This window comes from Oryctolagus cuniculus, chromosome 3 (genome assembly GCF_964237555.1).
Source record: "Oryctolagus cuniculus chromosome 3, mOryCun1.1, whole genome shotgun sequence".
In the NCBI taxonomy this organism is placed as follows: Eukaryota; Metazoa; Chordata; class Mammalia; order Lagomorpha; family Leporidae; genus Oryctolagus; species Oryctolagus cuniculus.
The window spans coordinates 151359423-151503601 of NC_091434.1; the positions used below are offsets into that span (position 1 = coordinate 151359423).

Consider the following 144179-nt stretch of genomic DNA (forward strand, 5'->3'; position numbering starts at 1 on the left):
AATATTTTTTTATTTGAAAGGCAGAGTTGCAGAGGAGAGAGTGAGACACACATCTTCCATCTATTGGTTAAGTCCCCAAATGGCCACAACAGTCAAGGCTGGGCTATACTGAAATCAGGAGCCAGGAACTCCATATGGGTCTCCCATGTGGGTGACAGAGACACAACTTCTTGGGCCAGCTTCTGCTGCTTTCCCAGATGCATTAGTAGAAAGCTGGATTGGAAGTGGAACAGCCAGCACTTGAATTGGGGCTCAGATATAGAAGGAAGTCATTGTAAGAGGTGACTCAACCTGTTATGCCAGACACACCGCCTCCCATCCATGCCCTTCTCGATAATAGAGTGACATTGCACATGTCAGTTTACCTTCTGTATATACCTATATTATTTCAACACATACGGAATACACAAGCACAGGCACTCTCTTGGACATTGGCTTTCAACCAACCACTCTTTTGCCACGTTTGAGCTAAGAATTGGAAAGCAGAAATGATTCAAAAAACATCTTCTGACTCCAGGACCACAAGGAATCAGGAGTAGAAGCTAAGTATAAACAATAATACCAGCAACTTTAATGAAAGTCTTTATCAGAAATAATCTATAAAACTCTGTGTGATAACATTTATTGAACACAATGCTCATGATTTTTTAATTTAATTTTCATTTTTAATCCATTTGAGGGCAAGATAGAAGTTACTTTCCATCTCTCTCTCTCTCTCCGCAGATTCTTTTTCTTCATTTGTGAAACTTTCCAGGACACAAAATGCAACTTGTAAATAATTTTGACTTGGCAAGACCTCATATGCACTAACAGATTTCATACTGTTCTGATTAGACACGCCAAATACGCTACTCAATATGTAGTGTTTCACTTCACAATGACAACTGATGTATGATTTACTATACTGACTGCTCAAGGCACTTGTACTGGTTCAATATTCACATTTATTTATGCCAAAATTTTGTTGTGAACAAAACAGTTTAAATGATGTATCAGATGGCTACTGACAGAGAAGTATTCAAATCTGTTCCTGCAATCTTTATAGAAAGAAAATTATACAAATATGTCAAAGTCCTATGAAAATAAAGTAGGGATTTTAAAAGTAAACCAAAATCAATGATATTTTACTACAGTGGTATATGTTCTGTGCCATTTTAGTTTTCCACCCAATTGAAACAACAGGGTTCAAACATTGGCTTCAGAAAAAAAATCGTTGTCCATTAAGAAAAAGCCCATAAAAAAAAAAAAGGAAATTTCTTCTTTCAGATTCACTCAGTTTGGAGCTGTAATCCAGGTGTCTGTTGCGTCTACATATACCAACTTCCCTGTGTAGCTAGGTAGGATAGCAAGTGACGTTTTACCTTGACAGCCATTTGTACTTGACCCCATCAAGGGAAACACTTGTTAAGGGTTTAATGGTCAGAGAAAAAACATGCAAAATTGCAAAAAGAACAAAAGAACTCATTTCTGGGTTCGTCTCATAAATTGCACTAACATCTAGAATGTCCACATAGGAAGAGCTTCAGCTTATTACCCAGGCAACAAACCAAATCTTTTCACTGGAGGGAGAACACATTGTTTATCCACATCTTCTTGGCATTTTTATCTCTGATCAGGGATTTCTACAATCTACAATTTGATTCTGGGAGGAGATACCTGAATAGTTCTATTCCCAAAGAGAAAAAAAGAAGAAGAAGAAGAAAAATTGTTCTGTATATGAATTAAGAAGTGCATGCTTTCAAGACCACTAAAATATATTTACATTGTCTTCCAAATGATTTTCATTGACCTCAGGAAACATCCAGGGTTTAAAATGGAAGATGTGCACAAAAGTTAAGCAAATGATTTTCTAAAATGTCACAGGAGAATGAAGGAGAAAGGAATAAAAAGAAGGATTAAAAGATGGAGGGAGAAAGAATTGAAAAGGAAGAAGAAATGAGAAGAGCCTTTTATTGGATTGCAGGTTGTTTTTCCCTCAATCCAAAATGAAACAAAAATAAACTCTTCTAATTATTAAGATTACTCTGAAACCTAATCTGACTCAATGCAATCACTTGCCTTTATTATTCCCTGGTAATTAATAGAATAAATAGCTATTTTTTAATTTAATGAGTTATTGAGGCAAAAATGTAATATGGCTTGTTAAAGTCTGCAAATTGCTTATAATCCTTTTTTTTTCCTACAGTGTGTTCAGCTTAAGAATGCCCATAATTTGTCTGAATGAAGTGACTTGATAATAACACAGAAGTGTACTCATCAACTTCCTGGTTTACGTAAATATATTGTTAGTTCTCAAAGATGCAATATCACGATGTGTTGAAGTAAAATGATAGCTTTTTACTTTCACTTTGAATTTATCTCCAAGACATTTTCAGTTTCAATATTATAACAACAAATCATTTTACTTCATCTTTTTGCAAAATTACAGTTTGAGGTGCATAGTGTTGACTCTAGAGTACCTTCAAACAGTAAATTGCCTTGGCAAGATTTTTTAAAAAGGAAAAGGAAAACTCTCCCTTACATGGAATTGCTTTTCATTGATCTAATTTGGATGTTTTTTGGTTGTTGTTGTTGTTCTTGTTGAGTGTTACTACTTGAATTAACCTATCTTCATATTAATTAAAATATTATAAATAAAATAAAAATAATAATAACTGCTTGGAGCCACAAATATTAGTTTGTAAGTCAGGAACAGAAAGAAGTGTGAAGGAAACAACCTTTAGGTACATAGTGTCTACTAATAGATTAAAAAAAAACCGCATGGAATGTCTGTTCTGAAAACCCATCTTTCTTAAAGATAGCACTTATTTTACATTTCATTAAAATGAGCCAATTGGTATTCTGAAAAAATAAGTTTTTCCGAAGGAAAATTCCATTAGCATGTCGTTTTCCCTGAAAGCACTCAGAATCTATGTATTTCTTTGGTACATATGCCTCGAAGATCCTACTGAACTTCTATTTGTTTGTTTTTAAACCAATTGTACCTTTCTCTCAACTACCAGAATAAACCAGTCATTTAGGAATGTTACAGCAGTCACTTCACTTGTGGAACCATCTCTTCAACTGTGAAATGTAAAAATTGGTCTCTTGGACTCCTTCCAGAACAAAAACCACAAGTCTGTGATGCCTGTGCTATTATTTCAGCCATCTGAACAGCTAAAACAACTTACCTGCGTATGCTTTTATTGGATATCTGTCACTAACACAGAGAGATCAAAACTTTGCAACGATATCTGTTCAATTTAGTCACACAAGTTTGAAAATATTCCCGTTAATCGATTTCACCGATGATTCTTTCCATTAATTGACCAGTAATTCGGTTAAAATCATTGCAGTGGTTGCATGTGTAGATTTAGCTACCATCACCAAATGTATTGTTATGTCTGAACCGGTGTGGAAAGAAAATACATACTTAACTGTTTAATAAATTACAGTTGGAAGAGGAGATACTGGATACACTCGTTGGGTCACAGAAAAAAATTTCAAGGATGTAAATACTGCGTTATTCATTTTCTGCTTCCACTAGAGTTCAGTTTCTAATTCTCAGAACTGTTGTCTGACAGGTCTGTGTTCTCCTGACCAGGTTGTGGTACATTTCGCAGCTTGTCAGATTTCCTCGCTTGCTCGCGCCCTTTTTCATTATACAGTATTGCTCTGTGCTTAGCCACTGGATCCGTTCATGCACACAGACTCTACCTTCAGTCTAACACTAAAATTGATTTGCTAGGCGCTCCTTTGCTTCTTCACATTTCACATCTTCCCATTGAATTTCTTGTGTCAAGAACACAGCTCTGACTTTCTACTTTCAGCCTCAGAAATCTGAACATTCTCGGGGTTCTCTGAATATTTAAATAGCTTTGTGACTGATGTCAGTGTGTTTCATTCGATAGTACTTTGTTCAATGCAATTCTGCATTATGTTTTGAGACTATTCTGTGCTGATTTTCATTTTAGATCCTTTCTGTTTCAAAAAATTGAAACTTACTGGTATTCTCACACAAGTTGATGACAGGAGGACTTTTTGGTAAAAAGCAAAGTTCTTAATTAGCATTTTCTTTTAAAAAAAGTTAAAAAGAAAGAACAACTCTCCAAAGTAATATGGATTTCCCTGAATAGCTTATTTTCCACACAAGGAATAGAACAAGAAACAAACAAATTAAAAAAAAAAAAAAAAAAAAACTAAATACCTCTAAACAAGTGAAAAAATGTGCTTTTTTCCGCTCTGCAAAAATGAAAGAAATGAAGGTAAGACAGCTCAGGTTTGCAATTCTGTGATCTAAGTTGACACCAGATCTTGGATGTTCTTAGGAGAAAGCACAGCCTCACCATTTACTACTACTTGTTAAGACACCTTTGTTAATGTAGCATGTTGATTTAACTGGGCAAATTTTGAGACTTTTGGAAGTGTAGGTGAAGGTTCAAACTTCTTTCCAAAAAGTGTAGCCATTGTGTAATGAAATACCCAAGAAGATGCAATTCAGTCAACCTAATATCTACTCATCAAGGAAGAGAGCAAGCTAAGAAGGTATTACATCTTTCTCTAGCATAACATGTTAAGTGCAGCATTCCAATCTAAAAGGTAGAATTGTTCCTTTGAGTAAAATAATTAATGAGCCCAACAAAAGGAAAGCTGTTACGAGAGAGACCTCTAGTGGGAAAAGATGCAAGTACCTTAGAAAGGAGTTTTTATTGTTTTGGCTGCTTCTGAAAAAGAGAATTTGCGAGTGCTATTTTAGGCAGTTTTCACAACACTGTAAACATATTCCTCTTACTACTTAGTACATGCTGCTTGTGCACTCAAATAACACTTTTCAGAACAAAGTTCTTGAAGGATATTTAACTTTTCACATATCAGCTTTTGAAAAACAATTTTCAGATACCTAAGAAGAAAGATGAGAAGATGTGTAAGAGAGAGCATTCATAATTGGAAACATGATATGTCCTAGCTTTTAATTTTTGTGAAACAATGCATTAATTGTAGGTAATTTCTTACATGGAAAAATATCAAAGCACTTTTCCATATGTAGGCACAGAGGGGAGGCAGGGAATAGAAACATTTTACTAGTTTCTCTCAAATCACAAATTTAATAATACAGCATTTTAAATTTTAGTTCAAAGTTACTCTTAAGGAACATGCAAAGGTCTGGGATACACATAGTAGAGAGAAAACCAAGTATAGTTTATTTAACGAAACCCATTGCTTCTGGATTATGGAGTTTCACATTTTACTGATGTTCTTTAGAAGATTATTCTTCCTTTGTTCTCCATACAATTGTATTTAATTCATCTTCTGATGTATAATCTAATTTTAGCTGCTTATTAACATTTTTCTACTTAAAACAACATTGCTGGTAAATATGAAAATTAGGATATGTTTTCTGGCTACAGATCTAGCCCTAAATCTGAAAGAAATCTGGGTCTAATCCCTGTGTTGATCAATTAATCAATTAGGTAGCAATGTAACTTCTAATTAAAATTTTTTAGAACACCCACTTAGTTCAGAGAGACACTGCAACTCAGAGCTGGGCAGTGTAGAAAAGGGATCCCAGCATAAGGAAGGAAGTGAAAAAAGTTCATAGTTCAAAACACTAGGTTGATTCAGAGCACTGAACTATAGCTAAGATTCTTAAGAAAATTATGATAACTGTGAGAACTCGTTCTTACAACAACAGTTCCTGGAACTCTGTCTAGAATAATTGCCCATATACCTTCTCAAGAAATGAGCCTGAGTACTTGGTATTGTTCATCTGGGTTATCAAAATTTAGGCAAAGAGGGTTTTGTAAAGTTTTTTTTTTTTATTTTCAGGATCAACCCCTCATTTTATTATCCATTTTTAATTTGCCTATTGTCTTCAATAACATTCTCATTTCTCCTCAGGGTGATGAAGTTTTAGAGCCTATTTGCAAGGCAGGTTATTCACAGTCCTTCCATTTCTCAAACTAATAGATCTCAGTTACCACTGAAGAAGTTCTGTCTCCCCTCTTTCCAAAACCTGAGCATCCCATAAAACAGGACATCATTATTCCAAGGAATGTGGTTCATGAATCTCTTCACATTTGGGCTGGCAGTTGGCAGCCACTTAAATAAGAATTGGTGTTGGGATGGGTTTTAGGAGGAGAAGGGAGTTAGAGTCACACAGATTTTATTGTTCTGACGTTGCAATTTAGAATGGAGCTTTTTCAGAGAAAGAAAAATAGATTCAAATTTGGGAAGTTTGGATGAGTTTTTTTTTCTTGTTTTACATTTTAGAACAATTACTAAAAGAAATTTTGCAAAGAGAAGCAAGCATAAAAAATTTTATCTGGCTTCCTTTCAGATTATTTCTTCTTTAAAGGATGATGAATCACTTTCCTCCATTGCCATATGCCCTTTCAGGAAAGCAGCACATTTCAATTTATAAGTATTTCCCCTAACTGTGTTGAACACAGACTCGATTGACATATATGCTTCCTGCATGGTTTAATAGCTCTCACCCTTCTTGCTCCACAAAAAGTTAATTTCCACGAGCACCTTGGGATGTGTGAGAGTGAAGGTAGAAACAACCATCTTCAGAGTTTGCCAGAATTCTCAGTGGTAAAGGAAAAGTTACAATTTTGTCTTCTGAAGAGCAGAAATGCCAGCAGCTCCATACTCACCATTGTAATGCCACACACACACACACACACACACACACACACACAAGCACACACACACACGCTTGCATGAAACAGAAACTCTACAAAAGCAATTTCATTCTTATTTTAGGTATGTTGCAGATCCCTATTGTAACTATTCACATTTACATACCTATTATTGAACTTTCTGTTTCTCTTTTGGAACAAATGGTGGGAGCAGAAAAAAAGATCAGAAGAAAGAATTAGAGCCTTTATGCTCCAAACATTTGCATTATTTTTTATTTTGCTTTTGAGTTTGTGCTGTGATTTTACCTATTTCACTAATGGGTTGCAACAAGATAATTTATGATTTCTCCACCATTCAGTGCCATTTTCATGCCTCTTCTCATTTCAACAACCATAAACCATGAAGTAGACACAATATATGTAGCATATATCCTAGCAAAAAAACAAACCAATGATCAGCACCACTACACCCAATGGACCCAAGTTTCCATCTCCATAGAACTGGATAGCTGGTTGCGCTTTGCCAATAGTTAGACACCTTAGCATGTCCTCAATTCCTTTGTGCTGTGGTTTCTCTATCTGCAACATGAAGATAACAGCATTTCTTCTATCCTAACACTGATAAAAATACTATGAAGAGATAAAAAAAAAAACAAAATAATATACATCTGGGAATGAAGACAGCAGCTATAGATTCAACGTCTATACTTGAAATCCTCTTAGTTTGCACTCCTGTGTCCATTGTTTAGGGACCTAACTATTGTCACAAAATTGACTAATCTTGACTTGTGAACGAGACTGAACAGAACTTTCAAGGGATCTGTATGTGTTTATCTTCCTTCACCAATAAAACATCTGCAGCCAGTTAGTGTCTAAACATCCACTTCCAGCTCAAAAGTGATCTCAAACTCTAGAGGCAGTTGCACCAAGGAGGGTTGGAGTTCTAACTTCCAACTGTTCTAGGCTTTTCATCAGCAAGAATTTCAGAGAGAAGACATAGAAGTCATCTGTTCCATTCATACAAAGTGACTCTAAAAAACAAAGAACTAAGCAGAACTTTCTCTGGTTTGTCAACAAGAACATTTCAGAGAGGAGAACATTTACTGACCATCTTAATCAATGTAAGATTTTTTTTCACTATCATTAAACATCACTCTCCTTTGGGGCTGGTGCTGTGGTGTAGCTGGCAAAGCTGCTGTCGACAGTGCCAGCATCCCATATGGGCACCGGTTTCTATCCTGGCTGCTCCACTTCCCATCCAGTTCCTTGCTAATGCAACTGGAAAAGCAGCAGAAGATGGCCCAAGTGCTTGGGCCCCTGCATCCATGTGGTGGACCCAGAAGAAGCTCCTGGATTCTGGCTTTGGGTCAGCCCAGCTCTGGCCCTTGTGGCCATTTGGGGAGTGAACCAGTAGATGGAAGATCTGTGTGTGTGTGTGTGTGTGTGTATGAGTGTGTGTGTCTGTGTAACCATGCCTTTCAAAAAAATTACTTGCCCTTTTTTTGGTGAGAAATCACAAACACCAGTCACTATGAGTTTTATGGAAGGTCATTACTTCTAGCTAAAATCCAGGCAGGAAAGAACCAGGTGTTGTTCCCTGACCTTCCTTAAAAGAACATTTACATAGTATGGGTTTATCTTCCTTACTAGAAATATTATCTAAAAATTCTCTCCTAACTCCAAAAAAACCTGGTTTCATTGTTCTTTGTTCATATGATAAAATTCATAGAAACTTAATAAAATAAATAACATACATTAGTGGGATTTGGATTTGTGTGTGCGTAGTTATACATAACTTTACACACAGGAAAGAAAGGAAACTTTTTCTCCATCTCTGACTCCCTTTCTCTGTCACTCTGACTTTCAAATAAATAAATGAATAAATCTTTAAAAAGTAAAAAAAAATAAAAAAGAAGGAACAGAGTAGCTAGAAGGTTGGTGGTAATACTGCTGAGGTTGTGCAGGTAAAATTTCAAATTGTGTATATTGCACGTATATCCTGCTGCTCTACTAGAGTAAAGAGATTCCAGAGAGCAAGGATTATATTAACTTTTGTTGCTCTAGCGTCCCAAATTTATTTATCCATGTGTTCCCTCAACATTTATTGAGCACTTGCCAGGTGCCAAGCATGGTGTTAAGTGTGGACATTTTAATGAAGATGAATATAACCCGATCCTCGTCCTAAATGATCTCACCATCTAATGGAAATAAAACATTATATAATTTTAGCAGCTTCAAAATGTGAAAAGCACATTTGCTGCCTTGTTATCCTTTGAGCATTAAGAACCACGTGAGGTTTGTATAATTATTCCCATTTTTACAGATGAGGAAAGTGAGTTTCTCAGAGATTAGTTGTACTGCTTCAGGTCACTCAATGGCTCTAGCCCTCTTACTCCAAATCATGCAGTCATGTAATAAACTATTGCTACTAATCCAACAATAAGAGATGTTGTTGGATTATTGCTGAATTAGTACTGTTGGATTCTTAGTTGCCCTTCTTCTTTTTCTTCTGATCAAATGAAAATGCCTATAAAACTGCTTCCTAAACATCTGTCTTAAATCCATTCCATAAGTAAATTACACGGAATCAAAACTGGAACCCCTGATCTGACCAGATGAATTGTGAACACAAGAGTCTTTCAAAGTAAATCAAAATATTCACATATGCTCAAAAGTTTACTACCACAAATCTGATTCAGTCCATTTCAATAGTCAGAAAATCTGCTTTTGTGCATAAGGTATTGCAGGCAACAGAACGATACGTTAGTACTTGCCCTCATGGTTCCAGTTCAAAGAATTACTGTGCCAGAAGTTGTTTCCTCTATATGGGTCCAAGAAAATCTGATTCTCGTTACTATCACTTCCTATACACACGGAAGGTAAGGGAATTCTGCTTTGATTCAATCCAGTCTACACATTGCACTGTGCCTGCCAGGCTGGATCTGTGTTAAAAAAGTGAGAAAAAAAAAGAAGAAAAATATGTTATTCAAAAGGCTTCTGTGTTGCAACAGGGGGAGGAAAGGTTCATCATGCAGAGGGGTAGGGACACAGTGTCATCCTGTGTGTACTGGAAAATACAAGGAATCATTTAAGACAATCAGACTGTGTGATATGCATACTAATTAAACAGCAGATCAAACCAGATAAAAATTTCATGAGGAATTATCAGCTGAGAAATAATTCAAACAAAATGTTTACTTTTAAAAAGTCAACATGACAGATCTTGTTTGGTGACACACGCAGAAAGTTCTTTGGATCTTATATTTTAAAAGTTTTTGTAATTAACTTTATACATTTATTTAGAAGGGAGGGAGGGAGAAAGAGCAAGAGAGTGAGAGCGAGAGAGAGGAGAGAAACAGACAGACAACACAGGTGGAGATCTCCCATCCACTGGTTTACTCCCCAAATGCTCACAACTGCCAGGGAACTCAATCCAGGTCTCCAACGTGGGTGGCAGGGATACAACCACTTGGGCCATTGTCTGCTGTCTCTCAGGCTGTCCATTGCAGGAAGCTGGAATTGTAAACGGAGTGAGGGCTCAGACAGTTCAGTGTGGTGAGCACGTGTTCTGATTCCTGTCTTAACCACTGTGCCAAGCACTCATTCTGTGTGGATTTCATCATGATTTGGGGGTCTATTTTATTCTCAGGCATAGCTTTGCTATAATCAAGGACATGCGTGGCCCATGTTTGAATCATAAACTTCCCCTCTGCCTTTTTTTTTTTTTTTTTTAGTTCCCCAAAGACAAGTTTTGGGATAGAACGGCAGTTAAGATGATTGAAAATCCTTTGCTGTGAGGATATTTGAGCCTTCCAGGTTGAAGTCCAGCAAGCTGGAGTTCACAAATCAGTAACTTCCATCTGCTCATTAGTTAATTCATTCATTCCACAAAGTTTTATTCAACAATTGCCCTGGGGTTATAAAATGATGAAGCTTAGTTGTTTCCCCATAGAAATCCAAAGCTTGGTGAGTTAAGAAGGACAAATATAATTATCTCTTTCACCAAAGTCCTATCAATTAACATTGAAGGTAGGATTTCAAAATGAAGAGGAGGGGATCAAGTCATCCAATGAGTATTAATGGTAAGATGGTTACTTGGTCCTTAAAGAGGGGGGCACTCTATGGTCCATCTTTATCACCTGCAGTGTCCAGAAATTGTTGGTACATAGAAAGCAATAAATGTTGGAGAAATGAATGAATAAATATTGCAGATATTTATCTTAAAGTCTCAAAGACTCTAAGAAAGGTCAATTTTCCTTTCTTAGAATGAATGAATGAAATAACTCCTGTAGGCTTGATGCTCAAAATATCTATAAAAGACCAGTTTCCTTGGCTCAGTAGCCTGCACATTGCAACCCCTCTCCTGACTACCTAATTATTTCACAAGAATGACTGACAGAAAAGCAAATACATCGACCACCTGACAGGGAAGGCATACCTTGGTTTTCACGAGGTCTAGCCTACCTGCCTCAGTGTACCTTGTCTCAATAAAATATTTTGGTATTAACAAAGCCCTTGGTGTGCTCTTTTTTTTTATGCTCACATACTGAAAACATAATCTGTTTCAGTGTTTTGTGGATGACATCACTCTGACATACAGTAAACATGATAGCACATTTTACGGCATAGGAAAAATGAGCAAAAAAAATAGAAAAGGAAATATCTTTTCTCCATGATTTGGTCAAATATATATATATATATAGAGAGAGAGAGAGAGAGAGAGACAGGCAGAGTGGACAGTGAGAGAGACAGAGAGAAAGGTCTTCCTTTGCCATTGGTTCACCCTCTAATGGCCACCGCGGCCATCGCACTGTGGCCAGCACACCACACTGATCCGAATCCAGGAGCCAGGTGCTTCCCCCCACCACCCCGTCTCCCATGGGGTGCAGGGCCCAAGCACTTGGGCCATCCTCCCCACTGCACTCCTGGGCCACAGCAGAAAGCTGGCCTGGAAGAGGGGCAACCGGGACAGAATCCGGCGCCCTGATCGGGTCTAGAACCCGGTGTGCCAGCGTCGCAGGGGGAGGATTAGCCTATCGCCGGCCGGTCAAATATATTTTAAAGTTAACTAAACTTAACACAGAAATGTGTACCAAGGAAATTTCTACTTTGAGTAAATTAGATCTAACAAATTCAATTATTCACAGAAAACCTAAGTACGGCTTGAAAGTATATTATTTCTTGTTTCAAAGGTGTATTATACCCTCTACAAAAGTCTTCAATTCTAATTCTAGGTCACTAATATGGATAAACATGTGGGCTCACTTGCAAGATCTCAGAATGCAAATAAAGTATTTAAATCTGAATGTTTCTATTGATTTTAAGGCTTTTTTTTATTTTTTTAGTTGCCCAAACCTAGTAGCCACAGCCATCTGCTCATTTGCACTGGACAACAGCATCTAGAAACAGAAACAATGCCAATAAAATGGGAGGAATAAAAGGCAAGTAGAAGACATGTGAGTATAGGGCAAAGAGGGAAGAGCAGCCATCAGACTCATGACAGGGAAATTGAGTCAATACTAAACTTTCTCTTCAGGAGAAAATCAAGATGCATTGTCAAGTTCCTAGGGCTCTTTTAGTGATTTCAGAATCAGATATCCAGTGCTTGAAGCCCCCAGGAGTGGGGAACAAGTGTTTCACGTAGTGGTTGAGATACCTGCATCTCACATTGGAGTACTTGGGTTTGGGTCTCAGCTCCTGACTCCAGATTCCTCGTGGTACAGACTCTGGGAGGCAGTGGTCATGGCTCAGGTAGCTAGGTTTCTGCTCCCCACATGAGAGACCTCACTGAGTTCCCAGATCCTAGCATTAGCTTAGCCCAACCCCAGCTGTTGTAGTCATTTGGGGAGTGAACCAGCAGGTGAAAGATCTATCTATAACTCTTACCATCTCTGTCTCTCAAATTAAAAAAAGGAAAAGGAAAAGAAGAAAGCATCACAGGGTATCTGTCTTGATTATTCAAAATCACTTCCACAGAAGTATTACTTAGTCCTTTATCAAGTATTACTCTAAAGCTAGGTTTGCAGCATTTTACTTTTGCCTCAAGTTATTTCCTGATTTTCAGTTCTCTGAAAACATCCTTTCAGAAAGATTGCCTAAACAAATAGCTCCAAATCTTCCTATAGAAATAAGTCAGTTCTGTGGTATATTTTAAGTATGGAAATTATCTTTCATTAAGTTTTAAGGTGTGATTCACCTTAGATATGTTAGTATAATAAGGCATTTGGTCCATTTGTTTTTTAAAGTTAAAGAAAAAGAATATATAATTAAGTTCGGTTAGTCCAGTACTCCCTAACAATTTATAAAATGAAGTTCATATGTTTGCATATCAAAACTGATACAGGAGAAAAAACATTCGATTTCCTGGAAAAGAAATTCTGACTGGTCTGCTCTTTTTATCTGCAGACCCAAAAAGAGAAATTTACTATCTTCATGAAGTTCTTTGCTGCCTGTGCTATTGTAAACACGTTTCCCTTTATTATTTCATCTTTGTCTCCCTCCTCCTCCTCCTCCTCCTCCTCCTCCTCCTCCTCCTCCTCCTCCTCCTCTTCTTCTTCTTCTTCTTCTTCTTCTTCTTCTTGACTGTTTAAGATAATCTTGAGTTACTTTGGTAGCTATTTGTCAATGTACTTGATGCCTTTTCTTAGCTATCATTTCTGTCACTTCAGTACACGGAGTCCTTATCTTCAAATCTGTCAGTCCCATTTTGCATTACAAATCATTTGTAGTTTTATAACTGTCATTCCCAAGGACATCTGGAAAAGATGGATTTATGAAAGGTTACCATGCATTCTAAGGAGGCTGAGAATTAGCATGGCTTTGTAAAGGGTCTTATAAATGGAGCGGCAGCTACCACTGGCAATAAGATGTTTTCTCCTCTTGTCAAGTATCTTTATTTAAATATTAAGGGGCAGCTATGACCCTTGGCCTTGGAGATCCGTGTGACAAGGCAATGGCCCAGTCTATTAGCTGTCAATGAAGTGCGATGGCCTGACTCTTTCAAGGCCCCTATTTGTGGACAGTGTTATAATAACCCTTCCATTAGGCATCCCCAAGGCAAATGACCTCAGCTTTAACAGAGTCAGTTTAAAACTCCTTAGAGTAACATTAGGGGACTATCTGGTTTGTGTCAGTTTAAGATCAACCACTCTCTCTGCATAGGTTCAAGTCTGTAAATTTTAAGTAGCCACAGTTATTTAAGAATTGTTTCATATATGCCTGCAGGTAAATAGTAGACACACAGAATATAGAAATAACCCCCATCCACTTCCTTGGCTTCTTAACCAGACTCCTTAGAGATTAACTGAATCCAAATGGACCTGAGAATCTACTTTTTTAACATGACCTTTTCATCTATAAATGTATCTGTTGTTGATAAAAATTTCATGGAGTTGCTGCAGTGATGTGATATGTGGAACTAGAGATGTCAGATCATCTCACAGTACACATAAATTATCACAAATGGAAGAGACATGATAATATTCATTAGGAAATGGGTATACTAACAGGAATGGTTACAACACAAGAAATGTTTGGTTTTTCTCTGCTTTTTCACCCTGATTTGTCTTTCTTTTATGCTATTTTATACCAGGTAAGTGATCTGGTTGTGCTCAGATGAAATGTTTGCATTTGAATCACAAATCATTGCTCTTATCTGTAACTACTTAGATCATTAGTGGGCTTAGAGTTTAAAGGGAAATTTGAGGTCAAAAGATATTTTTATTGCATGAAAAATCAAGGTCAATCCTAAAATGCTTTGAAAAAAACCACAGTGGTCATCCTCAGTTTAAAATATATCACTAAAAGATGACATTAATACTTCAAATATTTTGTTATGAGATAAACTTCTCTTCTGAATATAACTTTTGTGTTGAGTGTCTGTGACTTTTCCTATTAAAACATAAGCATATAATCTAAATTAAAAATAAGCAAATACAGTGGTGACTAAAGACAGCTTCTCAAGGGCAACTTTCATTGTTTTGCTCTCTTCAACACTAATACATAAATTAATTGAATTTGGAAACTATATATTTTTTTTTGAAACTAACGAAAACTGAGCAATACCTACATGTGTATCTGGCATTGAAACAAACATACAAAACAAAAGAAATAAACATAAATATCTTTAAATACTATTTCCATTCGCACAGGGAAATCCCATGGATTTTTATAATAAAAGATTAATTTTTAGGAAAATAAATACATGTTTAATACCTGACTATTTATCAGTGCCAAAGATGTGAAAGTGTAAATAATTGTTAATTGCATTAAGCTTTGGCCCACATCAGGTTAACTGCTTTAATGGGGGAGAGAAAGTGAAATGATATCATGTGCTAAAATCCCTGGGCTCATAAACAACACTTAGCTTTTGATTTACAGTGAAATCGCAATTTTCCATTTCTTGTTCCCTCTGTCTCTGACATTGCAAGTGAGACCATAGGGCAATACATGCCCTACAACATAATATAGGATGTAATTTAAAGGTTTCTATTGGTGCTATAAATCACAAATCGTTCTGCTGAAGCAGTTTATGAAGGCAGTAAAACACCAAGACTGGATTATATCATTAGAATTATGTACCACATGCAGGTATTGTTATTTATAATTGGGGATAAAGTATTACACAACATGTATATGAAGATGTCATTTCTCTTGGTATTTACAAGCTTCTTTAATTCTTTCACAAGAAGATGTGTTTATGGATAAAATTAAAAAAAAAAAAAAAAACCATGGTGGTAGAATATCTGCCATTCTAGAGAAAGGATTTGTGTGCCCTGGAAGTTGAGCATACTATTGGAACACATTCTGTCAGGTCATATGTAACTGTTAGAACTATAAAAGGCCATCTATTTATGAGCTACCAGAAACTTGATAAAGTTTAGTAGTATACAATTAAGGAAAAATAATTGCCATGACTATTCCAGTATGATGCATTAAAAATGAATTGAGGGGTATACAAATTCCATCAACCTGGTAAAGTTCGCTACAAAAAAATTAAAACTACAATGAACTTATTTTTTCACTTATCTGAGTTTTATAAACACATAACCATTCTAAAGTTCTGAAATAATCTGGAATTAAAATTTTCTTTTCTTGGAGGCTAAAGTGAAAATAGCAAATTCTTCCATTTTTCTGGGCATATCTTTGATGATGGAGAGAATTGCAGTCTGCCATCTCTCTCACTGCATCCTTCTGTTTCTGTGAGTAAATTGTTCTAGTGAATGTAGCTTTGTAGCTAAACCAGACGGCCTGGTATGATGCTGACAGTTCTTCCATCTGCTATTTTCATTTTTTTCCCTCAAAGAAATGAAAATGACATAACATATAGGGGAAATCACAAATGGTTTCACAATATTTTGGGAGAGTCTTTGGATTTTTCAGATCAATTTCCCCAAATAAGGTCAATTCTGATTTAATTCTAAAATACATTAAGACATACCTCTTTCCTTTCTCTCCCAGGCAGTGACCAGCAAATGCCAGCAACCACCAAGCTTACCCCAGTTATCCAAGAATAACATAGAACATTCCAGAATCATTTATCTGGATGAGCATCTGTCAGATCCAGTTTAGTCTTGTTGGTGCCATATTTCCCTTTCCACAAAAACAAATTTATTTTCATCTCACTCCTTATAAATAAGGATAATAATGAGCTAATAAACTAGCTGCATTTTGCAAAGGCAGTGATTACAACACTACATAGATTAGTTTAAAGGGAATGGCTGTAGCATTGATTAATCCAAATATTTAAAATGATTCTGTGCTATGGTAGTTTAGGGACAATGAAGATGACTTAAAGCTAAGACTCCATGGAAAGGTCCCTGAAGGAAGCATATAATTTGAACAGAACCTCAAAGATTCATCAGTATATAGAGATAAAAAAATGACCAATCAGGAATAACTGTATACATAATTGTATAAATATTTGATGATATACATTTCAGTATACATGTATATACATATCAATAATACACCTTTATGATGACATATTCTTCATTTAAAAATAATGAGATAGGGGTTGGTGTTTGTCCCAGTGGTTAAGATGATGGTTAAGAAGCTAGTCCTCGGGTGGGCATTGTGGCGCAGCATGGTAAGCCACTGCTCCAGACAACTGCATCACATATTGAAAGGCCTGGGATCTAGTGTTGCTTCTGCTTCTGATCCAGCTTCCTACTAATGCACACATTAGTGCACACCTGGCTCCTGATTTTGTCCTGGCCAAGCCCCACCTGGGGTGTGTATTTGAAGAGTAAACTATGGATGGGAGCTCTCTCTGACTCTGTATCTGTTTCTCTCTGCCTCTCAGATAAATAGAAATTTATAAAATAATAAAAACAATGATTAAATAAGTATTTTATGAAAGCATACTTTTTATAAGAATGATTAAGTACCTCTCTACCCTATCCTTCCACATGTATCCTATCATCTTTACCCCATCCTATCGTATCATATCATAGTCTATCCTTACTATCAAAAACTGTATAGAAAATGTATGTTATTCCTCACACTTTGCTATTGTTATTAGCATTTGAATAAACACTCTTACATAGAAATCTTTGCCTGTGCATGGATTGTTTTCTTAATACATATTCCTGGAAATGAAATCAATGTCAAATACTTTAAAATTTTAAAGGCTTTTGAAGTATATATACAATTTACATTTATACAACATTTTCCAAGTAGTGACAGAGAGCGAGAGCTTTTAAAACTTTTAATTGGGCCGGCGCTGTGGCTCACTTGGCTAATCCTCCACCTGTGGTGCCGGCACCCAGGGTTCTAGTCCCAGTGGGGCACCTGGTACTAGTCCCGGTTGCTCCTCTTCCAGTCCAGCTCTCTGCGTTGTCCCGGGAAGGCAGTGGAGGATGGCCCAAGTGCTTGGGCCCCTGCACCTGCATGGGAGACCGGGAGGAAGTACCCGGCTCCTGGCATCAGATCGGCACAACGCTGGCCGTAGTGGCCATTTGGGGGGTGAACCAATGGAAAGAAGACCTTTCTCTCTGCCTCTCTCTCACTGTCTATAACTCTCTCTCTGTCTCTCTCTCTCTCACTGTCTAACTCTGCGTGGCAAAAAATAAATAAATAAAACTTTTAATTGACATAACAGTTGTACACATTTATGGTTTATAATATGTGATAGTTTTTTTAAAAGAGTTATTTAATTTTTGAAAGACAGAGTTAGAGAGAGAGGTAGAGCCAGAGAGAGAGAGTCTTCCATCTGCTGGTTGACTCCCCAAAAGGCCACAATGGTCAGAGTTGAGCTGATCCGAAGCCAGGAGCCAGGTCTTCCATACAGGTGCAGAGGCCCAAGAACTTGGGCCATTTTCTACTGCTTTCCCAGGCCATAGCAGTGAGTTGGATAGGAAATCGAGCAGCCAGGACTCAAACCAGCTCCAATATGGGATGCCAGTGCTGCAGGCCAGGGCTTTAAGCTGCTGTGCTATAGCGTCGGCTCCAGTGTGATTGCCTCATGCATGTGTTCAATGTATAATGGTCAAATTAGGGTAATTTTCATATCTATCACCTTAAATACTTATAATTTCTTTGTATTTGGAACACTTGAAACTCTTGTAGCTATTTGGAAATATACAATAAATTATTAACTGTAGTCACCCTATTGTGGTATAGGACACTAGAACTCATTACTTCTATCTAACTGTATTTTTGTACCTGATAACCAATATCTCTTTATTGTCCTCACCCCTTCTATCTTCTGGAAGCTAGAATTCTACTTTCTACTTTCATGTGGTCAATTTCTTTAACTTCCACATATGAGTGAATACATGAAGTATTTGTCTTTCCATACCTTGACATAATGGCCTCAGTCTCCCCATTCTTTGCATAGCTGAATAATATTCTAGTTTGTGTACATACAGTATTTTCTTTATCCATTCTCTATCAATGGACACTTAGTTTGCATCTCCCTTGGCTATGGACAGTCGTGCTGTGATAAACATTGGAATGGAGATACTGTTTCAACATGTTGATTTTCTTTCCTTTGGATACACACATAGTAATGAGATAACTGAATCATAGGGTAGTTCAATTTGTAGCTTTTTAAAGAAATTCCTTATTATTTTTCCACAATGACAATGCTAATTTACACTCAACCAACAGTGTAAAACAGTTCCCCTTTCTCTGAATCCTCACCGAGCTTTTGATTTTAATTTCTCTGTTGATCAGTGATGCTGAACATTTTCTCATGCATTTGTTGGACATCTGTAACTTTTGTTTTGGGAAATTCCTAGGCAGATCATTTGCACATTTTAAAATCAGATTGTTTTGGACTGTTTTGTTTTTTCCTGTTGAGTTGTTTGAATTCCTTATATATTCTGAATATTCATTTTCTCACATTCTACAGTCTTTTCACTTTGCTGATTTATGTCCTTTTCTTAACTGAAAATCTAAGATATTTCCGAAGCACACTTCACTTAAGCTGGGCCTAAATATCAATCGCTCTATAGCACTCTCTGCTATCTGAAACTTATGCCCAGTTCCCAGCCTCCCAACAAGTTTTTTTTGTTTGTTTGTTTTTTGTTTTTTTGTTTTTCGGTTTTTGTTTTTTGGTTTTGTTTTTTTTTGTTTTTGTTTTTTTTGTTTTTGTTTTTTTTTGTTTTTTGTTTTTTTTTGCTGTACTTCCTAAAGCCTTGCCTGTGTGTGGGGAGAATAGGCGTTGGTTAAGATCTGGAAGCATACCAGGGGATTCCAATTCAATCCCATCGAGGTGGCATGTACCAATGCCATCTCACTGTTCCAGGTGATCAGTTTCAGTTCAAAGTTGGTCATGGTGAAGGGACTGGGAGTCAAAGGGAGCACATAGACAAGTCTAGTACCTGCTAACGCTAACTGATGGAGTAAATAAAGGGGAGAGTGATCCAACATGGGAAGTGAGATACTCAGCAGACTCATAGAATGGCAGATGTCCTAAATAGCACTCTGGCCTCAGAATCAGCCCTAAAGGCATTCGGAGCTGGCTGAAAAGCTCATGAGAGTATTTCAGGCATGGAAAGCCAAGACACTCTGGCAAAAGATCTCTGTGAGTGAGATCCCAGTGAAATGAACAGGTCATCAAAGAAGGAGGTACCTTTCTCTGAAGGGAGGAGAGAACCTCCACTTTGACTATGACCTTGTCTAAACAAGATAAGAGTCGGAGAACTCAGAGGGCTTCCATAGCCTTGGAAACTCATGACTGGAGCATAGGGAGATTACTGATGCCATAGACAGGAGTGTCAATTGGTAAAGTCAACAACAGGAGTCACTGTGCACTTACTCCTCATGTAGGATCTCTATCCTTAATGTGCTGTACATTGAGATTTGATGCTATAATGAGTACTCAAACAATATATTTCACTTTGTGTTTCTATGGGGGTGCAAACTGTTGAAATCCTTACTTAATGCGTACTAAACTGATCCTCTGTAAAAAAAAAAAAAAAAAAAAAAAGAAATTATCAATTCCCAACTTGACTCTCACTGGGATTAAACATGACAATAGGTCTGCTCTGATTTCATCATCATTTAAAAAAATCATCTATTATTTTTCACTTTATGTTTCTGTGTGGGAGCAAAGTGTTGAAATCCCTACTTAATGTATACTAAGCTGATCTTCTGTATATTAAGATAATCGAAAATGAATCTTGATGTGAATGGAAGGGGAGAGGGAGTGGGAAAGGGGAGGGTTGTGGGTGGGAGGGATGGTATGGGGGGGAAGCCATTGTAATCCATAAGTCGTACTTTGGAAATTTATATGCATTAAATAAAAGTTTAAAAAAAAAAAAAGATCTGAGAGAGATTGTATTCAGATTTTGCAAGTAACCTTATTTGCAGTTCCTTCTTCTCTAGTACCCTACCCTCCAACTCCTACCTTCCAGGAAGCTCCAAATTCCTATCTCTGTTTCCCTAATAGAGGAATCCATTAATTTCTTCTTAGGGTCTATTTCCTTATTTATTGAATATGAGTCTCATCTTTTGGGCTTCCTTCATTTCAAAATTTATATCTATACTTTTCAGGTATTCAATGCTGTAAAGTTGCTTCACTTATTTTCTCTAAGGTTTGTTACTATGTAATAAAAGGATGAATTTCTTTTCCTTTTTTTTAAACTTTTATTTAATAAATATAAATTTCCAAAGTACAGCATTTGGATTACAGTGGCTCCCCCCCCATAACCTCACTCCCACCCGCAACCCTCCTAACTCCCGCTCCCTCTCCCATCCCAATCACATAAAGATTCATTTTCAACTAGCTTTATATACAGAAGATCAATTTACTATATCCTAAGTAAAGATTTCAACAGTTTGCACCTACACAGAAACACGAAGTGTAAAGTATTGTTTGAGTACTAATTATACCATTAATTCACATAGTACACACATTAAGGACAGAGATCTGACATGGGGAGTAAGTAAAAGTATGAATTTGACACCAGCTCTCCTATCATGTCAAGGACCAGGTCTCATGAAATAAAATGTGAGCAAATGCAGCGTTTAAACTAAAAAGAACAGTAATTTTTTTTTTTAAAAGTCTGATAGATTGTTTATTGACAGATGTAGCTGGCTTACTATCTAACAAGTGAGGGCTTGGGGGAAACAAGCATTTTTAGAAAATGAAAAAGAATTTTTTCTCTGTACACATAAAAATATAAATTATTTTTCATCAAACTATACCTTTTCTTGAATTATTTGTAAGACTTACTATATCTCATATTTATGTTCTTTCTTCGGTATCCTTTTAAAAAGCATTCACATGCTTCTGGCTGAGAAGTACAGGAAAATGATTTATGTTCACACTTGAAATCATAATAGTATTCTAAAGATACAGATAGAATATGTGAAAAAACATTTGAAAGATATTAGACATCAGAAATTAAAAATGTGACCCCCCTGGATAATACAAATGTGGTAAGCCTCTTGTCTGCCCCAGATCATGGCCTTGAGAGAATTTCAAGGAGGAATGCCCATGTGAAATCAGAGACTCCCTGAGATGAGGGTACAATTCTAATAATCAGGACAAAGGCAGATGGAGTTTACAAACAGAGCGCTAGGAAGGGAAGAACTGCGGTGAGTGAGAGAGAGAGAAAGGCAGTGGGGAAAGATATCTCATGGGGCATTCGTTGAGATTTTAGCAGAGTACTGAGAACCACATGCATTTGAAGAAACTATCCAAGCTAGGGCAAGAACTCCTGAAAGGATTAAAGTGAAAAAAACCATAAGAAAAAACAGCAAAAGATCAAACTGTTTTCAAGTGACTTCATTGCAATACAGAACAATAGATCCATGTGAGTGAACTAGGAATTGGATCTCTCCCAGTGGAACTTTGAGACGACTGCTGGCTTACACAGACTCAGAGTCAAAAGATACAGCCAGGTCATGTCTGGATTTCTGACCCATAGAAACTGTAGGATAATAAATGCTGTTGTTTTAAGCTATGAAATTTTGGTGTTATATTTACTTAAGAGTAGGTACTAATCCTGAAAGGAATGTCCTTAACCTGATAAAACACCTATATGAAACACCTTACAGAATACCTATTTAATGGTGAAAGACGGCTTTCTCCTCAAAACCAGGATCTCACTACTTTTGTTCAATTACTTAGATTCTATTCAATGAACCAGCTACACCAGAAAAAGAAGTAAAAGGATTCCACATTGGAAAGAAATAAGTAAAGCTGTCCTTTTTCATGGACTACATGATCATGTATATAGCTACCATGACCAAGAGGGATTAGCAAGATTGCACAACAAGATCAATTTATAAAAGTCAATTATATTCATAGAATCTGGAATTAGAAAAAAATCACACCTGAATTTTTAAAATGCTATTTATAATGTATCAAAAATATTAAATAGGGGTTGGCATTGTGGCACAGCATTTAAGCAGCTGCTTTTGATGCCAGTTTATGGTATTGGAACTCTGACTCCAGTCCTGGCTGCTTTGCTTCTAATTCAGCTCCATGCTAATTCACCTGGGAAAGCAGCAGAAGATAGAACAAGTATTTGGGCCCTGGTCACCCATGTGGGAAACCCAGATGAATTCCCTGTCTTCTAGTTTCGGTCTGACCCAACCCTGGGTTACTGAGGCCATTTGAGAAGTGAATCAGCAGATGGAAGATGTCTCTCTCTCTGTCTCTCCCTCTCTCTGTGTCATTCAGCTTTCCAAATAAATTAAATAAATATTTTAAAATATTAAATACTCTGATTAATAATATGAAAAACTACAAAGCTAAGAGAAATTAAAGAAGTCCAAAATAAACGGAAAGGTGTACTACTTTCATGGTTGGAAGTCTCAGTACTGTTAAAATGCCATTTCATCCAAAATTGATTTAAAATTGCAGTTATTTGTTTATAAAAACTGACAGGCTGATTTGAAAATTCATATAGAAATCTTAAAAAATAAGAAAACATTCTATGACTTACACTATGTGTTCTCAAGGATTTTTATAAAGGTGCAGCAATCAAGAGAGTGTGGTATTGACATAAACTAGTGAAAGAAATCGATAGAACAGAATACAGAGTACATAAATATACTCATAAAAATATGGACAATTGATTTTCAACAAAGATGTAAAGGTAACTCAGTGGAAGAACGATAATCTTTTCAATAAGTGGTACTGGACAATTGGATATCTATATGCATAGAATGAAGCAAGAAAAACTCCATCAAAGACACATTCATAGAACCCTGCCTGCACACACACACCCATACACCACAAATATGAATACACTAAACTTCTTTAGCCTAATAAAAACAATCTACCAATCACTCACAACAAACTTTGTATTTATTGGTAAGAGATATGCATATTTCCATAACATAAAGCAGTTTTAAAGTTATAACTGTCATACAGACATATAATTAATTTGCATTAAAATCAATTGTAGGACTCAGACAAAATCTGTTTCATTAGTAATGTCAAGGATCAATTGCTTTGACCTAATACAAGAAAAATTTACATTGCAGTCAATTTTCTACAAGTTTGCATCTGTCCCTTAAGAGTTGTAAACTGATTTAGTCAATAAAAAGTCAGTCAAAGTCACAAGCACAGTTCATGGTGGAAATATAATTTTTTTAATCTGAACTTTATTTTGCTTATTTTTGACTACCATTTTAGAAGTTTGGACTATCCTATATACTTGTATAATTTGCTATATATTTATAGTATTGTTTATAATATTTTGTATATTTAGTCTAATTTTATAAACTGCTTTTTGAAGTAATCATTAATTTACCTTAAAATAAAGTAAATGCTTTAAAACTTAAGAAACTTGCTTATAACAACACTAACCACAAAGAACTATTTTCCTACTGGAAAGAACTATTTTCCTGCTATAACTAGTATTCAAACAGTATTGTACACTTTATGTTCTGTGTGGGTGCAAACTGTTGAAATCTTTACTTAGGATGTAGTAAATTGATCTTCTGTATATAAAGATAATAGAAAATGAATCTTGATGTGAATGGAATGGGAGAGGAAGCGGGAGTTGGGAGGGTTGCGGGTGGGAGGGAAGTTATGCGGTGGGGGGGGGGAGCCATTGTAATCCATAAGCTATACTTTGGAAATTTATATTTACTAAATAAAAGTTTAAAAAAATGTAAAAAAAAAAAAGAACTATTTTCCTAATGGAATCTTCTCCTGAAGCCCATGAGTATAGGTTACTCTTTTTTCTATTTATTTATTTACTTATTTGAAAGAAACTGACAGAGTTATCTGCTGGTTCACTCCCCAAATACCCTCAATAACTGGGGTTGTGCCAGGCTGAAACCAGGAGCCCTGACCTCAGTCTGTGTCTCACATGTAAGTGCAGGGACCCAACCATTTGAGCCACCGCTTTTGCCTGCCAGTGTGTACATTAACAGAAAGCTGCAATTGGAGTGGAACCAAGACTCAAACCCAGACACTCAGATATGACACATGGGATGCCCTAAGCAGTGTCTTAACTGCTGTACCAACTACTCACCACACATGATCTTGTGATTAGCCATGGGTATACTAGTACATCCTCCACCAACAAATTCCTGAAGGAAGGGCTCAAAGGAAATCTTAGCTTTGTCAACTCATTGATAGAATATAAGACATCAGATAGCTAAGCACAGACTACAAGCACCACTGCTGTACAAATAACTTACAGTTAGAAGCTGATATCTGGGTTAAGTGATCTAAGGCTGGTCTTTCATTACTTCCATGCTGATATTTTAGATACTTACAATGTTAAATGAGCTATTATATATGCAACAATATTAAAATTTCTAAATCCTGCACATTTTAAATTCTTCCTGTAATAAGCAAGTTGGTGGAGAATTAGATAGATGAATGGTTGGATGTATGTATCTATAGACAGATGGATATATAGAAAGAAGTGTTAAGATGTGTCAAAGAGATTATGGTAACAAGATATCAATGAGTAGCTCCCCTAAAAATTTGTTAGGAAGTAGCAATAGAGAGAAGTACCTGGTCTTGGGTTACATTTTACTTTTTTGGGCCAGAGTTTATATGAATTTATTTGAAAGACAAAACCTCCTCAATAGCAAATGCTTGCTTTATAAATAATTTCTGATCCAAGTGCTTACATGGCACACACAGTTTTCTTGGTATGCTTCATTTTTTTACTGTGTGCACACGATGTTTTCATTGTAGTGTAGAATCCTGAAATGTTCAGGAAAGTCACAAAGTGATTCCTCCCAGGTGTATAGGTCAGGTGGCAGGCGGGCAGGGACCTGCGTTTCCTTGTTGTAGGTGAGGAATCAGGCCCCAGGAAGTCAGTTGGGATGCTCAAGTTCTTAGGCAGAATCAGCCCTGTGTCCTTCCATTCTGTAGCTTGGATGCAGATCTAGAGTTCTTTGTCTCATCCCATGAAGCTTGCTTTTTTAAATTTTTTTTTAAGGTATGCAGCTTTCATGTATTTCATATATACAGACTTAGGAACATAGTGATACTTCCCACCCTGTCCTCCTACCCGCCCGTACTCCCTCCCTTTCTCCTCCTTCCTCTCCTATGTTTTAACAGCTACTACTTACTAAGCATGAAATTGTTTTTACAGGATTACGCAAAATTCTTTATATTCCTACTTTCACTTAATCTCCACATTAAGTTAGTACATTTGTTCCCAGCTTGTACATAAGGAGACTGATTCTCAGAGAGATTGAGCAAATCCTTAAGGTCACAGAGCCCTTTAATTGCAGAGATGGAACTTGAACAAGTTTGTCTAAAATGACAAGGTGCTTTCCAATATTACATAAGGGTTCCAAATCACATCTGAAGGTCTCCCAGGGACTCATCACCGGAGGTCCTTTGTATTCCCTAACCTGCTGAATTAATGCAGAGGGTCTGGGAAATATCTCAAGTGGCCAGGATTACTCATAATGAAAATCAACACTATCTGGAGTGAAGTGATGTGATTTGTAAAGGCAAAGGTCATTCACAGTCTTAAAGAAATCAGATAATCAATTTTCACTTGATGGATTCCTTGTTGTCTCTTCATCTTCATCCTCCTCCTCCTCCCTTCGCCATCCATTCCCCCTTTCCTTCTTTCTTCCTCTTCTTAAGCCTTCCCTTTTTTCTCTCTCTTCCTCTCTCTTTTCTTCTTTCCTTTCTTTTTGCCTTTTCCAAGACCTTAATTATTCCCATGACTTTGAATACCAAATCTGCTACGAGCAGTCTTCATCTGCTATACATTGCGCCCTGGCATGTATATACTGAAGCCTAATTTCAAAGTGATACTATTAGAAAGATGGACCGGTGGGAGATACATTGTGAAAGCAGAACTCTTCTGAATGGAATCAGTGTCCTCATTAAAGAGACCACAGAGAGTGTGGCTGCCACCTCTACTATGTGTAGACACAGTGACAAGAGAGCTGACTACAGCAGCAAATGGGCCCTTCCCAGACACCGAATCTGCCAGGGCATCAATCTTGGACTTGCCAGCCTTCAAAACAGTGAGAAAAAAATTCTGTTATTGATAAGCCACCTAACCTGTGGTATTCTTTCCCTTAAATTAGAAAACATATTTTTAAAAATAGTTTTTTTTCTTTTTTTTAAACTGATGTGAAAATTGTACACATTTATGAGATACCATAAGATGTTTCAAACCTTGTACACATTGTGTGATATGCAATCACAGCTAAAGGTATACGTCTCCTTAAGCATGTCACATTTCTTAAACCTTTATCCTCATTTTTCTAGCAGAAATATACAGTTGATATAGCAGCCCAAATGGGCAAAGACACATCTCAGTAATCTACAAAAAATGTCACGATGCATGCTACCCACATCACTCAAGATTGGATGCTTTTAAGGACTCGGTGTATATGAGCATTATGGCTGCTCATCTTTAAGGTGTAGTTTTGAGCTAATTCTTTACATCCACTGACAAATTCCAAAACCTGTTCACCCAATAAGGCTTTACTGAGAAAACATTGCACTGCAAGCACCACATTAGGTGTTTTAGTAGGTCATAGTGATCCCACATTGTGCATGATGGCATATTTGGCTAAATCCAGGTGACCTGGGATTCTGGACATAGGTCTGGTTCTGTGGTGGGGACAAGAAGCACAATGACTCCTCTTGTAGTGGAGTGCTGAATATAAACAAAATGATAAAGCCACATCTCCTGATCACAGCTGAGACAAGTTTTTTTTGCTTTTGAGGCCCCGTGTAACGAGATTGGGCCCACCTGGAAATTCAAGAAAATCTCCACTTTAATTAAAACACATCTGTGAAGTCGCTTTTGCCATGGAAGGCAACATAGGATGTCTCAAGTGTTGTCCTCTCCCCGTTCTCAGGACCATAGGATGTGCACATCTTAGGAGATTATTATTCTGCTTACCTTGGGGCTCTTAAAGCTTGTATTCATGTCAGGAAGGAGATCTAGTCACTTGTGAGGACGCCTCACAAAAACAAGTGCAGATATTCCATCTCGATTTTGTTTCCTCTGCCTTTCTTGCTTTAAACAACAACAACAACAAATATGCAACCTTCCATGGCCAAGGGACTTGCAAAGCAACATTGCATAAATTACTTTGGGCAAATGAAGAGAATGGAAATGGAGACAACTAGAGCTAAACCATCAATGTAAAAACATAAGGAATCTTAATTTTTTTAAAAAATAAGTAATACATTTATATGTTTCAAAAAATTTTAAACAGTAAAAGTGTATATAGTACTAATGTTCCCAGATCTGACCCCTCATAATAATTATTAGGTTCTTATTTATTTATTTATTTATTTTTTGACAGAGTGGACAGTCAGAGAGAGAGAGACAGAGAGAAAGGTCTTCCTTTGCCATTGGTTCACCCTCCAATGGCCACTATGGCCGGCGCGCTGCGGCCGGTGCACCACGCTGATCCGAAGGCAGCAGTTAGGTGCTTCTCCTGGTCTCCCACGGGGTGCAGGGCCCAAGCACCTGGGTCATCCTGCACTGCACTCCCTGGCCACAGCAGAGAGCTGTCCTGGAAGAGGGGCAACCGGGACGGAATCCGGCGCCCTGACCGGGACTAGAACCTGGGGTGCCGGCGCCACAGGCGGAGGATTAGCGTATTGAGCTCCGACGCTGGCCATTAGGTTTTTATATAGTCTTTCATGGTTTACTTCTGCATATACAGCAAGTATGAATGCATATGCCTATTTTTCTTTATTCACCAAAGTGATGTGCAATTTCTCCCAATTAAAAAACTGTTCATTGGGAGTTTTCTGCATTGTTTTCTTCATTCTTCATTGCAGAGACATAGTCTTCCATTTTATGGATGTTCCATAAGTGTCTTATTGATGTACATTTGGTGTAATTCCAATATCATTAAAAACAGCATCCTCTCTATTGTTCGCAACACTTCCATGTTTAATCATAATATATATTTTTGCTTATTTCTGTCTTTTGGACTGCCTGTTTATTCATGTCCCATACCACAGAGTTTTACATAGTGAGAATTTAAGGTATATTTTAATATTAGTTAGTTTTATCCTCCCTTATTGCTCTACTTCAGATGTTTCCTTTTCTTCCTTATTTGTGTACTATTCCTTCCAAAGTTAATATTTAATATTAACTTGTCTGTTTTTAAAAATCTATGAATACTTTTCTTGGCATCCACAGCATTTATAAAATAATACAGGAAGATGATACTTTATTGCATTCAATCTTTCCATCCAAGGATGTAGTACACCTTTGTACTTAAACAGTTTCCTTACACACGAGGATTCTTAAATGATCTATGTAGACTATTCATGAAAAGAGAAAGGGTGTTGGTTACGATTGGGTAGTGTTAAGGCTTTATCACCCCAAATCAATCTAAATCTTCTAAAACCTCAAACAGTTATTCCCCAGTGTATTAAAAACATTAATGTGCCTTTTGAATGAGTAAGAATCCAGTTGTCTGTGCTTAAAAGATTACCTCCTACCCCTTTCTTCTCACCTCCCTTCTGCACCAGGCAGCTCCCATTTTGCACTTAGGTTTCACATGCCTTGGTTGAGACTGCGTCAATTGTCTTGCTGTGTGCTTCCATAATACCTGTAATTCTGCCAGCATAGCACTAAGTGCTCCTTCTTGAAAGATTTCAATGACTTTCATCTTTCTTGTTCTCAACAATAGCCATTGTTCTTTGGGGGAGGCTTATTAAAGAAACAAAGAATTAATTGAATAAATGTGTGATTCTAGAATAAAAGTTTTCTCTATATCCAAAACTTTCATATTATTTTCATTTCTGATATTTCACATAAGCAAAAAAAAGATTCAAATAAGTATCCTAGTGAATAGAAAGAATTGCAAAGAAAGATTAAAAGACAAACATTTCAATGAACAGTCAACAGCCTTGAGTGAGCACCATTTCATCACTTGTAGAATTCAACACATGCGTACTTTCCTTACCTACAACCATCTATCACTTAATTATTTATTAAAAAAGTAGCTAAACACTTTGTATAGTTATGTAGAATATAGAGAAAGCTGAGTCATTTATAAATGTGTGTGTATGTATGTGTGTGTTTATATAAATATTTCATTCCATGCTCATCCATGTAGAGAGAAAAAACAATCTATACATCAGACAGTAATATGATGATAAACAGCTGGCTGGTGCAACCTTAAAGAACTAAGGTGCTAGAATTGTTGACTAAGATTGTGAAGGAAAACCTTAAAGTAGGAATCTTGATTTGCCTTTTGAGATTAAAGAACAGAAGGCCAGACTAGTAGTAAAAGAGCAAGAACTAACTTTACTGATTTGGGAAACTTGGTCAAAAAGGTAATCTATTTACATCTCAAATATACTTTTTTATATTTACCAATGAATAAGTAGAAATTTAGTGTCAGAGTCCAGAGTGCTAACCATTACACTAATAGAATTAAAAAGGAGAGAACAATCCAATATGGGAAGTGGAATACACAGCAGACTCATAGAATGGCAGATGTCCTAAACAGCACTCTGGCCTCAGAATCAGCACTTAAGGCATTTAGATCTGGCTAAAAAGCCCATGAGAGTATTTCAGGCATGGAAAGCCAAGACACTCTGTCAAAAAAAAAAAAAAATGACCTAAATGAAAGATCTCTGTGAGTGAGATCCCAGCAGAAAAACAGGCCATCAAAGAAGGAGGTACATTTCTCTGAAGGGAGGAGAGAGCTTCCACTTTGACGATGGCCTTGTCTAAATAAGATTGGAGCTGGCAAACTCAAGAGGCTTCCATAGCCTTGGCAGCTCATGACAAGAACCTTGGGTGATTACTGACGTCATAAATAAGAGTGTCAACTGTTAAATCAACAGGAGACACTATGCATTTACTCCCCATGTAAAATCTCTGTCCTTAATGTGTTGTACTATATGAATTAATGGTATAACAGTACTTTATACTTTGTGTGTCTGTGTGGGTGCAAACTGTTGAAATCTTTACTTAGGATATACTAAATTGATCTTCTGTATATAAAGCTAATTGAAAATGAATCTTGATGAAGAATGGGATGGGAGAGGGAGTGGGAGATGGGATGGTTGAGGGTGGGAGGGTGGTTATGGAAGAAAAAGCAACTATAATCCAAAAGTTGTACTTTTGAAATTTATATTTATTAAATAAAAGTTTAAAAAGAAATTTAGTGTCAGAATGAATGTCTCAAGTGTTGTATTCTCCCTGTTCTTAGGACCATCAGAATGGGTTTGTATGACTACATGCAATTTCTAACACTCTTACAATGATTGCAAAGTCTTGAAGGTCTTAGACACCTACTTGGTGTGTATAATTGCATGAAATAAGTACTTTTGAAGAGATAATCATGATTCAAATGCATTTTCTCTACACATACATACCACATCACATTGCACTTGTGTAAGCAAATAAATTATAATCTTGACTATTGTATTGTTTGCAACCATTTAATTCTTTCTGAACTTGGCTCATTTTATTATAATGCTTGAGTGATTCACATGCTATGTTTCCAACCCACTTTTCCTGGTTTGTGAAACTTTTTAACGAAATGTTAGCATTTTCAGGCTCCAGATGTTTTGACATAAGGAGAAATAATATGTAAATTTTAATCCATGCTAGGAACAATAGCCTTGAGGCACCTTTTTCTTATTACCTGAATCATGTGCTTAACCACAATGTGATCTACCTATCAAAATCATCACCACCTAGAATTTTGCATTCTTGTCATAGTTGTCAACTAATGAATCTGATAATTATTTAACATGATGGATTTCCATTAATTAGCCAGTAAATTTTAGTGTATGCTACTATATACCATCACATAGCTATAGCTCTGCAGGTAATAATAATAATAATAATAACAACAATAATAATAGCAACAACTTTTAAATGAGCTTTAATCTTCTTTTTATTGGTAAAATCACTATTTATATTAAACTTTAGTGTTTTATAGTTGCAAAATCACTGTTTGGAGCTGGCCTTGTGGTATACCAGGTAAAGCAGCTACCAGTGACATCAGCATTCCATATGGGCATCAGTTCAAGTCTTTGCTGCTCCACTTCTGATCCAGCTCCCTGCTAATGCCTCCTAGGAAAGCAGGAGAGGATGGACTGTGTCCCTGGGCCTCTGTACCCACGTGGGATAACCAGAAGACGACCCTGGCTCCTGGCTTCAAATCAGCCCAGATCTGGCCATTGCAGCCATTTAGGGAGTGAACCAGTGGATGGAAGATCTCTCGATGTTTTTCCCTCTCTCTCTGTAACTCTGCATTTTGAATAAATAATAAATCTTTATTTAAAAAAATCACTTGTTTTAATGAAAAAATTAAAATCTATTATGGATTTCTTTATCTTTTCCATGCTTTTCACATAACTTGGAGTAAGGGATGTGTGGTTGTGGATATAGGTTTCCAAAAGAAGAGATTTGAGGATGGTTTCAATCAGAATAATATGTTCTGTGCATTGCCTTTTCTCATATGCAGAGATCAGAAAACTTTTTATGAACTCCTGCATGGGAATAGGTGTACAACACAGCACACTTGCAATAAACATGCAATAAATAATCAAGTGGGGCTGGCAATGTGGCGTGTCAGGCACTGGTTTGAGTCCTGGCTGCTCCACTTTGATCCAACTCTCTGCTATGGCCTGGGAAAGCAGTAGAAGATGGCTCAAGTCTTTGAGCCCCTGCATCTGCATGGGAGACCCAGAAAAATCTCCTGGCTTCTGGCTTCAGATCTGCACAGCTCTGGCAGTGTGGTCATCTGGGGAGTGGACCAGTGCATGGAAGACCCCTCTCTCTCTCTGCCTCTGCCTCTCAGTAACTTTCTGCCTTTCAAATAAGTAAATATATCTTTTCAAAAAATAATACATGTATATATGAACCATGTAGTTCTTTTAAAAAATCAAGTATAAAATCCATTTAGCCATTCATCTTTTTAGTCAATATCATGCTAAAAAATCATCCTTATTTTTATCTGTATCACACTGGTTATTTTGTCCACATGGAAAGTATCATATTCATTAGTACTTTTTGCACTGATATTTCTTTTTTTTTAAGATTTTATTTATTTATTTGACAGGTAGAGTTACAGACAATGAGAGGGAGAGAAAGAGAGAAAGGGCTTCCTTCCGTTGGTTCACTCCCCAAATGGCCGCCACGGCTGGTTCTGCACTGATCCGAAGCCAGGAGCCAGGTGCTTCTTCCTGGTCTCCCATGCAGGTGCAGGGACCTAAGCACTTGGGCCATCCTCCACTTCCCTCCCGGGCTACAGCAGAGAACTGGACTGGAAGAGGAGCAACCGGACTAGAACCGGTGCCTATATGGGATTCCGGCGCTGCAGGCAGAGGATTAACCTGCTGAGCCACAGCAACTGCCCCAGCATTGATATTTCTTTAAGATGAAATATTCGTGTGATCTTATTCTTGTAAAAAACATGAAACCTATATTTGAACATAGAACACTACCCTTCACTGCAAACTCAGGATGGTTTCTTTTTGCCTTTTTGAAGCCACTATAATAAAACCCATAAACATGGTATCAAATATTAGAAAGTCTTAACACAAGTGAAATGCTTATTAATTTCATCATCAAGGGATAGCTTTAGTCAATATCAGTTAGCAGCTTTAAACCATTTTACATATTAAATACAGTATTCTATTTATCCTAGATCATCTAGGGACCATCCAGTTATTAAAAGGTTTAGCTGAGTTTTTTTTTCTTTAAGAGATTTTATTGGTGCTTGTTAGAAACTTTGTAACATTCTGAAAATATTTTCCAAGAAACAAAACCATAATGCTGTGGAGAAGCAAATGGCAGGGGACCATATAAGAAATGAGACAATTAGTTGCAATAACAAGGAAATACTGGACCCTTGTTTTCAGTATGGACTATCTAGTGAGTAGTGATCAGTTATGAAGTCTTGCAACTGTTAAGTACTCTTTCAGATGATCAGTTCACCTTCTACATTTTGCAATGCAATATATAGACAAAGGAAGAACAAAAGGCATAGTAAAACACTTAATAATTATAATCTTTCATTTAATATATGCAAAGAAAATATTGGCACATTTTAAAAGATCTGTACAAAGATTCATGTGTATTTTCTACTTTTTACTTGTTGAACACTATATTTAGTGGAGTACTAAGCCTGTTATTATAAAGTAAATTGGAATTTTCAGGGTCTCTTTACAGAAATACAGTGTTTATTATAGCAAAGTCAAGTTTTGTAGATACAGTGTAAATGTTTCCATTGTATGGCAATGTTGTACATACTTTAAGATAAATAAAGCATTCTTAATGCAAAATAAAATAAAATAAATTGAAAATATGTTATTGCAAAAATTAAAAGAAAAAAGGAAAAAAGGAGGAGTGAGGAAGTATCCTTTAGTCTTTAGTTCTTTGAATTTATCTTTGAAATACAGGAAACTGTTCTCTTAATGGTAATATAAAAATTTAAAAAATAAAGTACACCAATGAATGTTTTTCATTTTCTAAGAAAATAAAGATACATTACCTTTTATTAAAAATGAAAAATAGCAATAATTACAAATTCTACAGTCTTATTACGGTAATAATGTTTTTTTAATCTAACAAGTGTTAGATTAAAATTACTGGAATGTTACTTCAGCTACTTATATATATATAATGCTATTAAAGTCAAAGGTTTTTAACTGCAATGTTATTCTTAAGATTAAATAGCTAGGCCAGTGCCGCGGCTCAATAGGCTAATCCTCCACCTTGCGGTGCCGGCACACGGGGTTCTAGTCCCAGTCAGGGCACCAGATTCTGTCCCGGTTGCCTCTCTTCCAGGACAGCTCTCTGCTGTGGCCCGGGAGTGCAGTGGAGGATGGCCCAAGTGCTCGGGCCCTGCACTCCATAGGAGACCAGGAGAAGCACCTGGCTCCTGCCATTGGATTAGCGTGGTGCACTGGCCGCAGCACGCCAGCTGTGGCGGCCATTGGAGGGTGAACCAACGGCAAAAGGAAGACCTTTCTCTCTGTCTCTCTCTCTCACTATCCACTCTGCCTGTCAAAAAAAAAAAAAAAAAAGATTAAATAGCTGAATTAATTTTTGCTTTGTATGCCATAAGCAACTGCTGTACTGATAGATAACATCCTTCAGTTTAGTTTGCTTTTAAACTTCACTAGTTACACCTTAAATGATGTAACAATGATTGTATGTAATTCTTTCACTAACATGTCTCCCTTTTCTTTTGTCTATTTTATTTACTACATGTAACAACCAGCTTTAATTAATACGCAAACAAAACATTTCTGAGGAGAAAATCAGCTAGAAAAGGCAGAATCTTTGAAATTGAAAGGTACATAGTGCTGTGGGAAAATTAACGTTGCAAACAGAGAAGTCAATAATTTTATTTTTAAGCCTATTGGGTCATGTAGATACTAATTTTACAGAAGATCATTTGATTATGTAGAAACACATATAAAAATACCCTTACAAGAAGGTAATAAGTTCCCTTTTACATATAAAGCAGTAGACAGCAGCACTTCATCATCAAATTGATTGAATCATGAGGGAGATTTTTTTTTCAAGGATCAAAATAAGCAGCCTGAGAATCTCAAAAATCAAATTGTCTATGAAACCCACAGAGAAACTTTCCGCACATTTTTAAGAAAGCCTCTTTTTTCTCAATTTTTGAATTGTTTAACTGTTTTCAAATTTAAAATAATACAAATAGTAAAATACTAGTGTGTCAATGAATAACTGATTACAGGGGGGTTCTATTGCACATTAGATCAGCAACACTCCATATGTATTTAGCACTTATTGAGTAAATGTCTTGAAATCTCTGTATATGCAACATACATTAACTCAAAATAGCTTTTACTTATCAACATCTGGGACACTGGAGGAGTAAATGGTGTAATTCCAGGTAGCACATTCAGACTATGCCATATGAATACTGAAGCAAGATTCAATCCTTCATGTATTTTCCAGTAACCCAGGATGTTGATCTAATGCTGATGACACAGCAGAATGATTCCAGCTAATAAACTGATTCCAGATTTTGTCCATATCTTAGATATCAAAGCTGGTAAATATCAGCCAAGAGACGTTTTGAAGACCTCCAGAATACTTGGTTCCACCATAAATTTATTTAAATATTTATATTCCACATTATCAGAACAGAACATGATACCCTGAAGTATTAAAAAATTCCAATATGACTCAGACCAACAAAACAAAATAAAAATATGTATTTTTTTAAGTTGTGAGGTCTAACTCCTCCCCTAACACTATTGAAAATGAGCACACAAAATCAAGAAATTGTTTCTACTTTTTTTAAATGAAAGAGTTATTAAATATTGTATTTACAGTCATATGAGCATCAGAAAATAAGCTGAAGTTTCAATAAGGAGAAGGAAGAAGTGGGTGGTGAAAATTTGAAAGTGTATTACTTTATAAGTTAACAAATTTCTTAGTGAATAATGTAACACTGGTATACTTTTATCTCATAGCTATTAGAATTTGGACAGTGATACTCAGACAAGTAGGTTTCCCTCCATATCATTATAGATGACATTAGCTGCATACTTATCTCTTGATAGAAACATAGCTACATAGCTGTATAAAGTAACAGATCTGACACAGGAATTTTTCATATTGGATCCCACAAGACATTTTGGATGTCCCTAAAACTCTTGATACATGCAAATTATTTTCCTTAGATAGAGTTCCAACTTTTTTCTAGAAAGGTCTATACATTTCATTAAAGTTTCAAGGGAACCATGCCTTATAAAGTTAAGAACCACTGTCTGATTTTCAATATATTTTAATTTATTAGGACACAGTCCTAGTTTTTATTCTACTTTTTCATATCCATTACACATTTTACAATTTCCTGCCATCTCATGATCTGAATGCAACAGCAAGTATTAGTCCTCACTCATTACATCTTGTGTGTCCAGGATCTACCATCACCTACCAAGTCTTTACGTCAACTATGAGGAATAGGTTTCAGGTCCAAGTAGTAACATTAACAAAATGGAAAATGATGACAGAGCAGTGATGTCATTAGTACAAGTTTTCTCAAAATAGGAGGAATGAGAATAGTAAATAAAAGGAGAATGGAAATTGGCTGGCAATGTGGTTCAGCGTTTTGTCTGAAATGTTGGCATCTCATATGAGAGCCGGTTCAAGTCCTGGCTGCTCCACTTCAGATCCAGCTCCCTGTTAATGTGCCTGGTAAAAGCAGTAAAGGATGGCCCAAGTGCTTGGGCCCCTACCACTGATGTAGGAAACCTAGATAAAGCTCCTGTCTTCTGGCTTCGGCCTGGCCCAGCCCTGGCTGTTGCAGCCATTTGGGGAGTGAAGCAGTGGATGGAAGATTCTCTTTCTCTCTCAATTTCTCTGTCTCTCCCTCTCTCTATGTAATTCTGCATTTCAAATAAGTAACATAAATCTTTACACTGGCCACAGCACGCTGGCTGCAGTGGCCATTGTGGGGTGAACCAACGGAAAAGGGAAGACCTTTCTCTCTGTCTCTCTCTCTCACTGTCCACTCTGCCTGTCAAAAAAAAAAAAAAAAAAAAAAAGGAAGTAAAAGAAAGAAATCAGCCTCTTCCCTGAATGGTGTTTTTTCTGTTACCCTAAAACATAATCTTTCTTAAATAAGATCCTTTCCAATATTAAATGAAATTGTCAACTCAGATAATAAAGTGAAATTTTATATAAAGTTAAAGGTATATAACCTCTTGAAAATTTTTGACAAAGTATATTGAGCTGTTCTCTTTCACATGGAGTATGTTATATGAACTCATCTATATGGCTTTAATAATCATTATTAGAAATTAGTAATTATTTTTCCATGTCAAACAATGAAAATTATTTTTGATTTTCCAAAATCTGAGCTAATTGTGTAAGCAAAACCTGGAATAATCATTACAGCATCAGTATTTAATGTTTCCCTATATTAGATTTTATGATGTATTTTCCATGTAAGAAATACCTGAAAGATCTTTCAAAGATTTATTCTTAAGTTTAATGTCCATGCAAGATTACTTATCTAAGTTAGTGATATGTATTCTAATCTCTAGCCTTCTCCCTCCCAGTAAAAATTTCCTTTATACTCAGTCATTTCACTTTACTTTTTAAAGACCCTCCCACCCCGATCTGTTGCCACTATTATTTTCTAGAACTTCCCAACAGTCATATTCCAGGCTGCTCAGCTATTTCTAATGAGTGTTCAATCAGAATACCCTCAACTTATTCTTGTATCATTTAGTTGACATTCCCTTATATGGACACACTTTCACCCAACTTATGCCCTTAAAAGAGAGGTGAAGTTCTATTATTCCCACAGATCTTGTCACTAATTTTCTTTGTTGGATCTGTGTTTGCAGACTTTAATTCTACATTTCTTCTCTCCATTTTTGATGCTTATTCTGTAATCTTATTGGCTTTGTGAGGAGTAAGACTGTATCTTTCTCATCTGTTCTACATTTTCACAGGAATGACTACAATTCTGTGTATCCTCCTTAAATTCTTGTTGTCTGGATGAAACTCATGGAGATTCTGCAGGGAGCAACATGCTTTCAGTAACTCAATTACCAAAACTAAAACAAGATCTAGAGATAAAACTGGGTGAGGCATCATAATATAAATATTTACAATAAAAGCTGACAATGCAACCAAACATTACAGGAAATTCTAGGTACCTATGGGAATACAACTTCATTGAGAACTGAAAAAGAAATAGCTTTGTTTTACTAATCATTTTGGCAGTTGACATTCCAATTATCAATATTTTGTCAATTTGGAGCAAAACTGTATCAACAGCTAATTAACTTATGTCCAGAATTGAACATGATGATAAGTTATAAACATCTGACATATTGTCCCCGTAGAGGGAACTTTTATATTTTGTTTACTGAAATTGATTATCCAACATCTCTTTTGGTGCTATTTGAATAATCAGAAGAATAAAAACGGAAGAAAGAACACATGCTACCTACATCGTATACGTGTGTGTGTATCTTTCTGTGAAGGGATAAATTCTAGTCCATATTCTTGAGGAAAATATTCAAAATGTTCCCCTTTCTCCACAGAGCATGGAGACTGTAATTGAACTGAATAAGGAAATTAGGATCTGGCTTTAGTAACTGATGTTTTTAATCATTTTCTGTATTTTATTGTGGACATTTTTCATGTTTATTTTAGACTAACTTTTCACTTACAAATCACAGATAATCTGTTTTATAAGTATTTTCCCCAAAAGGCTTGAACTTTAGATTATATGTACATTGAACAATAGAAAGAAGCTGTGACCGCTATAATTGTTGATCTTGATTCATTAAAACTAACATTGTAAGAGTTGAATAGGAAAAGATGGAAGTGAAATATTAAGCAAATGATTGCATTAATATTTTCAGTCTGTTAGTTTCAATAGTGTATCACCAAGTTGCTGCCCGTAAAACACCAGTAGAGAGTGTGCAGTACCTCTTGATAAGCACACCATGACTTTTCCTCCTGTGAATTCTTCTGTTGCCTCTCATCAGTCCAGTTTTTATGAACAACGTATTCCTTTCAGAAAAATGAAGGCAATCCAACAAACACAGAATGAAATTGCATAGCACCAGCATAGGTTTCCTCCCAGTTGATGAATTGGTCCTGTTTATTTCTTATAATTCATCACCATCATCTGAGCTAAAGCTACTTCTTCTACTGCTCTCTTTGGAAATTGCAGGAGAAGTGACAGATAGCAGAGGATCTGCTCCAAATGGAGATAATTTGCCATCCAGTAGCATATCATCTAATCTTTGTTCCTCTTTCAAAGCAGCACTAAATGATAAGTCTGTGAAGTGTGACAAAGGATCCGAGAAGGCCATAGCTTGATCAGAAAGCTCAGGACTTGGCTCTTGAGATAGAGTCAGTTGTTGGCAATAGTCTGCTGAATGCTGCTCAAGATGAGTCTGCTGTTTGATGACCGGAGCACCCAAGTCAACCACACCGAGTGAAGCCAGGGTTGGCAGACCGTGAGCACGCGCCTGGATTTCTAGTTCCTGCAATGTCAAACAACAATTGTTAAATAATGCCTTTGAGAATGGACTAAATTTTAGAGAATAAACCAGAAATGGAACCAAAATATTAAGCATTCAATTGAAGAGTAATACAGATTTTAAATGTTCTTTGTGAATGATGGAATCTACTGCATTTCTAGTGCCTGAAAAAAATCCCTGAAAAAATTACTCAGAGTTTTTTTTTCATTCTCTTCTCATTGTTCTGTAAAGGAATTCAGTAATTCATATGATGACCCCACAGTGACTGACACGACAATACAGTCATTTGGAGATAGTGGAACATCTTCCATTCATTCTCCCTGATTAATTTCTCACCATGATTCAGGTCCATTTCATTGAAATAGAATAAGTATTATACCTAACTTATAAACATGCTCACATAAAAAACTGAGTTACAGAAGCCCATATTTTTGGTGTTTGTGTCACATGAATAGTTGAAGAGAGACAATATAAACTGATATAGTATGACTGTAGACAATGAAATCCATAACAGTGTTATTAATAAAGTTACTAAATAAGAGGCAGGGGAAGGAATTTAGCATTTGATATTACTTAGAGTACCAAATGTTCCATTTAGTATTATTTTTCCCTGGGATAATATCGTTTGTGCTTGTGAAATGAGTTTTATTTCCTGAAATTGTTGATTAGTTCTTATGCATTGTGTGTGTGTATTTTTGTAAAGGCATCTTGATCCTGTATTTCTAATCGAAACCTAATTGAAACTACCTAATTCATGAACTTCTAAAAGGCAATGAAATTATCCTGCAGGAGGAAAAATAATTGTTAACAAAAAAAATTAATGAGACCAATGAATAAAACCGATGACACGTAAGTCATGTGTAAGCTGCATGGTTCATGGCAACGCTATTATGAAAACCTGAATCCGGAGTAGAAGTCGCCGGTTTGCCTGTTCTAACTTCTTCTGTCTGCGCTCTAACTCTCGGGCTCTCTGCTGTTCTTTTTGTAGCCACTTGATGTACTCCACTGATGCTTTCAGAATGGTGCCTTTGTTCCAGCGCATATCACTGCAGAATGGAGAGATAACCTTTTCACAATTGTGCATGTCAGCAGAATTCCTAAGAACTTACAAAATCTTTTACATTAATATGAAATAATGATTTACATGACTATTATTCACTCTTAGATATTATTGCTTCTGAATAGAAATTTTAATAGAATAGTTAAGAAGCCCTTATATAGTAAAATTAATCCCAGAATGAAAATAAGTGTCAAAAGAAAGTAATAAAGTGACTTTTTGTGGGAGAGCTAAATGCAATATCATGATTCTACCATTACAGTTTTTATATTTTTAGTGAAAATTGCTTTTATTATTAACTTCAAGATTAAAATCTATGTGCAGTATTTCTGCATTAATGAACTAGGAAATGTACATTACTGAGGACTTAAGACTAAATTTTTTAAGATCATTTCAAATGTATCAATCTTTTAACCTACTTTCTAATAAGGTTGCTTTTATGTTTCTAAGGAAAAAAAATAAAGTCTTTCCTGGATGGTGATCCTGAATGATTGTGAAACAAATCACCGTTTGACAACATAACTTTAAGCAATAGAGCAAACTTTATAAAACCATCCAGCTATTTTTTTTTCCTGCACAGACATTTTTAATACTTTTTTTAAAAGCTGGATATAGGTATTTATTTTTAAATAAGTTCAAGATAAGATACAAGTAAATATTACTGGATAGCCTTTTAGGCTATAGCATAGAAAAATGATTTTAGTGCAACGTTTTCAAGACAGGAGAAATTATAAATATGGAATTCTGGCACAGGTTTCTCGTTTTAATAGCTAAAAACATACATTGAGCAATGGAATATTCTGTTAGAATTAAAATATGTATGAGAATGAGGCCAAATCAGTTGTGAAACATTAATCAGAATTGTTGGAAAACCCTGATGTCTTTTAAATTTAGGATCATGAGATGTTTTCAATACCACATAAAGGAAGCTGGTTTTTGTGTGAAGTATATCGCGTACACTTTTGCCTTATATGATCTATTTGAAATACATTGAACTTTGTGTGTATTTCTTAAGGGTCAAAAATGGGCAAATATGTCTTATGAGCTAGCTAATTTGAATGTATCTCACTGAAAGTTTGCCTTAGGTGATAATGCCATTGGCAGTAATAACTTTCTTTAAAAATCCATTTTTCGGGGCCAGCACTGTGGCACAGCAGGTTAATGCCCTGGCCTGAAGTGCCGGCATCCCATATAGGCGCCAGTTCGAGATCCGGCTGCTCCTCTTCTGATCCAGCTCTCTGCTATGGCCTGGGAAAGCAGCAGAAGATGGCCCTACTCCTTGGGCCCCTACACCCGCATGGGAGACCCCGAAGAAACTCCTGGCTACTGGCTTCAAATCGGCACAGCTCCAGCCATTGTGACCATCTGGGGGTTGAACCATCAAATGGAAGACCTCTCTCTCTCTCTCTCTGGGCCTCTTCTCTCTCTGTGTAACTCTGACTTTCAAATAAATAAATAAATCTTTAAAATATCCATTTTTCTACCAGTAGATGAAAATGCATGGTAGAGTATAATAATTCTTGCACTGAAATGCACCAAACCACTGTCAGCATCTATCTTAAGCTTGAAAATCCTTTATCAAGGCTAACGGCCTAGTGGTTAAGTTGCTGATTGTGATAACTGTGTCCTATATCACAGTGCCTGGGCTTGAGTCCTGGTTCTGGCTCCCATCTCCAGCTTCCTGCTAACGGAGATCATGGGAGGCAGCAGTGATGACTGGAGGAGTTAGAATCCTGCCACTCACACAGAAAACTTGGGCTGAGTTCCTGTCTCCTGCTGTTGTATTGCAAGCATTTAGAGAGTGAAGCAGCAGATGGCAGCATGCTCGTTGTCTCTGTCTCTCACTCTCTGTCTCTCCTCTTCTCAAATAAAATTTCAAAAAAGGAGAGGATTAAAAGAAAATCTTCTACTAGTTTTCTAGGGCCATAACGCTCTTGGCATCATTTATCTGATGATTTATCTGGTGTTGGAAAGGGTTTGAAAAAACATTAATTTGGTCCTCAAACCAAGGAAGTATTTCTAACAGAAATGCCATTATTTCCTAAACTCCAAGTGGTAGCAAGAGTCTTATGGACTTTTAATTTGGTTTCATTCCTTCTCATGGGAAGAAAAATTTGCAGTATAAGTAAGAAGATAAAAAGGAAAATACCAGATAACTTGGAAGTTTAAAGTACTGCATATGTATATCTAAAATAAACCTTCACAATGTTGATAAAAAATGTACAATGAGTCTTCCTTCAATTTGTACCTGAAATTATTTATGCTACATTTTTTAAGTTCACTGTTTTTGTTATTTTAAAGACAAAAATTGTTAAAATATTTCTTTTTTAAATATTTTATTTATTTATTTGAGTGTCAGAGTTACAGACTAAGAGGGAGAGAAAGAGAGAGAGAAAGGTCTTCCATCAGCTGATTCACTCTCCAGTTGGCCACAATGGACAGAGCTAAGCTGATCCAAAGCCAGGAGCCGGCAACCTAACCTGGGTCTCCCACATGGTTGCAGGGGCCCAAGTGCTTGGGTCATCTTCCATTGCTTTCCCAGGCCATAGCAGAGAGATGCATTGGAAATGGAGCAACTGGGACTAGCACTGGTGCCCATATGGGATGCAGGCACCGCAGGCAGAGGATTAACCTACTGCGCCACAGCACCTGCCCCATTAAAATATTTCAAGATTTCCTTATTTATTAAAGGAATTTGGCCTCTCTCCCAAGATAATTTTAAATACCTAAGCACTAAAAATACTGTATTTTATGGTACCCTATAAACATTCAACATCAATAAAGGCAAGGATAAAAAATGAATGTTGATACTGGCTTTTTATTTTCTGTAAAATAATTTTCTTGTAGAGCTTAAAACATTTGGGGAAATTAAAAGTTGGAATGAATATGGGACCAAAGCAGGTAATACAAATGTGTAAATTGAGAAAAGAGTGCTGCCAGGCAAAACTGGGGATTTGATGCAATCTGGTGTCAGGAGTGAACACCGACTGAAATTCTGCAAAATTTTTCAATAAGAAAAAAGAAAATCAGAAAACACCATGACATGTCTAAATTTTGTAGCTTGGCTCAAAATGTCGTAACTCAAAATGTTGTAATGATTTAGGAAGTTTTGTTAGGTCTCATTTACTACCTCAATTACCATTCTTACTCAAAAGCAGAGGAAGTTCTCACTGAAGAAGGGAATAAAGAAAGATCAATTTAGTAAAGATAAAAATTGGTGTGATATATAAAAAATTCATGGAATTAAAAGATAAATTTATTTTGGTGCAATTTTTGAAATCTGTGCATGCATTTTTCATAATACACATCTGCCATGAACTTTTTGAAGACCTCTTAAATGTATAAATTTAAAAAGTGGAAAAGTAAGAGTAATTTAATAGTACCAATAGAATGATTCATGCTGTGATTTTTTTTATTTCTACCAATGTGATTTTTGTAAATTCAGATCACAAAATCACATATGGAGAAGAAGGCTTCCAAACACACTAAAGAGCTGTGACACAAACATAGAAACTCTTCACTTACGATATTTGCTGGTTAGCTCTGTTTATTATTATTATTATTATTATTACGAATCAATGGTCAAAGGAATGCCACTCCTAATTGTTTTCTTCAAGTAATTTTTCAAGCTATCACTCTCACCTACAGCTATTCCCTGTATCATTTTTCCACTAACTCCATTCACCATTTTGGACTACAAAATAATATGAAATTCTGAATGGATTTTTGATACACAAAAATGGAAACTTTATAGAGTCCAATGTCTTCAGGTATTAGCTTTGATTTCCTAAGTCAGTCCCAAATTTCACTTCGAACAGGAGCTGGGGAAGTCCTAGGAGACTGATCATTCCTTACTTCCTTCTATTTATTTGCCAAGATGCATGTGGTGTTGAGGAGACAAGTCCCTGATCTCCTCATCCAATCCAGTGCTTTTGTGAAAATCTGTAGCTTCTGTGCCTTTTCAAATGCATCTGCCCAAAGAAATATGTTTTGTGTTGTGACACAGTGCACTCAGCCCATAAAATGCCAACAAAGATTTCCTCCATGCTTCCACAAGACTCTCATACTGTGGGTGCTAGTCTTCCTTCTTTGTTTTAAAATGTTGCATATGTCCCATTTGATTGATTTCATAATCCATTAATAGTTATGGCACAGGGCCAGCTCTGCAGAGTGGTGGGCTGAACCTGCGCTTATGGTGCCAGCATCCCACATAGGCGCTTGTTCCGGTCCAGGCTGCTCTGCTTCCAATTCAGCTCTCTGCCTGTGGCCTAGGAAAGCAGTGGAAGATGGCCCAAGTTCTCCGGGCCCCTACACTCACGTGAGAGATCTGGAGGAAGCTCCTGGCTCCTGGCTTTGGATTAGACCAGCTCTAGACATTGCGGCCATTTGGGGAGTGAACAAGCAGATGAAAGACCTTTCTCTGTCTCTGTCTCTGTCTCTGTCTCTGTCTCTGTCTCTCTCTCTCTCTCTCTCTCTCTCTCTTTGCAGCTCTACTTCTCAAATAAATAATTAAATAGCTATGGTACATAATTTGAAGAATCCCATATTAGCTAATGTGTGTTTTTGTATTTTTTAATTTTATATTAAATTTAATAATTTTTAACATTTTGCCATATTCACTTCATATATAGATATTATATATACATAATATTTTTCTTGAAAAAATTGATATTAATATCACAAACTGAGGGAATCATGAAAATGATCAAAACATAGAAAAATAAGGGTAATATTGTCATGTACATGGTATCATTCAGTGAGAACAATATTTATAACTGTATACCAAATGATATGACATGCACACAGTTTTATACTCTATATTAACTTCCACAAATAAGATAAAGCATGATATTTGTCTTTCTGACAAACCTATTCTAAATCATTTGAATATTTGTAGGGACCTACTAAAAATTAGAGATTTGTTCATCTTTTTGTTTGTTTTCAGATCTATGTTTTGTTAATTGCAGCATTGCTATAGCATGGCCATGCCATTTTTGTACTCATTCTCTCATCTTCAACATGGAATATGACTCTTCTCTGTTGTCCTCACACTCTTTCCTTGGTATCCTGCAGCTTTCCAGTTATCTATAGTAATATCTGAAATTTGGCAAATGAATCAAAATAAATCATAGATTAATTAATACTTCAGGATCCAGACTACTTCACAGGTGAAGTCCATGTTAAGCAGCTATACCATGGATATAGTCAAGGGACTCTCACTGCTAAACCCTGAAGAGGGACACTAGAGAAAGAGATGTGACCCCAGCAAGCCAAGGGGTAAACCATGAGATATTAGTGTTGAGATATTTGGAACATGACACTTAAGTCACATGTCTTTTCTGCCTGTGCTGTGCAAACAAATCCACAGATAGATATATGCGATATATGACTAATTACTCTCTGTTTAATTAGATCTCAGCTAAACATTATTTGCCTACATAGAGCATACTAGGAATAAATCAAATAATAATTCTCCTTTCTAAGATTCACAAGGAAAACAGTCACTTAATGCTTACAATGACCGTTTTTCACAATCTCTTTCAGATATGATCCTGCCATAAGTTGATTTTCTATATTTTAGATGAGGGGTAGGGAACCTTCAGCCCATTGCCTGTTTTTGAAATAAAGTTTCATTGGGTGCAATCATGCTTATTCATTTACACATTGTCCACATCTGTTTTCCTACCACAATGGTAGAGCTAAATGACTTATGGAAAAGACAGTAAGGCCAAGAAAGATTGAAATATTGACAATCTGGCCTTTGCAGAAACAGTTTATCACACCCACATCTGAATTAAACCAGAAAGGAGTCTTTAAATTAACCAAAGCTTCTGTAAAAATAGAGGGGGACATCCACAATATAATCTTTATCATTTGCAAAGTATTCTCATGATGCTTATTTGACTTCATTTTTATGAAAGCCTAAGCACATAAGGAGGAGGCTTTCCTCTTCAGCTAGCACAACCAAATACTGAAGGCCTTCAAAGATTCGGAGAGTAACTAATAAGCATAGGCTGGGATTGCACTCCTTTGGTTCTCCACTATGCCTCTTTCTGCTCTTCTAGCCTAGGTACCTTCACTAGTTGGATACTGCATTCCTTTCTACCATAAATATTTTAACTGTCAAGTGAATTAGAAAACTCAGATTAGGGAAAGGGTGTTTTTCAACTCTCATACACATCTTTGTTTCTGAATTATGGATAATTGCCAGGATTTGGAGAGAGCAGCTCTTAGTTTAGTGAAATATTTTCAAATCAGTATTCATGCTACAGATCATGCTTTTATGTTTTTGTACAACAAACATCCAATATTCTAAATTGAATCTTAGATTAATTAACTATTTTTGAGACTTACAATCTCAAACAATGTGTGTGATTCTGTGTGTACATTACACACAAAAAACTGATTAGCATCAATCGACAGGTCTTTATAGTTCCATTTTTTACTTGTGTGTAAAAAACTTGCATAGAATTTTGGGACCTCTGAAATTCTATTTCAAATACACACAAATATTCAACTGGAAGAGTTGCTATAGCTATAAATCGAGTGCATCCATCAGTACCATAAAAAGCCTTTGTCACTATCACTAAATCTGACAATGTTGTTTCATTCTGAAAGGCCACTATGAACTTAAGTCAAATAATTCATGTTTTTCCTATAGCTCAAATGGACAACTCTCAGTAACAGCCTGAATGTTAAATAATAATTAGCCTGGAATAGGTATTTTAAAACAACACCAGCAATAGCTTTACCTTTGCCATGGCTTCTCAGTTTCCCGGTCATTGGTTCTCTTCTCTGTCTTCCCTCCCACCCATTTTTGGGGATATTGAAACCATAACATTATTATAGAAATGGTTGTTGAACTCACGGATCATTAGACTTTGGAATAAGAGTGCCAAGCTCCTTGATTCGGTAATTAATATTATACCTTCTTCTTCTTTCAACTAGTAAAGAAGAGATATTATTGATTAATCTCATTAAAATACAGTTCACTTTTGGTCAGCTGTACACTTTCTTATTAATCTTTTGAAAACAGTGGGTGAGAAAAATTTCCATTTAGACAAAAGATGGTGCTTCCTAACCATAAATAAAAATTCAGAAGTATTTTTTCTAAAAGTAAAAATTATATTAGAATTGTAAATATGATTTATAATATTTTGTAAACATTTTATCAAAACATTTTTCATTCAGTGAAATGCTATAATTTTGTTCATGCTGAAATATGTATGTATATATATTGTGTGTGTTTTGTGTGTATTTGTTTATGCTGTTTGACTTTCACACATGTACAGTTTATTAGTCCATCAGGGTTGTAATCCTTTGAGGTCATGCACTATCTTTCACTTTTCTTATATATTCTCCTCAAAGCCTAACACATTGTTTAGCACATAGTACATGGACATAGTACATAGCACAAAGACTCTGAGCTCCTTGAGGACATGGACAATCTTACTCATTTATATATCACCAGAGAGCTTGTCATACTGTAGGCACTAAATAAAATACATTAATTAGATTAAAAATATATTTTTGTAATTTGACATTTTCAATAATACAGAGATTAGTTGTTTTCAAACTTAGGCATGTGTCAAATACACCTGGAATGATTGTTAAAATAGATTCATATACTCAGCAGACTCATAGAATGGCAGATGTCCTAAACAGCACTCTGGCCTCAGAATCAGCCCTAAAGGCATTCGGATCTGGCTGAAAAGCCCATGAGAGTATTTCAGGCATGGAAAGCCAAGACACTCTGGCAAAAGATCTCTGTGAGTGAGATCCCAGTGAAATGAACAGGTCATCAAAGAAGGAGGTACCTTTCTCTGAAGGGAGGAGAGAACCTCCACTTTGACTATGGCCTTGTCTAAACAAGATAAGAGTCGGAGAACTCAGAGGGCTTCCATAGCCTTGGAAACTCATGACTGGAGCATAGGGAGATTACTGATGCCCTAGACAGGAATGTCAATTGGTAAAGTCAACAACAGGAGTCACTGTGCACTTACTCCTCATGTAGGACCTCTGTCCTTAATGTGCTGTGCATTGAGATTTAATGCTATAACGAGTACTCAAACAATATATTTCACTTTGTGTTTCTATGGGGGTGCAAACTGTTGAAATCTTTACTTAATGCATACTAAACTGATCTTCTGTAAAAAAAAAAGAAATTATCAATTCTCAACTTGACTCTCACTGGGATTAAACATGACAATAGGTCTGATCTGATTTCATCATCATTTAGAAAAAAAAATCATCTATTATTTTTCACTTTATGTTTCTGTGTGGGAGCAAAGTGTTGAAATCCTTACATAATGTATACTAAGCTGATCTTCTGTATATTAAGATAATTGAAAATGAATCTTGATGTGAATGGAAGGGGAGAGGGAGTGGGAAAGGGGAGGGTTGTGGGTGGGAGGGACGGTATGGGGGGGGAGCCATTGTAATCCATAAGTCGTACTTTGGAAATTTATATTCATTAAATAAAAGTTAAAAAAAATTTGAAAAAAAAATAGATTCATACTCCAGACCTAGACATTCAAATATTAATAGATATGTGGTGGGATCTAAGAATTTTCATTTCTGACAGGTTCTAAGGTGATGCTGATACTGTATGTGTAGAGTTTACTCTTTGAGAATTAGTATTATAGGTTCTTATCAGAGATAATTTTCTGTTTCCACTTGTATGCATTCCTCACTTATAGCAATTTTGTGCATGTAAGAAATGTTCAATAAATGTTGAATTTCCTGTTTGGTTCTTCTCTAAGTTCAGTTGTTTATTCTCTATTCCTAATCAAGAACCACAACATATACTTGTATACAATATTTTTAATAGATAATACATTTAAATATTTCAAGGGAAATGAAGGGGAAAAAAAAAAACCATGAAGAAAAAATTGGGAAATACTTAAAGAGTGCATAGCTGAGAATTAAGATCTGCTACTGAAAATAAGGAACATTATCAAAGAATATTATTGGCCTCTACAAAGCAAGTTTTTACAAATGGATTAGACCTTCTGGAATAGTACTTTGGGATGCTCTCTAAAATTGGAATACTACTGATTCTTGAAAGAGTTTGCTTTTCCTCTTCAACAATGCTATTTTCCCTATTCACATGATTTAAAAACATCTAAACCACATCACACAAATCACTGAAAAGAAAGGAAACAAAGGCAAAGCTGACAGAAATATATGTTTTACAGTGAGAATTTATTAATGATTATGTATTCACAAAAATTAGCTCCTATATAATATATCAGACTTAAATATTACATGATGGGTTCTGACATTGTGGTTTAGGAGGTAAAGCCACCACCTATGACACCGCATCCTATTTGGGCACTGGTTCGGGTCCAGACTGCTCCACTTCCAACCCAGCTCCTTGCTAATGACCTAAGAAAATCAATGGAAGGTGGCCCAAGTGCTTGGGCCCCTGCCACCCATGTGAGAGACCTGAAAGAAGCTACTGGCTCCTGATTTTAGTTGGTTTAGTTCAGCCGTGGCTGTTGTGGCCATCTGGGGAATGAAACTATGGACTGAAGATCTCTGTGTTGCTTCCTCTCTCTCTGTAACTCTTTAAAATAAATAAATAAATCTTAAGATAAATAAATATCAAGTGATGAACAGCCGTAAAGAGTGTTTGTGGGGAGCAACCCGGACTAGACTAAGTTACTCAAATTAAGACTTATTCTATGCACCTGCTCTCCCACAATATGGTGCTGGGAGAGGAGAAAACAGCTTCTACCCAGCTGCCTCCAGTTCAACCAATAAACAGTAGGACTTGCTCCTGATTGGAGGAGAGCAGCGTACTCGGCGTGTGGGCAGCCGAGTTGGGATTGGCGGAGGAGGACTATAAAGGAGGAGAGAGACGGCATGCACCAGGAACATCTAAGGGGAACACCTGTGCAGCCCCCAGAGAGCCGGCCGGCGGTGTGCCGCTCCCCTGCGGAAGTGGGGAATGTGGCCAGGGGGAACTGCCCTTCCACGGAGGTGGAAGGGATAGTAGCCAACCCGGGAAGAACCAGCAGCAAACCCGGGGAGGGCCGAGCAGACGAAAGAACAGCGCAGGGTCCTGTGTCGTTCCTCCACGAAGAGGGGGAGCGACAAGTGTTCACCATTTTTACATCAAAAGAGGACCATTTTAGTCCTATAATACTTCCTCACAGTTTATTATTTAATGCACTTTATAGAGAATGTTATTTTACTTAACATAGTGTCTTTCACTATTATACATGTTGCTGCAAATAATAGGATCTCATTCTTTTTTTTATGGCTAAATAATACATTGTGTGCTACCTTTCCTGTATCCATTCATCTGTTGATGGGCATCTAGTTTGATTCCATATCTTACCAATTACTGTATGAGGATTCTTAAATTCATATCTGGACTTCTAATCTTTAGGAAGAATGGAATATACTTAACCAGCCCTTTATATCTTGATTTAAAATTTTTACATATTTAGATATCTGGTAAGTGGGTCTTCTTCCTTTTTTTGACATGATCCTTATAAGTTTTAAGGCATGTCGTGGAGTTAATATTTAATATTTACTATATTAATTCTCTGAGTGTTGATTTTTCTTATAAGATGATTTGGCAAATGAATCTAGATTAAAAACATTTGGACATAACAGGACACTTAAACTCTACATTGAATGACATGCTGTTTAAGATGCAGCCATTAAGAGGGGGTAGTTGCAAGGACCGTGACTGTTAACAAGTTTAGAAGAGAGGAGATCATAACTCCTTGATATACAAATTCCTTCTGTTAACTATCAGGTCTTCCCACTCATATTCTACTTCTCTCAGATTGTGGATCCAAGTTACTCTCTCTGACATTAAGGACTGTGGGAATCGCATCATTTGCCTAAGGACAGTTACAACCACAGGTGACTTATTCTCTCATCACTCTCTGAATGCATGCAGGTGTACTAGGGACAAAGATAGCTTTCACAGGAACTTGTACAATCAGTATCAGTTCATTGTGTGTAGGAAAAATACTGATTAGTTTATAGTTTCGAAACTTCCTTAAAATTCGATTTTATTCTCTCTTGTTTTTTATTTTCCTCCCAGAAAAAAAAAAAAAGTCTCACCTACTCACTTAAGCTTATTTGAGATAGTTTAGTGCTTTAGTCACAACCAAACTCTAAAACTCAGCCCTGCTGCTAATCTACTTCTCTTGTCTGCATTTCTCCATCTCATGTGACCCATTATCAGAGGCACACTGCCCCTTTGGAAGGCATGAGGGCCCTTTTCTTTGCAGAGCTGGAATTCAGCAGTATGGCATGAGCAATGAGTTTCAGATAACATATCCTTCGGAAGGGAAATGCAGGTAGACACAGAGAAGTAAGACCCTGGGATTGTTTTCTTATACTTAAATAGCATGTGCTATCTCTTTAAACCTTCAAGTCAATGATTCGCCACACAGACCAACTGGAACCTAATGTATTCTCCTCGGTCTTATTCAGACGCCCTGAAAGTGAATGATTGGGGGAGAATTTGAAGCATTGCCCTTTGTGAAAATACATAGCTTTTCTGAGAGTCTACATTGTCTACATTTCCCAAAATAGCTTAAGTTGTGAGCACTCACAATTGGTCATTTGACCTCAAAATATTTGTGGCTGGATAATAAAAGACCAAACACTTAAAACTCTATGCATTTCCTTCTACACTGATCAATTTTGTTTGAAAAAGAGCAAAATATACTCACTGAGGTTGTGATTATCCTTTTTTTGTCTCTCTTTTGCCAATGTTTTAGTGTCAGTTTCTGATCAAAAGAAAAATAATTGAAACAGTGTTTAGTCTTACCTTAAAACCCCTCCAGGCAACATGATTCAGAAATACTAGATGAAAATGCAGTATTACTTACTCCAAAATTATGCAATAATCAAAATATTTGGGAAATTGGAACAGAGTACTCTTTAGTAAAAAGCAATGGCAGGAAGTCTCTGGTCTCCTTTAACAGCCATGTGATCTAATTATCACATTTCTCTGCATTAGGCTCCCATCCATAAAATGAATATAATATCGTACCCACCTGGTAATCATTGGGACAATTAAAAGAGGTACAATGCAAAGAAAATATTAAGCTGTTTAGATTTTTCAGATTTTGAAAGACATTATTCCAACCTAAATTCTTCAATATTTATGATTTCTTTATAGCAAAAGTTGGAATTCACTTCATTTCTCAGATATTCATATTAATCTACTCCATACTTTTTCGAATAAATGGTACTTTCCTCTATGCGTTCTAGGGCTGCATTTGTGGTCATTACCCTCCAACGTAGCCTCCAATGATTTTTATATGGTATTCATACCCTTAGTACTTCTCTCCTGCATTGAATAGTGCTGATGTGTGAAACCAATAGAGTGTTGTAGAAATAATCAGCGTGGCTTTCAAGGCTAGATCAGAGAAGACATGATCAGGTTCTACCTCAGTGTCTCTTGGATCACCAGTTGCCATGTCATGAAGCCACTTAAGCAACCCTAGAGAGAGGTCCACAATGTGAAGAATAAGGACTATTTGCCAACCAGAAGCACTAACTTGTACAACCTGCAAGGTAACTACTCTGGGAGTACATTTCCCAGCCTCAGTCAAAGAGTGGATGTCCCAACTACAACCTCGTAAGAGATTGTAAATCAGCACCAGTTTGCTCAGACATTTCTGGATTCCTGACCCTCAGAGATTGGATGAGACAATAAATGTTTGTTGTTCTCAAGCTGCTAAGTTTGAGGGATAATTTGTTGTTACATAGCAACAGATAATTGACACAGTGCTCTTCTGTTATAGCTTTAAAAGCAAACAATGACATATAATTGTTTATGTTGATTTAAAATATTGATTTTAGCTTGAATAATTTGAATGCAAATACATTTTTGAGTTTTTAAATTAATATATAAGAATAGCCATACTGTATTTATTCTAAATGTTACTATTAACTGTGTAAAATTATTAAAGATAGTTTTTAAGCTCCACATTGAAAATTTGATAGAGAAATTTCAAGTAATTATAAATTATTTGTGTAAAGGAACTAACACTGGACTTGTAAATCAGAAAATCCTTACGTTGATCCATTTCCGTGTTTCATCAGCTATGTAACCTTGGGAAAATAATTCCTCTAACCTTTGATCTTTTCACCCCCATGTCCTTATAATTACTTTATGACAATTTTGAAATGAACTACGAAATTTGAGGATTCTTTCTCAATTAAGAAAGCTGAATGTGTTTTGTGAACCTATAAAACAAACTAATATGGGAAATATGACTTTTTATATAAAATTACTCATATAAAGAATAGGTTGGTTTCCAAAATTTATTATATCATTTTGCAACTATGTTAACCATATCAGAGTGCTTGGGTTCAATTCACACCTACAGCTCCTGAATCCAACTTCACACCAATGGGAAACGTTGGATGCAGTGATAATGAATCAAGTAGTTGGTTCATGGCTCAGCTCAAGTCATTGTGGGCATTTGGGCAATGGACTAGCAGATGGAAGCTCTTTCTTTCTCTATCTCTCAATTAAAAAAATCAATGACAAATTACTCTTTTAATGTATCCCTTTTAAACTATTTTGATAGTATTTTTTAAATTTTCACTTAGCATTATAATGTATGACATTCATATATTGACTTTAGTTAATAAGAATAATAAAATTATAAAAGCATTATGAAAGCAACATTACCTGTAATTTCTCTTTTCATTGGTAGACTGCTTGGGCAGGAAGCACTTGTAAGCCCCATATTAACTGGTGAAGGTCCCTGCTCGTCGCTGTATACATCCAAAATTCTTTCAGATAACTTTAGAGGAAAAGGGATGAAAAAACAATTAAACCTTTTGTGCATTCTAATTTATTTATTTGAATAAATTCTCCATTTAGAATTTGTCAGCTTGTTAATAATTTGTAATATACAATATTGTCATTTTTTAAATAAGAGGTAAGTATTCATTGACTATTTGAAAATGCATTGTGAAATGCTTGTGGAGAAGATATGCTGGGGGGGAAAAACCATTTGTATTTAAGAAAAAGAGAAATCAGTTCAGGCATGAAGGAAAATTCTGATTAATATTTGCAAAGTTATAGAAATTTGAGGCAGCATATGTCATAGTTATAAATGAATACAATTAAAAACATCATGCTGGACAAAAATCAATACACATCTTAGCAAAGCTGAAAGTTCATCCTGTAGCACAAATTAAGTTTAATGGTTGAACATTTTGGGAACCTTCTTAATACCGTTAGTGCTACCAGTAACTCAAAGTCAAGAGGTGTTTTACACTGTTAATTAGATGAGACACCCTCTACTCCCTGGAAGGCATACTTTTTCTCACTGTACACTTAATGTTCTAGATTATTATAAATATCCCAGCTGGTGACCAGAAGTAGTCTAAAACTACTTTTGCCTCTAGTGAACCGGGTATATCCAATTACAGCAACACTGCTACTCTTGAAGTGCTTCTTGGGAGCAATTTTTCAGAAAAGCTAAGTTTCTTAATACAATTCAAAATTACAACTATTCACTATTCAAAATGTGCTTATTGATTTGATCTCTGAAGAAAATTAAACTTAAATAATATTCATATTTCAACTTAATATTCATTATTCCAGAATAAGCTTCATTTGCCATGTAGGATTTATAATTCTAAAACATTTCCATTCTAAGTATCTTTATTCTATTTCTGGGCAGTTAACCAAGAGTTGAATAAGAAGTAATTTTTTTCTTTCCTCAAGGATAAGGAGCAATACACATAATCAAACCAAGTCATACAAGATTATTATGGAGAATATAACTCCACATTCCCACTTTTTGCATGACTTCAATTCAACTTGAGAGAACTTTTTAAAACTTAGAAAAGTAGGCTAGAAATATCTATAAATAAAAGATATGTTAGGACCAAAATTAGTTTTTGAGATAAATCATTACAGTATATGTAGTAAATTTTTTATATTTCTATGGAAGAATTATGAAAACATAATTGAAATCCCCTAACATATAAGTTTTTATCATGTCATTAAGACAGTCTAGATTGCACTGCTACTCTGATGTATTTTTATACATTATTTTTTTCCTTATTATCTTTAATAGGGCTCATACATTAATTTTATATAAATTCACTGCTTTAAAATGTATTTTTACTTTACGGATCTTGGAAGAGAGCTACTTAGGTCAGTATTTATTCCTTTTCCATTTCCTTACCTACAAAATAGAGACAAAGATGATCCAGTTAGAAGAATGATGTGTTCTGGTATCAGATAAATACCATTAGGAAGAAATCCAAAAAGCAGATCTTGCCCTAATAAGTGAGTCATTTAGTCATATTTATAAAATTACGGATCTTCTGAAATCATTTTTGAGAACTTGTTGGTTCTGACCTGCGGCATCATGAGCCTGACTTGTACATTTCCACAGTGCCTTTGAGAAACGTAATGGACACACTGCACAGAAAGGCACAGAATGAGGCAGAAAGGGTTTGAAAAAAGGGTACTCATCCTCTGAAGAGCTTGAATCCAGGCGAATTTCAATGTAGAAATGGCAAATTGCAGAAATGTTAAAGAAAGCAAGACATGTTACATATACACTGTAACAAAAAGTGAGGGATTTCTAACTGTAGCCATTCTTTGGGTCCATTCTACCTGGTTAGATAGTACCCAATGCATTATTCCTTAGAAATGGGGCTGGAATTCTGATAATGAAGCTAATCCTACTTGACTATATTACATCTTCTCCTGACCTTGGTTATTGTCTAATTTATGCCCTAAAGCAGAGTGATTAATATCCTATTTAATTTTATGCTTTAGGTACTATTCTATTTCATGTAAATGGCTAATCATTTTTGAATATCATTAGACAATTGGGTTTCAATTTCAAAGTACGTAATACACTTCATGTACTCTAAAGTGCATTTTCTCCATTAAAACATGTAAGAATTCCATGTTGGTAAAAATTTAAAGATTCCATATACATTTGAAAGAGCTTAGTAAATTTGTATCTACATTTGTCAAAGCTATTTTGCTTAGGAAATAAAGTCTAAGTCTTAATTTCTAGAACACTAGGCAATTGGATAAATAGATATTTTGTGAAGAAATGTTTATTCTGGTTTAAAAACAGATTGCTTTCTCTGTAAAGCAAAACCTTTGACCTGATGCTAGATGTACATTTGACATTATATTAATTACAGCCATCACAAATTTTAAAGACATAAAATAATTTACTATAAAATCTGCTCAACAAGTTGAAGAACAACTTCCTATAAGACTTTACTTCTTCCTAGTAGAAAAAGTGAACTTCTGCTCTGAGAAGTTGCTTGCAAGTAAGGTATGACTGAGAATGATATTCAGGTATCTGAGGCTCTCTATCCTAGATTTTATTCATATTTCCAGTATTAAGATCACTGTACTGAAAAGGACTGGAGGTGGCTTTCCTACATACATCCTGTCATCTCCAGAAAATGAGCTCATGGGTCACAATATCAAAACATTTGAGGAAAATGACTATTTCAATGATAAAACAATATGTAGCACAAGAAATAGTATCACAAAGTAACTCAAAAACCTAACAGATGAAACAAACTTTCTTAAATTAGTCTAAATGAAACAAATGAAGGATCTGAAATAATTTATAATAAAAATAATGACAAGTTAACATAATAATGACCAAAGTAGTGAAGTAGAAATAGGAAGTTAAAAAAAAGCATATTGGAGAACTAAGAAAGATATAAAATCATTAATAAAATATGAAACCAGATTACTATTAACCCTCCAAAGGAAGGGAAAAAAAGATCAAGAAATAGAAGAAAGAAAAAAATCTAAAACTTTGGAGAATATAAACTACTGTCATAGAGAGAAAAACAAAACTGTAAAAAGTAAATGTTTAAGAAATAATAATGGCGGGGGTGGGGGAGGGCGCTGTGGCCTAGTAGGCTAAGCCTCTGCCTTCCATGCCAGCATCCCATTGGGTGCCAGTTTGTATCCTGGCTGCTCCTCTTCTAATCCAGCTCTCTGTTTATGGTCTGGAAAAGCAGTAGAAGATGGCCCAAGTGCTTGGCCCTTGTACCTGCATGGGAACCTGGAAGAAGTTCCTGGCTCCTGGCTTCAGATCCAACCAGCTCTGGCCATTGTGGCCATTCGGGGAGTGAACCAGCAGATGGAAGACCTTTTTCACTGTCTCTCCCTCTTTCTATTCGTAACTCTACCTATCAAATAAATAACATAAAATCTTTTAAAAAAGAAATAATAGGGACACTCTTCCAGGAATTAACAATAAATAAAATGCTATAGTATTTCATTTATATTTTCATTATTTTACCTTAAAAACAAAAGTACCTAGAGAAAGCCAAAGAAGAAAAAACTGCACTCGGACATGTAATAAGGAAGTTTAAGAATACATAATGAGGCCAGCGCCTTGGCTCACTAGGCTAATCCTCCGCCTTGCAGCGCCGGCACACCGGGTTCTAGTCCTGGTCGGGGCGCCGGATTCTGTCCTGGTTGCCCCTCTTCCAGGCCAGCTCTCTGCTGTGGCCAGGGAGTGCAGTGGAGGATGGCCCAAGTGCTTGGGCCCTGCACCCCATGGGAGACCAGGATAAGTACCTGGCTCCTGCCATCAGATCAGTGCGGTGCGCCGGCAGCAGCGCACCGGCCACGGTGGTCATTGGAGGGTGAGTCAACGGCAAAGGAAGACCTTTCTCTCTGTCGCTCTCTCTCTCACTGTCCACTCTGCCTGTCAAAAATAAAATAAAATAAAAATAAAAAATAAATTAAAAAAAGAATACATAATGATTTAAAAAAAGATCTAAAAACTCATACAGGGAAAGAAAAGATTATGTACAGAGGAAGAATAGGAAAAATGAATCAGCATTCTAAAAACATGAAAAGAAAAAAAGCACAAAACAGCTTTATACCCAGACCAAATAGCTTTTACATGCAACACCATGAATAAAAAACATGTCTTAGGCATATAATTTTTAACAAGGTCTACACCTAAATAATAGAAAACATTTAAAGCCTGTAATTAAAATAATATTAAATGAAACCAATCAGATATGTGGTAAAAATGATTGTGGAATAAAAAGGTAGTAGGAAAACTAATATAAAAATCAAGTGAAATATATAACCACATAACTCAGAATTACATTCCAAATAATATCAGTATGATTGGATTGGAAAATTAGAAACCAAAGGATGTGGAAGTGTTAAGAAAGTATTAAGGAGAATATTCAAAATGAGACACAAATAAATTCAAATAAAGAAGCAGGTGAAATGATATTGATAATAATAGTCAACATAAATAGATGAAATTCTCTAGCTAAAGGGTCAACTGATTAAGAAGACTCTAAGTAGATTTAAGTAGTGTAAAAAGAGATACACTTATGCAACAAAGGTTGAAGGTTAATGAATGGGAAAAGAGGAGTGGGCTTTGTGACTCAGTGAGTTAAGTCAACACTTAGTATACCAGCATCCCATGTTGAAGTGCCAGATCGAGTCCTAGGAACTCCACTTTCATCCCAGCTTTCTGCTAATGCACCCTGAAGATAGCAGGTGATGGCCCAAGTGCTTGGGGACCTGCTGTCCACATGGGAGACAGATGGAGATCTGGGCTCCTGGCTTCAGGCTCTTCCTGCCTTGGTTCTTGTCGTTATGTGGGAATGAATCAGTGGAAGATCTCCTTCCCTCATGCACCTTGCTCTGCCATTCAATGTGAAAATATATGTTTTTAAAGAGTGGAAAAAGATATAGCCAGAAAATTATAGCCATAAGAAAACTTATGTAGCTATATCAGAATCAGAGAAAGTGAACTTTAAAGTTAGAAAAATTATTAGTGTAGAGAGAGTTGCTGTGTAGTAAAAAGAATCCAAGTTTCTAAGAAGGTGTAACAATTATAAGCATGAATTCACCTAGTAAAATAACCTCTAAACTTGTGAAAATAACTGTTTAAAAGTACAAAGAGAGTGGCCCGGGAGTGCAGTGGAGGATGGCCCAGGTCCTTGGGCCCTGCACCCGCATGGGAGACCAGGAGGAAGCACCTGGCTCCTGGCTTTGGATCGGCTCAGAGTGCAGGCCGCAACACACCTGCATAGCGGCCACTTGGGGGGTGAACCAATGGAAAAGGAAGACCTTTCTCTCTGTCTCTCTCTCACTGTCTAACTCTGCCTGTCAAAAAAAAGTACAAAGAGAAATGAGTAAATTCAGAGTTGTAGTGGGCGATTTCATCACATTTGCCCTAATTTTTGCAAAGTCAAGCAGATACCAATAATTAGCAATATTATAAATGATTTAAACATAAAAATAGAAAGTTTATCTAATAAACTTGTGTATACGTCTATATGTACAAATAGAGAATATAAAGCTTCCTCAAGTTCCTGTGGAGCATATACAAAGACTGATAGTATTCTCAGTCAAAAGGAACTCTCAGTCACTATTATCAAGATATCTGGAACTTTGAAAGAACTATTAAATAACTCAAGTATAAAGATGAAATCATATTGGAATTTTAAAATAAATCAAATATAATGAAAACACCTCCAATGAAACATCTATGATGTAACCAAAATGTTTTAGAGGAAATATATATATTCTTAAATAATAATGGGAGAAAAATAGATTATTTGTTATTAGACAAACCAAGCATTGTTCTCAAGGAGTTAAGAGGTTAAAAGTGAACATATAAAATAAGAACATAAATCAATGAGATATAAAGTGGCAATATAAAGGGAAGTCCACAAGGCAAAGTGGTTTGAAAAAAATTACATATCTGTTAAGACATTAATGTACAGACCACTGTAAAAAGAAACCTCTACAACTCAACAAATATGTCAAAAAATCAAAAAACAAAGAAACAAAAAACCTCAGGTTTTAAAATGAGTAAATGACCTAAATGGGCATTTTTTCCAAAGAAGATATATAGATCCACAACATCATTTGTCATTATGAAAATGCAAACCAACACCACAATGTGAAATCAACTTTGCTCGCTTCCACATATGAGAGAAAACATGCAGTATTTGTCTTTCTGTGATTGGCTTATTTCATTAACGTGATGTCCTCCAGTTCTATCTATGTTGCCACAAATGATAGGATTTCATTCTTCTTTCTTTATCTGTTTCATCAGTGGTTGAACACTTAGTTACTTCCATTTCTTACCTATTATGAATAGTGGTGCCATAAATGTAAGAATGAGAAAGCAAGCATCTTTTTGATTGTTTTTACTTCCTTTGTAAATGTACCCATAAAAGAAGAGAGTAGAAGAGTGGTCACTAGGGATGGTTATTATCAACAGAAGAAAATGGAGGATCGCAATTATTAGTAAGAATGTGAAGTTATCACACTAATGCATTGCTGATGGGAATGTGAAATTGTGCAGTCATTGTGGAAAACAACATAGCAATTTATTAAAAATTAAAGTACAGAATTAGCATATGTACAGTAATTTCAACCATTGGTATATTCCCGAAAGTATTAAAAGTAGTCGCGTAGACAATTGTACACCAGTGTTCATATCAGCAGTATTAATAATAACCAAAACATTAAAAAATGTCTTTAACAGGTGAATGGATACATAAAATGTGGTGTACACAGGCAATGAAATATTATTTACTTTGGAAAGTATTGAAATTCTGATACATGGTACAGCACGAATGAACCTTGAAAACATTATGCCAATATAATAATTCAAATAAAAAGGGACAAATAATATGTAATTGCGTTCATATGAGGTACCTAGAATAGTCGAAGTTATAGAAACAGAAAGTAGAATAAAAATTACCAGCAGCTTTAGGAAAGGAGAAATAGACAGCTATTCTTAATTGGATATAAAGTTTCTAGTTGAAATGATGAAAAAAATTTAAGGAAGCAATACTAGTGATGGTTGTATAACATTATGAATGTAATTCATGCTACTGAATTATATACTTGAGAATAGTTAAAACAATAAATTTTATGTTATTATTTTATTGAAATAATAATGATAAAATATATTACCAACAATAATTTGTAAATTATTTTGAATGTTTAGAAAAATGCACAAATTTATAAAAAATATGTTATTTAGTAAAACTATCTGAAATAGTCATTTATAGCTTGAACAGTACTGATTACTGAAAAAAATCAAAAGAAACCTTAAACATACTTCAGAAGAAAAATATCTGGACTAGATAGTTTTATGAGAAAAAGTGTCATAGTTTCAAGAAATATATCACTCCACTTTTGTCCAAACTCTTTGAAATGACAGAGGCAAAAGGGAATATGCCCCAATTCATTGAAACCAAGACCAAAGGCTTTATGACAGTGGAAATTGATAGGCTTAAATCTGATACAAATCTTAAGTAAAATATTGTGAGCAACTTATTTTATTTATATATTTATTTTTTACTTAGAATCCTTTTATTTAAGTTATACAAACTTCATGCATTTCATATATACAAATTTAGGAACACAGTGATTCTTCCTATCCCAACCTCTCTCCCACTCACACTCCCACCCTTCTGCCTCCTCCCTCTCCTCTTCTCATTCTTATTTTTTTTTACTAAGATCTATTTTCAATGAACTTGATATACACAAAATTAACCCTACACAAAGTAGAGGGTTCAATGAATAGTATGAAAAAAAAAAAAAACTGTTCCTTAACAGTGGAGACAAGGGCTGTTCAAAGTCATCACATCTCAAAGCGTCAATTTCACATCTATAGATTGCCTTTTAGATACTCTATTAGTTACCACAGATCTGGGAGAACATATAGTATTTGTCCTTTTGGGATTGGCTTATTTCATTAAGTATAATGTTTTCCAGTTACACGTCTCTGAGTATTCATTGTTAGCAACTTAAATGCAAGAGAATATAAAGAATTTTCCAGAATCAAGTTGGATTTCCCTTAAATGCATTCATTATATTAAAAGATAAAAAAGAAGTCTGTGTTCATCTAAAGAATTTCAGAAAAATCATTGCATAAAAATTAATCCCCAATAATCATAAAACTGTTTGTTTATTGGGAATAGAAGGGATCTTCCTTAATTTGATAAACAATATGTCTGAAACTTTAGGGAAAATATAATCCTAATTGAAAAAATATTAGAATTACTCCCTTTAAGGTCATTTCCTTTGCCATTCAATTTTGAAATTCTTGCCAAGATAACAATGTAAGAGAAAAAAAGTGCTATTTTCACGGTATAAAGTCCACTTTCTCACTATAAAGAGAAAATTTTGTTACAATATGTCACACACAGCATGATATTATTGTTAAAAACAGCTATGGCAAAACAATTGTGTTATGTTTCCCCAGCCCATAGCACGGTAGGATAGCGAACAAGGAAGTGCAGAGAAGGCCAATGCTGTCGATTCTGATAGCAATTATAGAAATTACATCAATACTTGAGGATGGTGCAAAATATTTTTAAAAACTGTCTAACCAGAGTCTTCTGTTTTAAAACAAATTTAATTTGATTTTAATTGATATTTATATGAAAGTAATTCTATTCAGAAATCATATATATCATAGATTTTTTTCTTTGAAACAAGTAATATTTTGTCATATTTTCCTTACACAAATTCTATCAAAAGAAACTATTTCCTTATAGGAAGTTTTTCTACCTCTTCAGGCTTAGATATTCTGATTATGTTCATCAATTTTATTTACTCTTAATCTTCTACTCTATAAGTGTCTTATTGTATAAAGATACTGATATGATTAAGTAATATGACATATGCTTCTCTATATCTGATTACACATAAAATTGGAAAATTGAGTTTTTTTTTTCTTTTTCTTTTTTTTTTTTTTTTTTTTGACAGGCAGAATGGACAGTGAGAGAGAGAGAGAGGCAGAGAGAAAGGTCTTCCTTTTCCATTGGCTCACCCCCCAAATGGCTGCTTCGGCCGGCGTGCTGCGCCGATCTGGAGCCAGGAGCCAGGTGCTTCCTCCTGGTCTCCCATGCGGGTGCAGGGACCCAAGCACTTGGGCCATGCTCCACTGCCCTCCCGGGCCACAGCAGAGAGCTGGACTGGAGGAAGAGCAACTGGGACAGAATCCGGCGCCCCAACCAGGGCTAGAACCCAGAGTGCTGGCACCGCAGGCAAAGGATTAGCCTAGTGAGCTGCAACGCCGGCCAGCCACCACCACCACCACCACTTATCTTCTTGTCCTTTGACCAAAAACCTGTTTTTTAAAATTACACTTTATTTATTAAGGCAGAGAGAGAAAGAGCCTTGGAAAAAAATCGTCTATCTGCTGGTTCACTCCCCAAATGCCTACAATAGCCAGGACTGGACCAGGCCAAATCTAACAGTCAGGAAATCAAGCCAGGTCTCCCATAAGGGAATACTAGCACATGAGAAAATAAAATCTATGTCCAGAATTACTGTCAAAATATCTAATGAACTCTGAAAATGTATATTCTTTATCCTCAACAAGACAAATATAGTTAAGGACAGCATAAATAATTTGATCTAAATTCTAAATATGTTTTTTTCCTACTGTTTTAGTTTCTTCCCTCTCCATAGCCTACATCTGATCTGTCATTCAGTTATTAATTTTTTCTTTTTTTATGAAATGTTTATTTATTTGAAAGTCAGAGTTAGAGAGAGGGTGATACAGATTCAGAGAATTTTCATCCATTGGTTCACTCCCCAGATTGCCGCAACAGCCAGCTATGACCCAGGTTTAACCCAGGAGCCAGGAACTTCACCCAGGCGGGTGGCAGGGGTCCAAATATACCAGCGATCTTCTATGTCTTTTCTCGGGTAATTAGCAGGTAGTTGGAGAGGAACTGGAGTAGCCAGGACTTGAACCAGCACCCACATGGGAAGCCGGTTGTTGCAGGTGGTGGCTTTACCCAGTATACCACAGTGCCAGTCCGACTTCTTTTCTTTTAAATCATTTTTCATTTTAAATGATTTTTGTCTAGTTTCATTCCTCAAAATCCTCAAGGCCCAATGCTTACATTGTGTCCTTCCTTTTAGTATCACTTCATTCCTCTTAATTAACTCCCAGCTGTCCCTCTATGACCAACACATATTTTTAAACCACAGCTTCTTTCTGATCTACCCAATTCAAAATCCTAAAATCTGAACTTTCTCTCACGTAACTCATGAATGGTACTAGTTTTCAAACCCTCATTTTATGGCTCACGCTTTATCCATTCAGCAGTGCATCCCACTAATCTCAAGTTATGAACAGTTTCCTATCACCACATATGCAATACATAATATGTATTGGCTTAATACATACAATACATAATATGTAATATGGCTTCTACCAACAGATTTCAGACTCCAGTGGGAGAGAAGATTGTTTCTATGGGGAATCTGTGAACCCATATATGGGAATCATTTTATAAATAATAAAATGTAAGCATTTTCATAATGTTTATCCTGGATAGTTGAATATTTATTATATGCCAGGCTTTAAGCCAAATATATATCATAATAATACCAAGAGCAGTATCTTAAATTATCTGTATCATAAGTCTATAGTGTAGGTGTTATGCTTGCTTTTAATATAAAATAATTAAAATCCCAATGAATGAATTAATTATCTCTAAATCAAATAGTTTATAAATAAATAGAAGACTGGACTATCTAAGACACAAAGAATCTTTACTACCCACTCTAATGAGGAAAGGCCTGTGCCCTAAATGCTTTTAATCTCATGTGTTTTGAATACTCAAAAGGGCTGGAAGCCATCAGACAATATTTTTCTCAGTTCTATTCTTTCCCATTGATATTTTATGCACCCCAATTGTGCTCAGCCCTTCAGTAAGTATCAAAAACCAGCATACCCTCTAAAGCACATTTACAGCCCAAGCCCTCTCCAGTACCTTCCTTGCAGCAGCCTGAATTATTTTTCTGTTCATCCAAACACTATAGGACTAATACACTGAGCACTAAATTTCCTAATTTAATTATATTTATTGTTTTATTATTCTTCATTTCTATTCACTCAGCGGGAGACAGAAAACCATGGTTTATACTCACTGTGTTCCTGAAAATGAATTATTTATGAAACCCTGAGAATTTTCTGGAAATAAATGTATAAAATCTCCCAATATCATTGCAATTACAGAAAAGGAAAGGAAATCTCAGATATAGTCTCATTTTATATTTCCAAATAGTCAGTACAAAGTATCAAAAAAAAAAACAAAACTGTAATCCTTACTTGTGTGTGCAACAAATAACATATGTAATGCAAGTTTTAAGAGAAGCTGAGGAAAGTTTTTGAATTGTTTGGATCCTCTGTTTTGCTTTTCCTGTGAAGAAATTATTGTGACTCTCAAATGGTAAAAGTGAGCAAGAGACTCAGAATGACTGCAGACATAAAAGGAAGACAAACTTCAGGTATAAAGAGGAGCTCTGTAGGGGCGCCCATGCCACACAGTGCATGCACACTGGAAAAACCGGCATTCGAAAGCTTATTTTCTTTCCTTCTGGCTGTTTATTCATTTAGATGCAATAAATCAGATTTTTCCAGTTGTATGGCGCACACTATTGAGCTCTGTCTAACTTTATTTTATTTGCTAAAGCGGAGCCATGGGATTTGAATGGCAAACACTGAACACAGAAATCCCGCTGTGTTATTATTGTTATTATTATTTTCGTTCTATTATGAGTGAATAAAAATAATGTGTTGGGTTGGAGTGGAAGATCCCTTGTCCTTGGCAAGCAAGCTTATAACACAAATAGAAAAGAAAAAATGCACAGCAGAGAATGGTAACTCATAAATACTTTGTGATATACAATTTACATGCACATGTGATCTCTTTAGTACTAAATTTATAACAATAATTATTAATGTGAATGCTGAAACAGCTAGTGGAGCCATCAAGTTTTTGATAAAAAGGTCACAATAAAACATTATTGGAACTTTTTTTTTTAACTGAATAGACTATTTTCTAACTTTAGCAAAGAGCACTAAAAAGCAGTAAGAAAACAAGTTTGTTAGAAGATTATTTTTATACATTTCAAAGCTGAATTTCTACGTACCTTATTTTATTGCCTACAAGTTATAAAGTTTAAATTCAGTACTTAAGGTGGTTTCATCTCCAAACACTGAAACAATTCCAAAATGCAGTTGCTCACCAGTTTTAACTTCGAAGGTTCTATAACCTGCACAATAGCAATCGTTTTCTCTTTCTCCTTCATCATTTTCTTTTCTTTAAACTTGCAAACAATCCCCGGAGACGTGAGCAGAAATCTCTGCACTAACGTGAACTTTGGTTCTTCCTTGGACTTTAAGACTAATCTGGTCTAGATTGTGACTGACAAAAGCTTGCTCATGGGTGTTATGCAGTCCTTTTAAGTTCCATCCAAGCATGGGGGTTGTTAATATTTACTCAGTCCTTGTCTCTGGAATGGTCTTGAACTATAACAGTTTACTTAGATTGCCAAATGCCACCAGCATTTACAGACGTCTGATGAAAAAATACCTACATATGTTAAACGAAATGAATTACTGTGCACAACCACATCTCAGAAAGAAAGAGGTAAAACTGAGACAGATGGGTGAAAATGATAGTGAGACACATCTAAAATCAGAGGCTGAAAAATCATTCTGCTGGGGTGGGAGTTCACATTGGCCTCAGGGCCTTTCACAGCCCTCCACAGCAGTCACTTCTACGCAGTGACTGCCCTCTCCCACCTGCTGACACAGTGCAAGGGGTGGGGTTGTTGCCTTTGGTTTCTTTCTGGGCTGGATTCAAGCCCCATTTCTATTGTTCCATAATGTATGAAGTTGGGCAAGTTATTGAACTTTTCTCCAAGCCTCTTTCCTCACTTATAAAATGATAGTAGGTCATAATAATCTCAATCTCACAGGTTTGTTGTAAAGATTGAATGCAATTTCCCCACAAAGCCATTGTTCAAAATCTGCGTCACGTAGTAAGTACCTAGTGCTTGTCAGCTAATGTTATCACTGTCATATTCTGGCTGCTGCTGCATTTTTTCCATTAACAGTACTCCAAGGTAAAATGTATCATATGTGTAATTATTTATGTGTGAATTTTAGAGTAATTTATTTAGTATGTATTTCCTGAGCACCAGTGCTGGGCCAGGCACAGATCTGGGTAGTAAGAATCAAATAATAAAAGGTTCCTGTTCTAGGCTCCAGAGACAAAGGAATGTTAGAAACACAGGGAGTTTATAATCCTAAAATGGGAGCACACAATAACTAGGTGAACAAAGTAAGAATAAGTTAATGTTGGTACTCTATTCATAAGTGTGAGAACATGTATAAATTAAGATATTGCCTTTGCAAGTCATGGTGGGGGCCATTTGGCTGGGATAATTGTGGAGGGCCTCTCTGACAAGATGACGTTGGCTGAAGCTCTGAATCATGAAGGGCAACCATGCAAAGATCCGGGATAAAATTACTCTAAGCAGCAACAGCAAAACGGGGTTCAAAGGTTTTAAGACGATGCTCTGCTTGTCATGTTCAGGGAGCAGGAAGAAGGCTGTGGAATTCAAAGTCAAAGAACTTCTAATTGTGATAGAGCGCCTAGATTTTTATCCTGAGTATCTTATGAAATTAACAAATGTTAACCTCAGAAAAATAGGGTCTGATCATTGCTTTAGGAAGAGCATTCTGGCTGCTTTATGAAGAACTGTAAGGGGGCAAGAAGTAGTAGGGAAGCAGTCAGAGCCTATGGTTTGTTTGCAAGTGTGAGACCATCTTAGCCTAGGAAAGAGTTTTATGGAAAAAGATGGTGAGGAGACAAATTCTGGAAGTCTTGAAAGCTAAAAGAAAGACATACTGATATATATGGGTGTGGGAGTAAAAAAGAGAATAGCAAAAAATTCTAGAGCAGCCCAAAGCAGATTTCAGTGGGAAAGCAAATGCTTTTTTTCAGCCATATGAATCATGAGGTGTCTGTTTGAAGCACGCAAGGTTTCAAGCAAGCAATGGGATAGGAGTCTGGCACACATGGGAGAGGTCTTGACTGCAGATGGGTTGAGACAATTGGTAGAATATGTATAGATATGAGAAAATGGCCAATGACTTTTGACAACTGTTAGAGGAAAAAGAACCAGCAAGGTGTGTGCAGCACCTGGACAACATAGGGCCGCCTAATCCAAGACAGTAACTCAAGGAAAAGGAAGTGTTCCACTGATGTCAAATGCCGCTGAGAAACCAAGTCATATGAGAATGGAGAAATTACTGTTGGCTTTGCAATAACTGACTTTTAGAATTCGGAGCACAAAACCTCTACAGAAGAGACTGAGAGGTAAGAAGTGTAGAAGCAGGGATAAAATGGAGGCAATGGTGTCTCTTGCCTACAGGAGTCAGGTAATAACATAGAAGCCAGAGAAGAAATGAGCTCGAAATGGAGTTGTTTGGCTTGGTTTGATCTGTAATAGATATTACGAAGAATTACTATAAAGACAGTATTTCAATTCAATAGATCGGCACATAGGAAGGTAAGTAATGGATCCAGGTTATAAATGTGGGGCTGACTTTAGAATGCTGAGCTAGGAGAATTATATTATTGTAGCAGCATAGATACAGCAGAAAAATGAAAACAGATGTAGATGATTTAATGGAATTGCTGCTACAAAACTAATGAGGAAGTTCAAATCTGACTGCAAATATTTTCTACCTCTGAAATATATCATGAAAAATAAATCCTCTGAAAATTGGAGAATAAATGTGGAATCTTGGTTATTTGATGAGGAAGAGATATAAATCAATAGTTGTTCAATTAATGAGAATTTTGTCAAGAAGTACCAAATGCCAGTACTAACAAGATATATATATAAAGAAGTTAACATACTCATTGGGCTGAATGTTTCTTGCACTTTGGTTCCTTGTAGTCCAGCTTCTGTAGTTTTGCAGTAAAAACTAATTGCTTGGACAGGTGGCTAATTCTCTTGACCAAATAGAAAAAGAGAGATAACGTCAGCTTAATTATTCAGAGTCTAGTCTCTAATCACTCAGCACTCATTTCCGGGTCTGAAATGCCCGGGCAAATTGATCTTTAAAAATCTTGAATTACTTTATTCAGCTGATAAATTTGCAGAACCAACAGAAGCAGTCCACCCTCTCCCTCAGTTTCCATGAACAACTTTCCCACCAACAGAAACTACGTGACTTTCAGATCTTGGTCCTGGGATAAATCATAGCTGAGTGATCTCCAAGCTTTTCTGCTCAGGTCTCAGCAAAAGAGTTTCAAAATGCCCAACAGTACACTTAACAGATTGCCCTTGAGACCTTGTGTTATAGCCAGAGAAAATATGAAATACTTAGAAACATATCATGTAGTAGGTGAAAATTTGATAACAATTACTATTGCTGATAAATACCCTCATTTTTGAATCTTACTGAAACAGACATGTGTTACTTTAGCCTGACTAGAACCCCTTCACATTTATTTGGGTAATAGGGCCTCTGGATTCTTGCTTTTAGTTTAAGTCATTTGCTACATGGGGCTACACAGTAGGTAGGGTGGGCTGAAGACCCAGAGAGATGGGCTGGATCTGTGACAGAAATTGCTTAAACACAAATAATCTCAGGGTTTTTTCTGAAACTAAGGAGAAAAGCAGCTCTCTTTCTCTTTGGTTGCAATGATTGACTATGTGTATGCATTAGGATATATTTGGTTATGAGTACCAAAAAAATCCACAGGCCAGCCTTGTGTTGTAGTAGGTCAGCTACCACCTGGAATAACAGCATTCGATATGCGCGCTGGGTTGAGTCCCAGCTGTTCCACTTCGAATCCAGCTCCCTGCCAATGCACCTGGGAAAGCTGCAGAAGATGGCCCAAGTGCTTGGGTCCCTGTCACCCATGTTGGGAGACACAGAAGAAGCTCCTGGTTCATGTCTTCAGATCAGACTAGCTCAAGCCATTGTGGCCATTTGAGGAGTGAACCAATGGATAGAAGATTCTCTCGCTCAATCTCTCTCTCTCTCTCTCTCTCTCTCTCTGTAAATGCTGCTTTTCAAATAATAAATGAATCTTTAAAAAAAAACGCTGACACAATTAGCTTATAACATAAAGGAGGAAAATTATTCTCCAGGGACATATAAATTGTCTTTCTTTACATTTCTCTTCACTTTTTCTTTCTATTTCTTTCTCTTTTTTCTTTCTTTTTATAAAATTTTATCTAAGATTAAAATGTCATGTATTTCATATATACAGATTTAGGAACATAGGGATTCTTCCCATCCTATCCTTCCTCCCACCCACACACCCACCCTTCTTCCTTCTGCCTCTCCTATTCCCACTCATAATTTTTCAAAGGTCTATTTTCAATTTACTTTCTCGTAAGATTAACCCCACACTAAGTAGAGTTCAACCTTTGGCTGCAAATGGCTACAGCTGCTACATACCTCACATTATCTTATAACTTCATGGAAAGGTGAAAAACCTTCTCTTTCTTAGACTGAAGAAAACTTCCTAGCAGCACTCAGTGACCTGCTCCATATGCTAAAAGTGCAGCACAATCCCCCCCCCCCCCTTTCTGCAACTCTCACTTTCAAAATAAATAAATGAATCTGTAAAGGAAATGAATTTAAGCAACAACTTGAGTAAATCCAATAATTATGACTAGTGAAGGAAGTGAGACTTCCTTCTTCGAAAGAATATATTGGGGAAGGTGCTGTGGTGTAGAGGGTAAAGCCATTGCCTGCAGTGCCAGCATCTCATATGGGTGCCGGTTCATGTCCCAGCTGCTCCACTTCTGAGCCAGCTCTCTGCTGTGGCCTGGGAAAGCAGTAGAAGATGGTCCAAGTCCTTGGGTCCCTGCACCTGCATGGGGGACCTAGAAGAAGCTCCTGGCTCCTGGCTTCGGATCGGCACAGCTCTGGCTGTTGCGGTCAACTAGGGAATGAACCAGCAGATGGAAGACCTCTCTCTTTCTCTCTCTCTCTGCCTCTCCTTCTCTCTCTGTTTAACTCTGACTTTCAAATAAATAAATAAATCGTTTTTAAAAAGTGCAGCACAAGCCAATTCTTAAAGAAGTTTCCAGCAAAGGAAATGGGCTCACCAAGATTGGCTTAAATTCACCAGAAATGTTCTCTTCTTCATGAAGAAGTGACTATCTAAAAACAAACAACAACAAAAAACTGGGGTGGGAAAAAAATGTATGCATGGCTCAGTACAGGCGGAGAGTAAATGCCCAGCAACTGAAAATAAAGTCAGCCAGAAGCCTAGGGAGAGAGGCCCACGTGCAATATGACTTAGGCATTTTTAAATGACTTGAATCAATAAATCCCTTTCACACTAAAGCTTCATATGTTAGGTTCTACCACCTGCAACCAAAGGTTCATTGGCTAACATATGTACCCAAAGTGTTCTTCTGAATCTTAACAGGTCTTCATTTTTATCTACATGAACCAATAAAGTCCCTTGGAGTTTCCTACCTATAATCTATTAGCTGTGCTTATACAAGACTTTTTCTCTCTCCATCTACTTCTCTCTCTCTCTGTCTCTCTGTCTCTCTCTGTTTCCATTTTTTACTTTTTGCCCTATGTTTTTCTCTTGCTACTTTTCTGCTTTCACACCTCTCTTAAAATCTTACCTATACTTCCTGTGTGTTGAAGAGCATCTCTTTCTTTCATCTCTTTCTTTTTTGTGTCTGTGTTTTTGATTTGTTTAAATTTTAGTTTTGCTGCAAATATAGTGTTTTATCAAACTTTGTTGTCTTTGTTAAGCAAATCGTTGAGAATGATGCACTACTACAGGATCGATGGCCTTTGACTATTTCAAAATTTACTGTGTATTAGTGAAAGACATCTTCTCATTTGGAAAAAAGAAAAGATCATATTTTTCTAAAGCATTTTCCGAAATCCTCACATTTGCGTGGTTTCTCTTCATTCAAGTTCCAGAGGAAATCTCTGACCAGCATTTAAAATACATGCCTGAAATCTAGTAAGATATAAATTAACAGTCCTGGAGATCAATATTTTTAATTATGTCCATGATATAAAAATAGATACCAAAGCACAGGTTAAGTGATTTATATAATGTCTGGATTACACGTTGGGTGTAGCACCAAAATGCACACTCTCCCCCTGCATCTCACACACACTCACTGTGTTGTACCACTGAAGTGTTGTCCCTTGATGTGAGAACTGGGCCTCACTCATCTGAACCTCAGGTAATGTGACTAGAGTATTAAGCTTTACATATAATAAGTATTCAATAAATACCTAATCATTGAATTGTGCAGTTTTGTGGGTATATCTAAAATTAGCAATGGTCATTGATCATTAGCAGATAGTTCTTTATATAGCAGTATTTATCTTTCTAAAAAGTACAGTCTGCGTCACTATCATTCTTTTTTACCAAGTAAGCCATTGCATAATCTCTATAAAACAATCTCTGTCTAACATTATTTGACAAAGAATGTTTCAATATGTAGTTTCAATGCAATAAGTTCAACATACAAGAAAGAGAAGATTGCAGAAAATTAATATCACTTCCTCAAACCCAGATGTTGAATACTAGTTAAAATAGTATCCTCAAGCTGTTTAGTTAAATAGGGAGAAATTAAAATTAATAACATATTTATCTAGAGAATTATTCAGTTTTTAGGTATCTATGCTAGTTGAAATATGAAAAGAGAAAAGATAGAACTGGCATTCCATCCTGAAAAAAAGAAAGAAAAACTGAAACAAAATTCAGATTTTAAACCTCATCTGAACTTTAGCAGATAATAGTCCTTTTAATGACATATGAGGAGGTCCTGTCTGCCGAGAAAAAGGATGAAAAAGGTACTTCTCCCATCTGATAGTCTATTTGGAAATTAATAATAAGAAGAAAGATGTTTTCACAAATTGGTTCTTAGCCCATTGATATACTGATTAGTATCCTACAGCACAAATTATAGGCACAGTTTCCTTTATTTATGAAATGTATGAAGTAGCAAAGCAATTAAAATTTCTCATATTGTTTTTCCTATGTTTTCCAAAAGGTCCTGAACCATACATAAAAAATAACATTCCTTCAAAATGTGTGGAAAGTACCTACAGGTAAGTACTTTTACAGATAATATTTTTTGTGTGATAAATAAATGAACAATGAGGAGATGACAATAATCAAACAGGAGATAAACTATGCCCCCTTCTTGATATTATTCCAAGAATTTGTACTAATTTCAACACAGAAGTCTTTCTATTACCTGTAAAGCAGGGTGAGGCCTGTTTTACCTTTTCTTAGTTCATCTTTAAACTCTGGTTATTGGCTCAGAAGTAAATTTATATTTTTCATTATAGTAATATGTTTTTCTTCCACAAAGGTGTAGAACTTCTGAATCTGACCTCCATTAGTATGATAAAATAATCCAAATTATAGTCCTGACCTTATGAAGATGCTTGATTACATGCTGTGATTCCAATGGGCAATCTGAAGATTAAAGAACTCATAGAAAATTCTATACCATATTAAATATATGTGTATATGTTTAATGTAATATAATTATACATAATATATAACTTAATACATGTAATATATATAAACATGTATATTGAGTTTGGAAAGATAGATTACAGATAGATATGCAAAATAGAAAATAGTATACTACAGACCCCGTAATCTTCTTCAATAATATTGTATAACCTTTTTTCTGCACCAATAAATCTTTTCTAATATTCATCTGATAGCTTGTGCTTATTCTGGCAAAAGTTCAGAAGAAAACATCACTTGCTAACCAATGAAAATTTCTTATTTATCATCACTGGCTGTTATTTATTTCTCTCTCATTGACCTCCTTAGGATCTGGAAACACTTACTGGTCTTTGCATTAGCAGAGAGTCTGTTCCTTCCTCTTTAAAACTCGATTCCATACCGATTATATCCTCAATAATGTTCTCCATCTAGCAAAATATAATGAATTTAGAATGTTGCGCATAATGATAAAACTTGTGCTTTAGTCTGAAATAAAAAAGAAAAACTCTAGTAATCTTTAAGTCTTTTAAACAATGTAAGTGGAGGTTATAGTTGTAGCAAAATCCAGAATATTTTAGAACTGAAAATGAAGTGATCCTGATACACTTTGATTTGTTGCTTTGCTTTGCATTTGCATCTAAGGGCTGACCAGGGACAGCTGGGCAAGGTACTCCAGGCTTGAAAATCAGTACTTTACATATGTAAAATGATTATCACAAAGTACTTCAAGGCAGAGTTAGAGTTAACATGTAGAGAGATGGCTTCCTACAACTTTATGTTTCTTTCCTTTTTTAAAAAAGATTTTTTTATTTATTTACTTGACAGGTAGAGTTACAGACAGTGAGAGAGAGAGAGACGGAGAGAAAGGTCTTCCTTTTGCCATTGGTTCACCCTCCAATGGCTGCCGCTGCCAGCCCGCTGAGGCCGGCGCACCGCGCTGATTCGATGGCGGGAGCCAGGTACTTATCCTGGTCTCCCATGGGGTGCAGGGCCCAAGCACTTGGGCCATCCTCCACTGCACTCCCTGGCCACAGCAGAGGGCTGGCCTGGAAGAGGGGCAACCAGGACAGAATCCAGCGCCCCGACCGGGACTAGAACCCCGGTGTGCCGGCGCCGCAAGGCGGAGGATTAGCCTAGTGAGCCGCAGTGCCAGCTTTACAACTTTATGTTTCTTTTAAAAGTTTTTAATGGAATCTTACAGGTAGGTAGATATCCAAACATCAGTAATCAAATTTTAGCTGAAAGTCCACATGGGTGTAGACTACGTGGAAAATATTATTCTACCTTCTCTAATGACCAGTAACAAAAATAATAGCAAGAACAATAATCATAGACATCTTAAATAGTAACAATAACTAATACAGACATAATGCACAAGATGTGCATGGCACTGTTCTAAACTTCACAGCAACTCCATGAAGTGGGTATGTTATTAGATGAGGAACTGAAAGAAGAAGAAGTACAATATCTTTTCCCTGGTTATATTTTTAGTGAATGGCAGAGGTAGATTGAAATTTGGCTCTGTGACCCTAACCTCTATTAGCTTTCTAGTCCATCTCTCAACTCCTTTCTAAAATAGCCTTTCATTCTGTATGTTTGCTGGAGAATATTTTAGAAGAGCCGCAGCAGCAAGAGCAGCCCCTGTATTGCCCAGTGGAGTTTCTGTGGATTTCTCTCAGGCCACTGAAGAGTTCCCTGTAAGCCCTACGGTAGCACTGAAGAGTTTTTTTCTGCCTAACTCTCTCATTCACCTTTTATCAACACCTGCCTCATTTTCTGTTCACATCATTCTTTTGCCCATCTCTATTCTTTGTGCATGCTATCCATATGGCTAAACTGTCTATTAGCCATTTTCCTCTTTCTTATTGTGAATATACTTCTAGGTAAGAATATCACTTCTGTGTTCGGGTCCATACCACTGCACATTCTACATAATATAATTCTTTGTAATTTTTTTCCTCTCTCCTTCCACGTGGAGCCCCTAGCATGTGGCAATGACAGTTTTTCTGATGAAGGAACAAATGAAGTCTTATTTATAGTTCTAAATTCTCTCCTGAGAGCTAGATTTTATCTCTCAAATGTCCTTTGAGCTTCTTCTTTTGGATATCTTAAAAATTATACTCATTATTATTTCTATGTCAACCTTTATACTCCTTCTGACTACCCTGTTTCTGTTTACAGTCCTCATTTACATTATTTAGCATGAAAAGCTCAAAAAATGAGGCCAGCATTGTGGCACAGCCACAGCCAGTGACGCCAGCATCCTATACACGAACTGGTCTCAGCTGCTCCACTTCTGATCCTGCTCTCTGCAAATGCAACTGGGAAAGCAGGGAAGATGGCCAAGTGCTTGGGCCCCTGCCACCCACGTGAGAACTTGGATGGAATTTCAGCTACCTGATTTTAGCCAGGCCCAACCCTGACCATTGCAGACATTTGGTAGCAAACCAGAAGACATTTGTAGGCAGAAAACCAATTATTTGAGCCCTCACCTGCTATCTCCCACATTAGCAAGAAGCTGTAGGTCAGAGCTGAATATCAACCTAGGTACTCTAATGTGAGGTACAGATGTCTTAACCAGCCTAATGACCACTAGGCTAAACACTCACCTCTACTTCTTTATTCTCCTATCACCAGTTGTCTTCATTTTGGCTATCATTCGATTTTATTGTAATATATTCTCATCTATTCACATGGTACCAATCCTCATATCAAGTATTTTCTACTCATCTGGCATTAAAGTGACTCTGAGACACAGCTTTGATGATGACACTTTTGTACCCAGAAACTTACTCCTGTGTGCACTCTGAGAGTCACCTACTAAATGTCACTCTACCCCTTCTTTATTGAAATGCATTAATTCTGGCCGGTGCTGCAGTGCGGCTCAATATAGGCTAATCCTCCATGTGCAGCGCCGGCACCCCGGGGTTCTAGTCCCAGTTGGGGCGCCGGATTCTGTCCTGGTTGCGCCTCTTCCAGTCAGGCTCTGCTGTGGCCCGGGAGTGCAGTGGAGGATGGCCCAAGTCCTTGGGCCCTGCACCCACATGGGAGACCAGGAGGAAGCACCTGGCTCCTGGCTTCGGATCAGCGCAGTGCGGGCCGTGGTGGCCATTGTGGGTTGAACCAATGGCAAAGGAAGACCTTTCTCTCTGTCTCTCTCTCTCATTGTCCACTCTGCCGATCAAATAAATAAATAAATAAATAAAAAGAAATTCATTAATTCTGGTTGGTGCAGCAATGTGCCCAGAAAAAGGGAAACATTTTTCACGGCTCTGTATCATCTAAGCATGATTAAAGATAATTTTTACTAATAAATAATAAGCACAAATCTATTGTAGATTTCTGGGAGACTTTTCCTTTTTTCTCATAGAAACTTTTTCTTTCTTTCCTCCTCTCCATCCTATATGGTTTGAGATCAAGATGCTGAAGATAAGCAGTCATCTTGTAGCAGTCATCATGAGGTATCCGTGAGTAAAAAAGCCACAGGGTAATGGAGAAAAATGGAGCAGGAGGCTGGAACTATTTTGATTTCACAGAGACCAGGAACCTGTACCAGATGGATTCTGAGTTTCTCTATTTCAGGTGAGTTGCTTCATTTTAAAAATGGAAGAAAGAGTACTGAACTGTTGTGTTGTTTTAAAGATTAGACAAATTAATCTGAACAAAACATTTTTAATAGCACTTGACACTCAATATGGACTCTGAGTTTTGTTTACATTGCTTTTAATATCCTATGTAGGTAATATACAATATGGAACTGTTATGGGAGGAAATAAATTCTCCTTTAGTCAAATCACTAGAGTTGTGTTTCTTGTCCACGAATCTGATACAATCTAACTGACAGAGATCCTCACCATTTGGGGATAATGGTCTAAATACCCGAGTCTACATTTAAGGCTTTCAGTTCACCTTAATTCTCCTTTCCAGTTTCTGTCCTTTATGTGTCTCTATGTCATCCTCAAACACACTACATGCTTGTCTACTCTGTACCACTGCATAGAGTGGCTTGTTGCAGCCATGAAATCCACACTTGGGATGTCTGTGTCCCATATCACAGTGTCTGCTTTGAGGCCTGGCTCCTCCGCTTCCTGTTCATTTTCCTGCAAATGTGTACCTTGAAGGGCAGCAGATGATGGTTCAAGTACTTGGATCCCTACCACCCATGAGGGAGTCCAGAATGGAGTTCCTGGCTCCTGGCTTTAGGCTCTTGCTTTTGTGAGCATATTAAGGAGTAAACCAATGGATAAGAGTCTCTATCATCTATCTATCTATCTATCTATCTATCTCTCCACCTTTCAAATAAAATGAAAATAAATTAAAGCTTTAAAATATATAAAATGTATCTTGTGCCATCTTTGCAGTTGATATACATATATTTTAGTGCCCAACCCAAGTATTGCCTCTGTCAGGATATCTTGAGATCTCAAACTGCAAGAATTGCCATTTATTCTTATTTTTTAGAATGTTATGATTTCATTCTCATATTGTATAAGTTCCCTATCTGCCACATTAGATGACAATATCTTTGAACTGAGATATAATTTTCTGTTTTTCAATGTTTCCACCATATTACTTAATGCATCACTACATCAATAACAGGAAATAGAGACATAACGTTAAAATTGGTACTCACAGTTCAGTGACTTTTAAATTTGTCAAAATACACACTGATTATTTGGCAGAAATTTGTCTTAAGGGCTGGAGAAACAAATATGAATAAGGTCTGATTTTTCATCAAGAATTAACAAACTAATGGATAAGAAAAATAATGAAAAATAATTAAAGCATAGGGTGTGCTGTGATAATGCCGTAAGTATAATTGTTAACCATGTGGTTTAGATGTTGCTGTAAAATGCATTCCTAGGCAGAAAATAACTAAGGAAAACACCCTGGAGAAGAAACCCAAAATGATTCTTGAAGGATGAGTTGGAATTATCTAGCAAATGACAGACATTGAGAGAATAAGTAACAAAAAGATGTAAGGAGAAACTGGCCACCATGAGAACTGCTGAGGCACAGAGCACCCTGGGGATGCTAAATGGCAAGTCTGGGGAGCAATGGCTAGTGTGAAATGGCCCTATGTGTTATGAGTGTACATTCCATATAGCCCAAAAAGACCCATGCAATAAAACGGTGTTTTGATATTTATTTCTTTGTCTCAAAGATCTTTAATTGCCAATTTCTTCCACTTTTAGAATTATTTATGTATTACGCTTATTTTAGAGAAAGTGGGGAGAGAGCTCACATATTCTGATTTATTGCTCCAGTAGCTTCAATAGCTGTGGCTGGGCTAGGCTCAAGCCAGGAGCTAGGAACTCTATCCATTTAGTCTCCCACGTGGTGGCAAGAACTTAACTACTTGAGCCATCACCCGCTACATTTCCAAGTTTGCAGTAGCAGGAAATTAGAATCAAGATCACAGCAAGGACTGGAACCCACGCACTCCAGTGTGTCCCATCTGGAGTCACAAACCGTTTGGCCAAATGCTTATACTTACAAAGTTATTCCTAATTCCAATCACCAAATACTGAATCTAAGGATGTCCTCACAGACTTAACCTGTGGTAGCTATGATTTCTGGGGTCTTTGAATTGATCAAATGTTCCATGTTGTCACGGATGCACAGGTTTAGAAGAAAGAAACACCAAAAATGCAACAGCCACCATTTCCTAAGTTCCCACTCTATCTCTGTGTTAGGAAACTTTAAAATATGAGCATCCAAACAGCATTTCAAAGTGTAGAAATTTGGATGAGAACGGTTAAGGACTGATACCACTTAGCAAATACACTATTCTATCTGTGCCCCAAGATGGCATGATTTCCTGCTTTGAGGCATGCATTTCTAGCACTGATCAAAGAATATTGGGAAATTTCAGTAGCACAGGTTATATCCCAGCCATTCAGGATAGACAGCTGTGAATGATGCACTATGTGAAAATGTGTACATAAGTTAAATTCAAAGAGACTACTTGCTAATCAAAACTATCACTGACTGAGTAAAACTATGACTAAATGGAATTAATGATTGTTGGAAGAGACTTTTGTATACATATTTTCAATAAAGTGGTTAAAACAATGGAAACATTTTGTCTTCAGGCTTGTTAACATTGTACCTGGGCCACTGCACCTGTTGGATCTTTCAACCTTTCCAAGACTTGGGACTGTATTTAATTGAGACCAACTAAAGGACCCCTAAGAATACACAAATTTCCTTCATATTTACAAATGTACTATAAAATCAAGGTAGGATGTATTCCTAAGGAACAAACAAAAAACCCAGAAAACTGTTATATGTTCCTTACCAACTCAACTTTTAGAAAGTAGATTTTACAAGTTGGGTGATAAGATCTGAGTTTTACCTAGGACTGGCATATTCATATCCTTGTAGATGGGATTTTTCCTTTAAAAATCAATCTCCACACAGGGAAATGAACTTTGGAAGAGGTGGTTGTAAGATAAATTGTATTGGGTGTAGTTCTAATATTTACTGTTCAGATGATTTTCATCCTACATATATTTTTATGATTTTTGTAAAGTGAATAGAGTATTTCACTCTACATTTCTTAGTTTTTAAAATTCTTTATATATCTACTGCAGAAAAGCTTAAGTAAATATACATGTAGAGATTTACATTCAGTTTTGTATTTCAATGAGTCCTATTTGTGGGTTGTTTCATATTTCATTAAACAATGCAGCAGGTCCTTATTGTTCTCTCTTTTCCAGATTAACATAAAATTTGTAAAAATAAAATCTTTCTCCATAATTTGGAACCCAACTAATGGGATTCTGTGCACTTTTTTTTTTTTTTTTTTTGTGATTGGAGGCTACAGACTTAATAACTAAAAAGTAGGGATCTGAAATCAAAACTAATCCTCTGGAATTTACATTGGGAGATTAAACCTGGGAGGTCGTAGGACTATGGCTCCATCTAAGAAAACTGGAAAGAAAAGAAAAAAAAAAGAAAGAAAAGAAAAGAAAGCTCAGCTATAATGTAGTCTTTCTACATTGAGATACTGAAGGAAATCTTTTTCCCATTTCTATTCATTCTTCAATATTTTTTGAAGGCTCATTTACAAGCAAGTCACAATAAATGTAAACTCCATAGAACTAGACACTCTACTTTTGTATGCTCAACTCCTGTAAATTCCTATTACCTGGTAAATGGGACAGAAGTATCTGTTGAAAACAGAAATGAATGTATAGGCAATCAGAAGAAGAAATTTTAAATATGGTTCCATAAAATATTAAATGCAATAAGATTATTAGTCTTATTCTAATGAACACCTGTAAAGCACAAATTTACTACTATTTAAATAAGTTCTGTGTGTTTTATTTAGTGAAAAAATTGGATAAATATTTCAACTAACATTATCTGAAAATCTTCACACTTAGTAGTGAATGTTCTAAACACAATTTACTATTAGTGTCTATTTTGACTCATTTTGATATGTAATTGGCATGAGTATAAAAATGAGTTGCTAAAAAATTATGTATGGTGGCCAGTACCGCGGCTCACTAGGCTAATCCTAGAGAAAGGAAGACCTTTCTCTCTGTCTCTCTCACTGTCTAACTCTGCCTGTCAAAAAAAAAAAGAAAAGAAAAAATTATGTATGGTAATTAATATATAATTAATGGTTGCAAGTTAATTAGCTAACATATTCCTTTTATCAAGTTAATTTGCAATTGGAATGTTTATTGTAAAGATGTTGACTTTAATTTTTTCGAGTGTTTTACTCAAAACACAAGGCTATAATCTCCATTAGACATACATGCCATTCTGCATGGTCATCTTCTTTCCCAAAAGTTAGCAACTTGGTGATGGGGTTTCCTGTGAAGCCTGCATCAAAATCTGGAGTTGGGTATCCATTCTGCACCAGCAGAGCACCGCTTGACGCTGGAGGGTGTGGCCGCTTGAGAGTCTGATTGATGATCTGGTGATCAAGAGTCATGAAAGGTTTTACTTGCTGTCTCTGCGCTTTGTGTGACTGTTGCCTTGTTGGACTTTCCAGGTGTGCTGGAACCTGAAACCAAAACAAAACAAAACAATGTGGGACATCACCTATTTAATTAGCTTCCCTATCAACAATGGAACTATGAAAGCAAACACTGTAACATCCATCTACTTTCTCTTAAACTATAGCCTATGCTTCTCTTATAGGTAGGCTATAGTTTTTAAAAGGCAATTTAACTTTTCTAATCCAGTAAATATGAAGGCAACTGGCAGGCAACACTACATCATAGGCTTTTTTTTTTTTTTTACAGGCAGAGTTAAACAGTGAAAGAGAGAGAGCCAAAGAGAAAGGTCTTCCTTTTCCGTTGGTTCAGCCCCCAAATGGCCGCAATGGCTGGCGTGCTGTGCCGATCCTAAGCCAGGAGCCAGGTGCTTCCTCCTGGTCTCCCATGCGGGTGCAGGGCCCAAGCACTTGGGCCATCCTCCACTGCCTTCCTGGGCCACAGCAGAGAGCTGGCCTGGAAGAGGATCAACCAGGACAGAATCCGGCGCCCCAACCGGGACTAGAACCCCGGGGTACTGGCGCTGCTCGCGGAGGATTAGCCAAGTGAGCCGCAGCGCCGGCCACATCATAGGCTTTTAAAGGAAAACTTTTGCTAATCAAGTTTTTAAAATTAATAACCCTAAATAATAGGGATAATATATAATAAACATTAGAATACATATTATAATATATAATAATTTATGTGCTCTTTAAGACTGTAAGAAATGAAGCCTAAAATAATAAGAGAAAAACACTGCTGATTCACTGTTATAAATAATTTTTATATAATATCTATTCCTTGGTTGCTTTATATTATATATAAACATCCTATGGAATACAAATATAATCAAACATTTATTAAGAAAACTTTTAACTTATCCATGAAAGAATGAAACTAGAATATATGCACTACACATTATTATGACAGCCTTAGGGTGGTAAAATCTGTAGGTTTTGAAGTTTCTATATAGAGTCTAGTTATGTTGTATAAAAATCTTAATTTTAAACCTTTCCATATTTTCAGTTTATGATAACAATAAATTGGTAAAGTTATCTTCATAAATTGACAGAAAGAAGTATTCAAAAAAACCACCATTGCCATGTACTAACTAAATAATAATGATCCAGTCTTTTGAAATCTGTTTTTTAAAACAGAGTTAAAATTTGAACATCTTCATTCTAGTTGCCATGGTTAACGTTACACTATTATATGTAAAAGGATAATTTTAGGCATCTCAAGCTTTCCTTTAAAAGCCTGTGATGTAGTATTGCCTGCCAGTTGCCTTCATATTTACTATGCTGTGATATGGCTTTTAATACATTTTCCTCAAGTGGCCTATATATAAACCTTTTTAATATTTCCCTCATGTTAAACAATAGTAAAGATTGCTGTACAGTGCTTATTTTTCCTTTTATTTCAGTAACACAAACTACTCCTTAAATCCCTTAACATGCATTAGCCCAGATAAATAGCCTTTGCCAAGTATTTTGCATTTAAATTAGCTGGTTTGGGGTACAATATTGTAGTTACTTTAGTTTAATTCTGTTATGCTGACATTTTTAGCATTATTTTAATTGTACTACCATAAAATAATTTTTCAGTCATATAAAAAAGATTAAGATTGGTAATAAAGATTACACATATTACTAATTATATTGCTATGAGCTTTAAAGTTGTGAAATAACATTTCATTAAAATGCTAGTAGTGATTTTTCCTAGGGTAGAAATTTAGATTATCCCATGGTTTTAAGCTAATCCTTCTTAATCTGTATACATTTACAAAATATACATTATAGAACACATTTTCAATTTCACAAATCTGAATATTTCACACTGTATACCCACAAATACAAAATATCTTGTTCTAAGAGAAGTACATTGATTCAGAATTTACAATATTCATTAATTTTTCAGTCTTCATCCACTGACTCTAAAAACATTTATTGGAACCTTTATTTTTGCATTATAACCAGAGTGCAAAACAAGTTGCAGATGCGATCTTAGGCTTCTAGAAGTTCACAAACTATTGAGCAGTGTTAATATCACTGATAGCAACAACAACAACAATAATAATGAGCAACAGGTACCATGCACTGAGCTAAGAATTTCACAAACATTTTTTCATTTCACCCTTTTTAACACTTTAGGAGGTATCACTAATGTCTCTATCACAGCACATAGGTGAAGTCACTGAGATTTACAGAGGCTAAGTCTAAACGATATGCCTGCTGGCTCTCAGCTAGTGAGGATGGATCCAGAACACAGACCCCGCCTTCCTAAGCACTTCCATGCCAGCTCCTTAGTGAAGGATGGAAATCACTGAAGCACAAAACAAAAGCCAAGTAAAATCTGCAATAGGTTAAAATTCACCAAAAATCAGTGGTTAAGACATATTGGTGGACGGCGCCGTGGCTCACTAGGCTAATCCTCCGCCTGCAGTGCCGGCACCCCGGGTTCTAGTCCCAGTTGGGGTGCCGGTTCTGACCCGGTTGCTCTTTTTCCAGTCAAGCTCTCTGCTGTGGCCCGGGAAGGCAGTGGAGGATGGCCCAGGTCCTTGGGCCCTGCACCCGCATGGGAGACCAGGAGGAAGCACCTGGCTCCTGGCTTTGGATCAGTGCGGTGCACCGGCTGCAGCGCGCAGGCCACAGCGGCCACTTGGGGGTGAGTCAACGGAAAAAGGAAGACCTTTCTCTCTGTCTCTCTCTCTCACTGTCCACTCTGCCTGTCAAGAAAAAAAAAAAAAAAAGACATATTGGAAGAGAAATTGACTATAAGCTAGGTGTTGGAAGGAGAGATGCTCTTACACAGGAGACTTAAAGAAATTCTCAAGATGAAACAAGACAGGAAGTTGGGAGATAGACACAAATGTTTGTCATGAAAAGGACTCACATGAATGCTTATTCTTTCTGAAGTAAGAGTATAACTTCCTCTTCAGACCACTCCATGTACAGACAATAAATGTAAAAGAGAGTCAACTTTAATTTACCAAAATTGTCACATGGAACTATGAAGATTTAATGGGCAAAAGTGAGGACAGTCTCGGATCCTTCCTATACAACATTTAGAAAGTAAGCAGAAGAGTCTCCAAGCTTAGTGGAGCAGGGGAAGATACAATGGAGACTCCAAAAATCTGACTTTTCTAATCATGGACTTCTACCAGGACAATGGGACAATTCAATGTAAACACCAGTTAAACCATGAGCAACCACTTTTAAGTGACTTTTAAATTGCTTGATCCTAATGAAATAAAGTATCAATTGGATTTTCTCTTTTTTCCTGAATTTTCCAGTATTTTGAAGGATGTAATAATTGAAACTATATCTTTTTGTTGTCCATTATTTCATTTTTTCAAGAAATATTTTGGGGTACCAAACATACAGATACTTACTATTGTACTGAAAATAGAAAAGAGATTATGACAATATCTGCTCTCAAATGGCTTGTAGTCTAATCAAAATCTAGAATGGAAGAAAAAAACGCATTCTCCTGTGGAGTAATGGGTGCAGCTACCGCTTGCAGTGCCAGAACCCATCTGGGTGCCTGTTCAAGTCCCAGCTGCCCCTGTGCCCACGCAGGAGACCCAGAAGAAGCTCCTGGCTTCGGAACAGCATGGCTCTGGCCGTTGCAGCCAATTAGGGAGTGAACCAGTGGATGGAAGACCTCTCTCTCTCTCTCTCTCTCTCTGCCTCTCCTTCTTTCTCTGTTTAACTCTGATTTTCAAATAAATAAATAAATCTTTAAAAAAAACACATTCTCCAAGGGCAAGAACTTTCTCTTGCTGACCGCTGTGTTGACACACATTCTGTAAAAAGCCCAAGAACTGACGCACAGCAGGTACTTAAAATCATGCGCTTGTGTGAGTGAAGTAGATGAATGAAAGAATGCATCACTAGAGTATCATATATGAGTACTCTGGTAATCACAGAGAGTTTTGGAAATCTGTTAGAACAGATACACAATAATCAGAATATCAAGTCTTTACCTAGAAGGCTAGAGCAGCTATAGATTATGATTTGGTCCACTGGACTGTGAAATAAGTTAAGATCATTGAAACAAAATGAAATTTTAGTATTAAAAATAATAACTAAATCATATCATCAGAATTCTGAATTATATTTCTATATTATTACCATACCATGCTGCTATTATAAAATAAAAGTATACATAATAGAAGGCTTATTTACATCAACTTTTACTCAATACATCATGTCTGATCACTAGGAAGGCAAAGTAAAAGGTAAAAAAACAAACGAACAAAACACAAACAATAAAAAAACCCACAGCGCAAGCCTTAGAACCAGATTCTGATATGGCCACTAAGTTGGAATGATCAAACCAGGAATTTAAAACAACTATGATTAATGGCCCTAATAGATAAGGTACACAATTTGTAAGAATAGATAAGTACGGTAAACAGAGAGAAGGGGATTCAAAGAAATTACTGAAAGTAAATGCTAAAGATTTAAAAAAAAAAACACTCTAACAAAAATGAAGAATGCTTTGGTGGGCTGATTTGCAGACTGAGGAAATAATCTCTGAATTTGAGATTTCTCAATTGGAGCATCCAACACTAAAAAAAATCAATGAAAAAAAGATGATTGAGCAAAAAAAGAAAAGCATTCCCCAGAACTATGGAACAACTACAAAAGGTGTATCCTATACACAGTGGGAATGACAGAGGAAAAGAGAGAAAGCAATAGACCAAGATTGGAAACAATAATGACTAAGAATTTCTCCAAATTAATGTCATACACAAAAACACAGATCTAAGAAGTTCCGAGAACACCAAGGAAGATAAATACGAAAAACAAAATACAGCAAAATCTATTCTTGGACATTTTATGTCCAAACTGTAAAAAATCAAAAACAAAAATAAAATCCTGAAAGAACTCATAAAGGGAAATGCAGCTTACCTAAGGGGAAAATACTATTTAACACGTTGAGAGAGAGAAATACAAACCTAGAATTCCATACCTTCTGAAATTTCCATTCAAACATGAAAGGATTTACGGTTCTTCTCAATTAAAAATTGTAGGCCTGCCTTGGAAGAAATGCTAAAAGAAGTTCTTTGGATCGTGGGTAAACGATGTAGGTCAAAAAAGCTCAGGCCAATATAAAGAAAGGAAGAGCATCAGAAAAGGAATAAATTGAGATAAAAGGATTTTTTCAGATTTTTAATTATTCTAACTTGTTCAAAATAATAACATCAATAAAATATTTTTTAATTTCTTAAAAATATTTATTTATTTGACAGGCAGAGTAGCAGAGAGAGAGAGAGAGAGAAAATCTTCCACCCACTGGTTCACTCCAAAATGGCCACAAAAGCTGCTGGTGTTGGGCCAGGCTGAAGCCAGGAGACAGAAATTCCATCCAGGTATGTCATGTGGATGGCAAAGGCCCAAGCATTTGGACTATCTTCTGCTGTATTCTCAGTCACATTAGCAGGGACTTGGATTGGAAGTGGAGTAGCCAGGACTCAAACAACCACTCTGATAAGGATGCTGGCAGTGGTGGCTTAACCTGTTGCACCCATGCCAGGCTAGCAATATGTATCTCATTAGGTATATATATATAGATATAGATATATTATATATGAATGATTTTGTATGTGTATGTGTAAGTGAAATTAATGACAACAATAATACAATCAACAGGAGAAGGACATAAGATTATTTGGTTATCATAAGCTATTTGCATTACCCATGAACTGCTATAGTGTTATTTGAAATTGAACTTGGATTCATTGTAAATATCTATTACAAACTCTCAGGTACCTACTGAACAAAGTAAAAAAAAGTACAACTGATGTTATAGAAAAAGAGAAAATAGAATCAGATAAAGTGCACGATTAAAACAATATAAAGTAGCAACAGAGTGGAAGACAAAAACAGGAGTAAATAATAATGGAAACAAATACAAAATGGGAACAAATATGGAAGATAATAATCCAACCATACCAATAATCACTTTGAATATTAATGGTGTAAATATATCACTTAAAAGACCTAGGACAAGAAATCCACTTTAAAAATAAAGGCACATATAGATCAAAAGTAAAGATATGGAGAAAGATAGAGTATGCTAACACTAATCTTATATACCAACAATTAACAAGTGAAACTTGAAATTAAAAACACAGTGCCCTTTATACTAGTACTCAAATAAATCAAATACCTAGGTGTAAATCTAACAAAATCAGTAAAAAATGAAGAGAATTGCAAAACTCTAGTGAAAGAAATCAACAAATTAATAAATGAAGAGAAAGAAAGATTCAATATTGTTAAGATATCGTATCTTCCCAACTTGATCAACAAATTCAATGCAATCCTATAAAAATATCAGAGAGTTATTTTTAGGATATCAGCAAAACAATTCTAAAGCTTAGGCTGAGTTCATACTCAATTGATTCTGAAAAGTATATGCTCAGTGTATTCTGAAAAGATACAGAATAGCCAACACAATACTGGAGGATAATAAAGTTAGAAGACTACCACTATTCAACTTCAATACTTACTGTAAAACTATAGCAATCAAAATAACAAAGGATGAGCTGGCGTTGTGGTTGTGGCACAGTATGCTAATCCACCACTTGGGATGTCAGCATCCCTTATGGGTGCCGGTTTGTGTCCTAGCTGCTCCACTTCCAATCCAGTTTACTGCGAAAAGCAGCAAAATATGGCCCAAGTGTTTGGGTCCCCTGCCACCCATGTGGGAGACTGGGATGAAGCTCCAGGCTCCTGGCTTCGGCCTGGCCCAGTGCTGGTTTCTGAGGCCACCTGGGGAGTGAACCAATGGATAGAAGATCTCTCTGTATCTCTCCTCTCTCTAACTCTGACTTTCAAAATAAATAAATAAATCTTTAAAAAAATAAATAAATCACAAAAGAACAGACAATCAGTCAGTGGAACAAAACAGAGCCTCCACCCACAGAAACCAACCCACACAGAGTTTATCCAATCTTTGATAAACAACAAGGCAACACAATGGGGAAAAGATAGCATTTTTGACTAATGGTGTAGAAAGACTGGACACCCAGTTGCAAAACAATGAATCCCGACACAGACCTTATACTCTTCACAAAAATTAACCCACAATAGATCCAGACATGTAAAGCTCCTTAAAGATCAAATATGAGAAAATATAGATGACTTGGAATATAGTTATGATTTTTAGATCTAACATCAAAGATACAATCCATAAAAGAAAGAACTGACAAGCAGGATACTAAAAAAATTACAGTTTTCTACTCTGCAAAGTACACTGTCAAGAAAATATAAAGACAAGCCACAGACTAAGAGGAGAAAATTGCAAAAGATATATCTTATATCTATTATCAGATATATCTATTATCCAAAATATTTAAAGAATGCTTAAAAGTTAACAATAAAAAGGCAAGCGGCTTAACTAAAATATGGACCAAATACCTTACCAAACACCCCACAAACATCTCACAGTTTTGCAAATAAAGATATGAAAAGAGGCACCCACATTATATGTCTTCATGGAAAAACAAATTAAAACCATGATAATATCCCATTATATCTTCTAGAATGGCAAATATCTGAAGCACTATTATCACTAAATAATAGAAAGTAACAAGAACCCTCATTCATTGCTGGGCATGCTAAATTGTACAGCTATTTTCAAAGACAGTTTTGTGGTTTTAATCAAAGCTAAACATACCGTTATCATATAATACAGCAATTGCACCTTTGGTAATCAACCAAATGATTAAAAACATATCCAGTACCAGAATCATTATGTAGCAGATAAAGCTACAGCCTGAGATGCCGGCATCCCATATGGGCATTGATTCGAGTCTTGGCTGCTCCACTTATACTACTTATAAAAAAAAGCTTGTATCCAACCAAAAACCTGCATGTGAATGTTTATATTCCCAAACTTAGAATCAATCAAGATGTCCCTCTTGGTGGTTATTGGTTAAATCAACTATGGCACATCCAAATAACATAACATCATTTTGCTAAAGAAAAATTGAGCTTTCAAGAAATGAAAAGTCATGCAGGAAACTTAAATTCACATTACTAAGAAAAAGAAGCCAATCTTAAAAGGCTACATATTGTATGATTCCAGCCATCTGACTTTTCAGGGAGGGCAAAGATATAAAGACAATAATAAGAACAGTATTTACCATGCATTGAGTGGAGAGATAATCAAGTAGAACACAAAGGACTTTCAAGACAATGAAACTAGTTTGCATGGCAGTACAACGAAAATGTTGGGAAAATGCTATTTTACATTTTTCCAAACCCAGTATGTATAACGAGAGTAAACCCAAAAGGAAACTATAAACCTTGGGTGATAGTGAGGCACCAGTGTATGTTCAACAGTTGTAACAAACACACCACCCTGGCAGAAATATTGACAGTAGGGTTGCTATAGATCTATATGCACAGGGGATATATGGGAAATTGTACCTTCTGCTCAATTTTGTTGTGAAATATAAATTGCTCTAAAAATAAAGCCTTTATAAAAAGTGGTGGTTAGCTCTGTTAGTAAGTGAACCAGTGAGTGCCTAGTTAGTAAACAAAATAATTTAGAAAAGTTAGAGTCACCCAAACTCCTGCACATATAATGAACTAAAGAGAAGAGCTGGTCATGAAGGAAAATTGTCATCCCTGAACCGCAGAAACCATAATCACTGGGGAATCTCAATCACAAATACAAAATGCTTGTGTCCGTGGTTTGTTTTTCTGTTCTGCTGTCATTTTTAGATTAAAATTGATGTAGGAATTCTGACGTCTGAGAGAACTGATAGTGATCCATGAGAAAACAGCTTAAGGTCATAGAAAGAAGAACCATGGCATTCCTGGATAATAGCAGTTGGAACAATAGCACAAGTTGACTTTGGATATGTGGTATCTAATCTAAAATCCCAGAGAGTATGGATCAACCTTGGGAGGATTCAACTCTACAAATCACCGAAAATTTAGTTAGGACTTAATTAAAAGTAACTAGATGTTATTGAGTTAAGGGTCCTATTTGCATTTGGATTTAGAACTTCCTGGTAAGTAGAATTCTGTAATAACAAGGGCCAGCCAAGCAGTGCTGACTGGAAGGACTCTATGTCTCCACTCGGAGATAGGCTTATTTTCACACGGTGTTTTTTCAAATGACTCTCCCAGACACTTGATTTCATTCCCCCAATTTACTTTCCAGTTCATATCGGTTTAATATCCTACAGACAGGAAAACAGAGAGAATATATTGCTCAAGGAAACTTAAGAGACAAAAACAAGCAGTCAAATCAAGATAGAGAGGCTCCACCAGCCCATGATTCTCCTTTCTACAAGATTGTCTGCCCATGTCACATCTCCTTAAATATTTCTCTATATCAGGTAATGCTTTTAAATATAATTCATATTTATGCAGGAATATATTTAAATTAGCTTTTTTTAAAACGTTATTTTAAAATAAAGTATGTGGTAATGGTGAAAGCCCTTAGCTAATTCTTTTAACATTCACTCAGCAAACATTTAATGAGAGTTTGCTCTTTGTTAAATTCAATCCCAAGGGACTTCCTCCCTGGGAAGCAGGAAAGTGACCCTCACATCACCATGCATCTGCAGACCATTTAGCTATACTGAGGGCAAAGAATTTGGGAGGAGATGATTCAACTTTTCAGGACTCATCTTTTGAAATTTAAAACTAAAAAGTAATGACAAATATCACACAAGGAATTACTTCAATAACTAGATATTTTTATCACCCTTTATTTTGACTGGCCAATGAAATTAAACAAGCAAATATGGGTACCCACACAATAATCCTGTTTAATCATAGCAAGAACAGGAACAGAAATATTTTTGTCCAGAGAGAGATTTATTCTAAATATATTATTTGGTGACAGTAAATAAAAACTTATGCACATCATCATACCACACACACACACACACACACACTTAAAAGCAAGACAATCCCATTCACTGTACTTAATAGCCCTTATTTAACTTTGTTAATTTTATACTAAGCCTGAATTTAATAAATGAAGTAAGAGTTTGGACTTCACAAGTGAATAATAGGTAACTATTAATTATGTTCCTGATACCAGAGGTGTATAAGAGGAAATCTATTTTGGGGGCCTTATGAATCTACTATCTCCTAGGTTCCAACTCATAAAAGCCACATGACATTTGTTAATGTTCTGCAGTAAAGATTAATAACTCATTTCTTCAAATCTTACTTTCCTCACAGCAGTCTGTGGATAAGATATATCCATAAATCTCATCTTGACTCAAACTAAAATTATACCATCGAGCTTGTCTGATTGAGATGTAACTACTAAGCTAAAGTAGTGCCCGGTTCATCAAAAGTTTTACTTAGGTTTCTGAATAACTGTCAGCACATTTCAGCTGAGTATTATATAATCCAAAGCTATTTGATGGATAATAATATAAAATGTGATTGTAACATATTCTTTCAGTCCCAATCATTAGAATTTGGATAATTCGATGGTGTGTCTTTGAGGAGAGAACCACGCTTAAAAGACTTTAAAAAGAAATGAATATTACTAAGAAGAATTGTCCTAATTCAATGGCATTCTAGCAGTAAAAGTCTTGCACTTGATGAGCAGTCGTATTTAGACTAAAAAGCCTAAGTGTCTCTTAAAGCTGCCTCTAGCTTCTTTTATACTTGTACTGATTTATTTTATTTGTATTAGTTTCTCAGTAAAATTATCACTTTACATCCTTAACATAAAGAGAACAAATATCAGTAATAACTCTGAGTTACTAAGTCTGATCTGTTCTTTCAGATTGTTGTGTATTCAAAAATTTTTGAGCCATAAACATCCATCAAGAGTCACATAAGGAACAACCACTTCACCTGGGCTACACAAAAAGTGTAGTGTGTATGAGCAAACTTGACATTTTGAGATTTGATGATTGTTTACAGCCCTTGTCTTTACTGTTGAGGAACAGTGTTTTTTTCTTCTTACTCTTTGTTGAATTCTTTACTTAGTGGAGGGCTAAAATTGTGATTATAAAATAAACTGAAAGTATGTTATTGTAAAGGTTAAAAGAAAGAATAAAAAAGGAATAAGGGAGGGTGGGAGCAAGAGTGGGAGGAAAGGTAGGGTGGGAAGTATCACTATGCTCCTAAATATGTACATATGAAACACATGGAATTTGTTCACCTTATATAAATTGAAAATGAAATATAATATGATATAATACACTAACGTCAGTTGGCTACATCATCAATAACTGAAATAAGTTATGAAACCTAAGCATGATATTTTAAAACATATTTGACATTGTATTCATAAATTTAGAATTCACTAATTGGACCAATATTCTTCAGTACACATCAGATTTTACTCTACTGTTATGGGCTCTAGTTATATAATGATAACAAAACAAACCTAACTCAGTCTTCAAAGAGTTCACTGTCTATTAGGAAAGATAAATATTTATATATATATAATTAACATAATATAACAAGCCCTATAAGTAAAATGCATCATAAAGTCAAGCAAAGAGACCTATATAAAACAAGAACAAGTCATTTAAGAGAAAGTCCATGTCTGCTACCACATTCACAGATTCATTCATTTACTAACCACAAGCCTGCCTATACTCTTGGGTCAGTAATGATGATGAGCGACATGAAACATGGTCCCTCTGCTCTGTAGTTTACAATCAGGAAGAAAAGACAGATTTGAATGAAACAACCACAAAAAAAGACTAAATTTTCAAGTGTTCTCAAGTGATAGGGAAGGAAGATATACATGACTATGAGCATGTGGGAACAGGATGTTATCTAGAGTCAGAGAAGACTTCTCCAAGGATGAGATCGAAGATAGGGCAGGACCAGACAGATGAGTAGGAAGTAACCAAAGAGAGAGTATAGATAAGAGCATTCCAGGGAGATGGAACAGTATGTGCAAAGATACTGTGGTGAGAAGCAGCAACAGGAGAGAATTTCAGTGAAAGTCCGTAATGGAGCAGGAAGATTATGGCATGGCGTAAGCCTCCAGGGACCAGTTAGACTACTCCTGCATTCTTTTAGACATACCAGGTTGTCTTATTTTCTTTGCCACAAGGGAAAGGGCAGTAGATGTTCAGTCAGATGAATGTTAAAGGGGTGAATGGGGGAATCCAAAAAGAGGAGTGCTGCTTGAATCAAGGCCATATGATGAAGGCAGGGTGGTCGTGTCAAGACAAGTAGCTGGACTCAAGAGACATTTAAAAATCCATGAGGGAATAGCACCTGGTTCTGGACAAGATTGATATGACATCTACACTTTGACAATGACTGATGGGATGGATGTTGAAGGATGCACCTAATTCAAAGTTGAGAAAGCTTAGAACTTCCAGGATTCTGATCTTGTAATCACCCAAAGGAAAATATTCTTTTACTAAATTATATTTTCTCCTTTTTTCACATAATTTTAAATGCTTATTTGAGGTTCATGTGTATTTCCCTGTCAGGTAAGTCTCCCTTCATCAAATAATTATTAGTTTGCTATATTTACAAAATTCTGCATTTAAACTTTTCATATGGAAAGAGCTTCATTGTCTTTGTACAATTCTGTTACAATGTTCTCGTTACCAATCCTCAACTCTTTATCTACAAGCCAACAATTCGAAATGAAAACTAGGAAAAAAATTTAAGACTGTGATAAATCCATTTAGTGGAAAATTCATACATGAAATGAAGTGAGACTATGCAATTAGTCTTCATTTATCCCACATAAATATTCATATGCTTTGTGGCAGATATATTATCTATTAATATGTTTGATTATAGGATGCTACTATGGACCCCTGTAGAGGTGTCAGGTAATCGATAATATATGCACCATATTATCTCTCTAAACCTGACACACCAATATTTCTGAAACACATCCAGTCTGAGGTTTCTGGATACAATAATTTATTTTGTACTTCATTTTCTTACTAAATGAACAATACTATGGAAAGGACTGTGATTATATGCTTTGTATATATTATCTTATTTAATCTACCTATATTGTAAAATCTTACAAGGTCATAAAACTCAAAAGGCTTCCATAATTATATTTTAAAAGCTCAGTGCAATACTTAATTTCTTATTATTTTGAGAAATTATAACATACCAAAATTAAAGTTAAATTGGGTGTATTTTATCTCCTGCAGAAAAAATAAAATTAAAAAATGTTTTTATCCATTCATCAAAATAATTGAATGAATGAAAAGTATATACTTCCTTTAATAAGAATAAATTATCCAAGTACAAGAACATTATGTTTTGCTATTAATAAACATATTTATATTTGTAACTTATGCAAAAATTTATGTTAATGTCACATTTCATATGCCATTTAGAATTCTAAGGTCCCCTACAATTCAATAGCTTCATTAAATATAGAAATACACTAGCACAAGGTAACCACTTAAGGTATGCTTTGTAAAATAAATACTTTTCAGAAAAGTTTATTTAATTGAATTAGAGTTTAAGCATTAATATTTATTAAGAAGACTTTTATAAGCAAATGACATTTTGCTTCAGAAATCAACAATTGTGTTTAGATGATGCTTTACACTTCGCCATTACTTTCAAGTTAAAACAAAACTCTCATGTGATGCTTAAATGTACTATTTTTCATCCTTGGCATAGTGACCTTTTGGTATCATTTTCATTATGAAGTTGTGAATGTTCTTTCAAGGATGCAGAGAATAAAAAAAAGAAACAAGACTGACTTCTTTTAAAAGGTCATATTTCAAATATCTTGGAAAGTTATCAATGCAATTTTTTAAATCTATATGTTCTATAATAGTTGTAACACCATAGATGGGAGAATGGAATAAAGATCCAAACTTTAGGATAATGTTTGCCATCTCTTATGTCATTCTGTTAATGAAAAATATGAGGGGTCTTCAAAAAGTCCATGGAAAATGTGTATTAAAAATGCATATATTTCAAAAGCTTTACATCAAATTAAATTTAACTTTTAATTCCATTTTCCCATGAAAAGTTTTCCATGAAACATTTGAAATAAACTCATATTGATCATTATTATTGTATCCTAAGTGTTGAATTTGGGGTAAAATCAATATACTGCCAATCTACTTACATCTAATGAAAGAAATTCATAGGCTAATTAATATAGTGGAACTTACAACAAAAAATTTATACATTTTTGTGAAAATAGAAAGGTCATAAAGATTTACTCCTGAAAGAAAGTCCTAAACAACTCAAATCCTATCTTAAACTGGAAAATGTTTTATATCCCTTATCTACTTACTTTATGGGTTGATATATGATCATCAATTAATGAAGTCATTTTTGTCATAATAAAATGTCATCATTAGATCTATAGTATTCTAGCCTAACCATTTTCTAAAGAATATGATTGGGGCATTTTAGGTAGTTAAATATTAAAGTAATCTAATTGAAAATGAGACTGAGATTATTCATTTTGATTGACAAACTGCAGAAAATGGCTTTGTCTCCTAAGTACATTTCTATCACTCAATTTTTATAGGAATTACTAGTATATATGAGAAAAGGGTAAAATTTATCTCATCTTCATTTTACCTAACTAATAAAAATGATTGTTTGGTCTTTCTGTGTTTGAAATGAACCTGTTATTCAGATATCTACCTTAATCAAAGTCCTCAACTATTTTGTGCGTATGTAGAGAAATGTCCTTCAGTTACACTGCTGTTATAGTTTCACTTTCCCCTTGTAACTGAAGAACAATGTTCCTTTAGAATCAAAGAAACATATTTCTGTTTTAAATTTTTATGGTTATAAGAAATACATAGCCATGAAACATTAATTCATTGAGATCACAGAACTTCATGGACAGTTGGAAATCCCAGAACAAAAAATAATGGTAGCCATAGTTATGAGGTGAACATCTCAGTGATTTAAGTAAGGACTCTCACTCCCATTTCATAGGCGAAATTGAAGCTCACTATCACAAAGGTGTTCAAGAGATATACACATTAAGTCAACGGACTGCCTACTCTGGTAGAAAGAACTTTGGGGTTGCTTCTCCCATGATGGTGGAGTCTAATTGGATTCATTCATGACTCTGTGTTTTTGTTGTATTTTGTGTTTCACTTAGCCTATTGTGTAACCATCACATACAAGACCTGGCTTCTCCACACCATATGGGACAGTGCTATAACTGAAATTCACATAACTCCACGTGAGTGTTCTCTTCCTTTAAGGTGTTTTGTTTCACTTTGGTCTACATCTGTGTAAGGAAAGCACAATGTTCTGAAGAGTCCTAACCCTCTTCCCCAGGAGAAATTTTAGTTTCCTTATATCATCTTTACTGTTATCTTAGTGTTTTATTTCCTGAAGCTGCTAACTCCTTGTCACAAGAAAGAAAGAGATTGGATGAGGAGGCAAAGTGCAAGAGATAGATAATCATATTATTTTCAGCATGGCTTATTCTAAACAAATGACTAATGTATTTGGTATCTTAATATTGAGAGAGAAATACATTTTCAAAATGACAGATGCATGTAACAAATTAGCAAGACTTAAAATTATAAGAAAAATTATTTGTAAGATCTTTCTTTTGGGTTAGCTACTTTTGAGAAATTTAAAAAATCAAAATACCTGTTCATATTGTAGTTTTGGAATACATGGAAAATATTTTGTTAACCTCAAAGAGGAGGATTTAGCATTCTTTTTCCATACTAATTTGACATAACCAACTAGCCAAAAAAGAAAAAACTGAAAGAAGAAAACAAAAATACACTTGAAAAAAATTGTTTCAGCATTCTTAAATTTTTTCCAATTATTTGCAATATAGGTTAAATAATGCCTCCCCTACCCAAGATGTGCACATCTCAAGCTCCCTAACCTCTGAAGATATAACTTCAGTTATACCAGGGACTTTGTGATGATTACAGTAAAGATCTTGAAATTGAAAGATCATCCTGGATTTTCCAGTCGGGTTCCCTGTAAGTTCAAAGGTCCTTGTAGAGGGACACTGGCAATCAGAGTTGGACAGAAGGAGACTGACTTTGGAAACAGATGTCAGAGTGATGCTGAGCATAGAGCCAAGGAACAAGGGTGGCCTCCAGAAGCTGGGAACTGCTAGGAAACTGACCCTCTGGAGCCTGCAGGGCAGAATCAGCCTGATGAATGCTGACCTTAGCCCAGTGCAACCTATTCCAGACTTCTGTCTTCCAGAACTGCAGTCATACATGTCCATTATTTCAAGTACCCAAGTTTATGGTAGTTTTGATATACCAACAACATGGAATGAACATAGCATTTAATACGAGTTTTATTTTCTCATTCTTGTCACATGATGATTTTTGTTACTAGATTCTAAGAACTGCCCTGCCAGGAAATGCTAGTAATATGGGATTTCTCAATCAAGCATAGTTCACATTACTTGAGAAAAATCCCAAGATCAGTTCCCTAAATATAATGTCTAATTAACCTCAGTATTACTGAAACGTTCTTGTGGTGAAAGTTATGAAATCAAAAACAAAACGTCCTCTCTCTCTCTCTCTCTCTCTCTCTCTTTCTCTCCCTCTCATCTTAAGAAGTGTAGATGAGGACAAATGATAATAGAAAATTAGACAGAAGTCATCTCATAAAGAGGTACATGTACTATGTGAAAATTTGTTTTTTAAGCTCTGGTTAGGCTTTTTAGGATGTGAGTAGTACAGTAACACAATCAATTGTGTGATCAGTTAGTATTTCGAAATATCTCTTAGGCAAGCACATGGAAACTGAGTTACTGAAAGACCATCCTGGGCACAGAGAATAAATAGGATTTTTGGTGATATTAAAGGAGAGAAGAGGCCGGCGCCGTGGCTCACTAGGCTAATCCTCCGTCTTGCGGTGCCGGCACACCGGGTTCTAGTCCCAGTCGGGGCGCCGGATTCTGTCCCGGTTGCCCCTCTTCCAGGCCAGCTCTCTGCTGTGGCCAGGGAGTGCAGTGGAGGATGGACCAAGTGCTTGGGCTCTGCACCCCATGGGAGACCAGGATAAGCACCTGACTCCTGCCTTCGAATCAGCGCAGTGCGCCGGCCGCAGTGGCCATTGGAGGATGAACCAACGGCAAAAGGAAGACCTTTCTCTCTGTCTCTCTCTCTCACTGTCCACTCTGCCTGTCAAAAAAATAAAATAAAAAAATAAATTAAAAAAAAAGGAGAGAAGAATATCAGGTCCAATCTTAGACAACATTATTTTAAATTAGAAAAATAGACCAGATAAAACTGAAACAAGAGAAAATTTTTTAAAGAACTGCTGCAAGTACTGGACTTTTATATAATACTTTACTCTAAAATGAAAGTGGTGGAGAAGACTTTTACCAAAGTCGGAATAAAAATGGAAGCAAAAATTTTTGAGGAAAGACAAAAATGCAAGGTTGAACTTATTGAAATCAGAGGGCCTGTGCAATAGCCAAGCGACCAGGAGCACAGTTAGACAGATGGATTTAGAGTCTCTGACTTGGTGGCCAGTTTAGAAGAAATCATTGAACCAGGGGTTCACATAAAATGACATAGGATGAAGAATTATCATTAGAAGGATAGAGTATTAAGGGAAGAACTTTGAGGAGCATCAAAATCCAAGAGATGAGACAGCCTGAAAGTTCCCCATATAAGATGAGGACAGCATGATACACAGAACTAGTGTAGAATAGAGGTATCAGACAAAAAGTGGCTACCCAAGTCAAATGTCACAGGGACGAGGGAAGATAAAGAGCAGGTGCTACTGCCAGCAGACTGGAAAGTAACTGTCACTAGTGACCTGCAGGAGAGTCATTTCTGGTGCACAGTGAGAATGAAAGTCAACCTGCTGGGCCTGGGGGGACTTTGTGACTTGTGAGTGGACACCAGGGTTCAAACAAGGCAGCTGTCCCTCTCTCACCACACTCAGCCCATGGAGAATCTCACTTGTTCACATGACTTCAAAGATCACCTACATGCTAATAAATTCCAAATTAACATTTCTGCTTCAGATCTCTGTGTGAGGTTGAGAAGTGAACTAAGGGTGCCTCACGGCTCAGGACCAGACACCCTCTCCTTATTCACTTTCTAGGTCTATCTTGTTATCTATTCCCACAGATATAAATACCAGCCAAATGCTAATTAGACATGCATCCCTAAGTTTTCTACTCCAGAATTCTCTCATTTCTGAAAGATACAGCTTTATATTTACAACATAGATACCTCTATCTATCTATCTTTCTATCTATCTATCTAATATATTATAAGCTAATTATATATATGGTATGTACATAGCTTGTCATATACTAAACACTATATCACATACAGGAGAGAGATTTTTATTTATGATAAACTGTATGAATCACATACCATGTACTATACCTGTATCTATCACAAAAATCTAAAAATTGAAACTTACAGGCACAGGAATTCATTATTATCTCCCTAAAATTTGCTTCTCTCCATTCTTAACCCAACTCAGAAACAGAGTGGTCTTCTTTATTCCTTCATTTTCCTTACCCCAGACATACCACTCCCTGACTATTCTAGCTCACAGATGTATCTCAGACAGATCCATCATTATCTCCCACTTCCAAGGCTGTAGCCTGAGCACCTCATCCCATCCAATGAATCTTTCATGATTCATCTCCCAGTTTCCTCCTTCACTCTCCATTCATTCCTCATGTAACCTTCAGAATGAACTTTTAAAATCACAAAATGAATCACTCACCCTCCTGTCTAAAAATATTTCAGTCGCTTTTCATTTCATCTAGAAAAAAACCGTTTCCTTACTGTGGCCTAAAATTCGAATGGAAAGTCTCCTGACAACTCCCCAACCTGGTCACATGCTTCTTGCCCTGCTTACTGTGGACTGGCCATCCTAGCCCCTTTTCTTCCAGTGACTACAATTGGTCAAGGATGAGTTTCCAAACGTGTATGCTTTACCCTCTGCACGGAATGCCTTCTCCCCCTGAAAAAGTCAAAGCACTGACATCTGTCCTCTCAAGACCTCATTATATCATCTCCTACCTATTGGTTAAATAGGTCCTTTCCTAATGTTTTCCAATCCTTAACCCTCACAGTCCTGACATTTGGCAATTAGTTATTTGTATGTTGCTTTTAATATATTACCTCTTTAAGGACTACAGTCTAAGCTGTGTTAAAACAAGGAATTTGTCTCTTTCATGTATTATTGAACATGCAGTGTTGTACACAGTGCTTGGTAAATGGTAGATGCTCCATAAATATTTGTTTATTTGTTAAACAAACAAATGAGTGAATTAGAACAAAACCAAGAACAACAATGACATCCACAAACTGAGCACTTACTATATGTCAAGAATGCCAAGAATTTTACATGCACAATCTTTTCATCTTCACAAGTTTGTGAGGTAGGAACTCTTATCATTCATTTCAGTGAGGAGTATAGGAAAGCAAAGAGGTTAAGTAATATGCCAAAGGACAAATTGCTGGTTGAGCAAGGATATGAATCCAGGAAGTCTGGCTCCAGAGGTCACACTCAGAATGCTTGATCATAAACAGGAAGAGAAACCTTGGTGATTTCAACCTTAGATGGCCCATGGTTTAACAGATGGGGCTTGTGTGCAAAGGTAGGTGTTTATGAATGGAGAGTTCTCGTCATGCTTATTTGCAGAGGGTAATGTGTTATTAAGGAGAGGTAGAAAGTACAAGCAAGAAATGATGACTGAAAGGACAGGTGTAACAGAAACTTAACGCAAGGAATCAAGTTTTGGTATAATTATTCTGAAACAGAAAAAAAAGAGTCAGCACTGATAAAAATGTTTTAGATTTCTGGGGAGGGAGTTGAAATTTGCTTTTTTTAAAATTAGATATTTTTCAGTGAAGTTATAGGCAAGTTCATCCACTTAGAGAATAAGAAGAGGTGGTGAGGTATGAAGTTGGATGAAAGAAATAAATGTACAAAGGATCTTCAAAAAGTTTGTGGAAAATGCAAATTATGAAAAACTATGCATGAATTTCAAAAGATATGTGCCCCAAAACAATTTTATCTTTTAATTCCATTTTCCATGAACTACTTAAAGTATCCCCATAAAAAATGTATGAAATTAAGTGAAGAGAAGAGGCCATCATGTTGCCTGCTGAAGTACAGGGCCCAGCAGAGCCCAAGACCACCACTGTAAAGGCACAACTGTATAGTGCTGTGGGGCTGCCTTCCTGGAGGCTGAGCCCAGGGACTATAGTAGCTAAGGATGCTTATGTAAAACAAAGAACAATAGCAGGGGAGGGGGAAGAAATGCTGTAATTGTGAGAACTGACTTAATCTTTGTCACATGGGGCATGTGGAAAGAGCAAATGCAGGCCAGAAACTGAGCAAATGGAGTTGATGCTGGATTGGACATCCTCATCAGAAAAAATAGAATCTCTAGGAAGTGAGAGAGCAATAGAGCTGAAGGCTGAGGGCTGTGGTTTAGCCTGGGACATTAGGCAGGTCACTCTCTGGAAGCTCCTGAATTTGGAAGAAACCTGCTCCTCACTGTGCCCTCATTGACTTTTGCGAGTTTATCACTTCAGTTCTCACTAACTCTCTGTTGGAAGAAACCACTGGACTTCCCCATTCCAGTTATCATCGGTCACTTTCTTGCTGGAGGCAGAAGTTTTACCATAAAGGATGCATTGGTAAGGTAAACTTAACCATGCTTCAGTTTCTCAATTGGAAATCATCCTCAAAAATTGTGTCAAACACAAGTTTAATTCTTCTCCTTGTGGATTATAAATTATTTTATGATGATAAAGTGATGAGCATTTTTCTCAACTTTAAATATGAGAAGCCTCCATAAGGCTAGATGAAAAAACAGGCACAGGCAATTTGGTTTCCAAATGTTGCTACTACTTAATAACTTTCAGCATCATTTTCAGTTTATGCAAGTCTTCTCTAACACAAAATATGGACTTTATTTTTTAACATGTCAGACAAGCAGATGACTGGTATTGAATCCAAATACAACAATGAGTAAACTGAATAAAGCACCTATACAGTGTTTTGCTATTCATGGCACATGTGCTTATCCACTGGTTTATCTAATTCTTCTGATAGTGTCGTACTCAATCCCTTATGGTTATGATCCCTTCTTTGATGCATTTCTTTGAAGAACTCAGAGATCAAGCAAGTACACACTGTTAAAAATCAAACCAACTCTGTTTTTCTCTTTCCTGGTGTCTTCTTCAAAATTATAGATTATATTAATAACCTAAAGGATAACATTAGCATTTTGCTAGTAAGAATGGAAAGTTTGCTTTTTTTTGTCTGGCATATTGCTTGGACTCCATAACCATCACAGCAAGCCAGTGAGGCAAGCAGTAGTCTCACTGCCGTGCAGAACACAAGAGAACATGTGGCCAGAGGATAGGTTCGGAGTGCTGAAGCAGAGCAAGAATTCAAGTCTGTGGTTGTCTCAACACTGAGTCTTTAGTCCCAGTCAGTAGTAATTATTGAAACATAGCTATCCCCTGGAAGTTATAACATACTTTTAAAATATGTATTTATTTATTTATTTAAAAGACAGAATTACAGTGAGAGAGATGGGGAGTGAGAGAAAGAGAAAGACAGAGAGAAGATATTCCATCCACTGGTTCACTCCCCCAAATGGCCACAATAGCCAGATCTGTGCCAGACCAAAACCAGGAACCCAGAACTTCACCTTGGTCTCCCTCGTGGATGGCAGGTGTCCAAGAACTTGGGTCAACATCTGCTGCCTTCTCAGGTGCATTAGCAGAAAGCTGTACTAGAAGCAGAGCAGCCTATATTCAAACTGGTACCCTGATATGGGATGCTGAAATCACAAGTGGTGGCTTAAGCCACTGAGCCACAGTGCTGGCTCCAGCAAATATTTTTAATGAGGATACCTAGTGCTGAGGAAGAAAAAAAATGCAACAGTTATCCCCATGAGCTCCTGCCAAGGAGGCAAATTTGTGGGACACGTTTACATAGCTTGAGGAAACAATCCTAAACATGTAAAGATTTGAAGCATCATTATGTTTATTGCAACATTATTATTAATGATCCTATAATATAAAGAACATTTAAAACTTAAATTTATACACCAACAACCTCCCTATAGCATTCTTTAAACTTTGGGATTTGACTTTGTTCTCTCTTTTACTCATGGCAAAGTGCTTTATTGTTAAGAACAATCAATTATAAAGGAGTAGAATGCATAAACTTGGAAAGTAAAGCTAAAGTAAGCTTTCTTTCCCTCTATTAATCACAAAATAAAAAAAGGAATGATACATAAAGTGACCCTACTTTAACACAGAGAAAATGTGCCTGCTATGTTAAGAAATGTGTCATTATTTTAAAGTCATTACTGACATGCCAGCCATAACTTCTATCTAATTTCCCCACTGAATTATTTTTTGAAAAGCATGTGAGATAGCATCTAAGCCCTGAACATTTACAAATATTTTCCCAGGAAAAGTTATAATTTTAGAAGATCTAGGGAGCAGCACATGAATATGTCTTTCAAATCATAACAGGATATTTCAAATCCTCAGTGTAAATACATTACTATGCTCAACTAACATAAACCAGACTTATAAACATGTGCTTACAGAAGACAATAACCTTGTTGTGTCCTCTCCATAAAATCAAACACTATAATGTGAGAATAAATCATTTGTTCGTCTTTATGGTATTATTCTTGTCTTGCTCAAACTTGGGAGCTCATTTCAAAGTGAACTTTCTAAAGAATCATAAGAATTGCTCTATATAATTTCATATAAGAGCTAAATTGCTCTTAAACAGTTGAAATTTTTATTTAGTGAAGGGTTAAGATTGTGATTATAAAGTAAATTGAAAGTATGTCATTGTAAAGAGTAAAAAATAAGAAAGGAGAGAGGATGGAAGTGTGAGAGGGAGGGAGAGAGGGAGGATAGGGTGGGAAGTAGCATTATGCTTTTGTAACTGTATATATGAAATGCATGAAAATTTTCCCTTTATATAAATAAAAATAGAAAAATGCAGTTATTCACATAATTTCAACCAAATTCTTTTACCTTGCACAAAAGATGTTGTTTGGTGATTCAGTTTTATTTTCTCATAATTTCTATCTCCTTTCATTTTGTTTTGTTTTTAGAAAGCTTGCTATAAAGGAATGGCCTGACCAATTTTGCTTACCAAGAGTCACTAAGGACTAAATCAGTAACTGGAAATCTAAGAGGTCATTTGTGTCATGCTTCTGTCATCAACATTTCAGAAGAATCAGAGAATATGATGCCTTATTAGCACTTGTCCAAGTTAGGGCAGAGTTTCAATTTGATTGAACTCCATATGTGCATAGGGAAAATGTGATTGTGTTGTAGCCTATAAATATATTGCCAGCTCTAACAAGCGACAAGACATCTCACTCTAGAAAGTCAAATGTTGCTATGTGTCATTCTCAAACTTCTCTCACTGGTCCCAAGAAAATAGATACAAATTTCAAATACAGTTATTTAAAGTACATTCTGGTATACAGACACCCACGTCCTCCCAAGTTAAGTTTTCCAGTTATGCTGTCTCCAGTCAATCTGACCATTTCAACCTGACAGGCAAGACAGTCAAATAAGCAATCAGTGGGCCAAAAATCTGTCAGAATGCTTTGCTTAGCTAGTGAATACTTTTTGACTGACTTCAGCAGTCAAGTTAATCAAAACAGTCAAGCCAGGTTTTCCATGTAAATACAATTATAGCTCTTGCTGTTTTTTCAGTAGGAGTGCCCTGTTTATATATTTGAAGGGAGTTTTATTAAGTTGCACTGTTTAAGAAAAACAAGTCAAAAAAGTTGTGCAACCAGTTTGACAATTAGGGCTCTCTTCTGAGTTGAATCTCAGCTTCAGGACTGGGGAGAAACTGATCATCAACCCTGCCTGAGAGCAGTAGGTTGCAGGCAAAGAATATGGGTGGCCAAGAGTAAAGCACTGGGAATCACCACATGCACCCCTAACCTTCTAAGTTAGGAGAGTAAGACGTGTGTGGGCTTTTCATGCATATGAGATTAAATAAAAACACTTAGAACCCAAAGGGGCCTTTAGCAAAATTGATGCTACCGTTCATTTTTGTTCTTCATTCTCAGTGTGACTAGCCAGGAAAAAATAAGCTTTAAGAATCCCTAATTAATTTAAAAATGGAAGTAAAATGGGGTAGTTGTGGCACAACAGGTTAAGCTGCTGCTTGCTATCCTGGCATCCTATATTGGACAGCACACCAGTTCGAGTCCTGCTTCCAATCCAGGCCCCTGTTAATGGTCTGATAAGGCAAGAGAAGATAGCCAAAACACTTGGGCCCCTGTCACCCACATGGTACAGCAGTTTGAAGCTCCTAGCATTGGCTTGCCCTAGATCTGGCTGTTGCAGCCACTTGGGGAGTGAACCAACAGATGGAAGATCTGTCTCTCTCTCCCACCCTCCTTGCCTCTCTGCCTCGCTCTACCACTCCGGTCTTTCATATAAATAATTAAATCTTTTGAAAAGATGGAAGTGAGGACAGTTTAATTTATCATTTTTCATAAATGTCAACCCTGAAATACAATCTAAATTTTAAAAAAAACAAAGTTAGTGTAGCAGTTAAGATTGCAAATTTCAAAATCAACCCACTGGCAAGTTGTGTACCTTTGGACAAGCTATTCCCCTATTTCCCATATAAGTACGCTCCTCTCTCCAACAGATACAATAATGCTACTCCATTTTCAATGTTATTCTGATTACTAAATGACTTAGGAGTGTGCACTTGGCTAAGGGGTTAACACACCAATTAGGACACTCACATCCCACAACAAAGTGTCTGGGTTTGATTCCCAGCTCCAACTTCTCACTCCAGTTTCCTACTAATCCAGACTCTGGAAGGCAATGGTGTTGGCTCAAGTAATTGGTCCCCTGCCTCCCACATTGGAGATCCAGATTGAGTTCTTGGCTCATGGCTTCAGATTGCCCCAGGTGCAATCAATGTAGGCATTTCGGGGAGTGAACCAGAGGCTGGGAGTTTCCTCTTTTCCTCTCTATATCTTTCTCTGTCTATTCCATCTCTCTTTGTCTCTCTCTCTCTCTGCCTCTCAATTAAATAAATAAGTAAACAAAAATTTATATGACTTAGTGTGAATAATGCATTTTTGTGAGCATGGCTGTGGTAGGAGAACTTGCTGTGAGCAGAAAAAGCCGATCCAGATCAATTTCACCATAGCTATGAGAGTACCTGGTTTAAATAAAGTAGGTTATAAAGTACTGAATTTTCTTTTTACCATCATGTCTTCAGTCTTGCTCCACATAATAGTTAAATCATTCAACAGCTTCCTGATCTCTAATATTAGCACTAATAAGCATGATAGTAAAACTTGCGGGGGTCCCCGTTGTATTCAGGCATTGAGCTAGGTGCTTTACCCTCACTTTCTCATTTGATAATCATGAAATCCAAACAGGTAGACCAGGTTTGCAGGTAATGAAATTAAGTTCCTATCAAATGAATCCCCTGCCTGTGATCAAACAGGTGATTATGGCAGAGCTGGAATTAAACCTTAACCATCTTGCATGAAAACCTATGCTTATTCTAACACACTAAGTTCCTAAGAGAACATAATGTAATAAATATTTAATTAGCAATAATATATTTCTGGTTCTTCTGACAAAGGAAAGTGATCAAAGTGACAGGTTTGGAAGTTCTGAAGGAGACACATTTACTGGGCATCTGAGACAGTACAAGGAAATCGCAGAGGCCAGAATAAGTCAACACGGATCTATCATAATCACAATCCTATGTTATTTCCACTTCCTGTGCTGCTCCACTGGGTTCCAGAACAAGAAAACAAATTTTCTGAAATATAGATAAAACTCATGTATTACCAATAACTTAGATTTCAAAAGCTGATTAATTCAGCGAAGAATTCTTTTGACTTGAAATTTATTTCATATTGTTTTCTGGGGTGATTTTTACATCATCGATAGAGGTAGTAATCTCAGTTAATGTACAAAAACATCTAATGATACTGAAGGAGTATGAATGAATGATGCCTCTGGGAAGAACGCAGGCTTCCAGCTAAAACTCAACAATGGAGGGTGTGATCCAACACACAGGATTAACATCTCAGGAGATCTGCCCTGGGTCAGTTCATCTCTCTGTGATGCCTTATCCTCTAGATGGAAATAAAAACAGTGAACTCTTTTAAATGTGCCCTATGGTCTGATTAAAGTTTGAATAGGGCTCTAAAAATCCACAGCACTCCCAGGGAAAAATGCTAACTATCATTATCATTATTACACCAAATGCCATAATTTGGTCTCTTCAGATTCCCTTTTTATGTAGATTCCATCAAACTCTGACTTTTGACTTTTTGCCTCTCTGACCAAATCTCCAATGACAAGGCAAAGGGAAATGTTGAGGCAATTAGTGGAAAATGGAAGCAATTAATTCCCTTTTTTAGTGGAGACCTGGCCTCTGTGAACCAGTTTAACCAAAAATAATCAATGACCTTTCTCTGACCAAACTGAGGCATATCTACTTGATATTTGTCACTGGTTATCCATCTACCGCTTCAACATTAATGAGTCTCTTCTCCTTGCCCCTTTCTTTTATGAAATAGAGCCATCTATTCAGGTCCCTTGTTACCTTCACATCTGCTATTTTTGCAAATCGAATACAGTCAAAGCTCTCGTTATCCCTGTGTAAGCGTGGGAGCCATTTTCAACATAACCATGGTTTCGGACTTCTCCCCAATCTATTCCTGTGTGACTGCTTGCCTTTCATTGCTATAAAAATGGGTTCTTGTTCAAAATGAATACAAGAGAAAAACAAAGATAAGTTTTAATGCAAAAGCACCCAGAAAAGATCACATAATGTATCCAGGCCTGAGTACCATACAGACCTAGATTCTGACCCTGTTGCATTACTAACTCGATAGACACTTTGAGAATGTCAGCTATCCTTCCAAAACCTCACTGTTCTCTTCTGAACAACAGAGAAAGCAATGCTTGCCTTAGGTAGTGTCAGAATAAATGAAGTGATACAGGGAAAACCTGTAATACACCAGGAAAGCCCAATAAATATTCCCTACAAGATAGAATATTTCATGAAATACAACTAATTTTGATTTTCACTAAAACTTTTGTAAAATGACTGCTTCTCAAGGAGGAGTTATCATTCAGGGTTTCCATTTAATATACCAGTAAAAGACTTAATATCTTAGTTTATCCATTTATTTTATGAGTTGTTTCCTCAAATATCTTTGCTTGCTATTTGCTGTTGTCACTGTCCCATTTTTAGAAAAATACACCTTAAACAATTGTTCAAAAGCTTTGTCACTGAGTGTGCCCTAGGGGCTGAAACCAAATGAATTGAGAGACATCTGAGTATAAACAGCGTTTGGTGTGGAAACAAACAGAACGCAAGTGAGTTGATAATATGCTCTAGAAAACAGGGAGAATAGAGATGTCTTAAGAAAAAAAGGGCAAACTAACAGTTACTTCCCAAATTATGCAGAGTTGCTTTAGTCTCTACCTGCTTTTGCTCTGAAAGCTCTGTCCCTAGGCAGAGTCTCTGAGGCTGTTGTAATAGGAGGGGATATTGAGGGGAGAAGGCAGATATGAGACAGTAGCTTAGTGTTATGTTTCATGCTACGAAAATCTGTCCAAAATGTGGGATCAGGAGCCTCACTGGGAGAAGGAGAGGGCCTTTCCTTTCGTGCTGTGAGCTAGATTTTGAATCTTAAAGCTCCTATATCCAATCCAAGTTTGATTTCCCAGGAGTAGGTTCAGAGCTACTTTTCAGGTACAGAAGCCCTAGACATTAAATATCACCGGATCCCCAAACCTGCACCCTCAGGCCTGGTCCCAGCCGTTCCCTTTCTATACCAGATATTAATTCAGCTTAAAATCCCAGGAAACACACACACACACTTATTCAAAGTCACATGGCAAGTTAGTAGCAAGCCAAAAACTTTCAACTTCCCATTTCACAGTGTGCTCTATCAGCTCTAAACCAAGCAACCACAAAGAAATCATTGAATCACTTGTAAGTATTTGCTTGTTCCAGTAGTTTGTGAAGTAATTCATGGTCAGTTCAAGCAATTATTAATTTACAGTGGTAAATGACATAGCATGTCTATTGCAATTTTGTCATGATATGGGTTTTATCATATTTTCAGCAAAACATTTGCCTTTTGTTCTTGAAAAAGGGACAATATTTTGTAAGGCATTACCCAGAGATATATCACACACACACACACACACACACACACCCCTTATCTCTCTTAAAGCAGATGCAAGAGCATTCTATAAACAAAAATAAAAAACTAATTACTCCTATCTTCCACCTTCCAATCTGCCTTCCAAATCTCATGAGCCAGAAAGATTCTACTAAAACCCAATCAGATCAAGCTACTCTCCCTGTTAAAACATTTCCTGGTCTTCTCCCACTTTGAATCTCCAGTTTTTCTTCATGTTGTTTCCTACAATGATCCCACGCTCTAATTAATGTGGATGTGCCATGGTTTTCACAATTCTACACATGCCTTCTCCACCGTTTGTCTACCTAAAGAATAGCTATTTATTTTTCAAGAGTACTTTAGTCATCATCTCTTTACATTTATGATTTATTTTGAGAGTAAAAAAGAGATAGAGAAGAGAGAGAAAGAGTGAGAGAGTTGGAGAAATAGAGAGATTTTATCCTCTGGTTCTCCTCCTCAAATTCTGGGGAGTCAGAAACTCAATCCAATACTACCATGTGGGTGGAAAGGACTCAAGTACTTAAGCCATCACCTGCTGCCTCCCAGGGTGCAATTAGCAGGAAGTTAAAATTGGGAACAGAGCTGGGACTCTAATCCAGGTATTTTAATATGAGATGAAGGAGTCTCAAGTGGCAGCTTAAATGCTGTGCCAAACATCCAGTCCCATCATCTCTTTAAACACTTGCCATACATCCAGATTTACTATATATATATATATATATATATATATATATATACTTTCATTATAACACTTCTCATAACAATTCATTCTTGAGATGCCTGAACTGCTGATAGGCAGGTACCATATTATACATCTTAGCATGCTCAGTACCTAGTGCAGCACCACATGCACTCCTCTATTTATACACCTTCCATTTAATCAAATCTACTTACATATTAATGAAGTTACAATGACATATTCTCTGCCTTCTCCAGAAGATGGTTTTGTTAGTTTTATTTTGTTGGGCAAACTCATTCACTTGCTTCAGCTTGCTTTAGCTCCAAGTTTTCCAAATATTATATCCCCATGTATCCACAAGAAAAATTTAAAAAGCTACTAAAAACTGATTGTTTTCTAAGAGAACAATAGTAGATATTTTAAAAAATTGAAAGCACTGAAAAAGTAATGTAAGTAGAATATGTTATTAGGAAAGATCTTTGGTGACAGGTGTCATTTTCATAGAATACATCATCCACATGCAAAAATTTCCTTATTAATATAAAAAACAATCATAAACTATAGAAGCAAGACACCTACCTTACACCTTACACAAAAATCCACTCAACATGGATTAAAGATCTAAATCTACGACCCGACACCATCAAATTATTAGAAAACATTGGAGAAGGCCAGCGCCGCGGCTCACTAGGCTAATCCTCCACCTTGCGGCGCGGCACACTGGCCTGGTCGGGGCGCCGGATTCTGTCCCGGTTGCCCCTCTTCCAGGCCAGCTCTCTGCTGTGGCCTGGGAGTGCAGTGGAGGATGGCCCAAGTGCTTGGGCCCTGCACCCCATGGGAGACCAGGATAAGTACCTGGCTCCTGCCATCGGATCAGTGCGGTGCGCCAGCCGCAGCGCGCCAGCTGCAGCAGCCATTGGAGGGTGAACCAATGGCAAAGGAAGACCTTTCTCTCTGTCTCTCTCTCTCACTGTCTACTCTGCCTGTCAAAAAAAAAAAAAAAAAAAAAAAAAAAAAAAAACCATTGGAGAAACCCTGCAAGATATAGGCACAGGCAAAGACTTCTTGGAAAAGACCCCAGAGGCACAGGCAGTCAAAGCCAAAATTAACATTTGGGATTGCATCAAATTGAGAAGTTTCTGTACTGCAAAAGAAAGTCAGGAAAGTGAAGAGGCAACCAACAGAATGGGAAAAAATATTTGCAAACTATGCAACAGATAAAGAGTTAATAACCAGAATCTACAAAGAAAAAAAGAAATTCCACAACAACAAAACAAACAACCCACTTAAGAGATGGGCCAAGGACCTCAATAGACATTTTTCAAAAGAGGAAATCCAAATGGCCAACAGACACATGAAAAAATGTTCAAGATCACTAGCAATCAGGGAAATGCAAATCAAAACCACAATGAGGTTTCACCTCACCCCAGTTAGAATGGCTCACATATAGAAATCTACCAACAACAGATGCTGGCGAGGATGTGGGGAAAGAGAGACACTAATCCACTGTTGGTAGGAATGCAAACTGGTAAAACTATTATGGAATTCAATCTGGAGATTCCTCAGAAACCTGAATATAACCCTACCATACAACCTACTCCTTGGAATTTACCCAAAGGAAATTAAATTGGCAAAAAAAAAAAAAAAAAAAAAATCCATTCTTAAAACTGGTCACTCAAAGAGATTCCACAACCTGTCTCACTATTTCACTTTTATAGTTATACAGATTCCCTCAATTTTCTTTTTTTTTTCTTTTTTATTTATTTATGTTTTGACAGGCAGAGTTAGACAGTGAGAGAGAGAGACAGGGAGAAAGGTCTTCCTTTTCTGTTGGTTCACCCCCCAAATGGCCTCTACAGCTGATCTGAAGCCAGGAGCCAGGTGCTTCCTCCTGATCTCCCATGCTGGGGCAGGGCCCAAGCACTTAAGCCATCCTCCACTGCCTTCCCGGAGCCACAGCAGAGAGCTGGACTGGAAGAGGAGCAACCAGAATAGAACTGGCGCCCCAACCGGGACTAGAACCCGGGGTGCTGGCGGAGGATTAGCCAAGTGAGCCACGGCGCCAGCCCTCAATTTTCTTAATATTTGATGTAAACTCCCTGTAACTTAGTCCCATGCCATTCTTTCTTGATTACAGGTTGGTAAAAAGTGAAGGCTTTGCATATTTTAGTAAACATTTTCTATCACAAGCCAAGCTCTCACAGGCAAAGTCATGCCTACCAAATTTTGATGTATTTCCAAATATCCACAACCCAATCCCACAGATTCCTTAACTACTGGTAATTTGCAACTCTATAAAATAAGGAGCATTTTTTGTACACTACCTTCTTGCAATTTATTTTTTTCTGCCCTATAAGGTTATTATTAGTTTCTGGCTTCCCAGGACCTACTATTGCATATGCTTGCCAAACCCCACAGACTCTTCTCCCTTAGTAACATCACCAGGACAACCTGAACAGGAAGTGTATTTTACACTGCACATTTAATTTGCTTTGTTTTATTGTCAAACAGTCCAAAATATTGATCTGCTATTCGTAAACCTCCTTTCTCCGCATCTGCTCCATTTCTTAATTCAGTGTTTTTACCATTAAAACCTTATCTCCATGAAGAATCTGGAATGTCTATCTGTTTTCAGATAGATTTATTTTTAAAGTATGTATTTCCACATATATATGTTGGATGTTTTTATCAATATCCATAATGAAGCATATTTCATTAGTTTATCTGGAATCATTGCATAAATATTTAATTTCTCCTTTCCTTATTTTTCTTCAACATTCAAACCACTGTCCTCAAAATTATTTTTTATTTCCACTGTGTTGTAATTACCATAATTTATGAAAAATTCAGTCATGCTAAAAAAATTCCATCATATTTAAAAATCTTGTGTCTATTTTGACTATCCAAAACATGCAACAAAATTTTATGCCACAGGCATTAAAATTCAGCTGACTTTTAAAAAACATTTTTCAGCTTGTTTGATATCAACTCCAAGTTTCAATTCCTCAAAATGCACTCATACATTAAACTATTCTGCTTGGAATAAACCTGACACTTAAAAATAATAATAACCCAATTAAAAGAAACAGACAACATAAAATTATATGTATTGCTTTCGTTTTGTAGCTAAAAAGATTTGTTTTCAAAACAGAGATTAAAGTTTGACCTACTTAAGATAATTTTCACCAAAAAGGTAAGTGATTTAATATTAATTCTCTTGCAAATGTATAGCTATATTCAGATTAATCTAAAATAGCAGTGAAACAGAATTGTCTGGCCAATCTTAATAATGAACTTCACATTCAGCTCATTTTGCTCTGTTGATATAGCCTCCAAACAGGGAAGAATCATCAACGCTGTTTTAAAGTCTCAATGTTAAATGGAGATTCGAATAAATAAGTTACTAATGAGCTCCTCAAAGTGAATGAAAGATTATCTTGGGCTTTTTCATTTCTCAAAGTATCTACTCCCAATGAAGCATTCTAAGACAATATTGAAAGGATGGAATTATAATTCATATAATCAAATATATTTATATATATATATACCGCATGTAGATATACATAAATATCTAAACACATACATATATCTATATACATACATACATACATAGAGAGATAATGTATATTCTTACAATATCCCTTTTAATTATTAAAGTTGAAACCATTACTTTAAAAAGTTATTTTAGAAGGAATGCAAACTGCTTAGATTAACTTTTGTATAAAAACAAGGATAATTTTTAACCCTGGGAGAAAGACATATGCATATATTCTGTCTATTGTTATTTCTGCTATGAATGGAACTTCTGTTTTATTACCTTTAAAAGCCAATAAAATAGATATTGCTAGAATATAAACACAAATTAACATTTACTCATAAATTAACATGAGGCAATAAAATGTTAAATCACTTTCCAATTGAGTAAATATATGAGAATTTTAAAACTTCGAAGAAATTATTTTATCTTGAACTATAACAACTATCTCTACATCTTGATAAATATGAAACATTAATACATTTTAGTATATTTTACCCAAATTATAAAAAATCACATCTTGAATACTCTACCATCCTGATACCTACTTATACAAAATGAAATAATAATTATAAGCAACCCACATTTATCAAAGTAAAACATATTGATTAGTCTTGTCTTCCTAGTTTGTTTAAAGTACAGGAAATAATCTGCCAATTCAATTACCTGCCAACAATGATGGAATCTATCAGTGTTACCACCTCTATAGATTACTCCAAATTATTATCCCTCTTCTTAGACCGTAAGCACCATGCCAAAAGGGACAACTAACGCAAATGATCTGACCATGAGTAACGGATGGTTTAGGCTGGTTGGAATCCACTTAGTCGAGGAAAGATAAAGGAGAAGTGGCTCATTAGGGCATTTCCTGAACCTTGGTTGGAATTTCAGTTAAGGAAGAAGAAATGACACAGCAGTTTCAAGTTAAGACAACTTCCTTTCTTTATCTGAAATACGCTACTAATTTGAGAAACAACACTCCAACAAAACTACTTGACAGTCATATAACTACACTAAAGCCTTCCTTGAGCCCATGAGTGTCCTATGATTAATATTTTTTCCCAGAATTCTCACAAGTCATGTATGGCTATTATCAAAATGGACTAACATTCAAAAAGCACATTTTCAACAAATTTACCTGCACCGTTTTTTAAGTTTTAAAAATTGCACTTTTGCTTAGGGTATAAATAGATTTTGAGTTTTTGCTCAAGGCTATTAAATTTCCCCTATTTCATACTATCACATTTTTTTCACATATGATTTTGCTCTCAAAGTGACTCCAGAGTAATTGTTATCTTGTCCAAGAATATACTATCTTCCCGTGAATATGGAAAATATACAATTCCAATTATTACTGTTATTTATATCTTAATTTGGTGTATATTTTTAAGACACATGAAAACTTGGAACTCACTGCCTTTACAAATGAAACCACTTGAGAGGCCTCATTCCATGTATTATGTATCTTTCAGGAAAGTAAAAACAAAAGATGTAAGTTTCTTTCCACCCTATGATTTGTGATTTGAAACTCTGCATTCATTTTATGACAGTTATACTATTTGCTTATTTTATCTATATTTTTAAACATATGCAAAGCATGGTTTTCAAGTAAATTATTTGTTTCATGTAAAGTGTACATACACATTTCACTTGCCTTTGTGTTTTAAAAATCAAGGAATTAACTGACATTTACCTTTGTCAAGGAGTAGAGATTACATGAAGATATCTCAGCACATTGTACCCTGCTTTATGAATTTCAAAGCTATTTTTAAAAAGTACTGTCTTTATCAATAGCAAACTTTCATTACCTGATAATTTCTCATTATGTTATCATACATTTACATCGCCTAGGATGCTTGGAAGTACTAAATATTTAATTTAGCATAAAATTTATATAATTAGTTAGTATTAGAAATACAGAAACAATATCCATGCTAGAAATTTCATTAGGAAAGGGAACATTAGAGATCTCAACTTCTACTAGAAAACATATTGGAATAGTTTGATACATCTTTGAGATAAAAAGTGTTTAAAAAATTCAATGCATCTGTTAAAATACATTTGTGAAGAGTCAGAAGGTTTGCTTAGTAGTTAGACAGATAACTTTGATTCTCAGAAGATGGAAATGTGTGGGCAGGCAATTTGGCCTAGTGCTTAAGCTGATGCTTGAGGTACTGCACCCCATATGGGAATGCCTGAGTTTCAGTCCAAGCTCCATTCTTGATTCCAGCTTCCCGCTAATGTACACCCTGGGAGGCATCAGTTTGACTCAGGTAACGGTGTTCCCACGAACCGCATGGGGAGACCTGTATTGATTTTCTGGTTCCCCTTCCACCTGATCCAGTGCCAGCCATTGTAGGCATTTAGGGGGTAAACCAACAAATAGAAGTGCATTCTCTCTCTCTCTCTCTCTCTCTCTCTCTCTCTCTCTCTCTCTTCTCTCATCTTCCTGCTTCTGAAATTGGGGAAATGCTTTTTATTCATACCTTTAAAACACTTATAATATAGTTAATTGTGATACTGAATTATACACTTTCTCCTTATTTGTTTGCACTTGTCTTCTTACATAAAACTGTGCTGTTGCAGGATTGGCGCATACCATTTTCTTTGTATGTGCAGTTCTGTCCTAGTTTTATTGCACTGAAAATGATGTAAAATATGTGACTCAGCTGTAGCCCACGCAGAGTACAGGAGCTGAGGTATTCATGACCCCCCCAAACCAAAAGTCACTCCTTTCAGGCTGCCTCCAGGGGAATCCTTAAACTCAGGTACAGTCCGCCCACGTTGCAACATGGACAAAGTCATGTGAATCATTTTGAAAACAGCCCCTGACAAAACTTAAGACTTCTGGCTATTGGAAGACAAGCTGTTATTTACCAAAATGATAGTGGGCATATGGGAATATAGAACAAATGCCAAAAATAACTGATCCAAATATTTAGAGTAAGTCTGTCACACAGTATACAACATATGTTAAAATGTTAAATTACTGGGGCTGGCACTGTGGTGTAGCAGGTAAAGCCACCGCCTGCAGTGCCCGCATCCCACATGGGGGCCAGTTCGAGTCCCAGCTGCTCCACTTCTGACTTAGCTCTCTGCTGTGGCCTGGGAAAGTAGTAGAAGATGGCCCAAGTCCTTGGGCCCCTGCACCCACATGGGAGACCGGGAGGAAGCTCCTGGCTCCTGGTTTTGGATTGGTGCAGTTTCAGCCATTGCGGCTATCTGGGGAGTGAACCAGCGGATGAAGACCTCTCTCTTTGCCTCTGCCTTTGCCTCTCTGTAACTTTGCCTTTCAAACAAATAAATAAATCTTTTTTTTAAAAGTTAAAATACTAACCTTTAATGTTTTTACATTAACATCTAATCAAAACTAATAACCTATTTATTTATCCATTGACAAATAAGATTCTATGAAACTCCTGCCATGTCCCTGCCATGTATACAAAAAGTCCTTACCTGCAAAGAAATTAAAGCCTAATATCTAAAGATAAATTACCCATGGTTTAAAAAATACATGATAGAAAAACAGAAATATAATGGGATCATGTATGAAAACACAAATGAAAACTGATATTGGGAATGAAAGGATTGCTTTTCTTACAGCTGGCTTCCGGAAGATCGTAGGACAGTGACATGAGATGCCTGAATGTACAGATCACTTGGTTTCAAAGGCCAAACATATTTTTGACCACTAAGGTAAAAGATGTTTAAGTTAAAAATATCAACAAATCATACAGGGAAAAAATGTTGCTTGATCAGTGGCAGCTGATATGCCTTTGGAAATGCACTCAGGAAGTAGTTTGATGAGTAGGTGAAAGATGACTAAGAAGACTTCATATTGGCCTTTCCATCAGGAAAGGAAAAACAATATATTCATTGTTACTTTAGATTGCTTTCATAGAAATCTCAAAAATAAAAGGTTATGGGTAAAAACTTTCTAAAGGCAATGGATTTTATACATGAGATTTTAAGGGTCTTAATGCGCATTAAAATGACTTTTTTTCATACCAAACATGTAGACCAATTAAGGTTATCATTAATTTAGAAAAAAATTCTGAACTATTAAACAACAAAGAAATCTAACTTCTCTCTTAAAAATCTAAATCAAAGTAAAAATATGTATCTCCTAAGAAATTTAGAAAGGAAGTCAAAAATCCATAGAAAACAGGCAAATAAAATCAAATATGGGTATTCAGAGCTGGAATCTTTATGTTATGAATAGAAGTCATATCATTAGAGAGATAATATTATAAATAAATCCCTTGGAAAAAATTGATATTGATTATTCAAAAGTCTGATTTCATTACCAGTTTTGAGAACTGCAAAAAAAGTTAAAAAGGAAAGAAATGTTTTCATGAGATAAGACTGAACTCTGCTCAGATTAAAATTTTAAGAGAAACACTTAATGTCAAATTTGACCTTGGATCCTGATATTATTTAAGGAGTAAAAACTATCTAACACATAGGAGTTTAAGTTTCCTGAGGTTGAAGCATATGCAGATTTCTACTATTTCACTACATGCTAATAAATATATTGTTTGTAAACTTTAATATCTTTGCAACTGCATTTTCTTTCACTCCACAGATGTTATACACACTTAACAAAAAACACATGAGACCCAAGTGCTATGGCAAATGTTTAAAATGTACCTGTCACTGTACAATTACAACAACAGTCCATTTCCACTTCTCACATGTTCTGCATCTACCTCAGTGAACCTGAAAAACATTAGCTCGCAATCACTTACCAGAGTGAACAGAAATGTATATATATTTGCCATTGCTTTGTGAGAAATGGATAAAAATCCACTGAAAAAAATAAAATGACTCTCTCAACTTTTCTGTCCCAATCAACTCAGTTTTGAAAAACAATGAGTTTCTAGAAACCTCTGTGGTATTAATGCAGTTTAACTTTTCTATTATACCAAGGACTTTAAGATTTGTCTATAGTTTGCATTTAATCTTGGCACACACTAGAGTATTAAACATATAACCAGTCCACCTATAAATTTTGAAATAGTCAAACTTGGCTTGAACATGCAATCTCTGTGTCCTTTTTCGTTTTCCCAGACAGGTGCCACTACTCTTTCTCATCTTCCCATTTTTGCCACTTTTTAAAACTATTTTTAGAAAATATTCTAATTAATTCATTATATATCTTGCTCACTAAGTTATAAATGGCTGGTAAGACTTTAAATATTCTTGCTCCCAAAAGCATTTGCATTTTGAAGGTAATATATCCTTAAGGTAAAGAAGGGAGAATATATTTAAAATTGGGAAGGGAAGATTACAAAATTCTAAAAATTCACAGTATTTCATGCAGGCTGCCATCTAATGTAAGCAGGCTATATAGAGACCAGACAACATATTTTCCATAAAATAAATAAAAATAAAGATTCTTCCTTAGTAATGTTAGGATGTTCCAAATGAGATGGTATCTGCCATGATTGACACTGCAGCTCTCCAGAGATCAGAAAAATGACAAGTCTCTACAGTCTGCCAAAATTGTACAGCTGCTGTCTGTCAGACAAGGTAGGACAGGGTATGCTGTCATAACAAACAACTCCATAAAAAACACAATGTTAAAAAACAAATAGGGATTTGGTATCCTACACATCGCTGTGGATTGGCAGGAAAGCTTTGTTCCACACAGCTACTCCAGGACCTAGGATGACGGAGGCTCCATCCTTAAATGCTTTCAACACCATTGAGGCAGGAAGCAGAATGTGGAGACTCATATACAGGCCCTTAGAGCTTCTGCAAGAAGTGCCATTCATCACTTCTTCAAATAAGCAGTCAATGGCTCTTCCTACTGCAAAGGAAGCAAACCTGCTATCTCACCATGTGTTAAGAAGAGAGAACCAGAGTATCTGTTGTTAAGGTGAATGACTGCCTCTGGTTTCTCTTCAGATCATATAAATCTTTTGCCTTTCAATAAAGATTTCTGTGGAGAGGATGAATGACTGTGGCACTTGGATAGTAGTCTTTAACATATCAACTATTACCAAGGAATCACTCTTTAGCATAGAGTAGCTCTTCTATAATGTCATATAAGAAACTCATTCTGTTCCTCAAATAATAGGCTATGACTTTTATTATTAATGATTTCACTGTAAATACAAGTAAGAGAAAAGGAGGAAACCAGAGAAGAGTTAACAAAAATTCTGTTTGAGTATATGTGTTTATCAATATTGTGATTTTTGTTCTTATCTATGGCACAAACATCTTCCAATATCTATCTGCAATGGATAAATTGTCATCTTTCAGAAAGTATAAAATATGAGAGAGACATTTAACAAATTCAAATCTTTTTTGAGAAAGCATACATTTCCCAAAGATACTATGATACGTTTACCAATACAACTAATAAGAAAGGAAGAAAACTTAGAAAGGGTCAGAAGACCAAGGAGATAGAAAGAAGTGAGTGGAAATACTTTTCCATGTTTCCCACTTTGAAGTTTGTTTTGTTTAGTTTATAGTATGTCTGTCCTTTTGTTTCTTTCTCAATGTGGCCATGCTCAGCCAAAGAAACAGTAATGCTCACAATTTATCTCAAAGAAAAGCTGATCAAGCATATTCTAGGTGTTATGGTTAAGAAGAAGGACATTGTATAAAACATTTTTAGAATGTGTCTTCATCCACACTAGTTAAGACAATAAAGAGCTTGATATTGTAGGGTCAAAATTTGATTATCTGGAAAATTCAATTCCATCCTTGATTTGCTCTTGACACTCAAACATTCAGGACACAGTTCAACAACAGTGGGCAGGAAGCAGGCCGATGAGAACTACAGGCTGATGTGGCTGGTGCAGAAATGGCTGGGGTCAAAAAGAAAGAAACGATTCCAGTGCCTGGATTCCACAGTGTTGAGATGACTGGAGTGCCAGCTCCAGTAACACTGAACCTGGCAAGTGCAAATAGGTTCATTCACAACGTCTAGACTTTAAGATCCTGTTACTGAACACTGTTCCGCACTTTCCAAAACACATCCCCAGCCCCCATCTCTGCCATTTGGATCTCTGTCTAATATGGTTTAACCCTCATGTTCCATACTTCACGCAGGACCTCCATGTTCTGTGATTCCTATGCCAAAGAGTAAAGAATTAGCATTGATGTATTCACTTTTATTTGGACAGAGTTCAAATAGCAAAATAAAGTGGGTTTATTGGCATGGCTTAGGAAATTTAAAATGGAATACACTCTTATTAAGTTGAGGTTCCTGTCAAGGGAATATTAATACTTAATTTCCCAGGATACTCTGTTCATGTAATTCCAGTATCTATCTCCTGTCCCAAGACTGTGATGTAAATTTTCTAACTGAAATATTTCCCTAACTGTCAATAACTTGTGTGTGCAGGCTAACACTAGAAAATGTACTACTTATGGCTTATCTTTTATTACAACATTTGATGCATTACATTCCCAATATGATGATTTTCTTTTTATTTTGCTGATAGCATCAAATGAAGGAAAGGGAGAACTGCATAGAGAACAAAAGAAGGAAAAATATATTCCAAAAAAATCCAAGAGAAATAAAGCTAGATATTATAAAACATTAACTCTGCTCAAATATCAGCTCCAGATTCAAGTAATCTGGGGTGTATGTAAAAGGTAGCAGGAGCTCTCACTGGCATATTTCATGGTATGCAGTGATGTAACAATAAAACAAAACAAAAGGCAGGTAACAAACTTAAGAAATTATAAACTTAGAAAACTGGAAAATGCAACCCTTTGAAAAATCTCCATTTTAAACAACAGAACATGAGAGGTGGTTATTAGCAGTGGCTGTGGTGGTGTACGTGAAAATTTATGACAAGCAATGGTGTACTCAGAAGAGATTCTTTTGTCCTGTGTGTAGACCTTGCTAATCATGTAGAAAACTGTACTTCACTGTCTGGTTTCAACTCAGAGCAGGCAGAGCTTTGAAAATCCCAGAGATTTCACAGATTTTATATTTCTTGCTATGTTCACCCTGTTTTGGATGACAGTTCTGAAACAAAGAGGAAACACACATAAATACACAAACATAAAAACATAATGCCTGTTGGTGATTCTAACCCATCCAGGACACAGCTGCATGGTCAGCCAGTTTCCAAGACAAAAGGCAAGAGATGCGTGTCTCACACAATGTGCAGACCTACAACTGTTCACCTGCTGCTGGCAATCTGATACAAAGCTCTAAATCCGGTGTTAGAGAAACACAACAGGTGTGACAGGGAAGGAACAATAGTGGAACTGGTGCCTAGTAACCTTAATTTTAAAGGAAAAAAACAGGTGAACGTATCAGACACAGTTAGGCTTCAGATGTCTATATTATCAATTCACAGAGTATAGGTAGCAAAGTGAAAATGAAAATTTAGCACAATGAGATAAATGCAGCCCTGCAGATACCACTGAGAGAGAGTAGAATGGCATTCTTTTCTAGAACAGAACCACAGAACATTCTTGGCTTTAAAACATATATAATACAGCATAAGCATTAGAAGGATTGAATTGAATACGAAGAGGAAACAAGTAAATGGGTTATGCAAGCTCAGGAAAACACTCACAGGGCAGATGACTTTGACCAGACGTTGGTAAAAAGAACTACTCTGAGAGAGGCAGTACCCCATTTTGCAAGTAAGCTCAGAGTTGTTTGGCTCATATTGGTTAATGCTGCATATTAAGTGTGTAGTTGAAAACTGAACTTCATTGTTAAAACGGACAAATTGGAGTGCATTATCCCTACAGTAATACCAAAGTTAACTTCGGACATAATAAATAATCTACAATGACTTTTTATTCAACATAGTTGCTGCAGAATTTTTGGAAGTTGAAACTAAACGTTAAAAAACAAAACAACAAAAAAACACCATCCGTGCATGAATCCAACAACATGCAACACTCATTTAGAAATCAGGCAGGGGTGATGAGGAAAATGAATCTGAATAAGTCAATATCTAGGTCAATAGAACTTTTATCCCTCTAAACTCAATGAATAAACCTCATTAACAAGATGAAAAAATTATTAAATAAACCTCAAAATTATAAATTTTCAAGACAAATTTGGACTTCCTTTAAAGCTAATCATTTGTGTTTTCCAGAAATCTAAAATAAACTTTACTTACAGTGAGAAAGATGACTATAATGTGAGAGAAAACTGATCACAAATATATGTGCTTTTATTGCTAAAACTTGATTCTTTTTTACTCGTTAACTCAAACTGCCTTGACTTCTCATGTTTATGCAAAACAGATTTTTTTTGGAGGAAAAAAGAGAGGTACTGTAACATCAGAGGAAATCATCAAAGAACTAGTGGCAACATCTTAAGGCTTTTATCAAAGTAGTGAGGGAATGCATTAAAGCAACAATATCTGAAGCTTACATGTGATGGGACTACTAAATTTAATAGTGTATCTTATGAACATATGTGGATATAATGATTTTTCTGTAAGAGTACTCCATTTTAAAACAATTTTTTTCTGAGTAAGAGAACATTATTTTCTCAAGACAATTCAGAAAAAGAATTCACCGATGTTTCATTAATAATAGATGCTTCACATTCTACAAACAGAGGAGCAAAGTTTTTGAAAAACTATAAGCACTAAAGTAAAGGTTATACAAATAAGAATAAGGCTATAAATGGAAAACAGTCCCTAAAAATATCACTAATCAAATTCTTTCAAGAAAATAGTGAGTTAAGTTGTGAATTGTTAAGACTTTGGCATAGGACATAAGGATTTAAGGAAAGCATCTCATCTTTCAAGTAACATTAAGCAAACCATTATCAAATTTGAAATGTCTACTTGGAATCAACAGAACACATAAAATATAAACCTTTTCTTAATCTCAAACAGCATGTGTTAGCCATAAAGATTTACCTGAAACTAACGGGGGTGGGGAGGGGAAAAAGTGTATGAAAATACACATTTATGTGTTTAGTACTTTAATTATTTGAGACATTCCTACCAATAAAATGTTGTTGGCGCTTACCAATAAGTTAGCATACACTGAGAAGTCTTGAGTAAATTTCTTTATACAAATTCCATATACTTGAGGTTATAAGACGAAGCACATACTGTTGAGCTCCATGATGCAAGGGGTAGAGTGGATGATGGGTGGTAATCACCACTACTCATGAAGGAAGACCCTTGCAGGTGTGGTGTGGGAGCTCCCTGTGAATGCAAACTACAAAGCCACTATGGTTCAGTTTGGGGGTTCAAGTTGCCATATATCCTTAGTTATTTTCTCAAGAATTAAACATAATCCACAATCTCTAAAATTGCATCATCTAAATGTATGGCAGAATTAAAACTAAATCTTCCAAAGGGAAGCACACAAAATTTCACTCAGAAATTACGGACTTCAGTCTCTAAATGTTAAACATAAATGTGACTTGTCCCTTAAGTGTTGAGACTTAACTGAAAAGTGATCCCTGTTAAATAGAAGAGTGGGAATAAGAGAGGGAAGAGATGTACAACTTGGGACATGCTCAAGCTGACTTGCCCCAAATGGTAGAGTTAGAAACGTGCCAGGGGATTCCAATTCAATCCCATCAAGGTGGCATGTACCAATGCCATCTCACTAGTCCAAGTGATCAATTTCTGTTCACAATTGAACATAATGATAGGACTAAGAGTCAAAGGGATCACATAAACAAGACTAGTGTCTGCTAATGCTAACTGATAGAATAAAAAAGGGAGAGAACGATCCAACTTGGGAAGTGAGATACACAGCAGACTCATAGAATGGCAGACGTCCTAAACAGCACTCTGGCCTCAGAATCAGCCCTTAAGGTATTCGTATACGGCTGAAAAGCCCATGAGAGTATTTCAGGCATGAAAAACCAAGACACTCTGGCAAAAAAAAAAAAAAAAATGAAATGACCTAAATGAAAGATCTCTGCGAGTAAGATCCCAGTGGAAAGAACAGGTCATCAAAGAAGGAGGTACCTTTCTCTGAAGGGAGGAGAGAACTTCCACTTTGACTATGACCTTATCTAAATATGATCAGAGTCGGCAAACTCAAAAGGTTTCCATAGCCTTGGCAACTCATGACAAGAGCCTAGGGTATTTACTGATGCCATAAACAAGAGTGTCAGCTTGTTAAGTCAATAACAGGAGTCACTGTGCACTTACTCCTCATGTAGGATCTCTGTCCTTAGTGTGCTGTACATTGTGATTTAATGCTATAACTAGTACTCAAACAGTATTTTTCTCTTTGTGTTTCTATGTGGGTGCAAACTGTTGAAATCTTTACTTAATTTATACTAAATTGATCTTCTGTATATAAAGATAATTGAAAATTAATCTTGATGTGAATGGAAAGGGAGAGGGAGTGGATGAGGGGAGGGTTGCGGGTAGGAGGGTAGTTATGGGGGGGAAAAAGCCATTGTAATCCATAAGCTGTACTTCGGAAATTTATATTCATTAAGTAAAAGTTAAAAAAAAAAAAAACATAAGTGTGACTTGTCCCAAAGAAGACAGGAGTGGGATTCATAAATCCTGAAGAGCACTTGCGTAGAGTCTGTATCATGGCCAGAGTGAGCCTCACCAGCTATCAGGATACTAATAGAATGTTATCAGTTTCTACTTGGTATTTTAAGACTTTTGTACAAGATGTATTTGATGGCAATTCCCTCTTAATTAGAAGCAACGGTCAATCTCTTTGTGTTCAAAATAAGGAATTTGCTACATGCTCTGAGCAGCACTTAAATTACTTGGGATAGTCTGTCCTTTCACGGTGTTATAGACACAAGAATAGATGTAACTAACCTACACTTGTTATAAATACTCAGTAGAATAGGAGTTTATTCTCTTCTGGCTACTCTATCTGCGAAATGTTCTTCGGTGTCTTGAATCCTTGTTTTCTCCTCGCTTGTTAGAGCAACAACTGTTTGGGAAGCATATTTAAGGGTTTGACAGTTAGATGATAAAATGAACCCCTGAATCCTGGTCAGTAGCCAGATGCCGAGCAGCACTCTCCTTCAGCATTTTGACTGCCTGCATCTGCTCACTTCAAGCATCTGACAGCTGCCTGGTCTCGGGCTTGGAGGCATAATCTGTACTTCCACGTGTAACCTGCCTAGATAAGATGCAAAATACTCAGCTGGGACAGCACCTGGGAAGAGTGTTCTGTTTCCAAATTTATTTCCTCTGAGCAGCACTATCTACTTCTGGAGAAGGCAAACAAAATTAGATTTACCAGTTATGCAAGCAAACGCATATGAAAACCTGAGCCAACTCTCACCTGGTATCCAGTGTACATTTGGTTTTTTTAAAAAAATTTATTTTATTTATTTGAAAGACAGTGTTACAGAGAGAGGTAGAGACAAGAGAGAATGGTCTTCCATTTGCTGGTTTACTCCCCAGATGGCCACAACGGCCGGAGCTGCTCCGATCCGAAGCCAGGAGCCAGGAGCTTCTCCCGGGTCTCCCACGGAGGTGCAGGGGCCCAAGGACTTGGGACATCCTCTACTGCTATCCCAGGCCATAGTAGAGAACTGGATTGGAAAGAGCAGCTGGGACTAGAATTGGCGCCCATATGGGATGCTGGTGCTTCAGGCCAGGGCTTTAATCCTGCGCCACAGTGCCGGCCCCTCTAATGCATATATGTATTGTTGCAGGCCCTCATAAAACCTGGCATCCCAACAATGCCACAAAATTGACCAAATCTGTATTCAGTGTAAATACCATAAATCATTTCCATCATAAAAATTAATAATTGGATTTACAGTAATTGACACAAAACCCATCTTTTTTGTTTCACACCATACTTTCTAGGAAGTTAGGAACTAATGCAGTTCACTCACCATTGTGTGCCAATACAAAACTCAGCATGCAAAATACATGAGGGGATCTTTCAAAATGTTAGTGAAAATATGCATTGTAAAAAGTTATGGGTACCAAGCCGGCGCCACGGCTCACTAAGCTAATCCTCCACCTGCGGCGCCGGCACAGCGGGTTCTAGTCCCGGATGGGGCACTGGATTCTGTCCCGGTTGCTCCTCTTCCAGTCCAGCTCTCTGCTGTGGCCTGGGAAGGCAGTGGAGGATGGCCCAAGTGCTTGGGCCCTGCACCCACATGGGAGACCAGGAGGAAGCACCTGGCTCCTGGCTTTGGATCGGCACAGTGCCGGCCGTAGCAGCCATTTGGGGGGTGAACCAACGGAAGGAAGACCTTTCTCTCTGTCTCTCTCTCTCTCTCACTGTCTAACTCTGCCTGTGAAAAAAAAAAGTTATGGGTACCAGCATTGTGGCATAGCAGGTAAAGCTAAGACCTGTTATGCTGGCATCCCATATGGGTGCCGGTTCATGTCCCAGCTCTCCACTTCTGATCCAGCTCTCTGCTAATGGCCTGGAAAAGCAGTAGAAGATGGCTCAAGTGCTTGCGCCCCTGCCACCTACTTGGGAGACTCAGATTACTTGTAGCTCCTGGCTTTAGCATTGTCTAGTCCTGGCTGTTGCAGTCATTTGTAAGTGAACCAGCGGATGGAAGATTCTCTCTCTCTCTCTCTCTCTTTCTTGCTCTCTGTCTCTCCCTCTCTCTATCTCTCTCTCTCTATAACTTTGACTTTCAAGTAAAAAAGATCTTTTTAAAAGAAATTATGCATTGAATTAAAAAAAAATTTGCACCCAGTCAACTTACTTTTACATATAAATTTTTTGAAGTAGCATCATAATCAGTGCTTAAAAGCTACTTATAGAATGAAAGCAACAGATACTTAATATTGGTTATACGCTACACATTTTGAGTGCAGCTAAAATTATCCTCTTGTTTCAGAAAGATGTATTGTATAAAATGGGGCAAAAATACTGCTCTGATTTACATTTTTTTTGAAATATAACATTAATGGCAATAAGAAAAACTATTCTTCTGTGCATATATCAAAACATCTGCAAGAGAGGTGAGCTATAATACAATCCTTTAAACTTATGCTTTAGAATTTTTTATGGAAAAGACCATTATTTTAAAACAAAAACAAAAGTAGAAAATACTTAGGAAGCAATTACTGTATGGTAGTCTGGCACTAAACACCATTCAAATATATAACAACCCAATAGTCCTATAAGGAAGTGCTATTATAATAGCCATAGGATATTAGGAAACTGAAACACAGAGTTCAAGAAAGTCACCAAAGTCATACTGGAGACAAAGTTCTAGCAAGGAATTTGGACCCCAGTTAAGCTCTTAGCACTGTGTTGCATGACTGCTTATGATGAGATTCACTGGGTACTTCTTTGATGAACCTTATATGAGCAGTCCAGTAAGAACTGTTGTAGACTTGAAACAAAAGCTATCATGTGTTTGTGTTAATAATCATCTGATAAAATTTAAGCCCATTGTATTTAATATTAAGGTGCATATGTGTATATATTTATCTACTTTAGCATAGTTTTCTTTTTCTTTAGTACTGTTTCTTTTTCCCCAAAAACCTTTTATTTAAGGTATACAAACCATGCATTTCATAAATACAACTTTAGGAACATAATGATCCTTCCCACCATACCCACCCTTCCATCCACACTACCACCCTTCCTCCTCCCACTCCTATTCCCATTCTAATTTTTTACTAAAATCTATTTTCAATTAACTTTATACTCAGATTAACTCTATACTAAATAAAGAGTTAAACAAATATTATGGAAAAAAGTCATCAACAGTTTTATCATTTCTTTTTGGATTTTTTCTATGACCCACTGTTCATTCAGGAGCATGTTGTTCAGTCTCCATGCATTTGCATATGTTCTAGAAATTCTATTATTCTGTGTTTTTTAATAGGATTTATTTATTTGTTTGAGAGGCAGAGTTACAGAATGAGGAAGAAACAGAGCGAGAGGTTAACTGCTGGTTAACTCCCCAAATGGCTACAATGGCCAGAGTTTGGCCAATCTGAAGCCAGGAGCCTGGAGCTTCTTCCAGGTCTCCCATGTGGGTACAGTGGCTCAAGCACTTAGTCCATCTTCTGCTTCTTTTCCAGGCCATAGCAGAGAGCTGTATGAGATGTGGAGCAGCCAGGACTCAAACCAGCACCCATATGGGATGCCAACACTGAAAGCAGCAGCTTTATACATTACACCACAGCACCAACCCCCTTCTAGAGATTGTTGAGTTGTTGATTTTCAGTTTCATTCCATTGTGGTCAGAGAAGATGCATGGTATGATTTCAATTTTATTTTAATTTTCTGTTACTTGCTTTATGGCCTAACCTGTGGTCTTCCTTAGAGACAGTCCCATGCACTGGTGAGAAGAATGTATATTCTGTATATTCTGTAGGATGAAAAATTCTGTGGATATCTGGTAGGCACATTTGGTCTATAGTGTCAATCATCTGTTGTATTCTTACTAATTTTCTGTCTAGTTGATCTGTCCATTGCTGAAAGTGCAGTATTAGAGCCCACCATTATTATTGTATGGGAGTCTATGTCTCCCTTTAGATCCATTAAATTTCTTTTAAATAGCCAGTTGCCCTGTAATTAGGTGGACATACATTTATTATAGTCACATCTTCCTGTTGAATTGATCCCTTCATCATTGCATACTGCCCTTCTTTGTCTCTTTTTATAGTTTTTTTATTAAAGTCTATTTTGTCTGCTCCTTTTTGGTTTCTGTTAGCATGGAGTATCTTTTTCCATCCTTTCACTTTCAGTCTGCATGTATCTCTGTTGGTGAGATGTGTTTCTTGTAGGCAACAAACAGATGGGTTTTGTTTTTTAATCCATTCAACCAGTCTACATCTTATAACAGGAGAGTTGAGGCCCTTTACATTCAAGGTGACTATTGATAAGTAACAACTATGTCCTGTCATTTTTCTAAAAATATTCCTATTTTTATTTTGGATTTCCTTTCTACTTTTACTGGGAGATTTTCTGCCATCACTTTCTTTTGTAATGATGTCAATGTTTCTGTTTTTCTGTGTGTGGCACATCCTTAAGCATCTTTTGTAAGGCCAGATGAATGGTGACAAATTCTTCAACTTCTGTATATTATGGAAGATCTTTCTTTCACTTTCATTCATAAATGAGAGCTTTGCAGGGTACAGAATACTGGGTTGACAGTTTTTTTATAAGACTTGGAATATATATCTTGCCATTCTCTCATAGCCTGTAGGGTTTCTGAGTCAGCTGAGAGTCTACATGGAGATCTTCTGAAAGTAATCTGGTGTTTCTCTCTTGCACATTTTCGAATCTTTTCTCTATGTTTTCCTGTGGAGAATTTAGCTACAATGTGTCATGGTGAGGATCTCTTCTGGTCATGGCTGTTAGGAGTTCTATGTGCTTCCTGTACTTGAACATCCCTTGAGAAGTTTCTTTAATTATTTCACTAAAAAGGCCTTCTAATCCATTATCTCTTTCCAGCCCTTCAGGAACTCCTAAGAGCTGGATGTTGGGTTGTTTAATAGCATCCCATAAATCTCCAACATTGTTTTTAGTTTTCTAATTTCTTCTTCGTTTTGGTCTGACTGTAAAATTTCCAGAGATGTGGCTTCAAACTAAGATATTCTTTCTTCTGCCTCCTTGAGTCTGTTGTTAAAGCATTCCACTGCATTTTTTATTCGATCTATTTAGTTTATTTCCAATATTTCATTTTGATTTCTCCGTAAAATCTCAATTTCATGGGAGAAATTTTCATACATGTAATGCATAGATTTCTTTAACTTGCGGATTTGCTTCTGATTACTTCTAAGTAATCCTATAATCAATTTTTTGAATTGTTTCCAGCACTTCTTCATTCTCTTCATTTTCACCTTCTAGTATTAAAGTGCTGTTGTGTTCCTTTGTTGACATCATGCTGTCTTCCTTATTCTTGTTTCTTGAATTGCCATGTTATTTTTAGGCATTTGTGGAGATACTTGTTGGATATTTTTCCATGTGATGGCTTTTATTTTTGGACTATGCCTTTGTGGATAAGTGGAGTGTCTGCTCTTTCAGTGAATACCCTGAGGTGTGTGCTGGGTATGGTCAGGAAGTTCTGTTCAGTGCTCCAGGATGAGGGAAGTGTCCAAGGTGAAGCCCAAACTGGGCGTGGTAAATCTTTTTTTTTAATCAGAGGGGAGTTTTAATCCGCTCTGTTGGCATAGCCTCACACTCACCTCTTCTCCTCCAAGGAGACCAGTGCAGGATCACTCACGCCAGTGGGTATAATATTCATTTGCGTTGCCACAAGACCCAGACAAAGGATCTGTATAGTCCACAGTGTAAGCACAGATCACGCAGCCACATTCTGCACCCTCACATGAGCCACAGTGTTTTCACAGTCCCAGTACCTAGAGTTCCCTCAGTCATGAGCACTAAGTCCCCCATCAATTCTCCAAGCCAGACTCAGGAGTCTCCACTTGGCTGGTTGCTGGGCACATGGACATGAACTGGCACAGCTGTTATGGATGTCCAGAATGGTATCTGCTCCCTCTCAGCTAGTTACAGGACGCCAGGGCCCTGGTGGCTGAGGAGAAAGAAACGTGCCCCACTTTTTTCCCTCTAGGTTGTAAGTTATACTGGCCCCTACAGGGCTCCAAGCTCAACTCACTTACACTAGGCTCTTCCCATAATTTTATCACCAGTGGTTTGGGCTGCTGCAGTCGGGTCTCACCATATTCTCCAAAGTTGGTTCTGAGGCTCTTGGCTGCTAGGGTCCTGAGTTGCGTGCATCCACACCATCCATTTAGATCCACAGTGTCCCTCTAATTTGCATGGGATTTCCTCTGCTGTTTTCTCCCTAACTCTTCCCTGAGATTGCACTCTTTCCATGTTTTTTTTCACTATCTTCCCCTAGACTAGAGCAGTAAGCTCCCTCCCTATTCTGCCATCTTGGTTTATCCTCCTACCTTAGCATAGTTTGAATTTTTTTTTTTTTTGTGGAGAAAGAAGAGTATTTGAGTAGGCATTTGACAAAGTGATTAAGACATCACTTGGGACAACCATATATCATATTGAAGTGCTTGGGGTTGAGACTCAGTTCCTCTGATTCCAATTTTCTGCTAATGCATAGGCAGAGAAACAACATATGATCACTGAGATACTTGGATCCCTGCTACCTACATGGTAGACCCAGATTTGGAACCTATTGAGAAGCTAGGAATGTGGCTTTTGGTGTAATAAATTTGCAGTGCCTATCAGATAGTCAAAATATGAGGCAGGGTGATGTAATATACAAATGAAAAGATTGGCCAAGGAAGGGGTACCAAAGGCTCACTTAGAGTAAACAAATGGAGGCCAGAGAGTGAGGACTGACTCAGAGTCTCAGAAAAATTGTTATGGGGCCGGCACTGTGGTGCAGCGGGTTAATGCCCTGGCCTGAAGCGCCGTCATCCCATATGGGCGCATCCCATATGAGTCCCAGTTGCTCCACTCCAATCCAGCTCTCTGTTATGGCCTGGGAAAGCAGTAGAAGATGGCCCAAATGCTTGGGCCCCTGCATCCACGTGGGAGACCCAGAAGCAGCTCCTGGCTCCTGGCTTCGGATCAGTGCAGCTCCAGTAATTGCAGCCATCTGGGAAGTGAACCATCAGATGGAAGACCTCTCTCTCTCTCTGCCTCTCCTCTCTCTGTGTAACTCTGGCTTTCAAATAAATAAATAAATCTTTTAAAAAAAAAAAGAAAAATTGTTGTGAGTCTGCAGAAGTTCTCTTCTGGTTGATTATATTTCCTCAGAGCAACAGAAAAGGAGAGTAGAGAGAGACATTCAAGGTTGTTGAAAACAGATATGAAAGGGAGATGGGGGTCCGCACTGTGGCGCAGCGGACTAAAGCCCTGGCCTGAAATGCTGGCATCCCATATGGGCATCAGTTCGAGTCCTGGCTGCTCCACTTCCTATCCAGCTCTCTGCTATGGCCTGGGAAAGCAGTAGAGGATGGCCCAATTGCTTGGGCCCCTGCACCTCCATGGGAGACCCAGGAGAAGCTCCTGGCTCCTGGCTTCAAATCAGCGTAGTTCCGGCCACTGTGGCCATCTGGGGAGTGAACCAGCTGATGGAAGACCACTCTCTCTGTCTCTACCTCTCTGTAACTCAATCTTTCAAATAAATAAAATGAATCTTTAAAAAAAGGGGGGGGAGCTAGAATGAATATTGGACATGCTACTGATTTTCTAGAGGACAATAAGGAGCAATGTAAAGTTCAAGGTTATCAATTTAAAATGAAATCCAAACTAAACTAAACTACTGTCTATGTGTATGTACAAAGTATATTTGGATTTAAATAGGTTTGTTAGAGTGTAATCAAAGCATTTGGACATTGTTGATGGTGAGAATGATAATGATGATGGTAATGATAACAAAAGCTAACCTTATAGTGCATACCATGTATCAGGAAGGAATTTCTCTAAACACTTTATGTAAGTTATCTATTCGTTGCAATAACCCTATGTAGTGCATCTAACTATTATTGTTGCCATTTCATGCAAAATTGAGACAGAAATATTTGGTAACTTATTGACACTGGTAAATGGTGAATACAAAAAGTCTCTTTAAGTCCAAATAATCTGATTGAATGCAATAATAATTCAATATTCCCATGAAGGAATGTGATATCTCGTTTAAAAGGAGAGGAATAAAGAAACAAAGGATAGTCACAAAGTGGTAGAATAATAAAGTATGGGTCTCAGTGGGGTAGAAAAGGACGAATTCTGGAGTTGAAATCTTCAAAGAAGTAAGCTATAAAGATAAGAATTGTTGGTTGGAGAATGGAACACTTGAAATAAAAAATTATGAAGGGATAGTCATGTGGTCTAGCAATTAAGACACCCATGCCCCATGTTAGCAGTGGCTTCCTGATTTTCACTTCCTGCTAATGCAGTCTGAGGCAGAATGTTATGTGCAAGTGGTTGGGATTCTGCCACCCCGATATGAAATCTGGATTTAATTTCTAGCTCCCCAGCCATTGAAATTCTCTATGTCTATCTCTCTACTTCTCAAATATAGAAATAATTTTTAAATCTATAAATGGGCCAGCACCATGGCTCAATAGGCTAATCCTCTGCCTGAGGTGCTGGCTCACAGGGTTCTAGTCCCGGTCGGGGAGCCGGATTCTGTCCCGGTTGCTCCTCTTCCAGTCCAGCTCTCTGCTGTGGCCTGGGAAGGCAGTGCAGGATGGCCCAAGTGCTTGGGCCCTGCACCCGCATGGGAGACCAGGAGGAAGCACCTGGCTCCTGGCTTCAGATCAGTGCGGTGTGCCAGCCACAGCGCGCTGGTCGCAGAGGCCATGGGGGGTGAACCAACGGAAAAAGAAGACCTTTCTCTCTGTCTCTCTCTCTCACTGTCCACTTTGCCTGTCAAAAAAAAATCTATAAATGAAGATTCTAAAGGATGTAGATATATTTGGAAACATTAAGTCTAAATATAATCCGGTAAAAATGTAACTAATGTAATAGAGTATAACATTTATATGGAAAGACATCAAGGAAGTGAGAGCAAATTACTAAAAGCATTATTTGCAGGAGTATTAAAATCATCAAGGTAGAACTACTTTTGATAAGAATGACTTAAACACAGGGGCTAAAATGGTCAACAAATGAAGGAGGTTGGCACTCAGCTGGTGACTGAGGGAGGATAAGATTGCCATTTTGGCAAATAAAAATACAGAATGCAAAGATACATTTGAATTTCCTATTTTAAAAATTGAATATTCTTTAGTCTAAGAATACCTCTAATAATGAATGGTACACATATGCCAAGAAATCATTTGTTGTTCTCCTGAATTTCAAATATAGCTGAGCATCTTATAATTTATATGGAAAGCCTAATAATGGAGCCAGTGTCTCAGTTCAGATTTATCTTCTTTAAAAACTAAATTCATAAACTGTATGACATATTCTTATCCCCCAGCATTACTTAAACAAATAAAGTGATGAATAAGTCTTACCAAGTCAAATTTTTGCTTCTAGTTTGCTAAATTAGAATAAACATATTCCATAATCTTCTAATATATATTCACATGAAAATATACATGCATATGGCCTTTTATGAAGGCAAAACTATTTTAAATGTATAAATGGCAATCTAAAATTTTTATCACCAGGTATATATGCAATAGGATACCAATGGGCAGGCTCCCTGATCATCTCTCTGTTGTTAATTCAGTTTAGTGAATAAGTCCAATTATGATGACTAGAAAATAGCCTATGCATTATCGCAAACCATCTTTCATCTTTGATATAAATGGGAAAAGAGTCCTCTCAGTAATTTCACAGTTATATTTAAAACAAATTTAGTATTGTGTTTGAAGTTATGCTTTTAAAGGCAATAGGCTCCATAATGTGGAATCAATACCATAAAAACCTCTATCATTAAATGTGATTTCTTTTCATTTTCTAATGTTGTTTTATGCTATTTCATCATTAATTTAATCCTTATTAAATTATATAGACACAATCATAAAAGATAGGAAGATCTATGAATAAAAAGGATAGTAATCTAGACCTGCAAACTGTTAGTGATCACTTTATAATTATTGTTAACACATTGTTGAAATTTGACTGAAGTACATTATAAGTTACTGTAGCTGACCAAGATAGAGTAAAAAGAACCAGATTTACCCTTCTAACTAAAACAACCAAAAACTACAAAATATTTCAAGAGACTAGACACCAAGCATCACAAGAGAGTGATTGCTTAGTGATTGCTAAGTTCAATGATTGCTCTACCTTTGTCTTGAGTTTCCAGGCTGCCATACGAGAAAAGTTTCTAGACTGTCAGTCTCCATAAGTTGAGGAAGAAGATTTGATGTATTGAAGTCTAGAGAGGCTAGAGTATCCATGACAGTATGTGCAGGAGGGAAAAGCTGCAGAGGGAAAGAAGTCCAGAGACCTTCAGGTGTCTCTCTCTATGTGTCCAGCGCAATAATGATCAGCACATTCACATGAGGAAAATGCACAGGCAGGGAGAAGGATCACAGAAGATGATTAGAGGTAATCAGGTTCACTTCTCTCACAGGAGCAAGTCTGGTGCCATTTCCCTAAGCCATATCGGAAATCACATGGGACACTGGGTCAACATCTGTTCAATTATGAGAATATGTAGCTCCAGATCTAGCACTGCTGGTCCTAACTAAAAGAAATTTTTAAAACATGACCCCAGTTTACTGGCATTGTGGCAGAACAGGTAAGGCCTCCTCCTGCAATGCCGGCATCCCATACGGGCAGTGATTCATGTCCTGGCTACTCCATTTCCAATCCAGTTCCCTGCTAATGGCCTGAGAAAAGCAATGGAAATGGCCCAAAGACTTGGGCTCCTGCTATGCACGTGGGAGAATGGCTCCTGCCTTCAGAATGGCTCAAGCCTAGCCATTGAGGCCATCGAGGGAGTGAACCAGCATATTGAATACTTCTCTCAGTCTCTCTTTCTCTCTCTGTTACTCTGATTTTCAAATAAATAAATAAATCTTTAAAAATAACTTAATTAACTAATTTTTAAAAATGACATTCAAATTATCAAGTTCTTTCCAACTAACTAAATTTTGTCCCAAGACAAAGTTCAAAAATATTTACAAAAATACAAAAATACTCAACCTCCAGTAAGGTAAACATCATAACATCTAACATACAGTAAAAAGTCACCAGGCATGCAAAGAAGCAAGAAAATACACTCTATATGGAGGATAAATGTGGATTAAATAATCAAAACTGACACAGATGTTATAATCACAACAAAAGGACACTAAAACAGTTGTAACAACTGTATTTAATGTGTTTGAAAATAAAACATGATATAAACAAGATTCAAATTGAACTCCAGAAATGAAAGCTAGAATGAATGAGATGCAGAATATGTTGCATACAAATAATAACAACTTAGAAACTTCAGGAAAAAATTGGGAAACTAAATTAAAAAACAAAAGAATCCAGAATAACATACAGTAAAACAAGAATAACAACAACAATGACAAAAGGTCAATTAGCTGTGAGACAACATAAAATAGACTAAAATATATTTAATAATAGTTCCCAAAGCTTTGGAAAAGGGAGAAGACAGATGAAATGGACAAAAATCATAATAAAATTTTTTCAAACATGATAAAAACTATAAACTCATAGATACAAGAAACTTCATTTGCCCAATACTCCACACGTCATGGTGTATCCTTACTAAATTGTTTAAAACCAGACATAAAGAGAAAAATCTTGCAAGTAGACAGAGAAGGAGTACATATTATGTACAGAGGAATAAAGGTAAAGATCACTCAAATTTTTGTCAAAATGTCTACAGTCCTTTTTTCTACTCCTGAGGAACAGTGTTATTTTTCTTCATACAATTTGTTGAACTCTTTACTTAGTGTAGGTTTAATCTTATGAGTTCAAAGTAAACTGAAAGTAGATCATTGTAAAAATAAATAGAGAGAACAGGAGAGAAAGAGTGAGAGGGTACGGTGGGAAGTATCACTATGTTCCAAAATCTGATTTATGAAATACATGAAATTTGTATACTTTAAATAAAATTTTTTAAAAATTTTTTTTGACAGGCAGAGTTAGACAGTGAGAGAGAGAGAGAGAGAGACAGAGAAAAAGGTCTTCCTTTTTCCATTGGTTCACTCCCCAAGTGGCCACTACGGCCAGCGTGTTGCGGCCAGCATGTTACGCGGATCTGAAGCCAGAAGCCAAGTGCTTCCTCCTGCTCTCCCATGCGGGTGCAGGGCCCAAGGACCTGGGCCATCCTCCACTGCCTTCTCAGGCCACAGCAGAAAGCTGGACTGGAAGAGGAGCAACCAGGACAGAACCGGTGCCCTGACCGGGACTTGAACCCAGAGTGCTGGTGCCACAGGCAGAGGATTAGCCTAGTAAGCCATGGTGCTGGCCCTAAAAATGTTTTAAAATTTGAAAAGATTTTTTTAAAAAATTGCTATTTAAAACCAGTTAAAGTAGTTTCTGAGCAAAGAAAATTAGCAGATATGAAAAGTCATTTATAATCTTGAAAGTGTCAAGTTATTTGGAGGTTTATGATATTTATTTATTTATTTTAGAAGATTTATTTATTTATTTATTTGAAAGGTACAAAGTTAGAGAGATGGGAAGAAACACAAACAGAAGGAGTATTTCCATCTGCTTGTCATTCTCCAAATGCCCACAACAATCAAGACTAGGCCATGCAGAAATCAGGAAACAGGAGCTCTATCCATGCCTCCTACATCGGTGGAGAAACATTAGTTCTTGGGCCAATATCCACTGCTTCCCTGGAGTAGTAGCAAGAAACTGATCAGAAACTAAGAGGAACAAGGACTCAATCCAGGTACTCTGACAGTAGCATGTGGACATCTCAAGCAGCAGTTCAACACACTGCACCACTGCACACACCCCAGGACATATGCTTTTAAGCTGTTAGGCACCTAGTAACGTAGTTTCAAAGCATATCAAAAACTGATAGAAAATCCTTACTTAAGGTATACTAAGCTGATCTTCTGTATATTAAGATAATCGAAAATGAATCTTGATGTGAATGGAAGGGGAGAGGGAGTGGGAAAGGGGAGGGTTGTGGGTGGGAGGGACGGTATGGGGGGGGAAGCCATTGTAACCCATGAGTCGTACTTTGGAAATTTATATTCATTAAATAAAAGATAAAAAAAAACTGATAGAATTACAGTGAAAAATTGAAAACTGTTTAATTTAGTCAGATATTTTAATAATCCTCACTATAACTGGTAAAATAAGAATACAAAACATCACTAAGAATAGACAAGACTTTAACGTTATCAACTTATTTGACCTAATTGACATTTATAGGATAATCCACTTAACAACCATGAAAACTCATTGTTTTCATGTGCAGATAGAGAATTAACTAACGTTGAACATTTCATAGACAATAAAACACAAATCAATAAACTTAAAGGTAATTGTGCCATATACAGAATGTTCTCTATGTAGTATAATTATATTAGAAATAAAAACAGAAATATCTCTGAAATCACTAAGTGACTGGAATAAAATATACCACTAAATATCCTATTGGTCAAAATAAGAAATCAAGAGGTAAATTAAGAAACATTTCAAACTGAATACAAATATAAGTGCATTAAATAAAGAATTATATATTTGTGATGCTGATAAAGCAATACTTGGGGGGAGGATCCAAAATGGCCGACTAGGAAAAAGAAGTGCTGATTTTGGCCAGGGGAAGATAACAGAAGAAAAGAAAGTGCAGTCTCAGGAGAGAGTTGAAGAGAGGTTTGTAGTGGAAATTACACTAAAAGAAGCAAGGCCCCACGGAGCAGCATAGACAGTACAAAGACACAGCAGCAAGTGGGGACACCACTCACGACTTCCACCCCTGGATCTGGAGGAGACACCATCTTCTAGGAATGAGCACTGGCCTCTAGATAGCCACTAGAGGAGAAGACCTTCTACTAAGCCAAAGAGGCATAGTTCAAAGATAAAAGCCTTCAGAGGAGAAAACTAACAAGTATCTCCACAAATGCCTAAAAATAAATGCAGAAAAAAAAAAGAAATATGAACAAGGAAGACAATATGACTCTCTAAAAGGAATGCAAAACCCTCCAATATTAGAATATAAAGACAAAAATATTGATGAAATAACTGAAAAGGAATTCAAAAGAATGATCATAAGATTGCTCAAAAACACAGAGAAACAAATATATGAGATAAAGAAATCCAGACACAACATGGATGGAAAACTTTGCCAAGAGTAGAGATACTGAAGAGAAATCAGACTGAAGTATTAGAAATGAAGAGTTCAATATGTCAAATAGAAAATAGTGGAAAGTGTTAACAACAGATTTGGTGAGGCAGAAGAAAGGATATCCAAGCTAGAAGACAAATATTGAAAAGTTCTCACTTGGCCGGCGCCACAGCTCACTTAGCTAATCCTCCGCCTGCAGCGCCAGCACCCTGGGTTCTAGACCCGGTTAGGACACCGGATTCTGTCCCGGTTGATCCTCTTCCAGTCCAGCTCTCTGCTGTGGCCCTGGAAGGCAGTGGAGGATGGCCCAAGTGCTTGGGCCCTGCACCCGCATGGGAGACCAGAAGGAAGCACCTGGCTCCTGGCTTTGGATCGGCGCAGAACGCTGGCCCCAGCACACCAGCCATAGTGGCTATTTGGGGAGTGAACCAATGGAAGGAAGACCTTTCTCTCTGTCTCTCTCTCTCTCACACACTGTCTAAACGCTGCCTGTCCAAAAAAAAGTTCTCAGTCAGTTGGACCAGGAAAAAAAAAAAAAGAAGAAGAAAGAACCTAGAAAAACTGAAAACAGTGTTCCTGAAGGAAGAACAAATTCCAATTCTTCTCAAACTATTCAAAACAATTGAAAGGGTGCAAATCTTCCCAAACTCCTTCTATGAAGCCAGCATCACTTTAATTCCAAAACTAGAAAAACATACAACAAAGAAAGAAAACTATAAGCCAATATCCCTGATGAACATATTTTCAAAAATCATCAACAAAATACTAGCTAACTGAATGCAAACAAGACACCAGAAAGATTATTCACCAAACCAAAGGGAATTTATCACTAGTATGCAATGATGGTTCAACATATGCAAATTATCAATGTGATACATCACATTAACAAATTGAAGGATGAAAACCATATTATCTCAATAGAAGCAGAGAGAGCATTTGATAAAATACAATGTCCTTTCATGATAAAAAACCTTAAGCAAATTGGGTATAGAAGGAACATTCCTCAACATAATCAAAGTAATATGACAAACCCACAGCCAGCATCATATTGAATGAGGAAAAGTTGGAAGCATTTCCACTAAGATCTGGAACCAGACAAGGATGTCCACTTTCACACTGCTACTCAATATAGTTCTGAAAGTCGTAGCCAGAGCCAGTAAGCGAGAAAAAGGAATCAAAAGGATACAAATCAGACTTGATAAACAGGTAATTGTTTTTAACCAAGGTATAAATGTAATTTAGTGTAAAAAGCTTGGTCTTTTCAAAAACCTATGCTGGAAAATTTGGATATGCAAAAAAATTAACTTTTAATGTCTTTCAGATTTATCCATATTATTGTAAATGACAGGATTTCTTTCTTTTTAAAGATTAATAGTATTCCACATTTTCCTTACACACATTTTTTAATCCTTTCTATTAATGAACACTTTGATTCCACATTGTAACTGTTTTTGAATAGTGCTAGGATAAACATAGGAGTGCAGATATCTCTTCAGTAAAATCATTTCACTTCCTATGGATATGGACCTAAAGTGAAACAAGCCAAATATTGAATGATCTCATTGGTACATAGACTCTCAAATGTTGAACTCAAAGAATTAGATGATTAGGGAGATTTAGGTAGATGGTGAAATAATTCAAAATTTCAGTTATCTAGAAGGAATAAGTTTAGAGACCTAAAATACAACAAGATATTGGAGTTAATAACAATGTGGTGTGCCCTCTGGGAGGCAGCAGGTAATAGTTCAAGTACTTGTGTCCCTATCACACATATGAGAGACCTAGATTGAGTTTCTGGCTCCTGTCTTCAGCCTGCTTCATTACTGGCTATGGTGGGCAGTTGGGGAGTGAATCAGTGGAAAAGATTCTCTCTCTCTCTCTCTCTCTCTCTCTCATTCTCTCTCTCTCTCTTCCTCTTTCTCTCTCTCTTGCTGTGTGTGTATATGTTTCAAATAAATTAACTAAGCAGAGAATGTTTTAAAAAAGAAAAATACTGAGAGTAGATTTTAAGCATTATCAACACACAAATAAATATGCCAGGTAATAATATTTAATTAGGCTGATTGAGTAATTCTATTATGTATGCATATTTCAAAACATCATATGGTACATAATAAGTGCAATTTTTATCCAAAATAATGAATTTAAAAATGTATACATGCTAAAGATATAGCTTACTGTATGCCAGTTATACCTCATCAAATCTTTTAAAAAGAAAAGAAAGCTTACAGACAAGAAAAAAAAAAGAAAGAGGAAAACAACACAAGTTTTGGCAAACAGAAAAGCAATGGATTAAGTGACAATTTGCAGCAGGGCTGAAATAACTGGATTCTAAGCAAATACCATGAAAAATAAAGGAATTGTTGGTTCCAGGTATCTCTCAAAACGAGATGAGAAAGAAAATCCAACATCCATTCTCCATAATACCCAGGACTATCCCAGCCAGGCCACTAGCCTCCAGGTAGGGTACTAAGTTGGTCTTTTCTAGAAAATCAGACTGGCACAGAGAAAAATATGAAGACAAAGTACAAAACTGTCCACTCTGTTTATCCTACAACACAGCTAACAGTCAACAAGCCTCAGCCATGCTCTCAAGATTTCCAGTCTTACTTTGTTCCTCCTATTCTTAAATATGAATGCAAAACCTGAGATTACAAAGCACCTGAGAAAAATCCCTGAGAAGAAAATATAACCAAAAAAAAACAAAAAAGCGGCTAGGGCCGTGGCTCACTAAGCTAATCCTCCGCCGGTGGCACCAGCACCACGGGTTCTAGTCCCTGTTGGGGCACAGGATTCTGTCCTGGTTGCTCCTCCTCCAATCCAGCTCTCTGCTGTGGCCCAGGAAGGCAGTGGAGGATGGCCCAGGTCCTTGGGCCCTGCACCCGCATGGGAGACCAGGAGGAAGCACCTGGCTCCTGGTTTCAGATCGGCACAGCGCACCGGCTGTAGGGGCCATTTGGGGGGTGAACCAACGGAAGGAAGACCTTTCTCTCTGTCTCTCTCTCTCTCGCTGTCTAACTCTACCTGTCAAAAACAAAAACAGCAACTTTGGGGAAAAAAACAGTCTGAAGCTTTCAGAAAGAATTAACATGACTTTCTTCAGAGGGGTAAGAGAGCATATTACAAGCAGAAAACAAAAGGAATATTGAAGAAAACAGAAAGGAAACTGAAATGTAAAGTTATAATTTTATTATATAATTCTCAGTAAATATATGCATAATTTTGATAATGAAAAATACAAAAGTAGAAATGAAACATTTACAAAAAGGATAAGAAAATAAAATTGAGACAATCACCCAGAAAAAAAAGAAGATAAAGATAAAAAAACAAGAAACACTTAAGAAAAAACAACCAGAGAATTTGTTCAGGAAGTCATTATTCTAATGAAAAACAAAATTTTTAAAAGAAAAAGAAACAATGAGACAAGAGGAAATGAGGAATAAAATAATTTATGAAAATGTCCATAAATTCAAGAACATGAATTTAAAGATTAAAATGATCCATTGAGCCCAATGCATGAAAATGTCCCTGCCCTAACTGGGAACAAAGGAACTAAAAGAAGAGCTTACTTGCTCCCAGAGAGGAGGAGGGTGGGAAAACCAGGCACAGAATAAAAAGAGGAAGGATCAGATGTCTTCAGGCTTCTCAGTGAGCATCACTAAAGCTAGAATTAGTTTTATAAAATCTGAAGCAAAATAATTTCCAGGCTAGAAGATTATCTGCAAACATGTAAAAATTCACCATGTATCATGTACAACAAGGCCTTTAGCTACAAAAAAGATGTAGAATAGGGCAAAAGGCATCCAATGTGGGAAAGATGAGAGTCCCCAGGGTAAGGTGAAGGGAAATCCCTCTTAACAGCTGTGCACCAGACATAAAATACCACCAATCCATACTGGAGAATGTCACCTTCCCCCTAAAAAGATGAAATTGGTAGTTCACTGATGTACTTGAAAACCTTAAGAAAAGATGTGGACAATTCTAGGGAAACTTCAGCATCGACTTAGTTACAAATAGAAAAACTACATGCCCAGTGAGGATAATCCATGACTTTATGAAAAACAAAATACTGAATAATAAATAAAATCAATCATAACTTATCAGATCACTGAAGTTTTGAGTAGTGCTTATGAAGTGGGCAGGCATACAAGTTAAAATCGATTAGGTTTGTCGGCTGGAAGACCACGCCTTCGCCACGCCCCTGTGTGTCCTCATCCCCCTGGCCACACCTGGGTGCCCACCAGCCAATCAGGTTAATTGACCACTCCCCTTTGGAA

General features: G+C 36.5%; 1 protein-coding gene and 1 non-coding gene across 6 annotated transcripts; one reads left to right on the forward strand and one right to left on the reverse strand.

Moving 5' to 3' along the window:
- Positions 1–33524: 33524 nt before the first annotated feature.
- TFEC (transcription factor EC) lies at positions 33525–115147 on the reverse strand. Of its 5 annotated transcripts, none has more exons than XM_017342725.3 (8): positions 114969–115147; positions 81702–81953; positions 74278–74361; positions 54258–54372; positions 52282–52338; positions 47448–47523; positions 40421–40568; positions 38614–39525 (listed from the first exon to the last, which is right to left on the reverse strand). In XM_017342725.3, exons 2-8 carry the CDS (start codon positions 81879–81881, stop codon positions 39145–39147), a joined length of 1041 nt encoding a protein of 346 aa, XP_017198214.3. In that variant the 5' UTR covers positions 81882–81953; positions 114969–115147; the 3' UTR covers positions 38614–39144. The 5 variants fall into 5 exon arrangements, with proteins under 5 accessions (XP_051704858.2, XP_017198214.3, XP_069927353.1 ...); XM_070071252.1 differs by having other exon boundaries at positions 74278–74419; positions 114969–115134; XM_051848897.2 differs by lacking the exon at positions 114969–115147 and adding an exon at positions 88442–88574.
- Positions 115148–120192: 5045 nt separating this feature from the next.
- On the forward strand, positions 120193–120311 carry LOC127491859 (U5 spliceosomal RNA). The gene has a single exon (XR_007920793.1). It is a non-coding gene; the product is annotated as a U5 spliceosomal RNA (small nuclear RNA).
- Positions 120312–144179: the final 23868 nt, after the last annotated feature.

Bases quoted from the DNA above. Each gene is read 5' to 3' on its own strand.
- TFEC (XM_017342725.3), bottom strand. From the start codon at position 81,881: ATGACTCTTGATCACCAGATCATCAATCAGACTCTCAAGCGGCCACAC. The intron at 74,362-81,701 runs GTATGTCTAATG...ATATTTTGCTAG, and splicing joins ATGACCATGCAGAATGGCAT to ATGGAGAACATTATTGAGGA. The intron at 47,524-52,281 runs GTGAGTATATTT...CTTCTTTACTAG, and splicing joins AAAGGATAATCACAACCTCA to TTGAAAGAAGAAGAAGGTAT.